Source organism: Xyrauchen texanus, chromosome 16, assembly GCF_025860055.1.
Source record: "Xyrauchen texanus isolate HMW12.3.18 chromosome 16, RBS_HiC_50CHRs, whole genome shotgun sequence".
NCBI lineage: Eukaryota > Metazoa > Chordata > Actinopteri > Cypriniformes > Catostomidae > Xyrauchen > Xyrauchen texanus.
In genome coordinates, this window is record NC_068291.1 from 25,915,356 (window position 1) to 26,050,362 (window position 135,007).

At 38.5% G+C, this 135,007-nt stretch overlaps 3 protein-coding genes across 6 annotated transcripts; 2 read left to right on the top strand and 1 right to left on the bottom strand.

Moving 5' to 3' along the window:
* Positions 1–12,364: 12,364 nt before the first annotated feature.
* LOC127657360 (NIPA-like protein 3) lies at positions 12,365–22,623 on the top strand. The gene is made up of 11 exons (XM_052146109.1): positions 12,365–12,589; positions 13,558–13,626; positions 13,857–14,028; positions 14,837–14,896; positions 15,211–15,356; positions 15,569–15,665; positions 15,835–15,970; positions 16,089–16,177; positions 16,289–16,352; positions 18,102–18,196; positions 20,990–22,623. The coding sequence occupies exons 1-11, from the start codon at positions 12,536–12,538 to the stop codon at positions 21,169–21,171; spliced, it is 1,164 nt and encodes a 387-aa protein (XP_052002069.1). The 5' UTR covers positions 12,365–12,535; the 3' UTR covers positions 21,172–22,623.
* Positions 22,624–23,595: 972 nt separating this feature from the next.
* LOC127656598 (calcipressin-3-like) lies at positions 23,596–81,890 on the top strand. Of its 2 annotated transcripts, XM_052144987.1 has the most exons (5): positions 23,596–23,742; positions 26,169–26,358; positions 71,316–71,489; positions 75,383–75,554; positions 79,759–81,890. In XM_052144987.1, the coding sequence occupies exons 2-5, from the start codon at positions 26,176–26,178 to the stop codon at positions 79,911–79,913; spliced, it is 684 nt and encodes a 227-aa protein (XP_052000947.1). In that variant the 5' UTR covers positions 23,596–23,742; positions 26,169–26,175; the 3' UTR covers positions 79,914–81,890. The 2 variants fall into 2 exon arrangements, with proteins under 2 accessions (XP_052000947.1, XP_052000948.1); XM_052144988.1 differs by lacking the exons at positions 23,596–23,742; positions 26,169–26,358 and adding an exon at positions 52,158–52,399.
* A 24,673-nt stretch (positions 81,891–106,563) lies between these two features.
* Positions 106,564–123,896, bottom strand: LOC127657032 (protein Jade-1-like). 3 transcript variants are annotated; one of them, XR_007972233.1, is made up of 12 exons: positions 123,772–123,896; positions 119,481–119,564; positions 118,831–118,901; positions 118,516–118,673; positions 116,707–116,891; positions 116,370–116,581; positions 116,118–116,285; positions 115,585–115,701; positions 114,685–115,206; positions 112,423–112,540; positions 109,904–110,076; positions 107,421–107,567 (listed from the first exon to the last, which is right to left on the bottom strand). XR_007972233.1 is itself a non-coding variant. In XM_052145669.1 (11 exons), exons 2-11 carry the CDS (start codon positions 119,530–119,532, stop codon positions 106,573–106,575), a joined length of 2,598 nt encoding a protein of 865 aa, XP_052001629.1. In that variant the 5' UTR covers positions 119,533–119,564; positions 123,772–123,896; the 3' UTR covers positions 106,564–106,572. The 3 variants fall into 3 exon arrangements, 1 of the variants encoding a protein (XP_052001629.1); XR_007972234.1 differs by having other exon boundaries at positions 107,513–107,626; XM_052145669.1 differs by lacking the exon at positions 109,904–110,076 and having other exon boundaries at positions 106,564–107,567.
* Positions 123,897–135,007: the final 11,111 nt, after the last annotated feature.

Consider the following 135,007-nt stretch of genomic DNA (forward strand, 5'->3'; position numbering starts at 1 on the left):
TTATTAAATCTAGATATAAATCTTAAATATAAATATAACGGTTAGATCTCGATATAAATCTTAAATATAAATATAACTTATTAAATCTAGATATAAATCTCAAATATAAATATAACTGTTAGATCTAGATATAAATCTTAAATATAAATATAACTTATTAAATCTAGATATAAATCTTAAATATAAATATAACTTATTAAATCTAGATATAAATCTCAAATATAAATATAACTTTTAGATCTAGATATAAATCTCAAATATAAATATAACTGATAGATCTAGATATAAACCTTAAATATAAATATAACTGTTAGAGCTAGATATAAATCTTAAATATAAATATAACTTATTAAATCTAGATATAAATCTTAAATATAAATATAACTGTTAGATCTAGATATAAATCTTAAATATAAATATAACTTATTAAATCTAGATATAAATCTTAAATTTAAATATAACTTTTAGATCTAGATATAAATATCAAATATAAATATAACTGATAGATCTAGATATAAATCTTAAATTTAAATATAACTTTTAGATCTAGATATAAATCTTAAATATAAATATAACTGTTAGATCTAGATATAAATCTTAAATATAAATATAACTGTTAGATCTAGATATAAATCTTAAATATAAATATAACTGTTAGATCTAGATATAAATATCAAATATAAATATAACTGATAGATCTAGATATAAATCTTAAATATAAATATAACTGTTAGATCTAGATATAAATATCAAATATAAATATAACTGTTAGATCTAGATATAAATATCAAATATAAATATAACTGTTAGATCTAGATATAAATCTTAAATATAAATATAACTGTTAGATCTAGATATAAATATCAAATATAAATATAACTGTTAGATCTAGATATAAATATCAAATATAAATATAACTGATAGATCTAGATATAAATCTTAAATATAAATATAACTGTTAGATCTAGATATAAATCTCAAATATAAATATAACTGTTAGATCTAGATATAAATCTCAAATATAAATATAACTGTTAGATCTAGATATAAATCTCAAATATAAATATAACTGTTAGATCTAGATATAAATCTTAAATAGAAATATAACTGTTAAATCTAGATATAAATCTTAAATATAAATATAACTTATTAAATCTAGATATAAATCTCAAATATAAATATAAATTTTAGATCTAGATATAAATCTTAAATATAAATATAACTGTTAGATCTAGAGATAAATCATAAATGTAAATATAACTGATAGATCTAGATATAAATCTTAAATATAAATATAACTGTTAAATCTAGATATAAATCTCAAATATAAATATAACTTATTAAATCTAGATATAAATCTCAAATATAAATATAACTTATTAGATCTAGATATAAATGTCAAATATAAATATAACTTATTAAATCTAGATATAAATCTTAAATATAAATATAACTGTTAGATCTAGATATAAATCTTAAATATAAATATAACTGTTAGATCTAGACATAAATCTTAAATATAAATATAACTGTTAAATCAAGATATAAATCTTAAATATAAATATAACTGTTAAATATTGATTTATTGATCTAGATTTAAATCTTAAATATAAATGTTTACCTTGAGCTCAACATCTACAGAATGTGCAAAGAAGGCATATGCAATTAAACGTGATAATATCTGCTGCCCCATATTCACCCAGTGCTATCTAAAACAGTAACAATCCCATGTAAAAGTCTGTGGCTCAAACACTGCAGGACACAAGTATTGTACACAGACAGATCAGAGAATTACTGCAATGAAAAGCATCCTAAACCAGCACAGTGGAACAATTTCTGCTTAAAGAAGCCCCATATTTGCTTACAGTTAGTAGCAATATAGACCAAAAAACACAACAGGGGAATTTCATATAAATGCAGCACATTATATTTCCGCAGACTTCTGCATGCAGCATCCAACTACCAAATGAAAGAATTACTGTGTGGCACATATGAAGCAAGGAATCTCAGGATTTACAGATCTTACATGAGCAGTCTACTGATCTCAATCAAAAGATTGACCTTTTTTGTCACCTAATTCTTTGTGAACACAAGGTTTTACAAAACTTTTACATTCTTGTCATGAGTACAATTTAATTATAGTGACACATGAAGAAGGTATGGTTACACCCTGTTATCTTCAATTGACTGTTATTTTGATTAAACAAGTCACAGTCATGCTATGCTTCATTTCTCCCTCATGGCTGCACTCAAATCTGGACTGAGGTGTCATTGATATTGTTGTCTCTTGGATCAATGTTTAAATAACTTTAGACTGCGTACCAAGACAAGTCTGAACCTGCGGAGGTTTTAGGAAAAGCCTACCCGACTACAACCCTCTAACGAACCTTCATTCCATTGCAAAAAAATCAGGTATCGCCAGAAACCCACTTCCGGAACAAAATGGGAAGGCAATAAAAAAGTGACATAAGGCAGCTACTGTCGTCTTCTTCATCACTGCTGCAAACACTAACGTTCATGCATACCTGCATAATGAATAAGGGGATGGAGTTCATTTTTGTAATTCCGAAACATGTTTGTCAGAAGATTTGTATTGCCTTTGGTCTGTATCTTACATTTGGGTGCTAGAGGGGATTTTAAAGGAAGTCACCCACACAGTACAAGAAAGAATAGGTGAAATGAAGGGAGAAGACAGTACATCTGGAGTTAAGAGGCTCATTTTCATGGCCCCATAAGGTCTAAGACAGGAAACATGAAGCATAATTTTAAATAAAAACAGATTAACTGAACACACAAACAGAAATCCACTGATTCTTGCTAATAAATCTGCATTATCATGTTATTCCACTATGGCCAATCTAAGAACACATATACATTTACAACAAAATAATTCTTATTACTTTAAGTGCATTAAGAAATACTTAATGCACTACTTTAAGGTCACAAATTCAGTTTTATTGAAGCCTGCAGTAACATGGATCATCAAGAGTTCATTAAAGCAAAAGGGGAAATACCAATACCTAAAGAAAATGTCACTAGTGGTTACAGACTATTTTACCCCACTGTATTCAGCAGCTATCTACATATGTCAGAGAAGTAGTAAGATTTCAACATAGATTATATACAATTTTAAAACAGAAACAAGCAAACAAATAAAATAAAAGATTTTTAAAAACTGAAAGTTGATTCAATGCACACTGTAATCCCTAATAAATTAGCAGAACTAAAAGAAATTTGAAGCAATCAATCACATCACATTTTTTACGCTTTTCTTTAATTTGCTTAATGAGCTACTTTATGTATAACATGTTTATTTTGTACATGTCCACAACCTAAGCTCAAGCTCCACTCTTCACCATAATGGTAACCCCAAAAATTTAAACATAACATAAACTCTTCAAAATAACACAACAAAACAGTGAACACTAAATCGCCACCTTTACATTCATCTTGCACAATTATACACATTATATAACATTTAATTTGAACATTTACACTGAGATCGGAATATCATACTACTACACTTACTATTTCTGCCATAGACAAATATGGCAGAAGTAGTACGAGTAGAATGGGTAGTATGCAATATAGATCTCAGCCTTTCTCTCCCTGTCCAGTACCATGCAAAGCAAGCTGGAAAATATAAATGACCCAGACCATTTTCTGTTAAATTTAATTCCTTTAAATGTAAAAAGACAATTTCATTATATAAAAAAATTAAATAAAATAAAAATCTGATTACTTAAAAGGTTTCAGTTTTGTGAACTCGAAAGAGAAAGTTATTTTAGTGAACTAAAGTGCCATTTAGGCATGAGCATGCAGGTAGCATCAATAAAGGAAAATTCACAACAAAGCAATAGAAATGGTTGACTTATTAGAGGGAGGATTTTGCAGACAACAGGTTTGTCAGCTACTCTGAATGAACCCCATAGTATGCACACATGCGCACGCGCATGCACACAAAACAGTGTCAGTAGCATATGAGGGATCATAAGGCACTCTGTGCCCTCTGCACTAAGAAATATCGTAAAATAGATGGAAGATTAGTGAAATACAAGCCATGTTTGTGTATCTGTTATTCCCCTGCTAGGATGTTTATCTGCTGTATCTGTGTGATGCATAATTTCTATTCTGATTAGAGTGTCTGTTAAATGCATCGGTAACAATGCTGACAAATTTTGCCAAGTATCTCTAAAGTTTAGTATTGTAACATTGGCAATTGCATGTAGTCACAAATAGATTAATAAATCTATTTGTCATAGAAAGACATGACTGATTAATCTGATGAAACATTACAGAACATTATATGAAAGCAAAGTTACATTTCTTTACCTCAGGAGATGTAGATTCTCCTTAATTCTTTGGTAACACTTTACAATAAGGTTCTATTCATTAATAATAGATAATGCATTAGATATCATGAACTTACAATAAAACAAATATGTTTTCCAGCATTTATTAATCTATTTGATGCTAGTAATTAAGAATAAAACATTGTAAATAATTAAGTTAAATTTACAGGAAGATACCGGCAGCTGTGGTTGCCAGAAATTGATCGTATACCGCCTGGATATTTTGCGGTTCACTACCATTTACAGTTACAGTTAATGATATAAACATCATGGTTACTGTTGTAACCTCCGTTCCCTGAGGGAGGGAATGACACGTTGTGTCGAATTAAGTGACACAAGGGGTCTTCCTTGGGAGCCTCACGTACCTCTGAACTTGAGAAAAGGCCAATGAAAAACTGAATTTGCATGTCCCGCCCCCGGACATACGGGTATAAAGGGAAGCGGGCATGCATCTGTCAGTCATGTTTTTGCACTGAGGAGACATGAATAAGGTATGGCCATTTACAGTGGTAGATATAGTGTCGTGGCAGAAGGGACACAACTTCTCGTTCCTTCCCTCAGGGAACCAAGGTTACAACAGTAACCGTGACATTCCCCTTCTGTCACTCACTCGATGTTGTGTTGAATTAAGTGAAACAAGGGGTCCCATTCAAAAGTGTCATGCACTAGACCATGTTACGTGAACTGCTCACACAGGTACAAGCATGCTGCTGCATGCTAGAGGCAACTGTACCGGCTGTACGTAACCCTCCCCAACGCCCCCAAAAAATATGTCATATACAGACCTTTGGTTCCCAGCACCCCTGAGGGGGGAGCAGGTGCTACATGACAAGCATGGGAGCAAGCCCGGCAGCCGCGGCCTTTTCTCTCTCTATGTCCCTTGCATAGAGTGTGAATCGGCTCGGGCTATCTTAGCACTATGAAATGCATTGGGGAAGGCGGTCTTTCCCAATCCTATTCTTTCAGGGGGAAAAGATCCTGTGAAGGCCACATCCTGCCCAGACTAGGGGAGGTGACATGTGGCACATACACCACGTGGGTTGTGAAGCCATACGTGGGAGCAGCGCAGTGGTAGGTCCTGCCTGATGAGGGAGGGGCTCTACAAGCACGGTGACAGGGGGCAGTGGGACTGCCCAAGGGAGACGAGGGTCCGCCAGGGGGAACATACCACGGAAAAAACATCACAGGGCGTTGCCTGAAGAGGGAATGCACGGCCTGGGTCTGGCAAGCCAGTGAGATGGCGTCAACGACCCAGTGAGCTAACCTCTGTTTGGAGACAGCGTTCCCTTTCCGCCATCCACCAAAGCAGACAAAGAGCTGCTCAGAACATCTAAAGCTCTGCGTGCGGTCCAAATAGATACGCAAAGCACATACTGGACACAGCAACAAAAGGGCTGGGTCTGCCTCCTCCCGGGGCAGCGCTTGCAGGTTCACAACCTGATCCCTGAAGGGGGTCATAGGAACCTTGGGCACGTAGCCCAATCGCGGCCTCAGGATAACGTGAGTATGTGCCGGACTGAACTCCAGGCAGGTGTCGCTGACAGAGAACGCTTGCAGGTCCCCAACCCTCTTGATGGAGCTTAGAGCTATCAGGAGGGCCGTCTTCAGGGAGAGGGCCTTGAGCTCAACTGAGTCAAGTGGCTCAAAGGGGGGGGTCTCTGAAGGCCTGACAGGACCGCTGAGAGATTCCAGGAGGGGAACAGGCTTGGCCGGGGAGGGTTCAGTCTCCGGGGACCTCTAAGGAACCTGATAATCAAGTCGTGCTTACCCAAAGACTTGCTGTCCACTGCACATTGGTGGGCCGCGATAGCGGCTACATACACCTTCAAGGTGGGGGGGGGGGCAGCCTCCCCTCCAGCCTCTCCTGCAGGAATAAAAGCACTGACCGAAATACGCATCTGTCATCTGGTGTTCATCCCGATGCTGAAGAACACCAGATGACAGATGCGTATTTCGGTCAGTGCTTTATACTCAATAAAAGCCAATTCAGGGCGTTAAGTTGCCTGGTGGAGGGACCTCTGGTTTGGTTGATCGTGTCTACGACTGCAGGTGGTAGATCACTCAGATCTTACAAGTCCCATCCAGGGGCCAGATGTGGAGGTTCCAGATGTCTGGGCACGGGTGCCAGAGGGTGCCCCGTCCCTGAGAAAGAAGGTCTTTCCTCAGGGGGATTTTCCAGAGAGGTGCTGTCGCAAGGAGCAGGAGATCCGAGAACCAGGTCCGGTTGGGCCAATAAGGAGCCACCAAGGTGACCTTTTCCTTGTCCTCCCTGATCTTGCAGAGTACCAGTGCAAGAAGGCTCACTGGGATAAATGCATACTTTCGCAGCCCCCAGGGCCAGCTGTGTGCCAATGCATCTATCCCGAGTGGGGCTTCTGTCGGGCAGTACCAGAGCGGGTAGTGAGTGTTGTTCTTGGAGGCAAAGAGATCTACCTGTGCCCAGCCGAATCGGCCCCAAATCAGCTGGACCACCTGGGAGTGGAGCCTCCACTCTCCGCTGGGTGAGACCTGTTGCGACAGTACGTCCGCCATCGTGTTGCAGTTGCCAGGGATATGAGTGGCGTGCAGCGACCTGAGTCACGGCTGACTCCAAAGGAGGAGATGATGGGCGAGTTGTGACATATGACGAGAGCACACGGCACCTTGGTGATTTATGTATGCTACCTTCGCGGTGCTCTCTAAACGGATCAAGACATGCTTGCCCCGAGTCAGCGGGAAGAACCTCCGCAGGGCAATGAGTACAGCCAGCAACTCTAGGCAGTTGATGTGCCAACGCAGCCGGGGCCCTTTCCAGGAGCCAGCGGCAGCTTGCCCATTGCACATGGCGCCCCAACCCTGTTGAGAGAACTCGCATCTGGACACCTGCTGTAGGGGGACTCCGGTCTGCAGAAAACAGAGGTCTGTCCAAGGGTTGAAAGTCTGATGGCAGGAGGGGGTGATTATCACACAGTATGTGCCGCGGCGCCATGCCCATCTTGGGACTCGAGTCTGAATCCAGTGCTGAAGCAGTCTCATATGCATCAACCTGAGCGGCGCGACCACGGCTGAGGATGCCATATGCCCCAGGAGTCTCTGGAATTGTTTTAGAGGAACCGCTGTGCCAGTCTCGAAGAGAGCGAGGCACCTGAGCACTGAATGTTGGTGAGGCACGCTGTCTTTGAGACTGAGTCTAACTCCATGCCAAGAAAAGAGATGCTCTGAACCGGGTGAGCTTGCTCTTTTCCCAGTTGACCTGAAGCCCTAAATGGCAGGTCTAAATTTTTTAGGTATTTACAGCTGCACCACCTACTTTGTACTATTTTTGGGAGTAGCATACACCCCCCTAAAGCGGCAGATACTCTTGGGAGTGGTGATTACTGCTTTTGGAAAAGGTCATGAAGCATCAGTGTATTACTCTCTGCTAATTCAGTCTGGGAGATGGAGTTTCAACTTCTCTCAAGAGATTATGGGAGAAAGATTTAAACTTGGTATTGGAGGAGGGAGCATGGGCTAGGTTACTAAAAAAAACATAACGTCTACATGAAGAGATGCAAGGGTGTTAAGATTTTACATTGATTCTATTGAACCCCCTCTTGATTGTATAGGCTTGATCCTAAAGACACACCCACCTGCTGGCGATGCCAATCAGATGATGGGAACAAAACCCATGTTTTTTGGTGGTGTGTTAAAATCCAAGCTTTTTGGTTGAGGGTTCAGAGTTTTATGTGTGACGGATTGGACACTCATATTTCATTTTTCCCCAGACTCTGTATTTTAGGCGATGGGGCATTCATTAATATAGGGGATAAATATATACAAAATTGGGTCCTAGCCAGTGTTATGATCAGCAGGCAGGTCATCCTTAGGGGATGGAGGTTCATTTCAAGAATGGTGCATTGAGATTGGCAGGGTGGCAGCATTCGAAGAAATGTCATATAGACGAATTGTTATTGGAAAATGGGTCAGCTATTTGCCATATTTGGAGGTCTCTCGGGGAGGAGAAGTGGAGAGAGATGTTTAGTTTTAAATGTATGTGATTTTTATTTATATATATATATATATATATATATATATATATATATATATATATATATATATATATATATATATATAAATATATATATATTTTTTTTAAATAGGTCAATGTTGTCAATGTTGACAAATGAAACTTTATTGTAAAGTGTTAACAATTCTTTTTAGAAGAAATAAAATTAGACACATACTATAATATTGTTGATATTGAGCTATTCAATTATGTGGACTGCACGCCATCTTTCTATTTGCATCTTTCTTTTCTGTTTGATTTCATCTAATCTGCTGTATAGGAAAAACAACAGTGACTTTATTGAGATATATTTTGTTATTTTTATTTTCTATGAGACACATTCTGGTGAACTTCAATTTATATGAATTATATACTCTGAGAAATAAACCTGTTATTCTCAAATAATGATGAAAAAGAGATAAAGATATGTTCAGGCATTGGATAATCTAAATAGTCACTACTACAGGTCTTCACAAGCCAAACCCTTTTGGAGAAACACACATTTAAAAAAAATGGTGAAATCATTCCCTCTCAGTGTCACTGAAATCTGGATGGTCAAATGTTTAGTCAAAGATTTACTCAAATGTACCGTATGCTTTAATTCTTTTAAGTTTGGTCTGAAAGTGATGTATAAAAATGTGACTAATAGAACATAAAGCCACAGACAGAACGCTGTGGTCATGAAGAATGTTTGAGATTTTTTATTTATTTTTTTGCAGATAATTTACAGTTGCAAGGTAAATCCACAAGAGGTGTGAGTTATTGCTACATGATTACTTTGATTAGTTAGCTTAAAGGGAATCTGTATTATTACAGAAGTAGTACATGAATGAACAAATTAATTCAGAAATTATTCTGAAGCTAACGGTAGTGTGCACCAATCAAGCAACCAAATTTGCAGCAATGTAAGGATTTCTTCCAGTAGCCTTTCGAAATAGCTATTGAGTCAGCAATAGTCATTAAGTCTTAAGCTCTAAATTACAGTAGTATGTTTATAGGTAAAAGGATCAAGAGTTTCAGGAAATTAAGGGGAGAGAACTTTTTCTGGTATTTCCCAAACTTGCTTAAACGAATAGTTCATTCAAATATGAAAATTCTGTCATCAGTTACTCACCTTCATGTTGTTCCAAACCCATATTACCAACTCGATCTCATGAGAAGTTGTTCAAATTCGTACGAGCTGGTGAAATTGTATGAATTTGTGTGGGTTTGTTTGTAATCATACAAATTCTAGATGTGAAAAACCTGGATGTGTAGCAAACGAAATGACTACTACTTTAGGCTGAATGGAATTAAACAAAAAAATATAGGTTTTTATTACATTTTAGTTTAAGCCTGATTTAATTCCGCAAATGAATGTGCCTCTGGTGAATATCTGAACTTCAGAGTTTTGCATATTAAAAGTCCTTTTAGGGGGATTTTTTTTGTCAGTGACAGCAATCAGCAATTTCCTGGCATGCCTCTACATCTACTCAGAAGAATGATGCCCTTATCAAAGTATTATATGATTTGCAAGGGTTTAACAGGCATCAAGTGGTCTATGTGTATGTCTTTGTAAGGTGAGCTCAGTTTACAGCATGAACTCCCAGTAACATTTTAGGGAGAAAAGTGGAAAAACTACATAACAATTCCAATAAATCTCATCTACAATATTGTGATTGACACAAGGATTTTCAAAGAATTTGTTTTGTGACATTTGTGTTCAGTAACATTTGCTGTACAAAAATTTACATTTAAGAAGCTTAGCTGTCAAAGATTACCTTACCCAGAAACTCCTAGTTAGTGGCACCATTCCTTCTAGAGTGTTGATTCTCTCCTGAGGACAGGCCTTAAGGAAAATAATGTTCCCTGACTTCCGGGAGGTGTCAGTGAGAGGGCATGTGTCACCACAGAGAGAAAAGGTTTATTCGTCATTTTTAATTAGGTTTGAAATATCACAACAGGGCATTCCGGAGTCTTATGCATTTACACTGTGGCATCTTTCCAATGTTTTGAAACATTCTTGTGCTGATTATAAAACATGTGAATTGAAAATATTACTTTTGATATTGAGATCTTGATTGAGATTAAATGAGTTACACATTTGCCATCTGCAAGAAGGAGATTGTAGTGACAATCAATTTGTGAATCACTATCATCAGTCATTTTGAATTTATGAAAAATGTTTTACACATCAATTGGCCAAACATTTCATTCAGTATATTGTCTATTAGTATACTATTGATTGTGAGTAATTTAGGAAAAGGAAAATAATCGTATCATTTGCTCACCCTCATGCCATCCCAGATGTGTATGAACTCAAAAAGCACTCTGGACTGGAATCTTATGGATTACTTTTATGCTGACTTTATCTCCTTTTTGGAGCTTTTGGGGTTCTGGTCACCATTCACTTGCATTGTATGGAAGAGCTGAGATATTCTTCTGAAAATCTTTGTGTTCAGCAGAAGAAATAAAGTAATACACATCATGATGGCATGAGGGTACGTAAATAATGAAGGAATTTTCATTTTTGGGTGAACTATCCCTTTAATTAAATGATTTTAGGGATAATTTTCTGCAAATACCTTCCACACCACACCCGCTGAAATATCAACACACACGCAGGAATGACACATTTCATTAGATCAGTAAATATTGTGACAACGGGCGTACCTCATATCTGTGAAAGAAGAAATGACTACAGATGCTTTACGAAATGGCGAAAGGTCACAGATCTGTTTCATGTCAATCGCACCGTGAACCATGTACATTTCCTCATTGTCTGCAGTGTTTTATCTGTCACTAGTGGGTAAAAAATGTTTTGTCATTTCAATGTAAGAAGAATGCACCTCAGTTGACCCTTAAAGAGATCTGAAACAACAGAATAGAATATGCGTCATTTCAGCTGTTCCAAGAAAATACAATTAATGATCTAACCGTCAGAGCCTTAGCTCATGTCTCAGACAAGGTCAGAATCTATTTTCAACGTAACTATAATTACATCAACCACAGGTCTGCAGTGTATCCGCATTAGTCCTGAAAATTGTGAATTGAAAAACTGAAAAAGAATTCAATGGCTCTAAACAGCTACTTGGTTACTGTACGATGTGGCTTATTGTTTGAAATGATTGCAGCAATAAATTCAGCATTTTCTCCAGTTCATTAAACATGTGCACTGGCAGTTCGAGATCTTGTAGGATCTGATCATGTCAACTCAATGTCAAAATACGAGGATCCTGCCATGTTTTGTGGTACAACAGCTAAACCATGACGTCTCAGCACATTTTAAGTTCATGTAGCCTATATTTAATTTGGAATTCATTTTGGATTCTAAATCGGTGACTGACAAAGCATTGGTGCCATCTACTGTCTAAAATAGATTCAAAGCCTCAAAATTGTGTTTACAAGACTTTTTAACTACTATTTTATTTGTATGTGTTGGTTCGAAGGCTTTATCAACGTATTGCCATCAGCATCATCAACATCATAATCTTCATCATAATTATAATCACAAATATCAATAATAGGCATAAATAGGCTAAAATGTAAAAAAAAAAAAAAATCACATTAACCTTTCCTAATAATGACTGTCAATTTTAAAATAAAAAGTCGTCAAAGAGACAAGGCAAATCAGAAAGGAGCAATAAAATCGTCACTGCCTGGCTGTGGCTATTAAATGACGAACACAATCCCATTCGCGTATCTCATATCAGTACAGCAGTGTCTAGAAGTGAACCCTTGTTATGGGTAAAGTGTCGCGAGAGTCACACAGGACAATCCATATAAACCGTTTACTGTTTTTTTTTTTTGTGTGTGTGTGGTTTTTTTTTGTGGTTTTTTTTTTTTCAGAGAAACCCTACATATACTCCTACTCCTAAACCTTTCATAGCCTTAACCCTACCCTAAATGTAACCCTAACTCTTACCTTATTAACAGCACATTTACGACTCTCGCGAGATTTTACTAGGTTCACTTTTTTTGTCAAGACAACTAAACGTCAAGCTGATCCTGCGTACCACGTCAAATCATTTGACAGATGTACCCGGAAGGAACGCGTTTTCGAAAATGGCGATCCACGCAAGCCGCAGCCAAAACAGAGAAAAGTAGAGTTGACTTTAGATGTCCCGACTGGACCGAGCACGGTGATGCGCGTTTACGGAGACTGTGATCTGCTGTAAAGATGTACGGAGTGAGAATGGCACGAGAGGCCGGTGTTACGGACGACTCCTACACCGTGAGTCCATGACGTGATGTTAAAAATAAAATATCAATAATACCAATCTTGTTTTTTTTAAAGAACTGATCTTTATATTAAACCGACTGTTTCCGAGCAAGCTCAGAACGAATGTTTTTATTTATTCCGTCCATAAATAGTTTGGTTTTAGCGTTTCTTTCTAAATAATGACACCTATAAATAATGTCCGGACGACTGTAGTCTAATTTTTATGGTAAATTAATAGTTAAATTGATGAATAGATAAAATAAATTATCCTGCGTGTAACAGACCCACAGTAGGACTATTCAAAATATAGTATTTTGTTCCATTGATGATGCTAAAGGAATAGTTCACCCAAAAAGGAAATCTCACTTTCATGCCCATCCCAGATGTGTGTGACTTTCTTCTGGTGAACACAAACGATGATTTTTAGAAGAATATCTCAGCTCTTTAGGTCCATACAATGCAAGTGAATGGTGGCCAAAAAAACTCATAAAAGCAATCCATTAGACTGCAGTGTTTAAATCCATCTCTTCAGAAGCCATATTATAGATGTGGGTGAGAAAAATATAAATATTTCCAGATCAATATGTCCTTTTTTTTAAATAAATAGCCACTTTCACATTCTTCTTCTTTTGTTTTTTGCAATTGCATTCTTTGTGCATATCGCCACCTACTGGGCATGGGGGAGAACTTATAGTGAAAAGGGACTTAAATATTGATCTGTTTCTCACCTATACTTCTATTGCTTCTGAGGATATGGATTTAATCACTGGATTCTTATGGGTTACTTGTATGCTGCCTTTATATACTTTATAGACCTTCACATTTCTGGCCACTGTTCACTTGCATTATATGGCACTACTGAGCTGATATATTCTTCTATCCATCTTCATTTGTGTACAGCAAATATTCCTTTAATCAATTAGTTAAATTTGGTGGTTTATGACTAATGTTTACCTTTTGTCTTTATTATTTGCTCACAGGAAAACCTCATTGGCACATTGTTGGCTATCTTTGGAAACCTGTTGGTCAGTATCTCTGTGAGTATTCAGGTGAGTGTGTGCAACCTGCATTCATAATTATATTTTGGTTCAGGGTGTGTTCTGGTTATGCACTTTCAGGTGAAAGTGAACTGCATTTATTTATTTATATATTATCATCACATGAGATTAACCTTGTTTTATTACACAGATGTTGTTATGGTATCAAAGGGAGCTGGTTTATTTTTAGGAATGTGTGAAAGAGAAACATGCATCATGACACTGATGTATTCTTTTTGCAGAAACAAAGTCATGTGGCGTTAGCAGGGAATAAAGACCCGAGGCAGTACTACCACACCAAGACATGGTGGTCTGGCCTGATGCTGATGGTTCTGGGGGAGGGCGCTCTGTTTGTGTCCTATGCATTTGCTCCTCTCTCTCTCATTGCTCCACTTAATGCAGTGTCTGTCATATGTACGTATTTATAACCTGTAATGCTGGGTCTTCATTTTAAATTCATACTGTATGTTGGGAATTTGACATTAAATAGTTTTGATAAGCTGATATGTTATACTCCATCTAAACTATTTTAACAGCATTTTGCTAATTTTAGTATAATTATTATTATAGAACTTTGTTTTGAACATATTAATTTGGAAAGTAAATTCATAATTTTGTACTTGAATAAAAAAAAAAATTGTTACAAAACAGGATAATTGAAAATGATCTCATGAAGTATGGCTGCACAATTAATCACAATTAACTAATTGTCAAAAGTGTCAATTATCGCAGTCCATTTAATTTCCTATTTAACATAATATTTTGCTGTTGTTGATCATTTTAATCAATCAGAGACATGTCCGTTGCTCACATCTGTGTATGATTATTTTTTTTTTAATTGAATAACAGCTTTAGGGCCAATATAAAATAGTCTTGATTTACTGATATATAAAACGGCAATAAAGTCATTCAGGAACACAGTTTGCAGCGGTGCTAATGTAACCATTATAAAGAATATGTCTTGCAGTTCATCCACCCCAAATAAGTATATTAATATAAACTCTATTAATTGAAATAATCAACCATTATTATTTTTGATATAATCGTGCAGCCATGAAGGCAAAAGAGCCTGAGATATACACTGTTTCTTATACATTCATTTTCATTTTAATCAAAAATGTTAATGTTTTGGTTTTTATATGACATGTTTTGTTTGCATGGATGTTTTATTTGTTTTGTGGTATGACCCAAAAGGTTGTTTTTTGTTTTTTGATCTTCACAGCAAGCTCCATCTTAGGTTTCCTGTTTTTGCGGGAAAAATGGAAGGCTCAGGAATTTTTGAGTGAGTTCTGCTTGTCTTTCTCGCAATGAATGTCAATCAAACGAAACATCATGCTGAGAAATCATGCAAATTGCTTACTGTTGCACAACTTGCAACATTAACACTGCCATTGATGCACCAGCTGCATTTCCTACAGCTATTTATTCAAATGACTGAGGCCATGTGTTGCTAAGCAACATGTAACTACAAATGTTATTTATTGTATTGATTAAACATTTAATGCTGAATGATATTAAAGTTGTAAATCAGCGCAAACTTAGAAACAGGGCTAACTTTTACAGCAGCGATTTCTCAATGTCTCTTGGGTTTTGCAGAACGCTACATTTTGACTTTTCTGGGCTGTGCCTTGACGGCGGGCGGTACTTACCTGTTTGTGACATTTGGGCCCAACTCTCATGAAAAGCTGAATGCGGAAAACATAGTACAACATGTTATCGGCTGGCCCTTCCTCTTATTCTTGGTAATGCACCCACCCTCATGTAGTAGATCAAATACGTTATTGTGTAAATATATTATTAAAGATGACAAGTATTAAACCAACATTTTAAAGAAAACATTTTTGTTTTACAGTGCAGAATTAAAAAAAAACAATATTGACAAAAGAAAACATACTGCCAGGCTTTTCTTCACGGCTAGATTTTCAGCAGTAAATTTGTGTTGTTTTTTTTTCAGCTTCTGGAGATCATTACTTTCTGTCTGGCGCTGTATTTCTACAAACAGCAGAACGCAAACTACCTTATCCTTATTCTGCTGCTGGTGGCATTACTTGGTAGGCTAATAACAACAACAGCCATTGTTTGTAAAGCCCTTTGTGTGTCCTTCACAATTAGTGCTTGTTTCGCAAAGTAGATAAAGGAATCTGAAGTACTGTAGTTAAAATGGATCAGAATTCATTTGTGTTGTCTTTACAGCAGTTATCCTTGATCTTTGCCCTTTAGGTTCAGTGACAGTAATCACAGTGAAGGCAGTTTCAGGGATGATCGTGCTCAGCATCTTAGGTCCTCTACAGCTCGAATACCCCATATTCTATGTCATGTTCGTCTGCATGGTGGCTACTGTCGTATTCCAAGCATCGTAAGTTCTTCCATATTAGTGGCTGCTGTTTTTTGAACGGTGTCAAAAACATTTCATATGATGTTTCAATTTTGGTGAGGTATATGTTGATGTCTGACTTGACTTGTCTTTTTTGTAGATTTTTAGCACAGGCATCTCACTTGTATGATTCATCTCTCATCGCCTGCGTGAATTACATTTTCTCAACAACGTTTGCAATTGTGGCAGGTATATTTTTCTCTCTACCTTGTTAAGTCAACAGAGTTTCCAAGTCATCATTCCAGTGGAATGTTAGTTGTCAAATATTGTCTCATTCTCATCCTGTTTCTATTAAAAAAGGAGCCGTATTTTACGAGGAGTTTAATCATGAAGACGTCCTGCACATTTGCATGTTTCTCTTGGGGTAGGTCTTCTGATGCATTCCAAGTAACACTTGTATAACTTAAATGCACGTTTACATTATTTAGTTTGTCATACAGTACAACAAAGTTTAATCACTCATTATGTAACACCTCTGTGCTAGAAAGAAAACTGTTTGGCCATGACATTCCACAGATGTTTCCTCAGCAGTAGCAGTGACTAATATAGACTAGTGGTGAGCTGTTACAGTGAGGAAAATAAGTATTTGAACACCCTGCTATTTTGCAAGTTCTCCCACTTGGAAATCATGGAGGGGTCTGAAATTGTCATCGTAGGTGCATGTCCACTGTGAGAGACATAATCTAAAAATTCTGACCCTCAAAGACCTGTTAGTCTGCCTTTAAAATGTCCACCTCCACTCCATTTATTATCCTAAATTAGATGCACCTGTTTGAGGTCGATAGCTGCATAAAGACACCTGTCCACCCCATACAATCAGTAAGAATCCAACTACTAACATGGCCAAGACCAAAGAGCTGTCAAAAGACACTAGAGACAAAATTGTACAGCTCCACAAGGCTGGAAAGGGCTACGGAGAAATTGCCAAGCAGCTTGGTGAAAAAAGGTCCACTGTTGGAGCAATCATTAGAAAATGGAAGAAGCTAAACATGACTGTCAATCTCCCTCGGACTGGGGCTCCGTGAAAGATCTCACCTCGTGGGGTCTCAATGATACTAAGAAAGGTGAGAAATCAGCCCAGAACTACACGGGAGGAGCTGGTCAATGACCTGAAAAGAGCTGGGACCACCGTTTCCAAGGTTACTGTTGGTAATACACTAAGACGTCATGGTTTGAAATCATGCATGGCACGGAAGGTTCCCCTGCTTAAACCAGCACATGTCAAGGCCTGTCTTAAGTTTGCCAATGACCATTTGGATGATCCAGAGGAGTCATGGGAGAAAGTCATGTGGTCAGATGAGACCAAAATAGAACTTTTTGGTCATAATTCCACTAACCGTGTTTGGAGGAAGAAGAATGATGAGTACCATCCCAAGAACACCATCCCTACTGTGAAGCATGGGGGTGGTAGCATCATGCTTTGGGGGTGTTTTTCTGCACATGGGACAGGGCTGACTGCACTGTATTAAGGAGAGGATGACCGGGGCCATGTATTGCGAGATTTTGGGGAACAACCTCCTTCCCTCAGTTAGAGCATTGAAGATGGGTCGAGGCTGGGTCTTCCAACATGACAATGACCCGAAGCAGACAGCCAGGATAACCAAGGAGTGGCTCTGTAAGAAGCATATCAAGGTTCTGGCGTGGCCTAGCCAGTCTCCAGACCTAAACCCAATAGAGAATCTTTGGAGGGAGCTCAAACTCTGTGTTTCTCAGCGACAGCCCAGAAACCTAACTGATCTAGAGAAGATCTGTGTGGAGGAGTGGGCCAAAATCCCTCCTGCAGTGTGTGCAAACCTGGTGAAAAACTACAGGGAACGTTTGACCTCTGTAATTGCAAACAAAGGCTACTGTACCAAATATTAACATTGATTTTCTCAGGTGTTCAAATACTTATTTGCAGCTGTATCATACAAATAAATAGTAAAAAAATCATACATTGTGATTTCTGGATTTGTTTTTTTTAGATTATGTCTCTCACAGTGGACATGCACCTACGATGACAATTTCAGACCCCTCCATGATTTCTAAGTGGGAGAACTTGCAAAATAGCAGGGTGTTCAAATACTTATTTTCCTCACTGTATGAATCTGTTTTTGTTTGTAATGTTTCTCAGATGTGCTGTGTGCTTTCTTGGGGTGTTCCTAATTACCAAAAACAAGAGGAAGGTTAAAGCCTTTGAACCGTATGTCACCATGGACATGGCGAAAGGTGTGTATACTGTAAACTTGACAGCTTTCTTTTTAAGGAAACACCTAACAATAAGAATTTTGTCGTCACTTATTAATTATTTTTTTTACTGTGGAAAACAAATGTACATGTGTTGCAGAATGCCCAAGCTATTTTGTCCATACAGTAAATACAGACAGTGATCAATGATTGTCTAGCTCAAAGAAGGACAAAGACCTGTTTCCATCTGGTATTAAGAAGTGTTTTGGGTGATCCGATCACATGTAGTCAGCCCTAAATACAGGACTAAATGGGGGTCTAAAATGTTTTGTGATTTGATCACTAAAAACACGTGAATGTGGTCAAAAATACATGTGACCAGATCCGTCCTGTATGCGTTCTTCACCTGCCAATCATCTGTGCTAAAACAAAGAGGTTTTTTTATTATTATTAATTGTATCCCCTTTTCTCCCCAATTTGGAATGCTGAATTCCTACTATTTACTGGCGCGGTTACTCACCTCAATCCGGATGGCAGAGGACAAGTCTCAGTTGCCTCTCCTCTGAGACAGTAAATTTGCGCATCTTATCATGTGGCTCATTGTGCATGTCACTGCGGAAACTCGCAGCATATGGAGGCTTATGCTACTCTCGCGATCCACGCACAACTTTCCACACACCTCATTGAGAGCGAGAACCACTAATCGTGACCACAAGGAGGTTAGCCCATGTGACTCTACCCTCCCTAGTAACCGGGCCAATTTGGTTGCTTAGGAGACCTGGCTGGAGTCACTCAGCACACCCTGGACTTCAGGGGTGGTGGTATTCAGCGTCAATTCTCGCTGAGCTTCCCAGGTCCCCTAAAACAATAGTTTAAGCTTTGCCGGTAATGGGCGGCTTTAAAATGAAATATCCGTCCGATCGGAATTTTTTTTACACAAACAGTAGAACTTGAAAAGCACGAACACCTGAAGCTCCTTTCATACTGGTAATCTGCGAAAATAACTGATAATTCTTCTTGCATGTTAACAGAAGACATAGTTAAGTGACCAGGTTTAAACAGCGATGTGTCTCACCTGACCACTTGTGATCGAGCTCCCAAGATGCATCGCAATACCAGGTGGAAAGGGGGTCAAAAAATATTCTTAAAACTGACTTCTGCTATATGCTATATTCCAAGGCCTCTGAAGCCATATGATTGCTTTGTGTGAGGAATGGGCTAAAAGAAAATGTTGTTATTAAATGAAAATCTTTCCGTCTGCGGTAGCTTTAAAATTTTGACAGCTGCTGGTCACTGCCTACCTTTGTTGTATGGAAAAGCAGCTTGGACGTTTTGCACAACATCTTTTTTTCTTGCACAGAAGAAAGAAAATCATACAGGCTTAGCTTAGTAGGACAAATTATGGGTGAAAATATTCTGTCAAGATTTGAAAGGGAAACACTGGGTCTCCTTCACACACACGTGCGTATGGCCAAATGTTTGTGTAAAATCAGCGTGCTAATGTTTTTACGCAGAAATCTGGATTTAACAATAACTTATTACATTACAACAATAACATTTATTCTAAATTTATGAAAAATGTAGGACCAATTGAATCTGTACACAAAAATGACACACTCCTGGTGTCCTTATAAACACGAAATTAATTAAATTATGCACTCTTGTGTAAACACTCACTGAGCACTTTATTAGGAGCACCTGTACAACTACTTATTCATACGATTATCTAATCAGCCAATTGTGTGGCAGCAGTGCAATGCATAAAATCATGCAGATACGGGTCATGAGCTTCAGTTCATGTTCACATTAACCATCAGAATGGGGAACAATGTGATCTCAGTGATTTCGACCGTGGCATGATTGTTTGTATCAGATGGGCTTGTTTGAGTATTTATGTAACTGCTGATCTCCTGGAATTTTCATGCACAAAAGTCTCTAGAGTTTTCTCAGAATAGTGCCAACAACAAAAAACATCCAGTGAGCGGCAGTTCTGCAGAACGAATCGCCTTGTTGAGGAGAGAGGTCAACAGAGAATGGCCAGACTAGTTCGAGCTGACAGAAAGGCTACTGTAACTCAGATAACCACTCCGTACAATTGTAGTGAGCAGAATAGCATCTTAGAATGCACAACATGTCAAACCTTGAGGCCAATGGTCTACAACAGTACAACAATAGAAGACCACGTCGGGTTCCACTTATGTCAGCCCAGAACAGAAAACTGAGGCAGCAATGGGCAGTGGCTCACCAAAACTGGACAGTTAAAGACTGAAAAAAATATAGCCTGGTCTGGTACACAGATGTTAGGCCCTCTGCAGCCTCAGCAGTGCTCCTGCATAAGTAGCACTCCTGCATAAGCAGCGCTCCAAGTGCACCTTCAGTTTATCCAACGTCTGTAGAGATACATATTATAAAATCTTTCTAAATTGTTTTGCTGTACTGCTCTGTTTTATGGTGTGATGGTTTTTCAGCAGCATCTTTCTTTACACATTTGCAACGGTGGTGCTAAAAGCTCTTATGGAGATGGTTTGGGCATGTTCTATGCAAATTACCTTCTTAGAACGAGGGTAAGAACACATTCGTTTTCGGGAGAAGTTTTCCTGGTTAAAGTATGCCAAATCCAACCAATTACTAGAAATGAGACCCACTATTTGAACGGAACTAAAGCCAGCTTTGTGGTATGTGAACAGAAATGGCTTGCTGCAGTCTGGATCAAGATCAACTGAGCAATTACAGTTGTGCCATGTGACGGCCCAAATTTAGTTTCTATTTTCTTGCCAAACAAATAATGATACAAACTTTTTGATTAAATGCTTTATGTTTTTACTGTCATCAAAGGTGTTCCAACCATTCACAACAAAGGCTGGGCTGTGCAGCCTGATTATAACGGCTCATTTTCCTACGGGGCACTTGAGAACAATGACAGTGTGGCTTCTGTGACTCTTCCGGTGGACCAAGAGCTGTCCACCACTCCCGGACCTGTTAACCAGTACCAATCATCAGAGCTGAAGAAAGACTGAGTGGACATGGGTTTTAAGTGCAATTAAGACTGCTTTATTATAAGAAATGCTTCTCTGTGTTTAAGCATCATGGGTTTGCTTGTTGACAGAAAATTATTCAAAGTCTGTTCTAAAACTTTCTAGAATGTCTGTATTGCTCTAGTGTCTGATCCTGAGTGAGGAAAGCAACCTAACATTCTTATGATAGAAAATAAATTCATTTCATTGGTGGGGTTGATTTTACCATTCTCTGCAGAGAGATTATGGCATAATATCTTTGTATGAAGTTTATGAATATAATCATGCCTTTAATGTTATCTGACATTTTGATCACTCTTTGCCTGCATCGCATTTAGAAAGTTCCTATAGTTAACCTAAGAACCTAAATATACCTCAAATGATGTTTTAAATTGTGCTTCTGCTTTGTTCCAAACATATTGCAACCAATCAAACTGTATCACCCAAAGGTTAATGTATACTTCACAGTTCGCTGTCATTTACTGTATATTGAAATATGTTTTTGGTACTGGCTCATTATATGCACAAACTCGTGCACATTTTACTTTATTTTTCCAAATTCGGTGGACCTGAATGTCTGCTGTGCCTATTATTTGTTCTGTGCCTGTCTAAAGTACCTTAAATGGGCCTTTCTGTACAAATATGCATAATTATGGGGAATAACTTAGATAGCAAAACACTGGTGATGGTTGTTGAAATGTACAAATGTTCAACACTTTTCACTTATGGATTATTATGGATCAGAGTTTTCCATTGACTTATTAGTCTAATGCTATAGAAAACTTTGTTGATATTTTGCTATACCTCTGGTGTGTGGCCTTTTTGTTTTAAACATTTAATTTAAGTAATCATTACAGTAATGCTGTATTTTATTAATGCTGTACATTTGACAAAGACCTGGCTTTGGTTGAACGATAAAGTGAAACTTGAATGTCTAAGTCACATTGATAGACTGTGTAATTGTTCTTAAATGAAAGATAGGATGATATTGTTTTTCAGATTACAACCATTCCATAATGACATCATGTCTTTAATCAATTTAAAACAGTGAAAGGTAGACAAGGCTTCCATTTAGAACCAGTTGACTGCTTCTGTTCTGTCTAACTGTACAAATCCTGAAGCACCAGTAATACTGCAGCTTATTACAACTGATTGTTCTTTGATAGTAAATTATCACTGGTATATTGCCTTTCTAAAATTTATTTGCACTGCTGTTTTAAATGACCAATGTATTTAAGCCTTAAACCTCAGTCATGATGTTGCTGTCTGCTGTATAACCGAGTAACTAGACACTGTGTTTAACTGGAAAATGGGTTAAAATATCATTGCAAATTGATATAATACTAAATATCTCAAGAACTGACTTATTTTAGGAACTCCAGCTATGTCAATTAAGGGTTTTGTTATTTCACTGATAATTATTGTGCATGTACAGGATCGTTTCTGTAATAAAGAATACATATAAATAATAAAATTCAACAAGTTGCCTTGTTTTATTTAATGTCAGCACAAAAACATTACAGGCTTATTGCCTTTAGTATTTTTTTCTCCTTTAAACTAATAGTGTTCAATAAAGAGATTGTGTTAGCATGTTCAGATTAGAACAGGTTGTCAAATTAATCATCAGCTGTCTCAGCAAGAGTTGTTTCAATTAAAATTATTTGTAAGCAATCAAGGCTTTGGCTTCCTAATGCACACGCTTACTAATGGCCATTTTTCACAATAATTGATATTTTATTGATACATTGTTATATTCAATGCAGAACAGTTAAAGAACAGTTCACCCAAAAATGAAAATTCTCTCATGCCATCCCAAATGTGTGTGACTTTCTTCTGCTGTACACAAATGATGATTGATAGAAGAACATTTCTGCTCTGTAGGCAAGTGAATGGTGGCCAGAACTTTGAAAGTCCAAAAATCACATAAAGGCAGCATAAAAGTAATCCATAAAACTCCAGTGGTTAAATCCATCTCTTCAGAAGTGATATGATAGATGTGGGTGAGAAACAGATCAATATTTAAGTACTTTTTTACTATAAATTCTCCTTCCTGCCCAGTAGGTAGTGATATGCACAAAGAATGTGAATAAGCAAAAATAAAATAAGAAAGTGAAAGTGGAGATTTATTGGAATTATCTAGTATCTTTTGTGTTGACAATTGTTTTTGTTTGTTTGTTTTTTCAAATGTTTCTTACTCCAGGTCAATTGATAGAATAAAACTAAGAATATATGTCAGAAAGATAATCTAAAACCACATGTGATACACCAACAGGGTACCCGTTTAGGATTGATTCCTCTGCCAAAACGCGTCACCAATCCCGACTGTCAATCTTCCATGTACTTGAATCTTATTGGATGACAATGAGATAAACCCGCGTGTCATAGGTCATTTTTCACTGTTACTTGTCGTTTGGATAGCGTCTGATGAATTTACTGTTTATATGAAAAGACGCATTTCTAATGGAGATTTTACAATATTCCCTTATTGCATTCATTTTTACGGCCTCTGATCCTAAATTGGATGGATGAATCCTCGCTCCAGCATCGATATTGAATCAGTTGCAAAGATAACTGGTAAGTGTACTTTAAAACTTACATATGTCATTTAGATTTAGTCTCTAATACGCTCTTAGATTTTGCTTTAAAACGCCACATTAAATGAAATTGGCAAAGAATGAATAGTTTTTACATGTAATATGTTGTTATCTTGACATCTCAGTAGTTTTGCGTGCTGTTCGGCCGTTATTAAATCTTGACATAAATAAAATCGAGCAGTGTTTTGCATAATAGTCCTTTTCATCGCCATGAACATTGTCGTAAAATCAGTAACATTTATTACACGTTCTATTTTAGAGACGCGCTTTTAACAAGATTACACCATAACACCGAGTATATTTGGCCACAAGAGAGCGCTATAACACAGCGTCGTTTGGATGCACCTGCCATGTGAGAATCAATGCTCATGCACATACAGTTAAACCAAACCAAACCAACCCTATTAACACAACCACTATTTATAACATGAATTTCCTGCATTTTGTTGTTATCTATTCAACCTTGGCTAAAAAGTGGTTCAGGACTATTTATTGTTCACCCAAAAATCGTTTTCTTACACTCATGCCACCCCAGATGTGTACGACTTTCTTTGTTCTGCTGAACACAAACAAATATTTTTAGAAGAATATCTCAGCTCTGTTTTTCCACACAGTGCAAGTGAATGGTGAACAAAACTTTGAAGCTCCAAAAAGCATATTAAGGCTGCATAAAAATAATCCTTGTAAAATAATCTTGTGTTGTAATCCATGTCTTTTGAAGTGATATTATCAGTTTTGGGTGATAAACCAAACTATAACTTCTTTTTAACTATAAATGTTGACATCAGCAGTCTCCTTGGCGATCGTGATTTCAAGACTTTCTAGTGCTTGATGCATATTGCTCTAGATGGTGCTAGGAAGTGTAATCGAGCCTGAAATCATGATCGCCAATGAGACTGCGGACACCATTCACTTGCATTGTGTGGAACAACAGAGCTGAAATATTCTTCTAAAAATCTTCATTTGTGTTCTGCAGAAGAAAGAAAGAAAGAAAGTCATACACAACTTTGATAAGGGTGAGTAAATGATCAGAGATTTTTAGGTGAACTATGCCTTTAATCTCTTTAACCCTCAGAGACCAAGTGTGACAGAATTAAAACTATCACAGCTTGCCACATAAAGGCGAACAGCTAAATTACTCAATTGCTAACACTTTGGAAACAAATAAGTGTTTGACCTGTAATCCTTTTTTTTTCTTAATTATCAAAATGTTTAGTGACTGAAAAATTATAACATCACCTAAAAATATGCATTAGTGGTCAATGATTTCAATATTAGCCTACTCACACAGTGGAACCTGTTGAGTAAATCACGGATAACATTTTTTCAAATGATTTTCAGCTGTTGTTTGTGCTGTTTTGTCAATGCAAAAATCAGCTTTATGGTATTTATGATCAAATTAAAAGCTATTACATGTACTACATTACACAGAGAAGAGTCCATCCATCCATCGTCAACCGCTTATCCTGTGTACAGGGTCGTGGGGCGCTGGAGCCTATCCCAGCTAACATTGGGCGAAAGGCGGGGGACACCCTGGACAGGTCGCCAGATAGAGAAGAGTATTTATTTAAATTATACCAGCAAATATATAATCAAATCAATAGTCCTCATTAGTTTTAAATAGTCACATTTCTTAACTGTGAAATTACCCTTACAGATTGAAACAAATATGTTTTGTGTATTTAATTGTGTTGTGAATTCAAAACTTCCACTTTTACTGTCTTTTCTTTTTTTCCCAAAACAAAATGTGCATAAAATGATAATTTTATCTCGTGACTTCCTTCAAAACGTTTTAAGGAGGAGAAAAAAAATATATACATAATCGATATCAATGCTAGGGTCTCTGAAGGTTAAGTTGAATAATAGAAGACTGCAATGTGGTGACAGTGCCACAAGTTTAGTGATAGTGTCACTGTAAACTCATAGATCTAAAAGCAAGGTCAGAAGAGTCGATTTAACTAACCAAGGAGGACATATTTAGAAACATATAATTATTATTGAGATGTCATGATAATTAAACTATTATCAAAAAAAAATGTCATGCCATGCCATGTCACAGCCAAGCCCCAGACTTCTCCATGCCATGTCACAGTCAAGCCCAGACTTCTCCATGCCATGTCACAGTCAAGCCCAGACTTCTCCATGCCATGCCACAGCCGAACCTCATTCTGCTCCATGCCATGTCTTAAGCAAGTCTCTGCTCCATGGTCCAGGCCTGCCCCTATTTCACCTTGATCCTCAGCCCCATCGGCTCGGCCCCTCGAGCCTCTCATGACTCTCATTTACCCATATCAAAAAGCACACTATTCTGTTTTCTTCTGTCCCATTGGCTGCCTCAATATTTCCTTTGGATCTCACCTTTGTCTGGTGTTTCATTTTTGGTAATGTCCTCTCCTGGCGGGGAAGTGGAAATATGCATGAGGGTGGGAAATTGTGGAGCAACAGCTTGGAGGGTCACAGCAGTGATCATGAAGAGGAGATGATGTTTATAGAGAATGACGAAGACTCAGAGGAGATGATGGACTTGAGTGAACTGCCTACAGCTCTGTTTGCCTGCAGCGTGCACAAGGCGGTGTTTGAGGAGGACAGACAGCGGGTGAGTGTATGCATCAGGGAACAAGAAAACAGCTTATTTTACATTTTTTGTTACTTGTTCGTCTGGTTTGACAGTGAATTATAATTATTTAATTTTTTTTATGATATCATCAGGACATCGTGGTCTTTGGCTAAGATATCTCACAATGGAATTTATCGATTTACAGTGAGGATTTTTATGTTTTTAAGGAATAGTTCACCCAAAATTTTAATTATTTAATTTTTCACTCAATCTAACCATGTATGACGTTCTTCTGTGGAACACAAAGCGAAACATTTTAAAGAATGTACCTGTTGCTCTGTTCCAAGCAATTGCAATGAATGCAGACTGGAGAGTTCAAGCTTCAAAAAAGCACCATAAAAGTATCATAAAATTGGTCCATATGACGTGCGTGCTATATTCCAAGTCTTCTGAAGTCTTATGATAGCTTTGTATTATAAACAGACCAAAATGTAAGTTGATATGAACTGAAGATCATGAGAAATCATGGAAGGAGTAGAACTCTGTTCATAGAATATATAGTGTTTTCACTGCCCTCCAAATGTAGCCTCGTCCTCATTGAGAGATAGAAAGACTTTTTGGTCAAAATACACACACACACTCACTCACAGCTCCTCAGGCCTTGAGTGTTTGCTGGGCCTCTTTATCTTCCTCAACAAACTCCTGTTTTCCAAATCTGGCATGTTCAAAGCTAATGGAGTTCTTGTGAGCAGTACATTTTAACCTACATTCAGAAGCCAGCACTTTAAGGCCCTGAGGACAACATCTGACGTTCGAATTGCTTTGCCTGAGCATTTGTGGAGTATTTTTTCTGCTCGCTGAAGCTCTAACCTGTTACCTGAAAAGTGTCAGGGACACAGAAGAGCTTTTACTTCCCCTGTGATAAAAAAGAGATAAACAGAGATGTGATTTCTCAGCAGAGAGAGAGAGAGAGGTCATCACTGCACTCTCTGAAAATAAAGTGTACCTGCTGCATTCTGAAAACCACTTCTCTGAAAAGCTTAAATGTAAAAGCATAATTCTTATGTTTGGAACACAAATAGACATCTGTTTTTGTGAACACAATCAGTACTAGAAAGAAAACTATTCACTTTTTCTTTTCTGATTCTTCTTATCAAATAATACATTTGGTAACTCTATACAATAATGTTCCATTCATTAACATTAGTTAATGCATTATAAAAATACATCATTTATTCATGTAAACATGTTAATGTTAGTTAATAAAAATACAATTGTTCATTGTAGTTCATGTTAATAGTGCATTAACTAATGGTAACATAAACAACTTTTGATTTTAAAAATGTATTACTATTTGTTGAATTTAGCATTAACTAAGATTAATAAATGCTTAATAAGTATTTTTCATTATTAGTTCTTGGTAACCAATGCATTTACTAATATAAATAAATGTAACCTTATTGTAAAGTGTTTTATTTTATTTTTCAGTGAGGTCCACTTAGAATGTTATAATGTCCACTTATAATGTTTTTTCTGCTGGACCAGTAATTCAGATTTGTATTTGCCTTTCCAAAATGTTCACTGGCTCCACCACAAAAAATTATGAATTTAATAATTAATGAATTTTCAACTTTTATATATATATATATATATATAAAGAATTCAGTACTCATAATAGTAAATTGTTTTTATTTGCAATAATAGCTGTCAAATATGCAATTATAATGTATCTCCATAATAAGTATGAATTTAAAAACCCTTTTGTTGGACAACCGTTTTGATGCTTCCAAGACTATGACAAGTCTTTCTCAAAAAGAAATGTACAACTTCATCTATGTTAGCTAGCTTGAAAACGTCATCTGGGTAGAATTCAACTGAATTGACAACAACAATATTAAATATATCCAGTGGTGTCTCAGGCTCATTATTTCTAATGGGGCACAAACAATCACTTAACCCAATATGATGCCATGCTCAAACATCCATAATAATTTTATCTCAGCACAAAAAAGACGAAAGATGCTTTCTCTAGGAGAAACCTAGGTGTGTTAAACCGCTTTTTCTTAATCCCTTAAATGGAAGACTGCTTTCTCGTTTACATGACGTTTCAGAACGCCATTTCCTCAAAATAGAAAGAATAAAAGAATAAACAGTGCATGTAAATGTGGTCTTTGAAATGATGAGCGGTGTACTTTAACTAATTCAACCAGAAACACATCAGAATAAAATGTGCTTTTAAAAATTACCAGTGAAGTTCACTACTACACTGCACTCGAGCGGTAAATTCTGAGGACCATGTCAGCTTGATATACAGTACAAATGATCAAAGTTTTGATTGACTATGGGGCAAAGACAAACATGCCCCTTAAACTATCATTGAACGCTTGTTGCACATGTGAATGAAATTCTTCAGATCTCCTTGATTTACACTGTGGGATGGGATTTCCTTTTCTACATCTGCCATATTGGGTGTTCCACTTTTTAATAAAAGTGCTCCGTCTCAAACAGAATACTCTCTGATACTGTTCATGTGAACTCTGGTACAGTTCACAGTTGGCATAAACAGAATTTGTCCAAAATCACAGAAGTGACCGTTTTTACGCTATGATGCATTTCTTATATCTCTACTTCTCTCCAAATAAATCACCTTCAGAGAGCAGCTTGCATTCTTCAAATCTCTTCTAATGCAACTGTGGCAGAAAAATTTAAGTTATTTGGATAAAAACTTCTACAACATTGTGAAATCGCCATCAAGTCAGTGGAATTCGGGTTTGGATCAAGCAATGGAACCAAGTGTGAAAGCAGCCTAGTTTATATGAAAGATATTTTTGGACTGGGGAGTATGTTTTGAGACCACAAAGCTACAGAATGTTATCATAGTACATTTAACTAATAATTTTCAAAAGATCAAGGTAATGTCAGCTTATTATAGTTACGTTTAACAGGGCAGTAATATTGCTACAGTATATTGTGCATTCATGGCCTGTCAATGAGTACAGCTGAAGCTTTGACAACAGCAGGAGCATGGCTCAAACCTCTGTTATTGTGTGAGTTGTTTTTGTCTGTGAGTGGGAGCATTGGTGCACAGTTTGCATTTGTGTATTTAAATGTTATATGTGGGTCATTGTCCTGGGGGTAAATAAGATAGCTAAAACAGTGAGGGCTAGAGGTTACTCATAATGGCTTCTACAGTACTTTGTGACCTGTACTGCACTTTAGATTGCATGAAACTTTTTAAATTACTAGTAAGTGCAGTGAGTGACATAAAGGCAAACTGTGCAATAAAACCTTATTTTGACTTGATTTTCACTCTGCAACATTTGTCTTGAGTCGCGATTCAAAATCTCACCCTTCTCATGTCAAAACACTCCACAGTTGTGGTATATGTATTGTATGATTCCCTGGGGTCTTTTAAAAGGACTCTCGTGGTTTCTGTCTCTTAAAAACACAGAATTGCTCTTTATATTCTCTGAGTGAGAGTTGCATATTTGGGTAGAGCTGGTATCTCATATTATAATCTCATTATTGACATCATCTGTTCTATTCAGCCTGATGTATGTTTATGTGTGTGTGTGGCAATAGAGAAGCCCTCTTTCTCTCCTTGCCTTTCCCTCACAAAGACACACCACACACACAAAGAAATACACACTTCATAATTCTTTCATTTGGTTGCGTCTGGCAGCCTGGTCTTGTTGTTTCATTACTGTTGACCTGCTTTGGTGGCATGTGCCTTGACTCGACTCGCTACCTCCTTCCCTCCCTGTTCACTGAGCTCTATCAGGGGCAAAGTCTTCTCTGTCTGCCCCAATGCTGAGAATCTTTAAATGGGGGTTAGAACAGTGGATCTTAGCCATGTATTCTAAGATTTGTGTCTATAAATAGACCTTTTCTGAATTCACCCAAGAGGTCTGGCTGTTGGGAATGATGGATTTGAGCAATAAACATGTGATTTGTAAGCGATAATGTACTGTATAGTCAGCCGGTCATTACTATAAAAGAAATGCCTATGAGGGGGGGATCAACTGATCAACAAGTTTTTTTTTATATTGTATATTATAACGGTTATTATAACTTACCAAATCAATAAATAAATCAGCATGAAATATTGTTTTAAGTTTAAATTATTATTATTTTTTATAATGTCCGCAGAGTGAAACTAGCACAGTAGAAATGTAGTTGCTTGGGACAACGGTTAATTATACAGTTTAGCAGTCATTATACAAAAATATTTGACATTAAAATGCATTGATTGACCAATAAGAATCAAGTATTCATAGAATCATGTAATAATGATTTATGATTTAATATTTGTTTTTAGAAATTAAATGCTCTTTGATCTTTCTAAATAAGAGTTCTATTAACTACAGTCTAGATATTCTTTTAAAAAGGTTGTTAGCAACACTGCAAGTTACTAACAAAAAGTAACAAACAGAATTTAAGCTATTTAATGAGTATTAAGAAAGTAACAATTGTAACATTTCTTGCTGGCAGGCCACAGGTGCAGACGATGGCAATGATGAAGGGAACCCAAGTGCAGTTTATTTACATAAACATTAAACCAAAACCCTAACTATAAATGAGAACTAAACTAGACATAAACATGAACATGACTAAAACATGGCTAAATATAAATGTGGCTAACATAAACTAGACTTGGTTTAGACTTAGCATGAGTCTTGGAAACAACATTACACTGACAACAATAGGATATTATTTAATTCTGCAAGCAGATGTGATTTGCAAAATTCTATAATTTCACCTGTTAGTTATATGTTTAATTAAGGTCACATTCTCTTATGAAAATTAGTCATGTTTTTTTCTATAGGAACTATAGTTTACCATGGTATTTGTAGTAAAACCATATTATCATAGTATACCCGATCAATTCTGGCCAAATTTCTGAGATCATCTGATAAAGATCTTGTGTTACATGAAGCGAGGAGTAAAGGATGGCTTTTTTGGAAGAAACACAGCATTTTCTTGTTATTAGACTGTGTGGTCACCAGTTGGCGCTGTCGTGCGCAGGGTTAAATGCTTACGTTTGTCTTTTTTCTGTTTGTTTGTTTCTGGGGGTAAGTTCGGGGTTTGTTTGTTGCACTATTGTTGGAATGTGGTCTTTATAATTTTGTTTTTGACACACAATACATTTTTTCTCATTTCAAAATGTCAAAATGTCAAATGTTAATATGAGTGGATTGTTTCTCTCCACGTGGAATGTGAATGGGATGGGGCACCCCATAAAAAGAAGTAAGGTTATTTTTCTTCATAAGCGTATGAAATATGATATTGTGTTTCTTCAAGAAATGCACCTTTCCCTGCAGGGTGGACATTTTTTTCTTTAGTGCTGGCTTAAGTAAGAGCAGGGGAGTCATTACACTGATAAGTAAGCATCTGCAAAATAAATGTATCAAACAGATTAAAGATAAATTAGGAAGCGTCATTATTGTTTTAGCAGGAATTCAGGGGCAAAGTCTTATTTTGGCTAATAGTTACGCACCTAACACTGATGATCAGGGTTTTTTTATAGATCTTGAAGGGATATGGCAAGCCGTTGGTACCCTTCATGATACAAAATTGGGAGGAGACTCAGTCCTTGATCATAGTGAAGCAAAATTGTGCAAGCCACCAAGAGCAACATTGACACTTCACAGGATGTGCAAAAATCTTGGTCTTACAGATATTTGGAGACTTTTGAACCCATCTGGTAGGGATTTTAAAAAAAAATCATCAGTCCTTAAGATTTATTCTAGAATAGCTTTATATATATATATATATATATATATATATATATATATATATATATATATATATATATATATATATATATATATATATATATATATAATATACACTCACCTAAAGGATTATTAGGAACACCTGTTCAATTTCTTATTAATGCAATTATCTAATCAACCAATCACATGGCAGTTGCTTCAATGCATTTAGGGGTGTGGTCCTGGTCAAGACAATCTCCTGAACTCCAAATTGAATGTCAGAATGGGAAAGAAAGGTGATTTAAGCAATTTTGAGCGTGGCATGGTTGTTGGTGCCAGACGGGCCGGTCTGAGTATTTCACAATCTGCTCAGTTACTGGTATTTTCACGCACAACCATTTCTAGGGTTTACAAAGAATGGTGTGAAAAGGAAAAACATCCAGTATGCGGCAGTCCTGTGGGCTGAAAATGCCTTGTTGATGCTAGAGATCAGAGGAGAATGGGCCGACTGATTCAAGCTGATAGAAGAGCAACTTTGCCTGAAATAAACACTCGTTACAACCGAGGTATGCAGCAAAGCATTTGTGAAGCCACAACACGCACAGCCTTGAGGCAGATGGGCTACAACAGCAGAAGACCCCACCGGGTACCACTCATCTCCACTACAAACAGGAAAAAGAGGCTACAATTTGCAAGAGCTCACCAAAATTGGACAGTTGAAGACTGGAAAAATGTTGCCTGGTCTGATGAGTCTCGATTTCTGTTGAGACATTCAGATGGTAGAGCCAGAATTTGGCGTAAACAGAATGAGAACATGGATCCATCATGCCTTGTTACCACTGTGCAGGCTGGTGGTTGTGGTTTAATGGTGTGGGGGATGTTTTCTTGGCACACTTTAGGCCCCTTAGTGCCAATTGGGCATTGTTTAAATGCCACGGCCTACCTGAGCATTGTTTCTGACCATGTCCATCCCTTTATCATGTGCCCATCCTCTGATGGCTACTTCCAGCAGGATAATGCACCATGTCACAAAGCTCGAATCATTTCAAATTGGTTTCTTGAACATGACAATGAGTTCACTGTACTAAAATGGCCCCCACAGTCACCAGATCTCAACCCAATAGAGCATCTTTGGGATGTGGTGGAACGGGAGCTTCGTGCCCTGGATGTGCATCCCACAAATCTCCATCAACTGCAAGATGCTATCCTATCAATATGGGCCAACATTTCTAAAGAATGCTTTCAGCACCTTGTTGAATCAATGCCACATAGAATTAAGGCAGTTCTGAAGGCGAAAGGGGGTCAAACACAGTATTGGTATGGTGTTCCTAATAATCCTTTAGGTGAGTGTGTGTGTATATATATATATATATATATATATATATATATAAGTCCCTCGTTTCATCTGTTGTTGATTGCTCAATTGGAAACATTTTAGTGTCAGATCATGCCCTGGTGTGTTTAGAGGTATGGAGAAAAGGAAATCATATAGTTGGCACTTTAATGTATCCCTTTTGCAAAATCCTGAATTGCAACAAATGCAAAAGGCTGAAATCAGTGTCTAAATGGAGATTGACGGGTCCTCAGTATCCTCTGTGGGCATAGGTTGGGAGGCACTTAAGGAGGTTCTTAGTGGCTGGATCAAACAGTATGTCTTATTCACTAAAAAATCCAAAGCACAAGAACTCGTGGAATTGGAAGGGAATATTAAAAGTGCCAAGGCAGAGCTGAAGCGCCGAATGTCGTTTGATGGCCTCAGAGAATTGACCCGATTGAAATATAGATATAATACTATTTTGTCATGGAAGGTGGAGTTTTGGCTATTTGGGAGAAGATAGTCATACTTCGAGTTGGTGGACAAGGCAGGAAAACTTCTGGCTAGATATATAAAACAGAGAGAGTCTTTTTCTACCATTACCTCAGTGAAATCTGCTGTTGGTGAAATATTTACCTCAGTCATTGATATTAATAATGCTTTTAATTTTAAAAAACATTCTCTTGATTCTGAGATTACTTTGGAGGAGCTTGGCAGGTAATTAAGGCCTTGCCTACAGGTAAGGGTCTGGGGCCAGATGGCTTTGCCGCAGAGTTTTTTAGATCTTATGGTCCAGAATTGGCTCCACTTTTGCTAGAAATTTATACAGAATCATTAAAGAATGGAAAGCTTCCACCAACCATGACACAAGCTCTGATCAGTCTGATTCTTTAAAAGGACAAAGATCCAAGCAAGTGCAAGAGTTAGCATCCAATTTCCCTGATCCTGCTAGTGGTAAAAATTAAGTAAATTTATGACATCTCTTATACATATAGATCAGGTGGGATTTATATGGGGCCGTAGCTCCTCTGATAACATTAGGTGTTTCATTAATATCCTGTGGTCAGTTTTAAGATTTTGGAAATATACGGGTTCGGGAATACTTTTATTGGATGGATTAAGCTACTTTATAGACACCCGGTAGTGGTGGTACAAACAAATTGATTAATTTCAGATTATTTTGCTCTGGATGGGGTTACCCGGCAGGGTTGCCCTCTTTCCCCATTATTTTTCTGTCTTGCTCTGCAACCAATAGTAGCCACGAGAAGAAAGGAGGATGATTTTCCAGGGTTAGTGGTTGGAGGTGTGGCACATAAGCTTTTCCTTTACACAGATGATATTTTATTATTCGCCTTGCATCCACAGAATTATTAATTCCTATTCTAAATTCTCGGGATACAGAGTTAATTGGTCTAAATCCGAAGCTTTGGTTCTGACAGCGTACTGCCCAATAATGGCTTTTCAGCCGGACACTTCCAGTGGCCCAAACAGGGCATTAAGTATTTGGGTATTTTATCTCCAGCAAATTTGTGTGATTTAGTAATTGAGATAATTTTGGTGGGCTTCATTACATTTATCTATGATTGGTCACTTCCACCTGAGAGAGCACCTCTCTGGTTTTGTATTGAACATGCAGTTCTTGCCCCATTTCGCCATTGCTTTCTATCAAACTAATCAGAGTAGTTAAGTTACACCCCGTTATCTCAAATTTACACTCGGTATGGACAAAAGTGCCAGAGTGTTTAATTTGGACATGTATTTAAATGTTGCCTCGAGCATATGGCTGAACTCCAAAATTATGTATCAACAAGTCCTCTTTCTGCTGGACAGAGTAGATTGTGAGGGAGGTTAATATGCTCGGTGACCTAATTGAGAGTGGAGTGCTGAGATCCTTTGAAAATTTGGTTCAACATATTGGGATTCCCAGATCTCAGTTCTTTAGGTATTTTCAGCTGCACCACCTTCTCTGTACTATTTTCGGGAGTAGCATACACCTGCCTAAAGCGGCAGATACTCTGGGAGTGGTGATTACAGCTTTAGGAAAAGGTCATGAGGCATCACTGTATTTCTCCCTGCTAATTCAGAGTCTGGGGGGCAGAATTTAAAATATCTATCAAGAGATTATTGGAGAAAGATTTAAACTTGGTATTTGAGGAGGGAGTGTGGGATAGGATTCTAAGAAACATCAAGTCTGTATCTAGAGATGAAAAGAGTGTGCCTTATGCGATTCAAGATTTTACACTGATTCTAATGGACCCCCCTCTATTTTGTATAGGCTTGGTTTTAAAGACACACCCACCTGATGGCAAGGCCAATCAGAAGATGGAGACACAGCCCATGATTTTTGGTGGTGTATTAAGATCCAAGAATTTTGGTTGAGGGTTCAGAGTTTTATATGTGACGTATTGGGCAATCACTTTTAATTTTGCCGCAGACTCTGTATTTTAGATGATGGGGCGGTCATCAATATAGGGGATTAACATGGAAAAAATTGGATCCTGATCAGTGTTATGATAGGCAGATAGATTGTTTTAAGGAGATGGAAGTCATACTTGGAGGGCTCTAGGAGGGAATTGGAGAGAGAAGTTTAGTTTTAAATTTGTGTGGTTATTATATATATATATATTATTATTTGTGTGTGTGTGTGTGTGTGTGTGCGTGTGCGCGTGTACGCGTGTGCGTGTGTGTACTCATATGTGACCACATGGATGTTTGTTGAGGGTCAGGGTAGGGTTGGGGATTGGGAGGGGGAGGGGGAGGTGTAATAGTGGTGGTTAAATGTTGATTCTGTGAATATATGTTTTGCCTTTCTTTGTTAACTGTTTGAATCAATAAAAAAAAATATTCAGAGAAGGTAATCCATAAGAATCGAGTGGATTAATGCAAGCCAAATGATTTGGGTGAGAACAGATCAAATATAACTCCTTTTTCACTGTAATCTCTTGAAATGTATTGACGAGGTTAAGTGCTGATTGCAAATAATTTCCATCAGCTTAAAGGTGCAGTATGTAACAATTTTCATGTAATATTCGCCTTTTTTTGCCAATGTGTGAGTGGCTTGTAATGCAACTTAAAAAATATCCCTTCACAGACTTCCTAGGTTGCCTTTTAAAGCCTGTAGACTGATTTTCATGTGAAGGGAGCGGGTCGGTTTTCCGGGAAAATCCAAAGGATGATGTTTAAGCGTGCTCCCGATTGCCTTGCCTCAGTAATAGCTTCTCTTCCGCTATTCAACAGCGTCAACAGACAGTCTGCAACACTGTACCGTTATCTTATAGATGGAATCCAGCAAATGTCCGGCTCCCAGCACAACACCGACTCCAGATTAAGCCAAAAAAACATTTATCTACTGAATCCCTACTGATCGTGGTCGTGCGAAAACTAGAGTGAACATCGGCAGGGCATTTGATTCCCGGAGGGACCTTCGTTCGGTTTTGGGGATCAAAACTGACCCTGAATTGGTGTTCTTCTTATTGGACAGGATCAAAACTGACCTTGAATTGGTGTTCTTCTTATTGGACAGGTAACTGCAAAGCATGTGAAATATAGAGCCATAAGGATTAATTGGTGTAATTAGGTAACTTGATCTTGCCTGCTAACGTTGCCGTATTGCAAGCTAACTTGCTTTGTAAATTTCAAAGTCAGGTATACAGGATAAATTTAAGCAAATACACTGATTTCTTGATCGTAGTACAACATATGACATACAAAAAGTGCAATATAACAGTGCAGTGCAACAGTAAACTCTCTGGTATAGTTTAGTAGTATGTAGCTGAATGTGTGTTTCAGAATGCTATGTTAACTGAAAAGTAGTTTTAGTTTAGTCTCAAAGTTTGTGGTAAAACTATCATTTTAATTATGCTACATCATCTGTCAGCATGATGCCAGTGAATCACATTCAGTCTCTTAGTACGTTACGTCATTGTTTTGGATGCTTGCTCGATCTTTGTGCAGCAGTTTGGGTCAACCTCTGTTGCTTTTAAATGTGCTATATAAATAAACTTTGAATTGACTTGACTGTAATCTTGCCATTGCAGTCTTTAGGCACGATCATGATTTCAAGCTCTAGCCTAGTGCTAGAGAAGTGCAACCAAGCTTAAAATCATGATTGCCAAGGAGACTGCTGATGTCAGGTTTTATAGTGTCATAATTTGGTCTGTTCTCACCCAACAATTATTTGATCACTTCAGAAGACATGGATTACATCACTGGAGTCTTATGGATTACCTTGATGTCCTTTTTGGAGCTTGAAAATTTTTTCAGTATTCACTTGCATTGTTTGTACAATCATATGTAAGATTATATGAAGAAGAATTCCAACAACATGATTTGGATCTAGGAAAAACCCAGCCTTTCAGTTTGGAATGTTTCCATGTCATAAATCAAACGGCCCAGGCATCCTCATTGGTCAGAAAGGCCCCTCTGCAGCCTGACCTCCTGATCTTCCACACAGAGTTAAAGCAGACTGTTCTGTGTAAGGTTACAAGGACCATCAGATTCACACAACTTCATCTTAATCTAGCCTTGCTAGATAATGCTGAAAATCACTTTGAACTGTGGTAAAGTTTGTACCTGACAAATTAATGATTATAGACTGATGGCCCTCTTTAAAATGTGTGTAGCGATGTGCAATCACCTATAATTGATAAATATAATGTTTAATTTTGTATGATTCATCTCATTCTACTAAAAATGGTAAATATAAGGTTTAACTTGAAAAAATGCAATGATGTGTAAAACCAATATGATTTTGTAACCAGGGATTTTGTTTTGTTACCTACATGTATAATATCCATGAAAAAATTATTATATTTAGTATGTAATAATTTGTTTGGAAATAGTGAGTATCTCTAACAAAGGACCATAAATCGACTGTTGGAAAAGACAGCCCAGTCGACCATGTGACTCATTGAAAGTCATTTCTGAGTGGCGCAGGACATGGCGGGGATAAGGCCAATTTCAGAATTATCAGAAGAACGCACTCTCTGTCTCTTCTCTTCTGCTCCGCTGACTGCTCAGACTTCACGCTGACTCTTCCCCTTGTGAGGTCCAAGGGACTCGACGTCCCGAGAAAACTCATCACTCTCTACAGCCTCACTTCAAAATAGTCATTCATACAGAGAATAACTTCGATCATACAAAGATAAAAACATCGACGGAACGAACTTTCGACCAAGATACGCAAGGAAACACCACAAAGACACGCAAGTACATCTCCAATATTGTGCTCAAAGTGCTGGTGTATTAATTAAATAATTTGGGTAATCTATGTAGACTCAAAGAAGGATAAAATGGTTCGTAAAGTATTGTCAACAGACTCCGTAAAGTTCATTTTCACTGTACTGATCATTCTGTCACTCTTTTCACCAACCTGTCTCATGTATATATGTGTTAGATTAGATTTATGTTTAGAATAGTAATAAGGTTTGTCTGTATTCAAAGATGATTGACTGTGGTATATTTTGATCAATAATCTCATCCCTGTTTCTTAAAAGTTTCACTTAAAAGCTTTACCTAAATGTGATATTATTTTCTATAATCCATGAGAATAATATCACTCCAATAAGTGAATTAATCATAATTCACTTATTAAAGCTAATTCCTTAAAGCAGAAATTGTGAGTTGATGCACGATTTCAATGGTGGATGCACGATTTCTATGGTTAAAAAAAATAATCTAGTTATTTGTTATTTATCTAATTTATAATGGTTGTCGAACACGACTAATTCCATTATACATTTCATTACCTAATAAGGACAGTTTAATTTAGTTCATAGCTCAAATATTTCAAGACCATAAATTCCCTTCTAAATTTAGCATACTAAATATCCTTACATAGAATGGTGTGAGAATGAAAATCTATTTAAAATTCCCTCCTAAATGTCACATTTCCTTTATTCCTACATATAATGGTGGTAGAATGCGTGCAAAATACCCAATATATTATGGTGTGAGAATGCGGGCATTTTAATTGATCCATCCACATCTCTAAATTATATATGTAACACCCTACATATATACCAAATCTTCATTAAAATATCTTGGTTTGTGTTCCACAGAGGAATGAATGTCATATGTGTTTAAGACGACATAAAGGCGTGGTCACTTTTACCTTTGCACGGCAAAATTTCCCAGGGGAAATACAGTCATCTCAATAGAAATTTCACGCAATGGACTTCCTGTGGCACAATATTTCCCCTTGTGGATTTTGCATTGAGTTCTAGTTTGTATACTTTGACAGGCAAATTTACCACATTGACTAATAGGAAGTTGCTTGGTTTGGCAGTGACCTCTGTGTGGCTGGTGTTTTGTACACAGCTACACTGAATATTCATGATAGACAAAGATATAACTTTAGGGGTGAGCTTCTTTTTGCTTGACTCTCACAGTTTAAATCACAGTATTAAAAAGAGGCAGCTTGGCAATTTGTTTTTTGCTGGTTTCACACACACCTTCGCCCGTGGAATTTTGCCGTCAAAGGTGGAGTTGAAGTCAGAAGTTTACATACACCTCAGCCAAATATATTTAAACTAAGTTTTTCACAATTCCTGACATTTAATCATAAAAAACATTCCCTGTATTACGTCATTTAGGATCACTACTTCATTTTAAGAATGTGAAATGTCAGAATAATAGTAGAGAGAATTATTTATTTCAGCTTTAATTTCTTTCATCACATTCACAGTGGGTCAGAAGTTTACATACACTTTGTTAGTATTTGGTAGCATTGTTAAACTTAGGTCAAACGTTTTGGGTAACCTTCCACAAGCTTCTCGCAATGAGTTGCTGGAATTTTGGCCCATTCCTCCACACAGAACTGGTTTAACTGAGTCAGGTTTGTAGGCCTAGATCAGGGATTTGATCAGGGCATTGTGATGACAACTCCAATACCTTGACTTTGTTGTCTTTAAGCCATTTTGCCACAACTTTGGATTATGCTTTGGGTCATTGTCCATTTGGAAGACCCATTAATGACAGAGCTTTAACATCCAGACTGATGTCTTGAGATGTTGCTATATATATATTCACAAAATCTTCCTTCCTCATGAAGCCATCTATTTTGTGAAGTGCACCAGTCCCTCCTGCAACAAAGCATCCCCACAACATGATGCTGCCACCCCCAAGCTTCACGGTTGGGATGTGTTCTTCAGCTTGCAAGCCTCACCCTTTTTCCTCCAAACATTACGATGGTCATTATGGCCAAACAATTCGATTTTTGTTTCATCAGACCAGAGGGCATTTCTCAAAAAAGTGGGGAGACTTAATCAAAATCAATTTGTAAGTTAAAAGAAGTAATCTGACTATACATTTTCTTTACATAAAGACTTTACTTAATTTTAGACCTACACTACCGTATAAAAGAAGTCTCTTCTGCTCACCAAGACTGGATTTATTTGATCCAAAATACAGTAAAAACAGGGATATTATGAACTCTTTTTAGAATTTAAAAGAACAGTTTTCTATTTGAATATATTGTAAAATACCATTTGTTTTCAAAGCTGAATTTTCAGCATCATTACTGCAGTCTTCAGTGTCACATGATCATTCTAATATACTGATTTTCTAATATGGGCATATTTACATCACATTTGACACATTTACACCCGAACAGATATTTGCAAGCACAAGCTTCTTTGATGATAATGAGGCAGCATAAACATTAGTTAAAATATAATCTAAACATTCATATTATTTTATATCACATTATATATCATATTTATATCTTTCAGCATACAATTTATATACCTGCTTTAGCCGAAACAGCATTTAAATGTAACTAAAACTTGCCTATTAGGATATATTTCAAGTTTCAATACTCTGAATCCTGGCTGGCAAATCTGGAAACAGTCCCACTATTAAAATATGTTTATATAAAATAGCATGTCAACTAATACGTAAGTAAAACTAAATCACTTACTCATCCAAAATTGTATCCTCGGCTGGATCAAGTCTCTCTTCAAAATACAAACATTCATCTGAGTTTCGCTCTTCTGAAGAAAATGTTAACTCTTCGTCACTATCCAGGAGTATCCTCACCTGTGTATCGTGCCATCTTCCAAACGTGCAGAAAAGTGATGCTTTTTAAGGCACAGTCGGGGGCGTTTACCATTTGCATTGATCACCTCAGCACATTACCATATGAATAGCGTGATCACATTCAGAATAATTATAATAATAATATAATATAATAATTTGTTACATACAGATTACATTGCAGGAGAAAATTGGTTAGTTAATTAATTAGTAAATTAAGAATTGTTTAAAATTTGAATTGTATTATTTAAAAGTAGACATTTGAAGCTTTATTTAGACATGTGTTTCATGTTTGTGTGATAATTATTCATGGAGTTTCAGTTTATTTTTGTGACGTGTTTCAGAAATATACTCACGGACACAGAGACTGCTGAAAGCGCACCCATTTTATTTTATTTGTTTTACAAAAGCACAAGGTTTTGTTGTTATTGTGAGTGTACACAAATAAAAGTAGACCCTTTATAGTCTCTAATGATGTCTTGCACTTATCTGTATGCCCCAAAATGACGGAGCATTTTAAGTTGTTTCCGCTGTAATGACGGAAAAATCCAGCAGGACCCGCCGGCGCGTCCGTCGACCTCAGTGGACCCAATAGAATTGTGATATAGTAAATGAAAAGTGAAGCAATCTGTAAAACAATTAAAAAATTACTTGTGTCATGCACAAAGTAGATGTCCTAAAGACTTGGAAAAAACATAGTTTGCTAATATGAAATCTGTGGAGGGGTTAAAAAATGTGTTTTAATGACTTCAACTTAGCGGATGAATTATTGGAATATGTAACTCGTAACGGGAAAAGCTACAGTACACTGTTAAAATAGCTGAACTACTGTCATCTGCGGGATTGCAAATTTAAGTGTAACTATAAGATGAGGTGGTCTGCTGTATTTCATATAACATCACATGAAAAACTAAAGTGATGCGCATTGTATTTGGCATTCAAGGTATTTGCAATCGTGATTCTGTGAGATCGTCTACACATGGCTGCATCCTGTTTGTCATTTTGCACAGAGTGCATGTGAAGTAAAACTTTTTTCCCATGCTAACTAAGGCTATTGCCTTTTGTCTGTAATGGCACTAGGTGCCCCAGCCCCATTCTGTGAATTGGTGGCAGAGTGATGTAGTTGTGCTAATTGGATTAAGGCTAGTAGAATTCAGAGTCTTCACCCATTGGATGATTTGGTTTCACCTGAATGCTTTGTAACCACCTGAAAAGACAATATATGTAAAACATATATATAAAAATATATGTTTTACTATATGCCTATAAAGTAAAACGGATGCCTCCCTAAGTTAGACTTGATGACTTCCTTGTGAGACAGCACCTTCTTTGGCGTAGATTGATTCTCCCGATCTTGTACAATAAAGAATCATGCTGAAGCTCTACCCTAGTCTCCTGGTCTTTTCTGAGAGTTTACAGCAGTTTTGGTGGTTAGTTTTTCCGAGGCCGGCTTACTGGAACGGACTGTGGCGGAGCCAGTGTTGCTGCCACAGGGGGACGCCCTTGATGACGAGCAGACAGGGGAGGATGTGTTGTATAGTCCCCGTCTGCTTTTTGACCGCTGAGGATTGCTGGGCGAAATCCGCTACAGTGTCGCCAAATACGCCAACCTGGGAGACGGGGGTGTCAAGGAATCGTACCTTGTCAGCCTCCCTTGACTCGACAAGGTTAAGCCAAAGGTGGCACCCGTGGACCAACAGAGTGGACATCGCCTGCCCGAGAGACCTCACTGTGACCTTCATCGCCCAGAGGGCAAGATCGGTCGCAGAGCGCATCTCCTGCATCAATCTCGGGTCAGAACTACCCTCGTGCAGTTCTTTGAGTGCCACGGCTTGTTGCACTTGCAGGAGAGCCGTGGCATGCAGGGTGGAGGCGTCCTGTACAGCGGAATTGCCGGCCCTAGTAGTCAGTGATGACGTAAACCTACAGGCCCTGGACAGGATTCTTGGATCTCACGATCGCGCTTACCACCTGGATCTCACGATCGCGCACCCCCTGGCATCCCTACCATCGAGGGTAATGAGAGAGTACTTTAATTTACTTCAAAATATTATTAACACATTTATGATTTGACCCATTTAAAATTCTTTCTATGATGAAAATTATTTGATGTCAGATACAGGACTGAAACCACTGCCATTTCTCTCAATATGGCTTTAAATGTTACATCAGCATATTAGGTTTTATATAATAAGGTGTTCATAAATAGATATACTGTATTGCTTATTTTAGTGCTGTGGTGAGCAGTCCGTGCTGCTGCTGACCCATTGATGAGACAGATTTAAGAAGAGGACAACAAGAATATTGTGCTGTTTTTATTCAGGTCAGAATGTGGCTCATTCACATAGGTGACATTTTGGTGTTGTGTGTAAACAGGTTTCAGAAGGAAAGATGTTGAAACTGCAATACTGTAGATCTGAATCATCGATCGGTAGAAACATACAGTATATCACTTTTTTTACAATTCAAGTCATTTCAAAGCAGCTTTATATAAAATCATGCCTTAAAGTCTTAAAGCCCCCAGTGAGCAAGCTAAAGGTGATCGTGGCAAGGGGAAAAAAACTCCTTTCAATGTTAGTTAGTGAATTAAATGAAACCTGTGTTTCATTTTCACCTGAGTATAACCTGACCTCTGGCTTACAATGTATGTACTCAATCCAATAATATTTAGCAGTTTGAGCAAAAATTATCTTGCCCTCTTCCCCGGGTTTCACTTTGCATGTAAACTTTATGAGCATTCTTACTGGCTTATCCAATGTGCACAAGTTTTATGCTCATACCTGTTTACATTTCGAAAGCAGAGAATAGTAAGTCTCATGTAATTGCGGGTTTCTTTCTGTTATGAATCAGACGAGGGCAGATGAGGAGTGGGGAACTAAATGCAGCACTTTAATAAAGGAACAAAAGGGTGAACAGGATAACTCAAAATAACTGAACAACACTGGGAACAAACAAAACATCCACAAGGGGAAAACAAAACATAAACACGAAAAACATCCACGGAGAGCATGGGCAGGAGAAACATCGAGGACAACCAAAACATTCACATTTGACGACCGACAACGAATGAACAAACAACAGGGCTTAAATACACAAGGATAATGATAAATTAAACACAGGTGAGGACAATGAAACTGGCAGTGATGAGGGCAGGGAATTGTGGGAAGTGTAGTTCAGGATGACAAGTGAGAAACACAGTGCAGACAACAGGGGATTGTGACATAACCATCCCCAAAGGAGTGGATTCCAGACACTCCTAAAAAAATGAAAAAACCCACAAAAACAAAATCATCCAAGGAGTGAAGAGGGGGGCAGGCAGACCAAGGAGGGCACAAGGGGCAAACAGACAATCCAAGGGGGGCACAAGGGGCAGACAGGCAGTCCAAGGGGGCCACAAGACGGGGACTGGGTCAGGAGGCCTGGGAGGTGGCCACAGGACAGGGACTGGGTCAGGAGACCTGGGAGGTGGCCACAGGACAGGGACTGGATCAGGAGGCCTGGGAGGTGGCCACAGCACAGGGACTGGGTCAGGAGGCCTGGGAGGTGGCCACAGGACAGGGACTGAGTCAGGAGGCCTGGGAGGTGGCCACAGGACAGGGACTGGGTCAGGAGGCCTGGGAGGCGGCCACAGGACAGGGACTGAGTCAGGAGGCCTGGGAGGTGGCCACAGGGCCACAGCCATGGAGAATTCCGAGGGCAGGGGCCGTGGAAGGCGGAGCCATAGAAGATTCAGGTGACGGAGCCATGGAGGGCAGAGCCGTGGAAGACTCCGGTGGCAGAGCCATGGAAGGCTCAGGAGGCAGAGCCGTAAAAGGTTCCGGAGACAGGGCCGTGGTAGGCGGAGTCATGGAGAACTCTGGGGCAGAGCCGTAGAAGGCGGAGTCATGGAAGGCTCAGGAGGCGAAGCTGTAGAAGGCTCTGGAGATGGAGCCGTGGAAGGTTCTGAAGGCGGAGCCTTGGAAGGCTCAGGAGGCGGAGCCGTGGGAGGCGGAGCCGAGGAAGGTTCTGAAGGCGGATCAGTGGAAGGCTCTGGAGGCGGAGCTATGGAGAACTCTGGGGGCAGAGCCGTGGAAGGCGGAGCCATGGGAGGCTCAGGAGGCGGAGCCGTGGGAGGCTCAGGAGGCGGAGCCGTGGAAGGTTCTGGAGGCGGAGCCCTGGAATGCTCGCGGGGCAGAGCCCTGGGAGGCTCGAGGGGAGGAGCCCTGGAAGGCTCGAGAGGCGGAGCCCTGGGAAACATCGAGGACAACCAAAACATTCACATTTGACGACTGACAACGAATGAACAAACAACAGGGCTTAAATACACAGGGATAATGATAAATTAAACACAGGTGAGGACAATGAAACTGGCAGTGATGAGGGCAGGGAATTGTGGGAAGTGTAGTTCGGGATGACAAGTGAGACAAACAGGGCAGGCAACAGGGTATCGTGACACGTTGTCGATTTTATTTTTTTAATAAGCTGGTTTTTCATAGATATTACATAGGCATGTAATCATGTTGGGAAAGGATGGCTTTTAATTGCTACTTGTTGCTGCTCTTCCTGCCTCGCAAATCCACAGATTTGCACTGTGATGGCAGAAATAAAACAACTTGTTTGATGTACTGTAGTACCGGGACATGAAACCGTTAAAAAAATTCAGCAAGCTGTAACACTACAATCTATTTGCTGTTTGGCATCGGTCTTTGAAATCTCAACTCGCCTATGTAGACTAGTTGCTCTGTTTTCCTATGAGCACTCGCCGCCACCTCTCCGGGGAAGAGACTGTTTCGCAGCTCTCAATGTTGTATTGCTTGGTTTTAATCACACAACCAGTTATGTATTTATTTATGTATCGTATGATACATGTGCTCTCATATCGAAAGTGCTGTATCATATGATACAATATTTGTTTTACATCCCTAATATAAATTAATGAGACCATTCTTTCAACACCAATTCTGAATCAGTTCAGTACCCACGCAGCTTGGGCGGCTACTTTACAGCACTCATGTGCTTGCGACTCACAGTTGCGTCTGTCAAAACAGTCTGAACAGTCAAAATGCTTGTCTTTGTGAGATATTAGAAACTGAGTTGGTCCATCCAGATGCAGTAAGTACCAAACCTTAACACAATTTTATACATGCAGGGGTGCTTTTATGGCTTTATAAAATAAATATACCAAAAGACAAAACAGCACTCTTGCTTGTGCATACGTATCCACAGAATATTTACTGACCCTAATGCCGAGTTTACACTACACGATTTTAAGCTCCATGTTGTTCCTAACCCATATGACTTTCAATCTTCAATGGAACACAATCGTAGATGTTAGGCAGTATGTTATGTTAGTCTCGTCTCCTTTTGTGTTCCATAGAGGTTATAAAGTCATACTGGTTTGGAAAATCATGAGCGTGTGAACAAATTATTGAGTTTTCATTTTTGGATGAACGTTTCCTTTAACTATGAGAATTACTGCTTTCTTCTTTTTATCTCTTTCACTCCTGCAACCCATATCTGCTGCATCACCTTCTGCTCCTCCTAGTGTCCTCTTCTGTGCCTGAACGCTCTCTCTCTCTCTCTCTCTCTCTCTCTCATTCTCCTCTCTGTGATATAAATAACTTGCCCTAGTTTATGATAGCTGCAATGGTGCCACAGGCTGGTACAGCAACACATGAGTGAAATAGACTGGCAGTCTTTACACATACACATTTGTAAGTCATGATGGTGCAGTTTCTCCAGCAGGGTCAGAAATTAAGGGGGGCATGGGGAAAAAATGCCCCCAAAAATTATAGTTAGAATAGGTAGAATAATTGATACTGATATCTATAGAGCAGAGAGGCATATGGCCAATATAATGCTGATATATATTATTTACAACAGTTAGTTCCAGTCCTCAAATCTGATTGGACGAGAGCCATTTCAAAAGTGCTGATGGCTCACACCATAAGCACTGGGATGCTTTACTGTTTGTCTCGTTTGTGTTGGTGGCGTTACAAACTAATGTGTAAGAGCAGTTCAGATGTGTGAATTTTCATTCATCCCTTCAACAATAAGAATTTGAGCCAGCAGGTGGCAATAAAAGACTGTCTTGCGTGTCCTACGAGCGAGTTGAGCTGACAATGACCAACTGTGTATTGTCGGTCAGTGCTCAAATTTATTTTGAAATCATTAGGATCTTCTCACTCCATGATCGCTTGGATTACTTCTAAACTCTAGCTGAGAAATAGAGTTAAACTAACAGCTGCAGCATTACTGTTCATCGCCAGAGGCGGTGGCAGCCGATTTTGCCAGGGCTTCAGCCCCGAATGTTTTGAGTGTAGCCCCGAATATATTTTGAAAAGTTGACTGACAAATATGAAACCGGACAATAGCCTATGTAAACCCCCGAAATCATAAGTTGCCTTATTTCATTGTGCTTTGGCTTTGCACATACTGCATACAGCCTGTAAAAATAGACATAGGCATAATCTAGCCTATAGAATAAGTTTCTTTGCTGTCGGTAGCCTATGGGCGACTACGTTTCTTCCTCTCTGTTGAATATGCAGCAGGTAGGGGAGGAGCTGACATCAACTTACGTTACTTAGTGGCGAGTTAACAGCAGTTAGCAGGAAAGACAGCAAAAATGAAGCAAATCAGGCTTCTAAAATTTCCGAAAGAAGTCAGTGGGTAAGAATTCACATTTGGTTTTGTCCTTAAAGTCTAGAGATCATGTTGTGTTCTCTAGCCTTGTGGTTAACGTATTCGCCTCTCACATTGGAGCCCGTGGTTCGAGTCCCGTTCGAGCTTAATTTTCTTGTTTATCAGGTGTTGTTTTCTCTAAGGATAACCAATAAGCATTAGCATAAAATGTATGTGTGACTTGTTTTGTGATATTAGTTTGTAGTAAATATACACTTTGAGGGTAGCAAAGATGTGCCAGAATCAGGCATGGAAACTGGTAACAATTAATCAGTCACTTTACTTTAGAGAAAGTTAAAAGTGAAACATTGTTTATCCCAATGCTCCTAATGAAAGGATTTTGACAGATGAACATGGAGAATTGTATACCGTTCGATGCCATGGTGTGTCAATGAACTTAGACTAAAGTCATTCATGTACAGGTGAAACTCGAAAAATTAGAATATCGTGCAAAAGTTCATTAATTTCAGTAATTCAACTTAAAAGGTGAAACTAATATATTATATAGACTCATTACAAGCAAAGTAAAATATTTCAAGCCTTTATTTGATATAATTTTGATGATTATGGCTTACAGCTTATGAAAACCCCAAATTCAGAATCTCAGAAAATTAGAATATTGTGAAAAGGTTCAGTATTGTAGGCTCAAAGTGTCACACTCTAATCAGCTAAACACCTGCAAAGGGTTCCTGAGCCTTTAAATGGTCTCTCAGTCTGGTTCAGTTGAATTCACAATCATGGGGAAGACTGCTGACCTAACAGTTGTGCAGAAAACCATCATTGACACCCTCCACAAGGAGGGAAAGCCTCAAAAGGTAATTGCAAAAGAAGTTGGATGTTCTCAAAGTGCTGTATCAAAGCACATTAATAGAAAGTTAAGTGGAAGGGAAAAGTGTGGAAGAATAAGGTGCACAAGCAGCAGGGATGACCGTAGCCTGGAGAGGATTGTCAGGAAAAGGCCATTCAAATGTGTGGGGAACTTCACAAGGAGTGGACTGAGGCTGGAGTTACTGCATCAAGAGCCACCACACACAGACGGGTCCTGGACATGGGCTTCAAATGTCAAACGTCTTACCTGGGCTAAAGAAAATAAGAACTGGTCTGTTGCTCAGTGGTCCAAAGTCCTCTTTTCTGATGAGAGCAAATTTTGCATCTCATTTGGAAACCAAGGTCCCAGAGTCTGGAGGAAGAATGGAGAGGCACACAATCCAAGATGCTTGAAGTCCAGTGTGAAGTTTCCACAGTCTGTGTTGGTTTGGGGAGCCATGTCATCGGCTGGTGTTGGTCCACTGTGCTTTATTAAGTCCAGAGTCAACGCAGCCATCTACCGGGACATTTTAGAGCACTTCATGCTTCCTTCAGCAGACAAGCTTTATGGAGATGCTGACTTCATTTTCCAGCAGGACTTGGCACCTGCCCACACTGCCAAAAGTACCAAAACCTGGTTCAATGACCATGGTATTACTGTGCTTGATTGGCCAGCAAACACGCCTGACCTGAACCCCATAGAGAATCTATGGGGCATTGCCAAGAGAAAGATGAGAGACATGAGACCAAACAATGCAGAAGAGCTGAAGGCCGCTATTGAAGCATCTTGGTCTTCCATAACACCTCAGCAGTGCCACAGGCTGATAGCATCCATGCCACGCCACATTGAGGCAGTAATTAATGCAAAAGGGGCCCAAACCAAGTACTGAGTACATATGCATGATTATACTTTTCAGAGGGCCGACATTTCTGTATTTAAAATCCTTTTTTTTATTGATTTCTTGTAATATTCAAATTTTCTGAGATTCTGAATTTGGGGTTTTCATTAGCTGTAAGCCATAATCATAAAAATTATATCAAATAAAGGCTTGAAATATCTTACTTTGCTTGTAATGAGTCTATATAATATATTAGTTTCACCTTTTAAGTTGAATTACTGAAATTAATGAACTTTTGCACGATATTCTAATTTTTCGAGTTTCACCTGTATTGCTTTAACTTAGGATCTTATACATAATTTTGACTATTTATGTCAAAAAATATAAATTATTTATATTAAAAAAAATGTTTTACTTCACTTTACTTACTATAATATAACTCTTTTGTAATGACTTTATGTTAATGTACATGAAAATTCAAGAATCATGATAGATCTAAGGGCAGTCCCACTGATCTGCTCTTCCCAATACATTTTCTTCAGTGGTATTGGTCCACAATTTGACATATGTAGCACTTGATGAATTAGATGTTTGAAGCTGATTTGCAGTAAGTTATGTGCTGTATCTGTTCTTTTGCATCACAGATGATTCAGGGAGGAGAGAGGATGTTGAGGATAGTACTAGAGTGGAAGATTTAGGAACTGTAGAAACAGGCCCAGCCAGAGCAAAACTCAAAGAATACCCTCTCACCAGCTTTGGACTACAGGGAAGTGGTTGCTAGTGTGAAAATAAAATGGTTTGGGCTAAGCCCCGGATGTCCTTCAATGCTGTTCATCGCTGCAACAGATGCTGGTTTTCAGTCGCTCTGTCTCTCTTACAATAATAATAATAATAATACAATGTAAAATAATAATATTAACAAATTTAAATACAGTTATTGCCATCTGCAGCCATACATTCAGTCAGGGCTTTAATTGGGCTGCAATGGTCAGGCACCTTGATCGTTTGACAATTTATTCTATTTCTTTTATGCTCCTAAACAGGAATTGTTTGACACATTACACACAATCCTGTTCCATTTTACGAGTATACTTGATCAGAAAACTTTTAAGTTCATTATGCTCTTCGCTCTAGTCAGTTCCGCATGCTGGTTGAGGTAGTTATTTAAGAGTGGTGCAACATCATGCACCCCCACATACAGACATGCGTTCCACTCCTCTATTGTTCTGTGTTCTGAACACTAATTCATAGAAATCACAAAATAGCCTACTGCATAGAATCACCTGCTCACCCATTTGTGAGATCAATATGCAGTAGCTATTTGCTTTGTTTATTTCAAAACCTTAAGGATGTGTATTTACTTTTAAATTGTAAAATAACTGGATAGTTTAGCATGTTCAAAGGCAAGATGACGCCTTACCTCAGGTAAAAGATAAATTTGTCCCCGATGTCATGATTTTTATTATTCATTTTTACATTTTATTATTACAAAATAGATGGCATTGAGGAAGGAAAATTGTGTGTATATTGAAGCTATCTCAAGACATCAGATAGGAAGTTAAAGCTTGTTGCAAATGGGTCTTCCAAATGGACATACCTCCAAAGTTGTGGCAAAATGGCTAAAGGACAACAAAGTCAAGGTATTGGAGTGGCCATCACAAAGCCCTGACCTCAATCCGAAAGAAAATTTGTGAGCAGAACTGAAAAAGCATGTGTGAGCAAGGAGGCCTACAAGCCTGACTTGGTTACACCAGTTCTGTCTGGAGGAATGGGTCAAACGTCCAGCAACTTATTGTGAGAAGCTTGTGGAAGGCTACCCAAAATGTTTCACCTAAGTAAACAATTTAAAGGCAATGCTACCAAATACAACAAAGTGTATGTAAACTTCTGACCCACTAGGAATGTGATGAAAGAAATAAAAGCTGAAATAAATAATTCCCTCTAATATTAATCTGACATTTCACATTCTTAAAATAAAGTAGTGATCCTAACTGACCTAAGACAGGGAATGTTTCCTTCGATTAAATATCAGGAATTGTGAAAAAGTTTAATGTTTAAATAAAAGTTTAAATGTATTTGGCTAAGTTGTATGTAGACCTATGACTTCAACTGTAGCCTAAAATGTCTTAGTGGTCATTTTGGCTCTATTCTGAGTAAATTTATGTAGATGGAATCAATGAGCCAATGTTTTTTTAATTTTATTATTATTATTTTTGTGTTTTCCGCACTGTAAGTAAATCATAGGAACAGAACAACTATGACGGCCTTGTTTGTTGGCCAAACCGAACCGTTTTGACACGGTGGTCTGCTCTCCGTTCGCTCTCGGTTCAGCGCGTGCACACCGGAATAAACGGCGAGGCAATGACGTCACTGTGGCGGCTGAGCGCTCTGATTGGTGCGTTCGGAAGAGCATGAGCAGCTTTAATGCTCTCACAGAGCAGCATCTTACTCAGAGACAGAACCGGGCAGAGCCGGAGAGGTAGTTACCTCGCTAATACACAACAGATTTTCAGCCCCTGAGAATATAGTAGCTTTGCGGCATAGAAGGAGGGTGAACACGAGAAAGAAGAGGAATAAAAATAACAAATTTATTTATCTCTTTGCAAGTAACGAAACGAGGGAGAATGCCATCGATAAACATGAAACTGGAGATGCTGACGCTCATTGCCTGCGATGTAGACACGGAGGTGTTTACGTCCGACAAAATGCAGGTACTGCAAGTTTATCTGAAAATAAGGGGTACAAAATAAATAATAATAATAATGTGCATGCTGTGTTTATGAGCACTGCATGTGCGCGAGGAGCCTTTCAGTGATCTCTGACGTTTCACGCTGCTGATTCAGTTTCTCACTGCTGGAATTTTCTCAATGAATCCGCAGTTCACATTAACATTCTGCTGCATGCTCCCAGATGGCGTCAATGCTCTGAAGGACTGACGCGCGCGCGCGCCTCCTCGATGCGGAGCACCTTATACAGGTTACGCCACCCGTTTGATGGGATAAACTAGTAATTTTGAGCACTTTAGTGTCATGCTTTGACAAACAGTAGATGTAAAGGCATAGTTTCATTTAGTTCGAGGCAAATACGAGTGAGATGTGTAGACACAGTGCCAATTTGTTCGGATATCCCCATTGCTTTCTCACACACAAAGAAACACACATAAACTACAAAAAAACATTTTTTGCTGGCTGGCTGGGCCCCACAATGTAGGTGATCTCAGGTTTTACTATTCTTGTGGGGACATTTGGTCCTCATGTAGTATAAGCACACACACACACACACACACACACACACACACACACACACACACACACACACACACACACACACACCTCTGAATACTGCAGGTATGTCAGGTAGGACTGGACTGGACACAACACATTGTGTGTTTTCTTATTTTATGAAGCTGCGCACCCAAACATACTTTTTATATCTTTTTGACCATCGCAGTACTGGTTACTGCAGTATAAAACATAAACGCAGTAATGCATTTATATCTCAGGAATTCTTGATTTTACATTTATGAGTAGATATGAAACTTTGTACACTGCTGGAATCATTATCCCTTTGCCTTGCACAACCAAACATGACTATTTGCTTTTAAGTTACCGAATGTTTTTTTTTTTTTTACTAAAATGTTTCTCATGGGAGTGCATATGTTGTGTTTGTGATGATAACTTCAGTGGGTGGCTAAGAAAACATGTCAGGCACTTTAAAGCCCTAAGTACCAATAAGAACGTAGCATCAAAGATGTCACCTGCCATCTTTGAGGGTCCATTTGGTTTATGTGTTTTTGTTTCTGTGCCATAAACTGCAAATAGAGGGGCAGGCAATCAGCCAGACAGGTGGTTCTGTGTGGGTACTGCAGACTGCAGAGGTCATCATCTCCCCTGCAGTGTCCTGCCTTGAGTGGGTAACAGCAGCAGAGAGAAAAAGAGAAAAATAAGATTTATTAAGAAAATGAAAGGAAGTGAAAATGTTGGTGTGTGTTGGTTCTAATCTGGGGTTTTGGCTCAATTTGAGGACACAGGAGATTATAAGGAGCTGCACGTGGGTCATGTTCACTGATTACACTGATCTCTGCACACCAGCTTGTCTATTTTCTTTTTAATTTTTCATCCTCCTCTTAAGGTTTATTCATTTACTCTGTATTCTGATTTTCTCTCTGGATGGCAGAGTTTACAGTATCAACCTGCATTTGGCTAAACAGAGACAGCGGATTGACAATTCACTCAAAATGAATGTGTTTCTTTATGATGCATAGACACAACCGTTCAGTCATCTGAGCTTTTAGCCAGTGTCATTTGCAGAAGAATTAAAGGAATAGTTCACCCAACAATGACAAATCTGTCATCTTTTACTCACCCTTTTTCTGTTTCAAACAACTTCCAATTGTCTTCCTTGGAACACAAATGATGAAATTGTGAAGAATTGTTGAAGTAGTGAATGTAGACGAGTGATTGACAACAAAAGTATGATGAAAGTAGTCAATACGACTCATGTATAGGCCTGTTGGGGTGGCAATATTGTACCACTTAAGGGCCAGTCAATGCCGGTGAACGGTATATCTGTTAATTTCATCAGTTACTGTTAAAATTGTTTGAGGTGTTGTTTAATTCTGTTAATGATCCTCATGATGGGATCATGCAAGATCAAACATTTTTGATGAAAATATGATAAGATATAAGAAACACTAAGATATTACCAATACACTGACAATTGTAACCCGTTACTAGGAAGTAAACTAAATTAATAAACTGAAAGGGAAATTAATATGAATATATTTTTCAATTTCCATGATCAAAACTGATATTGAGAACCAATGACAGTGACTTTTGAAATGAATGTCATCAAATAGGAAATGAGAGTGTAGATGAAATTAGATTAAGTTCATCCCCCGCGCCATGTTCTCACATCGCGCTGGTGAAACGCTCTTTTTCGCCACTGTACACAGAGGAGAGCAGACATTAAGCCTTGCTCGAATTCCCCTCCCGCTTTAGAGGCCGCAAATGAGCACCTGATGACAATTAGAGTGAAGGATTAATCTGGAGAAACAAGAGTTTTCCATAGCCGGACTCCACGCATCACAAGAAGATTTTCTGCATGTGTGTGCGATCTTAAAAATGATCCTTGTTGAGTGAGATCTTCAAAAATATTAATCTAACCATGCATCACTGATTAAAAAATGAAGAATTTGAGATGGAATGATGTTGATTGTGTTAATAAGATAATGGATCGGCAACACGTGTATGGCCATGCTTCTCACGTCATGCTAATTAAACATGCGCCGGAGTTAAGCCATGTCAGCATCTATTTAAAACTAAATTGAGATAAAAGAATAAATACACAGAGACAGTGAGTGAGAACACATTATTTTATTTGAAGAAAAAGTTAAAAGATACAGAATTGCGCCACTCTTAATTCAGATACATGTTCAATGTGTTGTAAAGTATATGAAGTATTTGATCTGCAAAATTGAATATTTTTGTATTATGAGCAAGGGTGTAAATTTGGCTTGAAAAGTGGGGCGGTTGCTGCGTGAAGCATTTACATGTTTCCATTGATCATGGTATAAGTGGGGGGTTGTTCTTGCTTGTTTTGATTATTGAGGGGGTTGCTCATCCAGTCTGAAAACATATGATAGCTTTGTGTGACAAATATACTGTAATTTATGTTGTGATTCACTGAAAATCTTCCCCTCCACAGTTGCTCTCAAATCAGATATGTCAAGTTTGAAATAAGTGACGTATTTAGAATGAATGACGTGTTTAGAATGAAGTGAGCTTGACCAAAGCCAGAAACATATTCACGTAAGTACATGATTGCAGACCCGAGAGCTTGGCCAATGTATCGCCAATATGCGATCGGGTTGAACATACATAACGTGTGCTCTTGCGTTTCTGTGGCAGTAACAAACCTCAGTACCCAAGGGAGCTATAGAGTTAACTTCAAACGTTTGTGCCATTAAACCAGATATGTTGTAATTCAGATAAGTTGCTATAAGTAGGCATTGGCTGTAACATATTTGGTCAGCAAACTGTAGCTCCACATGACCGCAGAAGGAGACAGTTACACTAAACTCCACTATAGCGCCCCTTGCAGCAACATTAAGAATACATTTTAGCATTGTTATGAATTGCGGTCTGACACATTTTATTAATGCAATAACACACAAAATCCAGGTTGCGAAGCTAGAATCATCTGCTTTTACGTACTTGCAGAGACTTTGTTTTGGCCTTAATGTACGACATTACTTTCATTTTTGAGTGCATTATTCATTTAAGGAAATATCATTTTGCTAAAGATAAGAATCACTGTGACTGAAAGACTTTTTCTACATTTAGTGTTGAAATTACTTTGTAATACATTGGATTTAATGAGAAATAGTTTTTGCCCTACCAGATATAAGCGTCTGGTGTGAGATATGCGATCCTGTTTGCTGTACCTACATCATTACTTTGCTGGACTCTAATGTTACTGGAGCAACTGGCATCTTAGCACGGTCACAAGAACAGGTGTGGCCTACAGTGTGCATGTGTGTTCAGTGGAAAATGATGTGCTATGGAAAATATGCAGACATCAGCACAGTCAATCTGAAGGTTATGGGCAGGACTCTTGAATTTCATGCATAAACACACACACATCCTAACAAGTAAACGCAGTGATGTGCATGTTCTGTTTGTTCAACTACTGCAGCCGGATGGCATCAGAAATGTATTGTTATTTTTCTGTGTTTGTGTTTACCTCTGCCTGTGTTTTGTATAGTCACCAAACAGGTAAAGCCACATTGTTTCCTATAGACAGCATTGAATTTCCATCAGTGTGATCAATAAATTCAGTGGGCCAAGCAGCTGTCAGACCTCTCCAACTATCATTTGTCTATATTAGTGGTGCTTGCACCATAACAATTCTTCAGCAAGTCTCACATTCTTCAGTAAATATAGACAAACATATATTTTGTTTTCTTCTTTTTGTTTTAGCCAATCAGTATGTCATAGGATGTTCACATAATGGTCAAGGATCTAGGCTGCCAGCATAAAGCTTGAAGGTTTGATCCCAAGCAGAGATAATGCAGGAACTTCAGAGTAACTGAGATCACAATTCTGTTCCATCACCATTGTGCCCTTGAGTAAAGCATTTAACCCCAGTGGCTCCTAGTTGAGACTTGTTCTACAGTTAGCACACAGTAAATCACTTTGGCTAAATAAGCCAAATGACAGGTAACAAAGATCAGTCTTAACTGATGAGACTTTTTAGTTTTGTATTAAAAAGTAGTTTAGCTGGAATAATTGCCCCAGTAATTTTTTGTTGTTGTTTTTTTTTTTTTGTGATTTTTCTCCCCTTTTCATGTCCAATTCCCAATGCGCACTAGGTCCTCATGATGGCATAGTGACAATCCGGGTGGAGGAGGATGAATCTCAGTCGCCTCCACGTCATTAATCCGCGCATCTTATCACGTGGCTTGTTGAGCACGTTACTGTGGAGACACAGCGTGTGTGGAGACTTCACGCTATTCTCCACTGCGTCCACACACAATTCCCCACGTGCCATACCAAGAGGGAGAACTACATTATAGTGACCACGAGGAGGTTATTCCAACATGACTCTACCCACCCGGGCCAATTAGCAACCGGGCCAATTGGTTGCTTAGGAAGTCTGACTGGATACACTCAGCACGCCCTGGATTCGAAACAGCATCTTTACTCGCTGAGCTACCCAGGCATCTTATGAACGTTTTTTGGAGTACAAAATATACTTATACTTACTTATACTCCTTTTTAAAGGAGCAATATGTAACATTGACATCAAGCATTTAAAATGGGTACTGCAGGCCAAATTCTATATATTGGAGAGCGTTGTCTCCCCTGCCCCCTCCTCCCCAGACTCAAAGCTCATGGTGGTTGCCAGGTTGAGGATGCGCAACAGGAACAAGCAAACTGACAATGGCAAGCCATGAGCCTTACACTGTAAGTTGATTAGCTAATCTATACGTTTGCAATGTTTTTATTGTTTTCAAAATATAAACCTGCTCATATGGATTTTATATAACTTTGTCAATGTTAGCTAGATGTATTGCTGGCTTCCTTGACTGCAGAGCAGTGTGTTTGCCCACTAACCAGGGTTGGGGGAGTAATGGAATACATGTAACTGGAATACGTATTTAAAATAGAAAATATAAGTAACTGTATTCCACAACAGTTACAATATATATCATTGGTTATTAGAATACAGTTACATTCAAAATGTATTTTGATTACTGAATCAAATCAAATCAAATAACTTTATTGTCACACTACTGGGTACACAAGTGCAACAGTAGGTGAAAGTCTTGTGTGCAGTTCCGAATAACATAGCAGTACCAATTACAATAAACAACATATTTACACAACACAATTTACATAACAAATGTACACATACTTACACAACACAATATACAATGTACAGTAAACAATACACACAATATAGAATACACATACAATAAAAATAAAAAATATGGGTAAGGTTATATAAAAATATATATATACAGTCAGTCGTATAATTGGGGAGAATATATTGACAGTCCAGTGTGTGGTACAAGATGATGATTAATAAAGTGCAGTGCTGATTGTTGATCGTGAGAGATCAAGTGTTCAAAAGTCTGATTGCTTGGGGGAAGAAACTGTCATGTAGTCGGCTGGTGCGGGTCCTGATGCTGCGATACCGCCTGCCTGATGGTAGCAATGAGAGCAGCCCATGACTCGGGTGGCTGGAGTCTCGAATGATCCTCCGAGCTGAAGAGGTTACTTTGGATTTTATCGTAATTTGTTTCATTTAATATTTAGTCCTTTTATTTGGAAAACATTTATACATATAAATGATGCGATCCAAAGCGCATTTGAACAGCGGGGAATCACTTTCTTATGATGTGTTACATTCATATGAGCAGACAGAGAAGTAAGTTTGAAGTTTGGAGCAGAAGAAATAGAAATAAACCTTATGTAAATTGTCAGCTTTACGCTAAGCAAAAATGCTATTTCTTGCCATTTTACATGCCCATGTTACCAGGCATGATCATATTTTTTTATCAAGAAAATTAACGTTAGATCATAATTTCTTTTTTTCTATCAAGACCTTTGAGATTAAGGAAAAAAATCATATTCTTGATAATAATTTTTTTATTGTTTTCCTGTAAAAATGTCTAAAAATCCTTAAAACAAGATAAATTGGATTAATCTTGTTTTAGAAGCAACACTGCATAAGATATTTAGGTTTTCAGGGACTGATGCTTATCGCATTTTAGCTAAAAACTGGTCAATTTATCGGCTCGGCCGATATATCAGTCTGTCAGTAGAGTAGATGCCTCATCAAGTGGTGCATTCGCTGAAAGAATGAGTGACAGGTAAAACTGAGGAGCATACATGGATCAGGTTTTACTCAGGTTGGTAACCAGATCTGAGCTCTGGCAGGGGAGGCTGAATCCTGCAGCCTACAATAGACCTGAAACGGCCATGCTTAGTTTTGCTCATGTTAGAAGTGTATTTCTCTCTCACACTTTTTCTTTCTCTCTCTCTCTCATCTTAAATAGATGGATGAACCAGAATGATGGATTGAAGAGGGAGGTTAGATACATCTGTAACCCAAGAGCAAAGGCAAAGCTCAGATGTCACTTTGAAAGGTTAAAGGCATTCATAGGTAATGATGACGTTAGACAAAAGACTCCTGGCCACCCTTGTGTCCATTTTCCTGTGGCTCAGGTTACCAGCCATCATAGCCTGCAAATTCTAGGCCCAACACTTCAAAAAACATTCCTGAAGCTTCAGTGCTTGGAGAAGAGTACAGAAGAAGTCCCTCTCTGGGAATAAACTTCCACTGATGTGACCAATGCACAGAATTATGTAACTTTGCTAAGAGAATCGGTTTTGTAGTGATTCAGTAGGGTTGCACATAGCTGAAGCTTAGAGTTTTTATTTTATCCAATTTCAAGGGGAGGGTCTACATACATCTCGAAAAAAACGTTTGCACCATTTCAGTTATTTTTTAAATTTAGTCCAACCACAATGTGATGTTTCAAATAGAATTATGAGTTATTTTAGGCTACGTCCACACTAATGTGTCATAATTTTAAAAGTATGCAGTAGGGATGGGCATGAGTACTCGAGTACCCGAGAAAACTGTTTTCAACTTAACACTGCATTTTAAAAACACAATGATTATGGCGTCATGGAAACCACGGTTTGCAGATACATGGTTCAGAAATAGTGGAACACACTTACTGAGCTTATTATGGTAACCTGAAAGAAGAACAGAGATGCATATTCTGAGCATTATGTAATTGAATTGACCAGCGAGTCTTCACGTAATGACAAAATATTATGCCTTATTTTTTGATCATGCCCTCTTTTGTATTTATTGTAACACTATATTATAACTGCCTATGTTAATGATTAGATTTTGGAACAATGAGACACAATGCAGCAGCCAAATACATATGACATACAGTGCATCTAGAAAGTATTCACAGCCTTATTCCAAAATGGATTAAATTCAAAATTTTAGAATTTTAAACTCAAAATTCTACAAACAATACCCCATAATGACAACATGAAAGAAGTTTGTTTGAAATATTTGCAAATTTATTAAAAATAAAAAACTAAAAAAATCACATGTGCATAAGTATTAACATCCTTGAGAACTTGATTGGAGTCCACCTGTGGTAAATTCAGTTGATTGGACATGATTTGGAAAGGCACACACCTGTTTTTATAAGGCCCCACAGTTAACAGTGCCTGTCAGAGCACAAACCAAGCCATGAAGTCCAAGGAATTGTTTATAGATCTCCGATACAGGATTATATCGAGGCACAGATCTAGGGAAGGGTACAGAAAAATTTCTGCAGCATTGAAGGTCCCAATGAGCACAGTGGCCGCCATCATCTGTAAATGGAAGAAGTTTGGAACCACCAGGACTCTTCCTAGAGCTGGCTGCCTGGCCAAACTGAGCGATCGGGGGAGAAGAGCCTTCGTCAGGGAAGTGACCAAGAACCCGATGGTCACTCTGACAGAGCTCCAGCGTTTCTCTGAGGAGAACCTTCCAGAAGAACAACCATGTCTGCAGCACTCCACCAATCAGGCCTGTATGGTAGAATGGCCAGATGGAAGCCACTCCTCAGTAAAAGGCACATGACAGCCCACCTGAAGTCCTTGAGTGGCCCAGCCAGAGCCCAGACTTGAACCCAATTGAACATCTCTGGAGAGATCTGAAAATGGCTGTGCACTGACGCTCCCCATCCAACCTGATGGAGCTTGAGAGGTCCTTCAAAGAAGAATCAGAGGAACTGCCAAAAATAGGTGTGCCAAGCTTGTAGCTTCATACTCAAAAAGACTTGAGGCTGTAATTGGTGCCAAAGGTGCTTCAACAAAGTATTGAGCAAAGGCTATGAATACTGATGTACATGTGATTTAAAAAAAAAATAATAATAATTTTTAATACATTTGCAAAGATTTCAAACTTTGAAATAATGAATATAATCCATTTTGGAGTAAGGCTGTAACATAACTAAATGTGGAAAAAGTGAAGCGCTGTGAATACTGTCTGGATGCACCGTATATATACATTCAGTATTTGTACATGTCTATGTTCCCCACACACCGAGTTCTTGACGAGTACTCAAGTAATTACGTGACCAAAATGCCCATCCCTAGTATGCAGTATTAGAGTGTTTTTGAAAGTCTCCATTTTTTATTAAAGAAAACATTGTTCTAGTATGGATTTTCCACAAAGTAACATTTATCGTTAACTATGCTTTAAAGTGAATAGCAGGCACAACAATGCCACTTCAACATGGGCTGCCATCTTGATTTTTTTGGACTGCGTCACGTGACAATAAATCTGTCATTGTTTTCATCGATATCTCTGTTTTCCTGTTTTCCCGGAAAGTTCAGTGTGGATGAAAAGCCAAAACATAAAGAAAATGTATGCATTTTCAAAGAAAACATATTAGTGTGGACTTGGCCTTAGAAATTCCCATAACAGCATGGAATTCTGGGATGAATATCACCATGCTCTGGATTGCTGCATTTCTCAGAGTTCTGGAAAATTCCCTGGGGCTTTATCACCAGGCCGGTCGATTAGGTTTGTACTCTACCATTGATTCTAGTATAAAAACCCACAACAGAACTGAGTGATGGAAGCAATTGCACTAGAGCCAATCAGGATGACAGTGCTTGTTGTTGTTGAGGAGCTCGATGCTGCTAAGGTTGAGGAGAAAACACAGTCCCCTCTGAATTTACAAGTGATGAATCTCTTCTGCCACTTACAGAGATTTCCTTTCACAGAGGTCAGGGATCAGCTTCTTTTGTGCAAAAAACAGTTTTCTGCCTTGCAAGCTGGCACAATACACACAGAATAACTACATGACTCATACTTGACATTATAATAACATTTAGATTTTCTTGTCTTGGTTGGTCCTGTTTCCAGATGCTATTTTTGGACTCGACTTAAAGCAGTAAAAGTTCTCTCATTACTTATTGATAGGCCAAACAATGAATGAATGCATGAACTATACAAAACTAGATGTGATATGTTTTTTATGGGGCATGTTATAAAATATGTGTACCTGTCGAGTTTAGTGAATGCTTAATTGTGTCTTTGCATTAGTTGTTTTGATTAACTGTATTGTGCAGTACAGATTAAACGTTCTTGTAATTCTAAGGTTTGTTTTTGTCTGTCTTTGTATAAATATAGTCGTAATAAAGTTTTACCCTGAATCTTCCTCCAGCCTGTATCACGCATGATCCTTTGATTGCCGGCTGTTCGGGTTGTAAAGCATCAGCGGGGTAATTAAAAAACATCTCCCCCTCATTTAACGGATTAATCTTATTAATTATTGATGGTTCTTTTCTCAGCCTAAATTCATGCCAGCATCCCAGTGCGCCATATGTCCCAGATTATTGGGACATTTTCACTTCATCATCATGATTCTCGTTGTTTCTCTGCTATAAGACTTCCAAATAGAGTCTCTAAATCTAATTTTAGAGTTTCTCTCTTTGAGTTTCTTTGTTTTTTTTATATGTTCTCATTAATCATATAAGTTATGTTAGGTTATGTTGCTTAGTATTATTTAGTTTTTTAGATTATGCTACTGACTGTTGTATGACAAAAATAATACTAAGAAGTGAATGGGACTTTTATTTTGACTTGAGTTTAATAAAACTTGCTGCTCACTCAGGCACTGATGTTATGCCGGTGTATTGAGATGTTAACCAACAAATAAATAATACTAAGAAATTATATCTGGATTCTTCTTTAATGGATGGATGACAACAACATATTGTACATAGACATGACGGATAGAAATGAAACCTTAACAGAGTCACCACTCTAAATCTCTCTACGAGTGATGCTTCTCTTTTCATTTCTTTTTTTTTTCTTTATTTTTGTATGAGAGTATCTCCCTTTCTGAGACTGTCTTCTCAAGTTTCTCTTGAGTTTCATAGACCTCTGCATGTCATCTCTATGAAAATTATTTTACAGAAGTGTACAGGCAATAATGGACCAGCGCTTGACTGAATGACTATAATTCTTGACTGCACTAGCAGAAATGTCTTCCACAGAGCTGTAAGAAACTGAAACCTTAGTTTAATACCAGAACTTTCATGAGATTTCATCAACAATGACTAAACAATCTGACTCTTTCAAGAACAATTTTTATTTGAATGGGCAGTGTTTCCTGTTTCCACAGACCTCCACAGTCCCCTTCAAGGCAAGTCAGTCCACTCTGCGGCCATCTTGGGAACTCTCCCGGGAAGCTATTTTCTATGGAGACAAGCAACATAAAAGTACTTGGCAGTAAAATCTGTCAAGAATGGAATCATAAATTGTGCTTTTTTAGCTCAGCTCAACTAAAGAATGCTATTTGTCAGGCTGATACAGCTAGTGTGCATGCACATTCTTGAGTTAATTAACAAGTGATGTCTGTATCTAAAAGGTTATTTTCACTCAATTACCTGTAAGGCTGTACTTCCTTTCTACATCTACCATATTGGACTTTCCAGTTTATCTTGTTCATTATCTGATGAGATAAAAAAAAAGACTTGTGGGGGAATTTTAAAGCATCTCTTTTACCACCTGCTTTCATCTGACAGTAATAGTGACAGGCAATTTTGGTGAATGAAGCTCAATCTATAATAAGCCTGATTTAGATTTCCTTTGCAGAAAGGAATGACAATGACTTAATTGAAATATGTACTTAAGACAAGATTGCGGGTGGTTAGCGAATAAGACTGTAATACCACTTGCAAAAGTGATGTACATGTTTAGTGAATTCACCCCATCTCAAATAATACAAAGAAAAATAAATAGACAGCACATCTTTCTATTGCTATGTTTTCTCTAGGTACACGCAAAAAAAAATACACAGTGTGACCAGTGTAGTTCACAAACCAATGACTGTAATGAGCCGGTTCTTATAATGGATCAGTCGAAAAATTTCTCAAACTGAGTTACAAAATCAAATTTCATTTAATCTAGCAAATTACTCACTGATTGTAATTGATGATGGTATTGTTAGATACATTAGGAGTTGATGTGCTACCAGTTCTCACATTTCCCTGCTCAAATGGTGAATCTCAGTGATTTATTTCTTATTATTATTATTATTTCTGCAATGCTAAAAATATGCACTATATTCCATTTGTAGTGACAGATAACTTGTTCACTATAATCTTCATCAAAGCTGGCCTCAGTGATCTCCTGTCACCTGTTTATGGTTTCCAGGCAGGTATATGGTGTGTAATCCATGTGATTAGCAGAGGTGTGAATTGAGCCATGCACACATACACACATTCACCTGTGCTGTTGCATAAAAGAGTTACAAAGGCCTTACATCACAACGGTGTCCTGAACACTTATCAGAGATGATTATTTGGGAAGAGGGCCCGTTTCCTACCTATGAAATATTGGTATCAGGATAAAGAGTGCGTTTTTAACTATAGGTTTCTGGTGTGGTCTGTGAAGGATATGTACAACATCCTCTCCTTTCCTCTGATTAACATAATTTTCACACTGAACGGTAGCTGTCATTTGCACACACATGTGTACCAGGGGTGTGCTGTTGTGTAACAAGCACAATTTCTAACTTGAATGAAACATACACATGGAGTTTATTTGACATGCCACATGCTGTCTCCCTCTCACACACAAACACTCAAAGAGCTGGTGTGTCATGAAGGTGGATGTCAACCCCACCAGTTTAGTGTGTGTAAGTCTACACCGTCTTCAGGAAGTGCTCAAAGCAGCGCATGAATTAGTGATTGACACATCCCCTCTTGTTACACAATCCCTTCAAAAGACACAGATATGTGACACAAAAACACAAACATGCTGTTGAATGTGGGAAGCAAGCCATGATTGTTTTTCACAGTGTTTCCTCGATTTTAAGAAGTTGTTATATTGACTTAAGCCATAGTTTAGCCAAAAATGAAAATCATGTCATCATATAGACTACTCATCCTCATTTTACTCATGTTGTTCCAAACCTGGATGACTTACTTTCTTCTGTGAAGTTAATTTATTCAGTTTTTTTGTTTTAGTCATTGTTTTAGTCTTTTGATGGACATGTCCTTTAAAATTAGTCAATATTTTGTCATCATATTCATTCATTTTAGCCAAATTTTTTCTTGGCAAAAATGACATAATTATAGTAAAAAAAAAAATTGTTTAGTTGTTGCAAAATAGACAAAACAGTGTTTCAAACTGTAACAGACCAAACTTTAATCAAATATTCAAACATATACCGTATCAAACACATACATATACATACCATCCTTGTTGAGAAAAACTGGAGTTCCTGAAATAATAATGAATAGACTGACGTATTTGATACTTTTTTGTAAGTTAGCCTGTACTCTGAATTCTTCATGCTTTAGAGACTTTTTAATTTTCCATAAATGGATATTACATTGCATGTAGCGTGTTTCTTACGGAAACAGTATAGTCGCAACGCAAAATACGCATGTTCTTACTAGCGTATCATTTCTTTTAAGTTAGCCTGTTCATTCACTTCACTGTGGAGATGTAAGTTGTTATTTTACATATACAGTATAAATAGGACGCGTTTGAATGAGGTATTTACCCCGTTTTTAAACGGTTCATTATGCCGGTGTTCAGGGCATTCAACTCACGCAGCTCAAGCAGAGAAATCCTCAACATACCGGATTAAAGGTGCAATATGTAATATATTTACTGTAGTAAAATGATCATAATATTTTATCAGAGATTTAGGAAACATGCTAAATTGAAATACTGGCTTCTCCGAAAACAATGCTACAGCCAGTATATTCAACTTTGAAATGTCCATTCCAGTTGTGTTTTGTCGTGTGTGATCCCGCCCTCTGCACACACACCAATAATATTTCGACACCTCGGGTTGCGAGATATGAAACAAGTTAGTAGGCAAACACAGTGCTCTGCAGCCAAGGAAGCCAGCAATACATCTAGCTAACATTGACAGAGTTATATAAAATCCATATGAGCAGGTTTATAATTTGCTAAATAAAAAAAATATTGCAACCGTATACATTAGCTGATCAACTTACAGTGTGTAAGGCTCATCGCTTGCTGTTGTCAGTTTGCTCGTTCCTGTTGCGCGTCCTCAACCTGGCAACCCGCTTGAGCTTCAAATCTTGGAAGGAGGGGGCAGGGGAGACAACTCTCTCCAATATTTTTAATTTGGACTGCAGTACCCATTTTAAACACTTGATGTCAATGTTACATATTGCTCCTTTAACTAGTAGGTGAATCCATGACTAATATCTTCTTCTATATATAGATTCTCAAGATGTTTTTCTTCTGTTTATATCTTGCAGTGTCATAATTATCTTGTCATATTTTCATCAAGTATGCTTTATTGAAATCATTTAATTGTCGTCATGATGTGCCATGATGTGTCTCGTCTTTGTTATCGTTGATGAATTAAAAAAACTTTTGTCAAAGAGCTTTTTCATCAGTGATTTAGTTGACGAGATTAACACTGCATCCGTGTAACACAAAAGGAGATGTTAGGCAATAAAAATGAGCCTCAGTCACCGTTCACTTATTTGTTTATTTTTCTGTAAATAATATGCTGTTAATGGGAATTCTGGATTTTGCTCTTTATTACTATCGGTGGTAAGAGTTACGCGACAGTTTTTTTTATCAATATTAAAATAACATTCCACAACCTTTAATATTTGTATTTTTTTAACTAATTGTTATGTTGGGATTATATAGGAATCAAATTTGATTCAAACAAACACATAAATGGCCAAACATCAGTTAATTCGCCTAAAGGTAGGTTGTCTGTGAAGTGTACATGAGCGTTGAGTGGGACAAATATATAACTTTTTCAGTGTCCTTTGAAAGAACCATTTGTTTTGTTTGCTTCCCCTCACTTTCCTCTGTTTACCTGCTTGATCAGCAGAATGAAGGTCGCAATTCATATTTCACTTTCCCTCTTCTGTATGAAACCATTTAAATCAGCACTGCTGGGCATGTCCAGTGTTTCTAGGGCACATATATTTGTAATAATGCAATGTTCAAAAACATCAGCAGATATTGAAAAAATGCAGTCACACATTGTAGGAAGTTTACAATATGGGATACGAGATGGTATGTAAAGTATTTAAAGAATTGCACAAATCAGCTTTTAAGAATTAGTTTTGAAAACCCGATATTAATCATTCACTATTCTGAATATTGGGAAATGTCTCAATTAGGACTGGGTAAATATATTGATTTTCTGATGCATTGCAATCTTTATCTTGAACGATATTGATTATTAAATCCCAAGATTGATCTTTTACTTATATGTTCAGCTCTCTGCCTGTGATTAGCTACTGGCTGGTAAATGTTTGTATTTCACTCACCAGTGATTATTGAGTAGTATAGTGGCAAAGAAGTTCAGCATCAAGATGTTTCACTCAGGGGCGTGTCTAGGGGGAGGCTGGGGGAGGCAGTGCCTCCCCTAGGATAAGCTCTGCCTCCCCTGAGAATTTGAGAAATAATCTGTCCATCTGTTGTTTTGAGTGTAGCCCCGAATGTATTTTGAATAGTTGACTGACAAATATGAAACCGGACAAAAGCCTATGTAAACCCCCAAAATCATAAGTTGCCTTATTTCATTGTGCTTTGGCTTTGCACATACTGCATACAGCCAGTAAAAATAGACATAGGCATAATCTAGCCTATAGAATAAGTTCCTTTGCTGTCGGTAGCCTATGGGCGACTCCGTTTCTTCCTCTCTGTTGAATATGCAGCAGGTAGAGGAGGAGCTTGCACAGTCGTTGACATCAACTAACGTTACTTAGTGGCGAGTTAATGGCAAATGAGGCTTTGAAAAATTAAGCAAATGAGGCTTTGGGGATTTTTCCGAAAGAAGTCAGTGGGTAAGAATTCACGTTTGCTTTTGTCCTTAAAGTCTTAACGGGGTCATATAATGGTACATGCACTTTTTCAAGTTGATTGTACTGAAATGTGTGTTGGCTGTGCCTGTACACAACCATCCTATTATGATAAAAATCCATCCAGTGTTTTTGTTTTAATCTCCTTATATATTTTCCCCTGCCTCAAATCGAGCCTGCCTCAAATCGAGCGTCCGACCGTGTGACGTCACACGGTCGGACGCCCCTCCCAGGATTGTTGATTGACAGCAGTGTTTCAACACAGACCCGCCCTCGCTCGTGAGCGAGCTGTCAATCATAGTCCGTCATCATTGTTGATACACTGGAGCAGAATGGCGCCTAAGCGATTGTGGTGTCCTGTTCTTCGGTGTAATAACGAACACAGCAGTCATTTTGATGTTCCTAAATCTGAACCGCTGAAGACGCAGTGGCTGAGTTTTGTTTACGATGGGAATATTCCCCACGAGCAACGTCAATGCGTTCATGTTTGCGCAAATCATTTTTCACCAGACTGCTTTATAAACGAGGGTCAGTATAAAGCTGGTTTTGCTAAGAAGCTGCTGCTGAAAAAAGATTCAGTACCAACTATTTATATTCCCTCTGCACCTCCAGAAGAAGTAAGTGTAACGTTTTATTAACCTTTATATTAATCTTTGCAAATCGCTTGCACGCTTCACAATGAATGTGGCTAATGTTTACACTCAGGGTACATTACGGCATGTTTTCCATAACGTTACGACGTTCTCAATATAATTCATAATCCCACGTTTATAATGAACAACGCGTTATGGTTATTGTGTTATTAAAAACTGTGTACGCAGGTGTTACAGTTAACATGGTAACACTAAGTTACACCTGGTTTACTTGTATGTTACTGATTAAGAAGTAATGTCAAAAAAACAGTTATACTGGAGAATAACTCCAGAACGGAGGCGGGTGACCAAAGCTCATTATCATTTAAAGTCATATGCTCTGAAGCAGCGTGCTGAAAACAGAGCTGTTTTTGAGCAGGTAAATTTAGTGTTTTCTTAAAATACTAATGAGAATTTTTAATAAAAGTATATTACAAAGTTTTCATTTAGACCCTAAAGATTCATATTAACTTGTACAAAAATGGCATTATATGACCCCTTTAAGATCATCTCTCTAACCTCTAACCTCCTTGTGTAGATTGACGCAGCTTGGTAGGTAACGCAGTCGCCTCTCACGCCGGAGACCGCAGTTTGAGCCCCGTTTGGGGCGTACTTTTCTTGTTTATAAGGTGTTGTTTTCGCTAAGGATAACCAATAAGCATTAACATAAAATGTATGTGTGACTTGTTTTGTGATATTAGTTTGTAGGAAATATACACTTTGAGGGTAGCAAAGATGTGCAACAGACTGAGGAGCCGCAGCTGTGCCAGAATCAGGCATGGAAACTGGTAACAATTAATAAGTCACTTTACTTTAGAGAAAGTTAAAAGTGAAACATTGTTTATCTCAATGATCCTAATGAAAGGATTTTGACAGACGAATTATTCTCATAGAGATGATGAGAATTATATACAGTTCAATGCCATGGTGTGTCAATGAACTTAGACTAAAGTCATTCATGTATTGCTTTAACTTAGGATCTTATACATCATTTTGACTATTTATGTCAAAAAATATAAATTATTTATATTCAATTTTTTTTTACCTCACTTTACTCACTATAATATAACTCTTTTGTGATGACTTTATGTTAATGTACATGAAAATTCAAGAATCATGATAGATATTAGGGCAATCCCATTGATCTGCTCTTCCCAATACATTTTCTTCAATGGTATTGGTCCACAATTTGACATATGTAGCACTTGATGAATTAGATGTTTGAAGCTGATTTGCAATAAGTTATGTGCTGTATCTGTTCTTTTGCATCACAGATGATTCAGGGAGGAGAGAGGATGTTGAAGATAGTACTAGAGTGGAAGATTTAGGAACTGTAGAAACAGGCCCAGCCAGAGCAAAACTCAAAGAATACCCTCTCACCAGCTTTGGACTACAGGGATGTGGTTGCTAGTGTGAAAATAAAATTGTCAGGGCTAAGCCCCGGATGTCCTTCAATGCTGGAAATGCCTCTGCATCTGATGATAAATTACAATTTAAAAGTGGATTGTTTTGTGCATATTTTTCCATCGCTAGCAGATGAGTGAGGTCTGACACAACAAAAATCCAGTTTAAGCCCTATAGTCTAATAGGAGCCCTATCTCTGGGTTCCTGGCTTAGAAAAAGATATGCACTAAAACAGATTGTGTGTAGTATAGCTTAATTTTGCGCCGATTTTTTCAATTGTTTATGTTGCCCCCCCAAACAAGCCAAATGCCCCCCCAAACATGATATCCTGGTAACCCCTCTGGTTTCACTGTGTGTTGAGAGTTAAAGTGTGATTTCAATCATTTTGTGTTAAGTGTGTCCAAAGACGAGATCCACGCAAAATATTTGTGATTGAAAAATGTATCTTTCTGTTCTTAAAGGAATGGTTAAAATGAAAATTCTCTCATAATTTACTCACTCTCATGCCATCCCAGGTGTGTATGACTTTTTTTCATCTGCTGAACAAAAATAAATGTTTTTATTAGAACATCTCAGCTCTGTAAGTCCATACAATGCAAGTGCATGGTAACCAGAACTCCAAAGGCTCCAAAAAGGAGATAAAGTCAGCATAAACATAATTACATCAGACTCCAGTGGTTTAATCAATGTCTTCTGAAGCGATCCAGTTTGTTTTGGGTGAAAACAGACCAAAATATAACTCATTTAACACACTGTGCCTCTTTACAACAGAAGTTTTCTTGGCGATTATGATTTCAAGCTCGATTAAACTTCCTATAGTGCCATTTAGCGCTCTGAGCATGCTTCAAGTACTAGGAAGTGTAATCGAGCTTGAAATCATGATTGTGTCTAGAGACTGCAATGACAAGGTGTGCAGTGAAAAGGAGTTATATTTTGGTCTGTTCTTATCCAAAACAAACTGGATCACTTTGGAAGACATTGATTAAACCACTGGAGTCTTATGGATTATTTTTATACTGTCGAATGTTGCTAATCATTTAATCTGTATCAATATCAAGCCCTAGTCTCAGTGTCTATGATAGTTATGGCACTGGATGAAGTTATTTAATGCAAAGTGTAACTCAGTGTGAATTTTAATGTTTTTTGTTGTTGTTTTTTTTTCCTCATTATCCTAGGAGAGGTTTGAAGCTCTGTTCAGGTTCTACGATGATCAGACATCGTTCCAAATGTTCAAGAGTTTCAAGAGAGTTCGGATCATCTTCAGCACTCCAGAGGCTGCTGCACGTGCACGCATCGAGCTCCACGAATCCGATTTCAACGGAACTAAACTAAAACTCTTCTTTGCACAAGTCAGTATTTAATAAGCGTTATTGTGTTTTATTCTTCATTATACACTGATGAGTTCCTTGAAATTGACTGGACAAGCAGCGTTTCAAGCACTGGGACATATCACCCTTTGTATCACTCTGCTTGTCTGAGTTTTTGCAGTGTTCCAGACAGGCCTGCCAGTCTGTGCGTTGCTCAGAAACATGGAACGATTGATTTTATATTTCTTTGGAATGGTTTTGGTTTTTGGAGCAAAAATAGATAAAATAACTGGCCATATTGGGTCTAAAATGTAAATTATTCAATATTAAATTCTTGTAGTAAAGCAATATCACACAATCAAGAGTGCTGTATGTCCATCTATGCTGAATGCCTACAGCCGAATCACAGCCTTGTTGTTAGATGGACAATACAGCACTATTACGAATGTGTAGGGCTGGGCGATAAAACGATATCGATATATATCACGATAAAGAAAATCCACAACAAGCTTTTTAGGAATTTTCTATATTTACTGCGTGTCGCTAAAACACAAGCAGTTCAGCTTTCTCAGGCTGCGTTTCCACTGGAGTGGACGAATTCCGCTTAAAGGTGCTCACAGCACTAGGAGAGAGCTTGCTCCGCACCACTGCCAATCCTAAGATCCACCTTGTGAGCATGACGCTCGGCTTTCATAGCAATGAATTGAAAACGCTCTCAGCTTCGTTCACAATGCGGCAGTGGTAACGTAGGGTCAGACTGGAGGAACTTGCTAATGCTAGCTACCTTGCTAACAATTAGATTATGTCGGACACCGGATTGATTCCATCCGCACCGCAAGACTTCATGACAACGGTTGCACCCTCTCATCCTCTCTAGTGAAGAGCGTGACAGAACAACAGTGATGTGGACAACAGCTCTGATCTTTCTGCGCTGTTATCTTAAATATTGTTCTCTAGCACCAAACATGCATCATTTATGCCCTGTCCCGCTCCGCACGTGTTGCCTCTTTTCCCTTCATGTGTGTAGACATGAAGCGCCGCATGAGTTAACGTGGTTTCAAAGCACCTTTTAGACCATAACTTTTTTCCCTTCTAAATGTATCCTTATCTTATTCTGTTCTAATTTTGTGAAAATACTAGACTGCTGTCACTAGGCTTCAAAACAAACAGATGATCTTTTAACATTCATTCAATTGATAAACGGTAAAAGATCCCCTGGGCCCCACCGCTTTGGGTCTCTGGACCCCCTGTGCAGTTTTGTAGAGACTATTTTGACTGTTTAGAATTAAAATTTTCTTCTTTTCTTCCGTCAACTTTGAAATAAAACAAAGTGCAATGTGTAAATGTGTATCGTGATAAATATCGATATCGAACAATATGAAAAAGATGATTAACAATTTTGGCCATATCGCCCAGCCCTACGAATGTGATATTGCTTTTATACAACAGTTCAGCGAATAAGCAATTAAAATAAGTTGGTAAATCTAAGGACTGTCCCAAAAGAACCCTCTTGTGTGTGGAGTAGATATACTTTCTTACACCATGGATTTAGGATCTGCAGTTGCTAGTTCAAAGGATGCGCCCAAGCCTCCGTTTCTAATTTGAATACCACACTTTAGAACAAGTAATGACAGCTTGGGCTGTTTCTGACAAGTTATTGGAGAAACAAGGATGTGTGTGTGTATGAGAGAGAGATTGAGTGAGTGACTGAGCATGTGATTACCTGTGTCTGTTGCAGTAATGAACAGTGATGCAGCAGCTGTTAGTTTAACTCTATTCCTCAGTAATGTGATAGTAATCTGCTCTGATCGTGGAGTGATGCTGCAGTTCGTGCTATCAGAATTGTCGGACAAGTATTTCACTCACGTTCAAGAGTTTTTTTTGTCAGAGAGAATACAAGGAGGATGCCAGTTTCATTCTTGGATATTTCTTGAGGAACTCCTATTTTGACACCGACACAGAAAGCACTCTCTCCTCCACCATGTTGAAAGTTTACATCTCCTCACAACTCAGAAACTTGTATAATGCAGGTGCCCTGACCGTGTTTTATTACTTGGTCTGTCAGCAGTAATGCTGAAGTTGTTAGTTTAACTCTATTTTTCAGCTATTGTTTAGTAATCCAAGTGATCATGGAGTGAGAGAAAATTTCAGATGACTTCAAAGAAACTTGCGCACTGACTGACAATGCATTTTGTCAACATTATCTCAACTCTTTTGTGAAAAAGGCCCAGCAGAGATTGTACTTCCTTCACCAGCTGAGGAAGTTCAACCTGCCACAGGCGCTGCTGATACAGTTCTACTCAGCAGTCATTGAGTCTGTCCTCTACACATCAATAACTGTTTGGTTTGGTGCAGCTACGAAATCAGACATCAGAAGACTACAGAGGACAGTTTGGACTGCTGAGAGGATTATTGGTCCCCCTGTAAAAATCACTCTGGATCCCACTCACCCAGCCCACTACCTTTTTTAACTGTTGCCTTCTGGCCGACGCTACAGAGCTCTGAGCACCAGAACCGTCAGGCACAGGAACAGTTTTTTCCCTCAGGCTATCCATCTCATAAACAGATAAAGCCGCCCCATTGAGCAATAATTTGTGCAATACTCAGTTTAGTCTATTTATATTATCCAACATATCCTCTTCTTCCATTACATACATTGCACTGTACATGACATACTGTATTTTTGTACTTTATATAACGGATTTGTATTAGATTTGCTCAACGTGTTTGTATGTGTGTCTGTATGAAGGTGTGTGTCTGTGTGTATGTACGTATATGTATAATTATCTTGCTGCTGTTTTTTTATTGTTTTTTGTATTGTTGTGCACTGGAAGCTCCTGTCACCAAGACAAATTCCTTGTATGTGTAAGCATACTGGGTAGTAAAGCTGATTCTGATTCTGAACTCGCTCATAACACACACAAGACACCTGCTGGCTCAAATCTTTCATTTCAAAGTGATGAATGAAAATTTACTCATTTGACTGTTCTTACACGTTCGTTTGGAATGCCACAAATACAAGCAGAGTGATACAAACAGTAAAGCATCCCAGTGCTGATGATCTGAGCTTTCAGCACTCTTGGAATGCCACTCGTCCAGTCAGATTCGAGGAATGGAACTAACTGTTGTATATAACTTTTTAAAAGCAATATCACATTCGCAATTGCACTGTTGCAATGAATATCTCTGCGGCTGTGATTTACTGCCACCGAATCAGAGCTGTGTTGATAATTAGTACAACAACACTCTTGCTTGAGTAATATTGCTTGATTAACATATTATTGCTTGTCACGGATCACCATATAAAGAGAAACATGAGCTGAGATCCAGGGAATATGTGTTATATATAGCAAAAGGAGACCAAATAAGAGACCAGTATAGATAATTTCATGATTTCTCCTCTCTCAATGGTCTGTCAGCTGGGGATAGTCGAAGAGCACAGTTTTCAGCATGGTAACACACACACACTCACACACAAGTACAACCAAAAACCGTTTGGAGGATTTCATGTTAAGACTAATTATCATTACCTTTAATTACAGACACAATTTATAGAATCACTATATTGTAAAAGTGGCCCCATAGGTTTTATACTAAACACTAAATGAATCTACACTTATCTTCACAGTGGTGATGTGTATTTTTGTGCTGGTGCATGCCTGTGCATGGATATTGTGTTTCTTTGAACAGTTAAAGAATAACCTGTTTCCTTAAGAAAGATGTAACCTTGGTGATAATATTCCTGCCTGTAACAGACTTCAAAGAGGAAATCAATTAGATCTGTGCTTGATCTGTATAGTGTGCTATTTATAATTTAGAAGATGAAAAGTATGTAGTTTAAAAAGAGGAGAGTGAGCATAGATTACTCTTAATCTAAGTATTAGTCTTGCTTTTTACTTTACCAGCCCCTCTCTCTCCTCTTTCTCTGGCCACAGGTACAGAATTCAGGGGAGGATGTGGACAAGACATACCTGGCCCCGCCTCAACCTGTCAAGCAATTCCTCATCTCTCCATCTGCATCCTCGTCTGTGGGGTGGAGCCAGAGTGAGGATGCCACACCTGTGATTAACTATGACCTGCTGTGTGCTGTGGCCAAACTAGGACCAGGTAGGGGAAAAAAAGCACACATAACTTACACCTATCCCTTAACCTGACCCTCACAAAAAAAAAATTGTACATTTAGCTTTTTTACAATTTAGGGATGTCACAAGTACCAGTACTTTGGTACCAAGTCAATACTAAAATAAAAATGATGTCACGATAGCAGTGTTTATGCTGTACCAGTAGTACAGAGCACCGACTCAAGACTGCTTTAAATGCTCACACAAGAATATTTTGGGGAAAAATTAATGCACAGTTACAGTTTTTCCCAACAAGTTTGGTGAATCTTTGGCTCATTGTCCCAAAACTCAAAACACAAAACCACAAAATGTTAAACTCTACAAATCTCTAGCAAAAGCAAACACTGCATTCAAAGCTGTTTTATCTCTTTCCAAAATATTGTGGAACCAAACACAATCATACAAGCATATGCCATACCCCTACACATACAAACTGTGCGTGCATGCGTGCGTGTGTGTGTGACCATCTGGACCAGTGACTAAAGCAAGTGCTTTTCACACAAACAGTTGAAAATGAGCTCACTTAGAAACTTCTGCAGACATATACAGTGGCTCCCAAAAGGATCTGGACACTTAAGCCACAGTTAAAAAGCTTTGCATTACATTAGAAACAAAAAGTCTTACCAAGTAGCAAACAAGTGATGCTAGACCTTTTCTCAGAACTAACTTCACATTTCTTTGCCAATTTCGACAATAATTGTAAGCAAATGGTCATTTCTAATAGCAGAATGACATCAGTTACTCATGTTCCTGTCAAAACAAACTTCTTTTTGTGAGAAGTGTGCTTTTTTCTTATCTAATGCAATGACAGTCTTACAGTTATAAATAAATGAAATGAGTGTCATAGTATAAACAGACAGACTGATAATAGAAATGGATGAAAATAATATTTTTGCTAACACTGATGTGTTAATGTGCCATTGGTGAACCGCTGTTGTGTTTAAAGATACAAACTTGAATTTTAATAGGTCTGATGGACACTGAGTTTGACATTATTACCTCCTGAGCATGTTTGTGTGCTGTCTCTGCACCCTCTGCTGGTTCATATTAGAACACACACTGACTCCCTGCCAGACATTTCTATGGGAAACCTATCTATTCTAATTGGTCTGGCTCGTTACTATAGTAATCCTCGTTCTGCTTCCCTGTGTTTGTGTGTGTAAGGAGTCATCAGAGGTGGCGCTTTTATTACTAAATCTCATGGATGTATTATATAGGCTATCTGTGTTTACCAACAGCTATTATCTTTTAATGGCCTTCAAATCTCTCAGCCTTGTGAGAAGACTTATATGGATTATTCATTGTACTTCAAAATGGTCTGCTGCAGAAAAGATGGCAAATAATCAACTGCTTAAGCACAAAATAATCAGTGTGTCACAATCAGTTCCCTAGTTCAGTATATCCTGAATATGAATTCGGGCACTAGCAAGGGCACTGATCCAGTGAACATTGGGACACATATGACTTAATCATCTGCAACACAAATAAGAGGTCGTGCTTGTACCAAGGCACTTGCAAGTTCCCAGACATTTCTGGGGGGAATGGCCCTAGCCCTCAACTTCTGATGCAACAGGTGCCAGACATGCTTAATGGGATTGAGATCCAGCTATTCGATGGCCATGGCAGAACACTGACATTCCTGTCTTGCAGGAAATCCCGCACAGAACAAGCAGTATGGTTGGTGGCATTGTCATGCTGGAGGATCATGACAGGCTAAGCTATGATACACCTCTCCAGACAATGATGGACCCTCCAACTCCAAATCCATCCCGCTCCAGAGTACGGGCCTCTGTGTAACGCTCATTCCTTCATCAATAAATGTAAGTCCGACCATCACCCATGGTGGGACAAAACCACGACTTGTCAGTGAAGAGCACTTTTGCCAGTCCTGTCTGGTCCAGCGAAGATGGGTTTGTGCCCATAGGCGACATTGTTGTCGGTGATGTCTGGTAAGGACCTGCCTTACAACAGGCCTACAAGCCCTCAGTCCAGCCTCTCTCAGCCTGTGGACAGTCTGAGCACTGATGGAGGGATTCCTGGTGTGTTCCTGGTGCAACTCAGGCAGTTGTTGTTGCCATCCTCTACCTGTCCCACAGGTGTGATATTCGGATGTACCGATCCTGTTCAGGTGTTGTTACACATGGTCTGCCACTGCGAGGATGATCAGCTGTCCTTCCTGTCTCCCTGTAGCGCTGTCTTAGGTGTCTCACAGTACGGATATTGCACTTTATTGCCCTGGCCACATCTGCTGTCCTCATGCCTCCATGCAGTATGCCTAAGGCACATTCACGCAGATGAGCCTGGGCATCTTTCTTTTGGTGTTTTTCAGAGTCAAGAGAAAGTTATTTTCTTTTAAAGAGAAAGGTCTCTTTAAGCTGTTAGTGTCTTAACAACCTTTCCACAGGTGCATGTTCATTAATTGTTCATGATTCTTGAACAAGCATGGAAAACATTGTTTAAACCCTTTTACAATAAAGATCTGTAAAGTTATTTGTATTTTTACAAAATTACCTTTAAAATACAGTGTCATGAAAAAGGGATGTTTCTTTTTTGCTGAGTTTATATTTACACTTGTGTTCTAACAACTTGAAACTTAGTTACAGCCACTCTTCTTAATGGGCCTTACAGCTTAACTTCTTATCTAGTTCTTATCTAGTCTAGCAGTGTCTGTCTCTTTCCTGAGAGTGAGAGTTGAAGAAGCAGTGAATGTCTGTGTGAAAGATGCAAAGCTAATAACAATCTCTTAGATCTCTCATTCAGATCTCCCTATGAAACACAGGGAAGTGTACCTTTCTAGGACTTTTACAGAGCTGAATGCACATACAAATATTTGCTTAAACACAACATTAGTGGAGGACATCTGGGTGAACTGTTGTAGCTGGGGTTGGATGGTACCAGCGCACCGGGATTTAAAGCAGCCATGTCTTTTTTGTTAATCATTTTCATGAGGTCCACTTTTAAAGGGTAACTAAACACCTGCTCAGAGTCTGACTCCACCCACTAGAAATATTTGAAAATGCTGGAAAAGTGGGCAGACCCCGGCGGGGATAGAGGGAACGAACCGAGTGCGGGGCTGAGCGGGGGGGGCACCTGAGACTCGTAGTGACGGATTAATTGACAGCTGCTGTCAGACTCTATGTTATGAGTCTGGTGAGCTGGAACCTGCTTACGTCAGCTGTCACCGCTTACGTCACGAAGTACCGCAACAGCCAATAGGAAAATTCTACTGCAGTAGCCACCGTTCAACCTGAAGAGGGCAGCACTCAGACGTTTTTACACCTTATATTGTAGAATTAAAACACTTTATACACAAATGTCAAAACAATTACTTGAATCAATGACCAGTACTAATAAAGCCCCATGCTTACAGATCATTAACTAAAAAAAGTTGGTTTAGGGTTTAGTTACCCTTTAATATATTCTGTTTAAGTTTTCTTGCATCTACAGCTGTCATAATTTAGGTTTTCGTGACCATTTTTACTCTTTCTCTGACCATAAAAATGAAAAGGGCCATTTTCTCCACCTTTGTTGTCGCGTCTTACACTGTTTATGCTGGGTCATTCCTCGGATTTGGTAATAATTCAACCTGAAATTATTCTTTTTATTTTTGCTTCCATAAGATTAGTTAGTTGATAAGTCATTCGGGTAACCCACTGATTAGTCGATTTTGAAAAAATTAAACAAATTTAAACATAGTAGTTCTGCACATACCTATTGCAAAGCCTGCAATACATTCTGACAGAATCACACAATCCACACTCAAATGTGCTGCACAAACTATACAAATCAGACCAAAACGATCAGGAAACCTGATAAATATAAACCTCAGCCACTTGTTCCTAATGTTGGGATCCTTCTGGGGCTCCCTCATAGCTTGGAGCGGCACAACATTTGAAGAAATATGTCTGTCCTAATGGTCCAATCTGCTGAAGACCAAATAACTGTTGTTGATGTATAAAAAGTCCAGTCATTTTGATGTATTCAGCTATCTGAGATCAGAAATTCAGCAATTTAGGAACAAGCTGTTTTTGTAGCTTAGTTTCAATAAATTGCATTTTTGCACTATAGAGCACATCTTGAATTCTGAAACTTAGAGTAGGTTTTCATAGTGCATTGTAGTTTTTTATTCCAAAAGATCAAGGAATGACCCCTTTGAATAATAACATCTCTCCCTCTCTCTCTCTCTGCAGGTGAGAAGTACGAGCTGCATGCAGGTACAGAGTCCACTCCTAGCGTGGTGGTCCACGTGTGCGAGAGTGAAATTGAGGAAGAGGAGGAAGCTCGGCCCAAAGCAAAAATCATTCAGACCAGACGCCCTGACGGTTCCCCAAAAGTCTTCAACTAAGCCTGTTGACATACTGCACACGATCTATCTCTCTCTCTCTCTCTCCTCTCTCTCTCTCTGTCTCTTTCTCTGACCAGGGAAAGATACGCTTTATTTCAACAACAAAAAAAGCAAATCTTAGAAGTGGGCTGCATTTGGAGGGGTGCTCAATGCACTTGAGGCTGATGCTGTTCTGAACTGGACTAGTGAAAGGAACACACTGTCTCACCGCTGCCTCACGGGACAGCCAGGTGGCAATGAGTTTGCGACCCCCCAACCCCCCCCTCTCACAATCATAGCAGTTTTCATTCCATCATTTAGAGTCTTTGTGCTGTAGCATTACAGAGCAGTAATAGTATTTAACTGTTTTAGAGTAGGTTAAATGTTAACCTTGTTACAGTTTGTCATCAAAGAAAAATGCTTTAAAAAAAGATAGTGGAACCATTTATTTCCTGCTTTCTCTGTTTTTATCTGATGGCTTTGTCCAAGTTTATCTCCATATCGTTTAGGTTGGCATACCGCTGAGGGGGTGCGGCTCACTGGGTTTGAGACCCATGTGTATTTATGTCTGTTCGTAACATACCAGGTGGGGATAACAAGATTTTCAATGAAAATGACTGTTTAAGGGATCAAAAGTTGAAGTGTTTCAGTAATGTTGGTGATGATGAGAGATTTTCTCTCAAGGGTGTTAAACATGTTTGTTTACTAAGTTAGATGTGTATTATGCTTACTGTGTATTTGATAACACGTACATTTTTGCATGCTAACTGGCGTATTTTATACTCTATGTTAAAGATTGATGCAACTGCTTTTTAGCATATCTGACCGCTGTCTTTCAGAAGAATGAACTGACACTGGAAAGTGAAGACAACAGTTGTCAGGTGTAAAGTTTGACACAGACATTTTGTACTTATGTAATGTTCACTGACAGACAAAAGAAGTTTATTGATAGTACAGGAAAAAAGCACATTGAGTTGGGTTTTAGTTTCTCCTCAGCTGTTTGGCACCATTCAGCTTTAGCTTTTTCTAGGAATTTATATAGACCTAGATTTCCAGGCCTGTAATAGTCATAAAAATGAAAGAAAAATATCTAAAGTCATGGAAAAGTAATGAAAATGTCGATTTTTATAGTTGTGCTGAGCTTTGATATATTTAATTGGCTAGAACTAGCTTTTTGTCAGTACAATATCTATGAACAAATTTTAGAATATCATTATCCAGTAATAATGAATGACTGCAAGTCATGGAAATTCAAAGGTGTGGGAACCCTGTGTTTTGGGGACTTTCTGTGCTACTTGCATTAAGCACTGAAAATGTTAGGTGTTTCTCATCTCTGCATGGGTTTGCTGAGTCAAGACTTTAATCAGCTGAGGTTACAGGACTATATTCTCATTGTGGACAGTTGCAGAGAATTGTACACCCCAGCTACATTTATTGTAAAGATTTTCAAGATTTCTGATATTCTTGATTGTTCTGTGATCCATTGAATCTCATTTTGTTTGCTGTGAATAATCTGTTATATTTGGTGTCAAAAGCTTAAGTCAATCAAATTTTGTGTAGTTAAATTTAAAGATCATACATCAAACTCTGAAGACATATGAAGTCCAAGTGGGTGTACCATTGTGGGAATGCTTGATGGCTGTCATTTCAATGTTCAGCGTTACAGCAAGTTACATATTTTGTGTCTTGCTAATTCTCTTTTTCAGTTTATTGCCATTTCAGTTTATATATATATATATATAAACATACACTGTGTTTATTCATACCAAAAGAATTGCGAATATTAAATGCCTCTTGATGAATACATTTGTTTTAAACAATGTGCTGTAAATGTTAGGGAGTAAAATGGTGGTTAAACTAGCCTTACTAAAAGTCACATTTTAGTAAAAAATGGGAGAGTCTTGTTAAAGGTATAGTTCACCCAAAAATGAAAATGCTTGCATCATTTACTCACTTTCATCCTATCCCAGATGAGTATGACTTTCTTTCTTCTGCTGAACACAAACAAAGATTTTTAGAAAAATATCTCAGCTCAGTAGGTCCATACAATGCAAGTGATTGGTGGCCAGATCTTTGAAGGTCCAAAAAGTACATAAAGGCAGCATAAAAGTAATCCATAAGACTACGGAGGTTTAATCAAAGTCTTCAAAAGCGATCTAATAGATTTTTGGGGAGAACAAACCAAAATGTAACTTTTTGACTATAAATCTTGAAAGTGTACTCTTGGCAATCATGATTTCAAGCTCCATTAAACTTCCTATAGCGCCATCTAGCACTCTGTGCGTGCTTCAAGCACTAAGAAGTGTCTTCTGAATCTACTTTATTTTGGTTGAGAACAGACCAAAATATAATAATTTTCACTGTACATCTTGCTAGATGGCGCTATATGAAGTGTAATCGAGCTTGAAATCATGATCACCAAGGAGTATTCTGTCAAGATTTATAGTGACAAAGAAGTTACATTTTGGTCTGTTCTCACCAAAATTAGATTAGTTTAGATCGCTTTAGAAGACATTAATTAAACCACTGGAGTCTCATGGATTACTTTTACGCTAACATTATCTGCTTTTTGGAGCTTCAAAATTTTGGTCACCATTCACTTGCATTGTTTGGGCCTACAGATCTTTGATATTCTTCAAAAAATCCTTAATTTTGTTTAGCAGAAGAAGGAAAGTCAAACACATCTGGGATGGTATGAGGGTGAGAAATGAGACAATTTTCATTTTTGGGTGAACTATTCCTTTAACTATTGAGTAATATTCTGTGATTTTTCAAAGTGATGTCATGACTGATTTCACGTACAAAAACAAAAAAGAAATTCATGTATTTTTTTTTTATTTTATTGAGTAAACAAAGTGGTATTAGTTATTGATTACCAGCATGAACAAATGTTTTGAATTGTATGAAGGTTTTTGTGTGAGAGAGAGAGTTTTAGCTAAGATATATGAAAAAGGGATTAGAGAGAAGTGAGATACATGAACACATGAAATTGTGTCTGATTTGTTAAGAGATCAGTTAATCACTGGCAGCATAATGTACTGATTTTTTTTTTTTTTTTTTTACTGTCTTTAAAGTGCTGTTGGAGTTGCTTTGTATCATATTGAAAACAATCTCAGTCTGCTTTCTTTTATTTATTTATTTTTTACAAAGTCTTCAGATGGTCAGTTGCTGTTGTTCCATTTGGAAATAGATATTGTCTTGAAACTGTAGTTCATAACTTAGTGAACATAAAGCAATAATTTACAATTATACGTCTGTGTCCTGTGTGGATTTATTTGCAGAGGTGTTTATTTTTTTGCCTGCTTATGTTTGTGTGAATATGATTATTTGTTTCTCATTTGCATACAGTAAATACAGTGCCGTGCAAAAGTGAAAAATTCCCTGAAAGATTCTCTCATATTACCTAATTATAAATGGTATACTGAAATGTAATTCTGATTGATATTTTATTTTAAAACATTGAAACTCAAAATCAATTATTGTAAGGTGACATTGTTTTTTGTTGGGAAATATTTTTATGTAAAATTGAAAAACTGAAATATCTTGCTTGCATAAGTATTCAACCCCCATACTTTACTATTTGATCGAGTCACCTTTTGCTGCAAAAACTGCTTTAAGTCTTTTGGCGTACATATGTACCAGCTTTGCACACAGTGACATAGTGACTTTGGCCCATTCTTCTCGGCAGATTTCCTCCAGGTTGTTCAGGTTGGTTTGGTGATGCTTGTGGACTGCAATTTTCAAATGGTGCTACAGATTCTCAATAGGACTGAGATCAGGACTTTGACCTGGCCACTGTAGGACATTTTTTCTTTTTGTTCTTGAGCTAGTCCAACGTTAGTTTTGGCTTTGTGCTTGTTTAGTCACAACATTCCCATAGTTCCATTTATGTTATTCCATAGTTTTAATTTTATTCTAAAATGAGAAAAAAAAAGCCCTTTTCAAATCTCTCCAGATATGTTCAGTTGGGTTCAAGTCTGGACTCTGGCTGGGCCACTAAAGGACATTCGCAGAGTTGTCCCATAGCCACTCCTTTGTTATCTTGGCTGTGTGCTTAGGGTCGTTGTCCTGTTTGAAGATGAACCTTCGCCCCAGTCTGAGGTCCAGAGCGCTCTGGAGCAGGTTTTCTTCAAGGATGTCTCTGTACATTGCTGCATTCATCTTTCCCTCGATCCAGACTCTCAATTCCTGCTGCTGAAAAACATCCCACAACATGATGCTCCCACCCCCATGCTTCACTGTAGGGATGGTATTGACCAGGTGATGAGCTGTGCCTGGTTTCCTCCAGACATGGCACTTGCCATTCAGTCCAAAGAGTTCAATCTTTGTTTCATCAGACCAGAGAATTTAGTTTCTCATGGTCTGAGAGTCCTTCAGGTGGGCTGTCATGTGCATTTTACTGAGGAGTGGCTTCCGTCTGGCCACTCTACCATTCAGGCCTGATTGGTGGAGTGCTGCAGAAATGGTTGTTCTTCTGGAAGGTTCTGCTCTCTCCACAGAGAAATGCTGGAGCTCTGTCAGAGTGACCATCGGGTTCTTGGTCACCTCCCTGACTAAGGCCCTTCTCCCCTGATCGCTCAGTTTGGCCGGGCGGTCAGCTCTAGGAAGAGTCCTGGTGGCTCCAATCTTCTTCCATTTACGGATGATGGAGGTCACTGTGCTCATTGGGACCTTCAATGCTGCAGAAATGTTTCTGTACCCTTCCCCAGATCTGTGTCCTGTGACAATCCTGTCTCGGAGATCTACAGACAATTCCTTGGACTTCATGGCTTGGGTTGTGCTCTGACATGCACTGTTAACTGTGGGACCTTATATAGACAGGTGTGTGCCTTTCCAAATCATGTCCAATCAACTGAATTTACCACAGGTGTACTCTAATCAAGTTGTAGAAACATCTCAAGGATGATCAGTGGAAACAGGATGCACCTGAGCTCAACTTTGTGTGTCATTTCAAAGGCTGTGAATACTTATGTACATGTGATTTTTTTCGTTTTTTATTTTTAATACATTTGCAAATATTTCAAACAAACTTCTTTCACATTGTTTTTATGGGGTATTGTTTGTAGAATTTTGAGGAAAATAATGAATTTAATCCATTTTGGTATAAGGCTGTAACATAACTAAATGTGGAAAAAGTGAAGTGCTGTGAAAACTTTCCGGATGCACTGTAATATTGTGTAGGTCCCACTCATGCCACCAAAGCAGCACCAACCTGCATCTCAGAATAGTACTCTGATATGCTATTCTTCTCACCAGAATTGTACAGAGCGGTTTGAGTTATCATAGATTTTATCAGTTTGAACCAATCTGGCCATTCTCTGTTGACCTCTATCATCAACAAAGTGTTTCTGTCCACAGAACTACTGCTCACTGGATGTTTTATTTAATTTTTTTGCCACCATTCTGAGTAAATTCCCTTAGCCTATCCACTTTATTTTCATCTAACAATTAAAAGAAAGGGAGGTTTCTTACTTCGTCGCCAAGGGAGAGCGTGACACATCTGCACAACGAGCTTTTCTTTTATCTACAAAGGTGATATTCATCAATCAGGAGATCCCAGCCCAGTCTCCAGGGAGACTAATCCCTAATACTGATCCTAAAGACACTAAACATGCTCTTCTAGCATGTCCTTCTGAGGATCAGTCATCAAAAAACATAATTAGGTGCTCTTGAATCAATGCCAGTAACTTTGAACAAGATGTACTAGAACAAACCATAAACAGCTGTGTCATATTCCCTGTTGTCTTTTGTTTGTGTACTTTTATGTTGAAATTCTTGTTTAGTTCCTGTTAGTTTTGTAGTCCTTTGTAGTTCTATACCTTGATTGGTTCTCCCTGATTATTTCTCATTCCCTGATTTTTTCCCCAGGTGTTCCTCCTTCCCTTGTATATTTAAGCCCTTGTTTTCCCCAGATAGTTTGTCAGTTCTTGCATGTTTTGTTATGCTTGGTTCCCTGTGTTTTTCTTTATTCTGAGTTTTCTTGTTTATTTTAATAAAGCTCCACTTAGATCATCATTCTTTGCTTGCCTCGTCACAGAAAGGTATAGAACTACAAAGGACTACAAAACTAACAGGAACTAAACAAGAATTTCAACATAAAAGTACAAAAACAAAAGACAACAGGGAATGTGACAATCTGCCTATTTTATTTATTTATTTGGCTTGAAGGTAGATTGAATTGTGTAGCCTATACTGAAACTCTGCTCATATGCTCTTAAAATGTTGTTTTATAAAACAGATACAATTCTGATGGGATGATCCGTGCTCAAAGCCAAAAATCTGATCATTAATACAGGGGATCTGATCATGTACACTGAAGATTGGGTCGAGTATAGGGAAGAGTGGGGTAAGATGAGTCTGTGGAAAATGTAACCAATGCCGTATATCTACAGGCAACTGCACATATTTTTTGTCATGTGACCTTGTTAGCAGGAAGTATCCATAATTTATATCTGTCTGTGAAGAGAAGCAAATGGGAAAAGAGTGAATTATGCTTTAACACAAAATGTGTTTTTGGCTAAAAAAAAGAAAAAGAAAAAGGGGGAAAAGAAATACTTTTTTTATTTTTTACATTTGAGGTTTACTGATTGTTGTGCCACACAATGGTGTAGATTTGGCTTGAACATTGGGGGTTGAACAGTGTGAAGCATTTACATGATTCCATTGATCATTGTATAAATAATGGGGGGGGGGGTCGTACTTGCTTGCTTTGATTATAGAGGGGTTCACCAACATCCCCCCAATACCCTTTTGTTATCTCTAATGCAATGACATTTGTTTAGTTTGTAGTTAGTTTTATGTGTTTGAGTTAATGTCTTTCAATATGATGGAAAAAAGGAGCCTCAATGTGACAAAGTGACCAATGAAGACAGCTTAAACTATGCAAACAATCTAATCTTAGAGCAGGACATGTAATGACCTAAGATTGGTTATTTTCACAGTGCTGTGTGTACCTGCGGTAGTCATGTGTTTGCTGATGACCAAAAGAAATACTGACTGACTGCAGCTCTTATCTATTATACCTGTAAAGCAGATGGTGTGTGAGAGATTCAGCTCACTAAACCGCTGAAGACTTCAAGAACAGAGCAAATAAAGTTAGTTTTAGGATTTTTATTGGGGCTATTGATCAGTTTTAATAACATTAATTATGTATTCACAATTTAATAAAAAATGAATTGCATATATCAATATTTGCTGTCGATTCATGCCAAAGCTTTCCAAATGTAGACAATTCAAAGACATTATTGCAGCTAAATCATTGACAATACTAAAAGTGACTTTCAGACGTCTTTATAAGTACATTGTTTGTTTAAGCTATATTTCTAAATCATTGAACTTAAGTGTATCACAGCCCACAACCTCTCTGAGGTACACAAAGGGGCGTTCACACAGGATGCATAATTGCATTATATCTGTGCAATTTTTTATTTGTCGGTATATGTACACATGGGTCGATGGTAGGAAAATCCCTTATTAGAGAATTTACAAAGTCTTAGATTCAGGAGGCATAATTAAATGTGTTATTTATTTAAATATGTAATTTTGGTAACACTTTACTATAAGGTTCCATTTGTTAACAGTAGTTAATGCATGATGTATAATGAACAAACAATTAACAATATATTTTTTTTACATCATTTATTAATCTTTGTTAATGTTAGTTAATAAAAATACTACTGTTCATTGTTAGTTCATTTTAGTTCATAATGCATTAACTAATGTTAACTAAATATTAAATATGTGTTACTATTACCATTAACCAAGATTAATAAATGCTTTAAAATTATTGTTAGATTATGTTAACTAATGTTGTTCACTAATGTTAACTAATAGCAGCTTACTGTAAAATGTGACTGTTATTTATAAGGCCATGTTAATTCAGTGCAAATAATTACATTAAAAAAATATGCGTAAAAATTTGGAACTGAAAATGTGAATATTCCTACCATCGGACCAATTCAAGTTTGAAGTACCACCTGTTTTCAGAGGGGGGCAGTAAGCGAAACTCCAGCTACATAAGCAATGCACAGTTGTACACTAAGGGCAAATTCCATTCGAAAGTGATCATCCCTATGCCCTGCTTACTCCAAAGGACAGAGCTCTTGATTTGGGCATTCTGAAGGGTGCATGACATTACTGTATGAATGTACCCTTTGCTAAGAGTCTTGTGGAGGGGCCCTCCATGCAAAAAACAAAGCACAATTTTTTTTTTCCTTTTTTCAGCAGGGGGCAGTCAGTGAAACTCCAGTGACGCTGTGTAGGCAACACGCAGCTGTACAGAGAACAAACCACTTTCAGGCTTACTTGACACTAGCGACAGTACAAGATGAGGATGCATTCTTGTGTTCAAACACAGCTTGATGGAGCACAATTCCAAATCCACAGATCTCGAGACCAAGCCGGTTCTCTTTATTCTTTATTAATTGCTAAACTTTTAAACACAAAAATTGGTAATAGCAGAGTTCATGAGCATTAATGAGCACCTCCATGTTGAGATTATACGACGAGGTGATTATTTTTTTTCTTCAGAAAAACTGTGGCAGGGCGGAGGGCGGGGCGTGGCCGGGTCGTGATTCCGCACACCCGGCCCCTAATCAGGCTAATTAGACCTCGAGGGGGATAAAGGCTGACCGAAGACGGCAGTGCAGGAGAGAGAGAGATTTACGAACAGCTGTCCGACACCTGTGTGTGTTTGTCTTTTTGGTTAAGTTTATAATTAAAATATTATTTATATTGTCAAGCCTGTTCTCGCCTCCTCCTTTCCATTAATACCTTTACAGTCACCTTATCTCCATAATCCCAATTATCTCCATAATAATAGGACGATTTCACTTACAAAATAAATGAAACATGTCTGACTGCAATTAACGCATTACAAAAGGTAACTGAAGACTTCTGTTTTTGTGTTACACTGCATCTAGTGCAAGTTCAGTTTACTCAATTAACACATTAAATTGACAGACCTAGTTTTTATATAATCATGAGAGTGCCGATTGAGGAACAACAATGCATGCACCATTCCATGACTCAACCATTGAAAAATACCAATTAATCAATCAAGTCTGATGACGTAAGACGCGGTCAGCAGTGGCCTATATAGATCAGCTTTGTTTGAACTTGATTGTGGCCGAAGACAATAGAGTCACTTCTGTGAGTCTTCACTCTCCTCCAGTTGTTTGTGAAAGCTGAACAGGACCTTTAGAAGTGCTCTTGTGTTCTTGTTACATAATGGTGCCATTTGACAAAAAAGTTCCCACATTGAGAGAGTGCAAATGGCCAAACACAGGAACCACATTATACCACTGGCTCCACAAAGCTTAGTTACACCACAAAACAAGGAGACAAGCCAAAAGAAAGAAGTCTATAGAATATGTGAGTGTATCTATTTGTATTGAAATTACAACACTCACTGGGAATTATTAAAGGCATGACAGAAAGTGTCTGTTTTATTAAAGAAAGAAAAAAAAAAGAAAACACATTTGCTCTATACAGGTAACTTGATCCGGGCTTTGGCATCTGGCCCTGGCTGGCCGACTAGAAATCCCATGAGTGAAACTCTGTCATGAGATCGCTTGGAGGAAGGAATCCCTCAAAAAGAACAAACATCCACTTTCTGTTGATGCAATTTTGGGCAGTGTTACAAAACAGGTGTGTGAGTGTGTGTTTCAGGGAAAGGGGATAAAATATACCCTTTCCTGAAGGTTCCTTTAGAAACAGAAGTTACTGAATACAACAAAGTGTGACTTATCTTAACACAGATATTTATTAATGTTGTTCTTCTAAATGTAATTAATTCTCAAATTTAACTACTAAATTATCAAAGATTTATAAACATAATATTTATATTCTGAATATTTATATTACCTTGTAATCTAATAAAGTCCAAAAGTTCATTGGTTATTTGACTTATGAATGTTAACCCACAAATGTAAAGTTCTGTCAACGTTTACTTACCTTTATGTGGTTTCAAAACCCTAGGACTTCTGTGGAAAACAAAAGAAGTTTTGAAGAATGTTCACGCTGCTCTCTTCCATACACCGATTGTATGGAAGTAGATGTGAATGGTGATCAGGTGCTGTCAAGCTCTAAAATGGATAAAATGCACCATAAGAGTATTCAATATGACTTTTCAGAATTCTTTGGAACCCATATGATAACTTTGTGTTATGCTGCATTCACGATGTGCCAGTATTACTGTAATCACAAGAATGGAACACTGAGCTGTTCATGTCTTGGGACCTCAGATGTTATTTGTTTTTATGGCAACACTCATGATGCCAAAATGGCCAGAACTGCCACAGAACTGCCACTCACTGGATGTTTTTTGTTTTTGGCACCATTCTGAGTAAACTCTAGAGACTGTTGTATGTGGAATCCCAGGAGATCAGCAGTTACAGAAACACTCAAACCAGCCCGTCTAGCACCAACAATCATGCCACGGTCCAAATCTCTGAGATCACTTTTTATTTTCTCCATTCTGATGGTTGATGTGAATATTAATTGAAGCTCCTGCTGCCACATGATTGGCTGATTAGATAAATGAAAGAATAAGTAGGTGTACGGGTGTTCTTTATGAAGTTCTCAGTGAGAGTATATGTTGTTGCAAAATGTTTTAAAAAAAAGAAAGTGCTCTAGGTAAATATGGCTATAATATAATGACATATCAAATTGAAATATGTATTCACTCCCTAAACTGTTGAGGCTGCTGCATAATTGGTTCTTTTTACATGATGTCACGACTGTCAAGTTGGAGCTTTTATAGAATTCAGAGAATTCAATAAATTTAACTTGTAATTATGAGATCTACAAAATCGTGAAATCGCAATTACTGTAATTCCCACATGACGTAAATGCACTATATCGTCCTTTCATTTCCTTTTTTGATTTATAACTAGTAGCATCAAATAAACATGCACAAAAAAGCTATTTGTTTTCCTAAAAATTGATGGCAACATATGTGGACACCGGGACTTTGTTGTAAAATTGTAATTACATTTCCCTATAATGTAACGGAGACATGTGTTCTGGTCCCATGGGAACCAGGAAGTCATTCTGTTCGCATAAACAATGAACAGCATGATTTGGAGGTTTAATACTTGCCCTTAAATTAGATTTATACTCCACTGATGTTTAGGTTTAGGGTTGGAGTCTGGTTTAAGGGGTAGAGTTAATGAAAACTGCATTTCATACAACTAAAAATAGAACTCCTGCTATCAATATCTACTTTTGTGTTCTACAGAAGAATATCTCTGGTTTTTTTAAACACATGAAGGTGAGTAAATGATGGCAGAGTTTAGGTATTACTTTAAGCTATGCAATGCAAAAAAAAAAAAAAAAAAAGAGGACATTCAACATGTTAAACTGAAAATGTACAAATGAATTTAAAACAAAACAACTCAAAGGTTCTGGTATCTTCTTGAATCATCTGATTGAAACTGCGTGAGGATTAGGGATGGTTGTGAATCTGATATTTAAATGAGGCTGATAATACATAATTTAACCACATCAGCTCACTCTGCCCCTTGATTTGCATACAGTATAAGTGACAATACAATCCTGTAATGATTTTCTTCTGTAACCATATCAGAGAAAGTGAATGTGAAATCCTGTGTGTTTTATTTAAAGGTGAGCAAAGACTGAGAAAGGAGCATGTTGTTGTGAATGTGGCACGCCTTGGGGGCCAGGCAAGACCTGAAAAACCAGCTGCCGCTTTCAGTCCAGAGAACTCTGATATGGCACATCATCTCTACCTCTCTGCCAAGAACTGAAACCATCCCTTGTTTTTCCTCAACTTGCCTTTTATAAAATCAACCCTGGAGTGAATTTTCACTCATTTTACATGTTCAGACACAATTCATGTGGAGCTTTATTAGTGTGACGTTTGTTTTTCGCTTGTGACAGTTCTGTTAAAGACGGTTTGTGAAGAGAAGGTGTGTGTGGACTATGCTCACCTTGGTCGATTAATGGAGGAGTGGAGGAATTGATTCTGTGGAGAGAGAAGCTCCACAATAGGGACTGAACATACAGGTGAGCAAAAAGCATTAAAGAAATATTCAACTGAAATTTACCATGTCTTTATTATAGCTATATTATCCATGATCTCTTTGAACTTTCTTCCTTAAATTGTGTGTAGGGGTTTGTGGTTTCAGGATATGTCAATTTTGAATGGGGCCCTATAAGGGTTTTCTCTGGCTACATGCCTTCAGGGGTGTGTGTGTGTAAAAGAGACAGTGAGAGAGTGAATGAGATATACAGATTGTGTATTCAAAATAAGTTGAATAACTGCCATTCCTGTGCTTTTAACATCAGCACCACTGATCATCAGTCTGTTTTGTCTCTGTTTTACAGCTAAAAATGGTTGTAAACCTAACTAAAATGTACTAACTCAGCTCACTAGATTGGACGAATGGTTCCTTAAACTCTTGTTATTAAAATCATTTTTTTTTTAATCATTTATACTATGAGAAACCAATAGCAATATTTGATTCTTTAAAATCTTGATTTTAAGTGTACTTTTATTAGATTACAGAAGATCTAGTACTAATAGCAATAGTTTCTTTGTTATGCCCGAATGCTAATTTTGTCTTATTCTTCCTTTTTGTTTATGGGATCCAGACTCAGATCATATGTTTTCTATATGTTGAAACAGGAATGTTCTGGACATTTGTAAGGCAGTAACTAAAGTAACTAAAACAGGATTGTTCTCCATGCCATTGAGAAGACCCAAGAGGATGTTCTGTTCTGAGAGTCTATAGTTTTCTTTTTTAAAACTCTTTTCCACCAGCTTTTGATGTGATTGCAACCTTAGCCTGACATTGGACACAATGGGCAGTGAATGCCTTTTTGTGTCCTGGCTCTGGAACAATACTGAGGATTCCTATAAACAACAGTCAGGCATTTTGACTCAGTGTAACTTATCAAAGACTTATTTTGAGACATGAGATTGTTTTTGAATGACTGGGTGAAAGTAAGACAGGTTTAAGAATCCAGTCTCAGACAGGGACATACCTGTTACAGAAAATGGTGAATTGGGCCATTGTTTGAGTCGAAGGAACTGAGGCTTTAGAGCAGGGATCAGAGCTTGTGTATAGAAAGGCTGTAGTCAAGGCTGTGAAGTGCACTGAAGGCCAGACATACGTGAGCACACCTGTGATCTAATGACTTCTACAAGTGGAAATTTACTCATTAAATATTTGCCATCCAATTTGATATATGTTTTATATTTAAAAAATTGTCACATGCCATTGCTACAGCAAAACTTGATTTTTTCGACTTGTGGTTTAACTCATTTAGTTCTCTGACAATGGTAGATGACATTGCATTAGGGAACGGATTTGAATAAAAAGCAAATGTAACAGCTCATTTAAACTCTATAAAATAAAGCCAATGTTAAAAAAGGTAGAGAGAAAAAAACGTAACAGATGTTTCGAAACACATTATAACCACACCTTCTCATTAAACAGCTATTTGAAGAGAAGAGAGAGAAAGAGTGAAAAACAGGGAAAGGTCACGTTTAGTGGTTATTGCCACCATGGTAACAAACCAAGCTGTCATACATCGGACCAGCCCTTCTACAGTGTATTCAGAACAGGTGTGCCTAATTTCATGTATTAGAATTAAATTAAATCATTTACGGAAGGGAGACTTACAATAGAGGTGAATGGAGGCCAATCTGTAAACTAAAGTATAGACACAGGGCATAAACATTATGTGTGCTGTCTAACATGTGTATGATTTTTAGAGTGATAAAATCACTCACTAACCTTTTCTGTGTAAAGTTATATCTAATTTTACAACTTAATTGCCATGACAATATAATGTCAACAAACCCTAAAATTACGGTAAAAATGACATTTTCAACAACTTTACAGCATAAATAATACAAGAGTTTTAATAGAAGAATGAATGTAAGCTTCACATTTCAGCCTTTATACCTTCCAAAATTTGGCCCCATTCACTTCCATTGTAAATGCCTCACAACTGCCTAAGTTAGTGCCTAACTTTGAATTTTGCATCTTTTTTTTTTTTTTTTTTTAAGAAAAGGAGGGACAATTCAGAATTATTTTTGTGGTAATCATCATTATGCCACAAATGCTGTTGATTGAGCTCAACTTGTATTGAACCCAGAATATTCCTTTAATACATTATGTGATTGTACAAGTTAAATATTACTTTTTAATGAAGAACCTATTATGTGGAAAGGTTAACTGTGTTTAACAGTTAACTTTTAGCCTTTCAACTTTGTTCCCTTTTGCACAAAATACAATAAAACTGATCTGTTACATATGCAGAGAGAAGTCAGATATGTGGAAGTACATATTAATTTACGATACATCAATGGACACCTGCACACACCTCATGATTCATTAGAATTATATCATAACCCAGTTGATTTGACACATAAATGTGATAAGCCAGAAAATGTAGTAGCGTTGTGTGGTCTAGAAGCTTATTTAATTCATTTAATTAAATTTTGCCCATCTAAACCCCCAATACAGCTTGAGTTACAGTAGACAGTTTTCTCCTTTCACATCTTAACCTGAGATTGCATCTCTTCTAAAAACCTGTTTACAAACTGATGTGTCATTATTGCAGTATATTCAGATTCATACCCCACTGATTACTGAATCAGTTATACTTTAATTAATTACTTCAATTATTAATTTTATAACAATTAATTAGAATATTAAAAATAAAATGTATATTATTATTATTAAGAAAGAAATTACTATAAATATCTGATTGCTATTGATAAATATGATTGATTAAAAGAGTCTGAATGCTGTCTGAGCAAAGTCCGGATGGCTAAAAAGAGAATATTTTTTTAGGAATTATGTGGGCAACTAGATAAAATGTATTAAATTATATGCTTCAGATTTTTTTAAATAATTATTATTGTTTTGATGAATGTTTCTTACTTTAACAGCCTTATTTAGGCTCAAATTTGTATTTTTTAGGCAACAATCCTAAAATTAGCCCTTGAATTGGCTATATTCTTTGCCAGGATATCCTTATCAGGATATTGATTTATTTCTTACCATTTTCTGACTTTAAAGTAAACATGCTTAACTTTTGATGTAATAATTATCTTTTAAAGGGATTGTTCAAAAATGCAAGTTCTATCATCATTTACTTACATTCATGCCATCTAAGATGTGCATGACTTTCTTTCTTCTGCTGAACACAAACAAAGATATTTTGACCTTTGTACTATAGGTCCATTCAATGCAAGTAAATGGTGTCCAGTATTTTGAAGGTCCAAAAAGCACATAAAGGGAGCATAAAAGTAATTCATACAACTCCTGTGGTTAATTCATAATTCATTTAAAGTGGCTAGAAGTTAAATAAATTTTCACAGGCTGACACTTAAAATCAAAGAGTGTATTAAGTCAAGTTTTATGGTGGTGTGAAACGGAACTGGACTTCTGCTCTCCATTATTCAGCTCTTAGCTCAGGCAACAGAATCAACAAGTATCTGCTGTTCTTTGCAGGTACCATTGAATTTTTCTTTCCATTAACACTATGAGCCAACCTCGAACATTACGGCCTGTCTGGAATAGGGATGTGCATCTCCCTAACTGAGGCCGATGCGATACGCATCTCGATGCATAGTCAATGATACGATACATTAAAGATACATATGAAGCAGCTACCGATGCAAAGAGATACGATTCAACCCTATTACGATTCAGCGCGATCCGATATCGATTCGATTCAAAACAATGCGATTCAATGCAATATGATGCTATGCAGTTCAATAGCCTATGGTAGGCTACAGATATTTCGCTTTTTTTTTCTTTGGTTCAGACAGGACAGCAAATCATAAATTAACTTAAGAGTTTCTAATGCATGGACCTTTCAAAAAAAAAAAGGCCGTTGTAGTGCAAAAATAAAAACAGATGTTCTTTTCCTGTTTTTTTCCCAGTTACACTTTTAACAGTTCACACATTTAACAGTTAAACAATTTAAGGATGCTCAGGGATAAACAATGAAGAAATGTTCCGTAACTTGCCAGCAGATGAATGTCCTTTTGTGTCGGTGCTTCAAGTGTATTGTTAAATTAGTTGTACTGCGTGTATATTTTATAGCGGCAAAACATATTTTACAAACTGCATGGTTTTATTAAAATCTCCATCTCTCTTATAAAACCCAAAGTGTTTCCAAACATTAGATTTGTAATTGTTTGGTGGAAGATGCAGCTCTGCCTCTGCCATGTTAATCTATATTCTATGTCAGGGGTGCCCACACTTTTTTGCGTGATGATCTACTTTTAAATGACCAACTCAATAAGATCTACCAACTAAAAAAAACACAATTTCATTAATAAAAAAAATAAAATAAAAAAATGCTTGTTGGGACTACTGCATGTATCCCTACATGGAATTAATCTTCTAATTAATAATAAAAAAAAAGTATAATAATGTTCACTGCGATGGACTGGCGACCTGTCCAGGGTGTCCCCCGCCTTTCGCCCAATGTTAGCTGGGATAGGCTCCAGCCCCCCGCGACCCTGTACACAGGATAAGCGGTTGACGATGGATGGATGGATGGATAATAATGTTCAATGTTGATATCATTCAGTTTTATCACTAAACCCAAAACACCTAGAGCACAATATATTACAATAGCGAGGGCATTTATCGTATTCTGATGATTTGCACTGAATGGAATCAGACAGTTTTGCATAATCCGGGCAGTAGCTGGTCAGTTCTCTGAAGCCCTTGGAAGGCGCGAACCTAATTGTCATGGCAAATACATAAACAAAAATCTCGCCTGCTCAAAATTTACTCGGCAGTGCAAGTCCGACGGAAACTAAAAGACATTATATTTATTTTTATTAAAATGTAACGAAAGCACATATCAATTTTGTGCGATCGACGTATTGGGAACCCCCGTTCTACACGCCTCGGTCTCCGTAGTGTTGTGAAACGTCATGTTCACATAGCAGCAGTTGTGATGTGAGCACGCGCTGGAGAAACAGTTTAGAGAGGAGAAATCAATCTACATATAAAAGATTGGTCACAAATTATTGGTCACTTTCCAAATAATAATAGTATAGCGCATCGACTAATAATTATATATAAATAAATCGGTTTTACCGATACAAATGCCAACTTTTTTTAAATCGATGCATCGCATTGTTAACTTTTATACCGATGCGAATCGGTGAATCTTACCATCCCTAGTCTGGAACAAAAGAGGTTATTTTACAAAGTTGTGCTGAAAATTACAAGGATGAGCCTGACAACTGTGTACATAAAAGCAGGTTATTAGGGCTTGAGCTGTACTGGTTGCCAGTTGAATTCACATTTATGAAAATAACATTTTCAAGCCCTGTTGTGTCTTATCTAAACTCTTCAGTTTACTTCATTTGCCAAAAGAATAAGGGGCACATTTTATTTATCTCTTGAGAGGTAAGTGCCCAGTCAAGAGAATGCATAATTTCCTATCCTAGGGACAACCAATTGGATAAGAATACAATCTCAATTGTTTTTGACTGCAAACATGAAACTCGTGAAATCGTCACAGTTACAATTGCAAACTAAATACAGTATATATTTTTTTCATTGATTTGCTCATTTAGACTAAGAAGACCCTGTTCTTCTGCCCTGAAGTGCTGTGAAGCCCACACTCTAAGAATAATTGCAACTGTGTGACAGAAGTTTTAGCATGTTTTGTAGTTGCCGTCTACTTGAATATAATAAGCAAGGGAAGAATATACCTCAATGTGTGCTTAAATCTGAGAAATAGACAGGCAGTAAGAGTGAATTAGGAAGTCTAATTGGGTCACTTTTTTACTGTATATGTATCCACTTGGTGAAAATGTATGGTTTATGTGTGTATAAAACATTCTCTTCTGGTTTACAGGGTTTCAGCTTATGTAGCCAATGCAAATTTTGTACTCTTTATGTTTTAAAGGTTACTCTATACTCTATAGTCAGTTAAATCTGTAGTCAGATTCAGCTGTATAATTTTGAGGTTATGGTGAACCACTACAGGGATCCACAATGACAGAGTTCAGTATGCAAACCAAACAAGTTAATCAAATCAGTTCTAGTTTTAGAAAGCAGTAATTTAGTAGACAGTTATATACAAAGTGCCCTACAGCAGTATTTCCCAACTTTTTTATTTGTCTTAGGTACCCCACAGCTCCATCTGTAAGGCTCAGTATCAACACCAAACATGCAATGTGTTCCTTGTAACACATATTAAGATGGTTTTCCTTTAAAGAAACTGAATGAACTGAAAGGCGTTCACTAAAAATGTTGATTAATTTAGTGCTGTCAGTAGATACATTTTTTTAATTGTGATTAATCGCATATTTAGTTTGTATTTAATCGTGATTAATCACAGATTTTGAAAGTGCTGAAATCTGACACAAAATACAATTCTATTCCTGTCACTATGCATTTATTTCTATCTTAGGAAAGAAAAGAAAACAATATGTAACAATATAATGCTTTATGAACATTTTCCAAACAAAGACTTCCAGTTTAAAGATAGAATTAAATAGCACCAATTCAAGAAACATGAAACGTTTCCCAAAGTCTAAGTGGGAGGTTGACTAATTGAAAGAACTAGTCTCCCTATAGTTTTGTATTTTCATCACAATGGGCATTAAATCTCTTAAACTCTCCTCCTTCACAATATTAATCAACCAGCAGACTCTGGCTATCTGCTTTGCCTAAGCAATTGTGAAGCTGCGTTCATAAATCGTGTCAGGGCTTCATTGTGAAGAGCCTCTTTGAACTCAACATGAAAAGCTCTTGCAGACAAAAACGTCTCATTCTACGTTTCGGTTATAGTTAAACTTGACCTGCTTCTGTGGTAATTAAAATGCACCTTACATAAGCTGAAAAATACTTGATATCTATCACATCTGCTTGTCCTTTCCCAATCACTTTATCACTGACAATGAATCGATGCTGGGTGCGTTTGTGGTGTGTCAGTGTAATGACTCCGGCAGACACATAGCAAAGATACACACCTTCCAACCAGTGTTTACGCTGTATTAATAGTAAATGCGTTAATCGCAAATATTTTTCAAGGACCCCCTGTGACCTGCTCAAGTACACCTGATTGGGAATCGCTGCCCTACAGTACACTTATTACAGGGAGAACACTCCTTGCTGGGGTGTGAATTAAACTAGCAACTTTCCGATTACAAATCCTGAGCTTTCACCGTAATGCTTGTTTTAGACAATACCTCTAATTCATCACTAGAAACATACAAAACACTGACAGAGCTGGACGTTTTGTTGAGTTTTTACTGTGAGTGATGTTAGTGCTCAAAAGGGTATGAAGATATGAGAGATAAGCACTTAAAAAGGGAAGTTCATGGATGTTAAAGTGGTTCTTTTATTGCTGACAGATTTATGGAAGAATGAAATAGTCTTCCCAGGATTCAATAAATTGTTTTCTTATAAACTAAACCCATTTTAATGTATAATATGTCAAGTTATAAATGTTTGGTAGCATTCAATTACATTTAAAAACTGTTCCTACATTTACTAAAATAATGTGCTTATGTAAAAAGAACAGAACTTCTGAATAGCTGTAAAACATTATGACTCAATTTCGAATTAGTATATCTAAATAGTCATTCATGCAACAAAATAAATCACACATGTAGTGTGGTTAAACTGAATGCTTCCCAGAGCAGCAATGTGGACTCCGATTAACGTTTTGTATGAGACAAACAGCTTTTTAACATGCTTTTGTTTGCACTGTCAAATCTGTAGAGCATTATAATGCTGTACATGCACACCACATGCATAAACAGGGACAGATTATGACTTGCAAAGGCCCTGGGGCCAATTATCTCCAAGGGCCCCCCTCCAATTGTTGTTTTCGGGGTTTCGTTTTCCTGCCAAACTTCATCGCGCAACCTTAAAGCCCAGGGCCGCCCCCAGGCAGTCAAGGGCCCTTGGGCTCTGGCCACATTGGTAATCCGTCCCTGTGTAGAAAGTATTATAAAATGTTGTTGCGTAAAATTGTATTATTTCCTGTTTGTTCTCATATGACTGAATTGATTTAGAATCTTTTATTACATTTCAGGATAATCCTCATGATGCAAAGGGCCGTCACAGTGTCCGCGACCCAATTCACAACATTACTGAACACCACGGTCATCACCAAATCTAAAGAACAAATCCTCACTCAGAGTAAGTTTGTGCATGTAAGATTATGATACTTCTAGTATACATATGCACACTGTAAATAACATGTAGAGACAGTGAGAACTCAGAGAGTGAGAAATCTGAAAGCAGCAGCAATGTGAATGCCCCAGTGTCACTTCCTGAAACTTGAGCTAGACAGCAAGCTTCAAATAATTCACATACGATTTTGTAAATGAAATTAGTCTTAGTTTTTCTCACAAAGTTTTGCCTTCGTTTTTTTTTTAAGTGTTGATTAAATGATGGTGTGGTGCATATGCTTACAAATGATCTTCCCAAACCTTGTTGTTCACAATACACACTGAGAGACACTGTTGCTTGTGTTCACAGGCTCAGGAGCCATGATCGCTGTAATCGTCATTGGTATAATCTTCATTCTCACAGTTTTGCTAATAGTCCTCAAGACGTACAACAGGTATGACAACATTTTGATGCTGACCCATTATGAATCACATACCATCAGGAGAACACATTGTCTCCTTACAATACAAGGTTATTTTTACATTGGGATTTTAATGGTATCTATGAATAGTTTAAAACCTATTAATATCAACAAGCTTCACTTTAGATTCTCCAAATCCTTTGCATATGATTTTTACTTGTTCTTAGGCCAGACAGGAAAAGATTGTCTATTTAAAAAATAGTCCTGTTATCATTTATTCACCGTAATGGCGTCCCAAACCCCGCAAGACTTTTGAACTCCTGTGGAACACAAAAGGATAAAATCTGAAGAATGCACAGGTCAATCTTTTCAATGAAATATGGGAATGAATGGGAACTAGAGCCAGTCTTTTTAGCAAGTCAGTCCACTCGACGGCCATCTTTGGAACACTTGCGGGGAAACTGGGCAGCTATTTTTGCAATGTAAACAAGCAGCATACAAGTGCAGCTCCTATGTACTTGAAAGGGGAAAGACTGAAATCTCAATGCTGTTACCATAAATGATAAAAATGAAAAAGAAAAAAAACCCTCTGAATTGTATAGCTAATACCGATGCACGCTAATATAGATGTCTGTATCTAAAAGGTGACTGGCTCTTTCACCTGTAAACCGGGACTTCCTTTTCTACAGCCATTGAGCGTTCCAATTTCTCACATTCATTTTAATAGAGGCCCTTCTCTGCTAGAGCTGTTAAGCTTGGAAAAGGACACAAATGCACTATAAAAGTATCACACAAGTACTGCCAGAGCCAGAATGAATTACTTATGGGAGTTTCTGAAACTTTTGTCACTTTTTGATCTGTGGATCTTCGGGATTGGAATGTGCATGTAAACTATAGATCAGTCCACACTTTTTTATGTGATGATCTACTTTTAAATGACCAACTCAGTAAGATCTACCAACTAAAAAAACACAGTTTTGTTTAAAAAATGCTTGTTTGGACTACTGCATTTATGCCTACATGGAATTCATCTTCTAATTAATAAAAAAATATATAATAATGTTCAATGTTGATACCATTCAATTTTAACACTAAACCCAAAACACCTACAGCACAATATAAGAAATGGCATTTACCTTATTCTGATGATTTGCACTGAATTGAATCAGACAGTTTTGTATAATCCGGGCATTAGCTGCTGGTAGCTAGCCTCAAAAACAGCTAACTTTGCAAATTCGCGCTCTGTTCTCAGAAGCCTTTGGAAGGCGTGAACCTAGTTGTCATGGCAACTGAATAAACAAAAATCTCGCCTGGTCAAAATGTACTCGTCAAGTGCAAGTCAGACAGAAACTAAAATATGGAAAAATATTATATTTATTTGTATTAAAATTTAACGAAATACATTTAAATTTTGTGCGATCTACCAGCATTGCCTTTGCGATCGACGTATTGAGCACCCCTGCTATAGATAATAGTGCCCGCTTACTTTTTCAGCCATCTGGGTTCCGGAAGTATTTTGTGCATACATTTTTTGCATAGGCCTTTTGTAAAATCCTCCAGATAAGAGATGAAAAAATTCAACTTTATTGTCATTCAGAGTACAGCTACAAAGCCAATGAAATGCAGTTGTTTTTGCATATCCCAACTAAGCTGGGTTCAGAGTGCAGGGTCAGCCATGAAACAGCACCTCTGGAGCAGATAGGGTCAAGGGCCTTGCTCAAGGGCCCAACAGTGGTATCTTGACAATGCTGGGGCTTGAACCCCCGACCTTTTGGTCAGTAACCCAGAGCCTTAACCGCTGAGCCACCACTGGCACAAAGCCATGAAACAAACCAACAAGCTCTGAGGTGAAGCACATTATTAAAAAAATCTAAATAAAAGTATTTGAAAAATCGGACATGAAGGGAAAGGTACAAGACTGCGCACTTACCGTCTTTCACAAGGGCAGAACTACAATCTCATGAAGCAATGTGAATTATGTAGTTAAATAAAAAGGATGGGAATATATAAAAGCATTGATTTTAGATTGTTGATTATAAGTAAAGAAACAATATATTACATTTATTGCTTAATATTCCTACAGGTTCTAATATATTAGTAGTTTAATGGTAATAGGAGACTGACTTGGTTGCGTCATTCAGTGTGTAATTGGAGTGGGCGGTCCCTCCTGGGCACATTTCGCGGGCTTTGTTGGATGTGGTTCTCTGATTGGTGGATTTTTCTCTGCTGTACCATGGGTAATGTAGTTGTTTGCCAGAAATTCCACTATCAAACACAATGAAGTTGAAATAATGTGGACTGATGGCTTCAACGGAAGTATATACCATCGATAAACAACCTCGAAGCTCACAGTAGTTCTGCCTTTAAGGTTTATAAATTATCATTGAAAATGTATTAATCTATAGAACAATTTAATAGGATTTTTATTTCCGGAACCAGACTGTTGCACTCTATTGCAGGGAAAACTTCTATAGCAATGAATGGGAGACCACAGTGTTCTCATTTGCTCCAACAGCTAAAAATATATACAATTTTGCATTTTCACAACTTTTGAAAGTAAGGGAAAAAATTGGATAGATAATGTCAGAAGAGACATGTCTCTTCTTCATGTCTCAAGCCTACTGTCAGTAGTGTTGGGTGTAATCAAATTACAAAGAAATTAGTTACTGTAATCTAATTACTTTATTGTAAAAAGAAGTTGTGCAATGCATTACATTTTAAATTCTTGTAATCAGGTTACAGATACTGACTTTCAATTAATTTAATTACTTTTAAGTATGTATATTTCTGATATATTATTTATGTAGAATGCATGAATTATGGCCCTGTAAAGAGTCCTTGTGAAGCAGAAATGTGTAACAAAGAACAAGAAATATACACATTATTTTAAATGTGTTGAGTGGCAAAGTACCTTTAAAAAAGTAATTAATAATGTGATTACTCTTTCAATAAATTAAGTAAAGTAGGCCCTACTATGATTACAATTTTAGAGAAATAATTCATAATTTGTAGTGGATTACTATTTTGAAGTAATTTACCCAACACTGACTGTCATTAATTGCTGAATAAGAAACCTCATTGCAGCTATTACAACTTTACTTTTTTTTTTTAATTAATGCCAGGGTATTATAATACAAAATATAATGTTTTACATTTACACCAAATAATAAAAAATATATAAAAATTTTTAAAAAGTTTGATAGGTTTACACTGCTAAATATGACTGAAAGGCGCCATCTCAGTCAGTGAAAAGGATCTATGGTTAAAGTCTGAAAAACAGACATATTCACGGGTTTCTGAGACAGGCATAACACTAAAAATATATTTTAAATAAAATAAATAATTTTTGGGTGAACTATCCCTTTAAGAAATTTTTTTCAGCTGCCCTAAAAACTTAAACTCAAAATTCGCTGCTCTTTTTCAAGTGTTATGAGAACTAAATTGATTTAACAGATACATCATCTTTTTTCCCCTAATCCTCAATCAATTTGTACAATCATTTATTTTCAACTTCATCACAGGAGGACCCACACGAACAGGATGCTGGCAGGGAGCTCGAGCAAACCACGAAAGAAGATGTCATCAGCTACCACGAACTCAAACATGGCCATGAGTAATTTGGGCGTGAACTCGGTATCTGGGAGCTTCGCGCTGTCTACCGCGTCCTCGGAGAACGGATACCGCATTCCTCGGGTGAATCTGGAAAACATGGAGCGGAGTAACGGGGAGCATTTAAGCACCAATAGCGGCTCAACTATTGTGACTTTACATGATGTGCCATTAGTTGATAACACATAGCAGACGTTCTCAAGACACACGTGCAAAAACACATGAACCGTGAATGGTAGAGGTCAGTGGAATATGAGACCCAACCATTTATGTGCACTTACCATTAACTGAAATCTGACTGTCTGTACATTCACTAACAATGGGGGGGGGGGGGGTAGGTCTTGTGGAATTTCTGGGGTACATTCCTGACAGGCATATCATCACTGAAAGCCCAGGATATAGGTTATTCAAATGAAGGACCTGATGAACACTGGGGACAAATGTCTTGGCAATGTATCCCACCACTTGATATGATTATAGTTTTACAGACTGTATTTGGTGATGAAATATTTTATCTGAACAATACATTTTAATGCAATGTTTAGAATAAGAATTATGAATGTCCAATCCATTAACTAGAAGACATTTGCACACTCCAGTGTTAGGTAAGTTACTTAAAAATAGTAATACAATGCAAATTATTTTCATCTAAAATTTTAATCAGATTTATTTACTAATTACTTAATTGAAAAAGTAACCACATTACTAATTACTTTACTTTTATATTACTTTATAAAACAACAAATTCAAAATAATGTCTATATTTCTTGTTCTTTGATGCACACAAGTCATACACTCAGCACATCACATTTCTCCTTCACAATGACTCATTACAGGGTCATAATTATTGTATTCAACATAAATAATATATTTGAAATATATAATGTACTTTAAATTTAAATTAATTTAAAGTCAGTAACTGTAGTCTGTTACAATAATTTAAAATGTGATCCATTACACTATTTTTTAAAAAACAGTAATTAGATTACAGTAAACAATTACTTTGTAATAGGATAACACCCAACACTGGCACTCTTTATAAAGCAGTCTCTCATAAGTTTCACTGTTGTCTGTGAACACATTCAAATATTATATTTTTTTACCATGAAAAAAACACTGAAATTCTGATTCCAGTAAAAGTTGTTTTATTCAAGTTCAGCATTCCTCTAAAGAGATCCAGACATCTCAAAAGGTAACCTCAAGGATGTTTATTCACAATCTGCAACAAAACTAAAGTATTGCATAAGAATAAAAAAAAAGAAAAGAAAACTACAGCAGCGCTCTATTATATTAACATGTAGAAATACTTCCAGAACAATTATACCAATCTTGCTGGCTAATGTTCTAGAACACCTCAACAGAAACACTCAGGCACAAGATACATTTTTCTCAAGATCAACTCACAATTTGCCTGAAAAAGACATTTACAACTATAAAGAAAATATTCAAAAACACATTATTTTAGTACTACTCCAAGGCAGCCATGTCAAGAATATGAATCCTTTCAATGCAACAGTGTCTTCATTAGAACAATGATAGTGTCTTATGTTATTGTTTAATATCAAGTGCAAAAGTGAATACAAGGTAACGGATACTGTAAGTAAATGATTGTGAAAACCCTACCTGATCAGAGCTGCAAAATGATGTACATCTTAATTTCAGAATTCATACTGAGTGTGGATTTGTCTGCCTGTGTCAATCTATTGCTGACGAATATGGTTGACTGAAAGAAGTTTGTTTTTTGTTTTTCTTTCTGGAAAGGAATTATTTCAAGAGCAAAGAGAGTTTATGTATATATGGCCACACTCAGTTTGTATGAAAGAGGAAAAAACAACAACAAAAACATGGCACTATGAAATAAAGTACATACAAACATAAGCAGATTTTACCTGAGAAGGAAAAGGTGCCATAAATATGGCACACATTGCATACGCAACACACAATGGCCTTTTAAGTTAACAGAATACAGAGAAATAAATTAAAGCAAGCTTTCATACATTTTGGACACTGATTAGACTTTTGTGGTCAGATCATTTTAAGTGCTTAGTTCTTCCTTGTAATTCTGTAACTCTATGAGAATGAAGTTGACCTAACTGGCTCAGTTTCACGCTGGTAACATTAGGATGACCTCAAAAGTGGTCAATAATTAATAAAAATATGTGCCAGTTTATTTAACCTGATTTAAAGGGTTGGACTCATAATTAAGAAATTATGAAGCTGAAGATTTTTCACCTCTTATGAGTCAATCGTTTGTTCTTTGAAACCTTTCCATGTATGCACTGCACACTAAAGCTGAAGAATAGTAACAATAGAAAATAAAATGGTTTTACGTACACAAATATTTGTTTCAGCAACAGCAAAAAAAAAAAAAAAAAAAAAAAATGACAGAATAGAAAAATAAATATTATTCCACCAGTTGCTGATTTCACTGAAGAGACAATTAACACAAGAAAATAATATTTATATATACACAGAATATTTGTACACATAGAATACATGTCGAATTTAAGTTTCATGATGCAAGAACTCCACGTTGAATTACATTGGAACCGTAACGTCTAGTCATTGAATCATGACTTCGAAGTCTTTGGGCGTGACACCTCTTGCCCTGCTCTGATTGGCCAAGATCAGATTCTTCCATATGGCTTCGGTTCTCACTTCCTGTACGCAGCCGGGTCCTGATTGGAGAGGAGGAGGAAGTAGGATTTGTATTATAGGTTTTTATTAGGGAAGAATTTTGGTCTGCCATATCACTTCCTTCCTGCCCATCTTTATCCCCTGTTGTTCTCTCACTCCTTTTGGGAATCCTGAAACTACCCCAGTTATTCAGATGCCTCCTGGTTGTTCCAGATGGCACCTGTTTTCCCTGATGTTGGCTTGTCTTTCTTAGTGATCCATTATATGTGGTTGGCGTATTGACACCAATAGTAGCAGTGCCAGTAGTTTTGTTGAGAGACATCAGCAATCTGTTATCCATGCTGTTTTCCTCCATCTTATTCTTCACGCTATCATCCATACACTTTGACCGTTTTAGTTTGTCTTTCACTGACACCTGTTCCCAGAGCTTGCTGCTGCTGCTCCTCCTCCTCCTCCTCCTCCTCCTCTTCCTGTCCTCTAGGGGGTGTTCGGTCTCATCATCTTCTCTATGAGACTCAATGACCACACTTCCTCTCAGCCTACTCTCATAACGTTTCACTGTAGATGAAGCTGCTGTGGCCTGATTTCTCTGGAGCTTACACCCTCTAGAACCTGAATCAATAACCTCCTCAGAACTGAAGCTGTTCTCCATGACCAAGCTCTCCGGTCTGGGCATCTTTGCAGGCTTGTCTGCTCCTATATTCTTTGAAGCTCTGTAATGGTTGCTCCCCTTCTCGTGATTCTGAACAGTGGAGCTTAGAGCACTGTTTTGCCCACAGTGACCTTTCAAAGGTTGGGGGGATGGAGGCACGGGAGGTGCTGTGCGAAAGTAAAACATAGCCTTCTCCAAATGTCTAGTTGAGGATATACCTGATGTTGTGACCGAGAGGTAGAAAGTAAGGGGAAAACAGAGAAAATCAGATGGTCACCTTGTGAAAAAATAAAAATCTATTTTAGAGCTGTCAATTGATACATTTGTTTAATCAAATAATGTGCTGATTAAATCACATATCAATATTTGCAAAGAAACCCACAAAAAGACAACTGAATATGTAAATTATTCAATAAACATTTTATTATTTTAACATTCTAAATATGTTTAATAAATATAAATTCAGATTATTCAAATATTTTACATTATTGTGGCACACAAGAAACTGTGACCTCATTGAATGGTTTTTGCTCTGATATGCATATTCAGATGTGACAGGTGTGTGCCTTTCCAAATCAAATATACAGTGCATTCAGAAAGTATTCAGACCCCTTCATTTTTTTCTCATTTTGTTATGATGCAGCCTTATGATAAAATGCTTTAAATTAGTTTTTAACATCAATTCCATACCCCATAATGACAAAGCAAAAACCAAAAAAAGATTTGTTTATAACTTTGCAAATGTATTAAAATATAAAAATTGAAATATCACACTGACATAAATATTCAAACCCTTTGCTATGACACTTGAAATTGAGCTCAGGTGCATCCAGTTTCACTGGATAATTTTTAAGGAGTTTCTACACTTTGACTGGAATCCACCAGTGGCTAATTCAATTGATTGGACATGATTCGGAAAGGCACACACCCATCTATATAAGGAACATGGTTGGAGATGGGAGAAACTTGCATAAAGGACAACCATCACTGCAACACTCCACTCATCTGGGCTTTAAGGCAGAGTGGCCTGATGGAAGCCTCTCCTGGAAAAGACATGCTTGGAATTTGCAAAAAAAGCACCTAAAAGGACTCGAAGACTGTGAGAAACAATATTTTCTGGTCTGATGAAACAAAGGTTGAACTGTTTAACATCCATTCCAAGCAACATGTCTGGAGGAAATCAGGCACCGCTCATCAACTACATAATACCATCCCGACGGTGAAGCATGGTGGTGGTAGCATCATGCAGTGCGGGTGTTTTTCCAGTGACTGGGACTAGTCATGGTAGAAGGAAATCTAAACGCAGCAAAATACAGAAATATCCTTAATGAAAACCTGGTACAGAGTACTCAGGACCTCAGACTGGGCCAAAGGTTCAACTTCTAACAGGACAATGACCCCAAGTACACAGCCAAGGTAACACGAATGGCTTAGGGACAACCCTGTGAATGTCCTTGAGTGGCCCAGCCAAACCCCGGACGATAACATCTCTGGGGAGACCTGAAAATGGCTGTCCATCGATGGTCCCCATCCAAACTGAGAGCTTGAGAGGATATGCAGAGAAGAATGGCAGAAAATCTCCAAATCCAGGTGTGCAAAGGTTGTTGCATCATACCTAAAAAGACTTTAGTTAAGGGTCTGAATACTTATGTCAATTTTATATAAAAATGTTTTCTCCCCAATTTGGAATGCCCAATTCCCAATGTGCTCCAAGTCCTCATGGTGGCATAGTGACTTGCCTCAAACTGGGTGGAGAGGGACGAATCTGTTGCTTCCACGGAGACCTTCAATCCATGCATCTTATCACGTGACTTGTTGAGTGAGTTACCGCGGAGACATAGTGCGTGTGGAGGCTTTACGCTATTCTCCGCGGCATCTACACACAACTTGCCATGTGTCCCACCAAGAACGAACCACATTATAGCAACCATGAGGAGGTTACCCCATGTGACTATACCCTCCCTAGAGTCCGGGCCAATTTGGTTGCTTAGGAGACCTGGCTGAAGAACAGTTTTTCTTTTTAATGAATTTGCAAAGTTATCAAAAATCTAGGTTTTGCCTTGTCATTATTTGGTATGGATTGTAGATTGAGGTGTTGAGAGAAAAAAAAAAAAAAAAAAGATACATTTAAAGCATTTTAGCATAAATCTGCTACAACAACATGTGGGGAAAAAATGAAGGGGTCTGAATACTTTCTGAATGCATCAAATAGACCAGGGGTGCTCATTACGTCGATCGCAAGACAACTACTCGACCTCGTTAACAGATCAAAAGTTAAAGGGAGTAGAGAAAGAAACAACATAATGAGAATCTTAAAGATCACTTTTTACTTCCTCATTTCAGCTCTTCCGCACACTGATTTCCAAAACGAAGGATTGCAGGGGAAGATTTACATTTACGCATTTGGAAGACCTATCAAAAACGACTTGCAGTGCATCAATGTATAAATTGTATCACTGTGCGGAATCGAACCAATGATCTCGGCGTTGCTAGTGCTATGCTCTACCAGTTGAGCTACTGGAACAGTCATTCATATTTGTGAGGATATCTCTACCTGATTGCATAGCAGTAGGGTTGGGTTATTGTTTCTCTGACCAATCAGGTGTAGCTTCTCTCATGAATAGAAATTACTCTTCACCTGCCATCCTATGTTTCAGAAACTGCCCCCCCCGGTGGCTTCTTTCTGTGTGCCTGCTTTAGTGCGCTCACAGCAATGTGGATACATGCCTGTGTGATGGTAAAATACACTTGGCAAGGTATTAATAGAAACAGTTGTGTCTAAAGTAAATGTAAACACTATGGCAAAAAAGCAAATTGGTATCAAAATATCAGATCTGTGCATTAGGACTTGCAGTGTAAATGCAGCCTGAGAGACCTACTAGGTTCCATGTTGTTAATATTTATCAAAAAATTATGAATTGCTCTTGGCTGGATAACTTTAATAGTTTTAAAAAATATTAATGTATTATAATCATCCAGTGAAGACTTGTAATCTATGAAGTTTTATGTTACATTTAATTACCCTTTCAATTTCTGAATTTTTACTTGAATAGTTGATGCAGCTGTTAGAAACTTTAAGCACTGTTTTCAAAAAAAAAATATTTTAATTTTTTATTTGATTCCTTGATTTGAATAATTCCTTGAACTTAAAGTTTACCCATTTAAGATAGTTAGTATTAGTTTTGTTATTGTGACAACACTGCCTATAATTCATGGTAGATCATACTATAATGGCGTTATGAAAAATTAGATCTCATGCCACAGAAGCGAGAACCCCTGAGATAAATGCTTTTGTAGTGGCTCACATTGGTTGCCTCAACTTCTCAATTTTCAGCATCTAATGCCATAAAAGCTGCACTTTTAGGATGTTGTGTCAAGTTACACAATCTATCCAGCTGCTCCGTCCAGCTAAATTTGAACGCAAAGATGCGTCCTGCTGTACGGAGTATCATTTTCTGCTGCCTGCTCACTGTAAGTGTGATTGTAAGTTGGTATCTTAAGCCTGAATTACTCTGCTGGTAGGAAATTCCTTATCACACTCAATTACTTAAACTGACAGCCCAACAAAAGGCATACAGCGCATTCATAAAATATTCAGAACCCTTCATTTTTTTTCACAATTTGTTATGTTGCAACCTCGTGCTAAAATGCTTACATTTTTTTCCACATCAATGTACACTCCATACCCCATAATGACAAAGCAAAACCCAGAATTGAGACAAATTTCCAAATGTATTAAAAAGAAAACAAAACTGAAATATTACATTAACATAAGTATTCAGACCCTTTGCAATAACACTTAAAAATTAGCTCAGGTGCATCCCATTTCTCTGGATCATCTTTGAGATGTTTCTACACTTTGATTGGAGTCCCCCTGCAACAAATTAAATTAATTGGACATGATTTTGAAAGGCACACACCCATCTATATAAGGTCTCACAGCTGAAAATGCATAGGAGCATAAAAACAAGTCATGAGGTCCAAGGAACTGCATGCAGAGCTCAGAGACAGGATTGTGTTGAGGCACAGATCTGGGGAAGGCTACCAAAACTTTCTGCTGCACAGAAGGTTCCCAATAGCACAGTGGCCTCTATAATTCTTAAATGGAAGTTTGGAACAACCAGGACTCTTCCTAGATCTGGGAGCATGGCCAAATTGAGTAATCAGGGGAAAAGGTTTTTGGTAAGAAAGGTGGACAAAGAACCTGATGGTCACTCTGTTTGAGCTCCAGAGAACATGTGTGGAGATGGGAGAAACATTTAGGACAACCATCTGGGCTTTGGGGCAGAGTGGCAAGATAGAAGCCTCTTCTCAGTGCAAGACACATGAAAGCCCGCAACAAAAGCACATAACGGACTCTCAGACTGTGAGAAACCTGTGCAATACCACCCCGACATTGAAGCATGGTGGTAGTAGCATCATGCAGTGGGAGTGTTTTTCAGCAGGAGGGACTGGGGTACTGGTCAGGGTTGAAGGAAAGCTGAATGCAGCAAAATACAGAAATATCCTTTATGAAAACATGGTCCAGAGCGCTCAGGACCTCAGACCGGGCTGACGGTTCACCTTTCAACAGGACAATGACCCCAAGCACACAGCCAAGATAACACACCAGTGGCTTAGGCACAACTCTGAATGTCTAGAGCCCGGACTTGAATCCAATATAACATCTCTGGAGAGACCTGAAAATGGCTGTCCACCAACGGTTCCCATCCAACCTGAAAGAGCTTGAGAGGATCCTCAGAGAAGAATCGCAGATAATCCCCAAATCCAGGTGTGCAAAATATCACATCATACCCAAAAATACTTGAGGCTGTAATCGCTGCCAAAGTTGCTTAAACCAATTACTAATTTAAGGGTCTGAATACTTGTGCCAATGTGATATCAGTTTTTTCTTTTTAATAAATTTGCAGTTATCAAAAATCTGGTTTTTGCTTTGTCATTATAGAGTATGGAGTGTAGATTGATGTGAAAAAATTAAATAATAATAAAAGCATTTTAGCATAAGGCTGCAACATAAAATGTGAGAAAAATTAAGGGGATGAATACTTCTGAATGCACTGTATAAATACTCACCAGCAACGAGTCCCTGCTCAAGCAGCCTGATATGATGATGAAAGATCTGCTCCTGCACTCGGCACATGGTTCGTTTTATCCTCTCTCGACGGCTGACCATGTATGTCAAGTTACGTACCTAAACACAAACATACGTGGATGAGACACATTAATGACACACTCTACTTTTCTCTAAATGTACCCAAAAAAAGAAGAAGAAAAAAAAACTGAATCAGTTCTTTAAGTATGGAGTTAAATAGAAGAGTTTCCTTAAACTGAAGACATGGTGTATCACACATGAATTGCACATACACCATGTTCTCGTCACCTGAAGCTTAATTATAAATCCCTAAGGACAAAAGGCCTCAATCATGGGACATGTCCCATTAAGTTGAAGCTAATGAAAGGGTCTGAGAACGGTCCGTTCAATATGACAAGTAAATTATATACTACCGCTATACTATGTAGATTTTGGAGACAATTGTAAATGGGTCTTTACAAAACACAGAAAACAAGTGTTGTGAACATTAGGCATGACATAGGACGTGAAAGAAACAGTTCACCCAAAAATTAAAATTCCCTCATTTACTCAACCTCATGCCAGATGTGTATGACTTTCTTTCTTCTGCTGAACACAAAGATTTTTTAGACGAATATTTCAGCTCTGTAGGTCCTTACAATGCAAGTGAATGGTGGCCAGAACTTTTAAGGTCTGCATAAAGGCAGCATAAAAGTAATACATAAGACTGCAGTGGTTAAATCCAAATCTGCAGAAGGGATATGATAGGTGTGGGTGAGAAACAGATCAATATTGAAGTCATTTTTTTACTATAAATTCTCCTCTCTGCCCAGGTGGTGGCGATATGAACAAAGAAGAATGTGAAAGTAAAAGTGGAGATTAATAAAAAATAAAAAGAACATTGATTGGTTTCTCACCCACACCTATCATATCCCTTCTGCAGATTTGGATTTAACCACTGGAGTCTTATGGTTTGCATTTATGCTGCCTTTGTACTTTTCTAGGCAGTTACCAGGGAGATACTCAACAGGCTCCCTGCTAGACTAAGTCTCAACAATGTTCTGGTGCAAAGATATTGGTTTTATTACTTGGTTGCTAGGCAGTTACCAGGGTGATACTCAAAAGGCTCCTTGCAAGTCCAAGTCAAATGAGCAAACCCGGAAATCTCTACAAGATCGTGGTACAGAGATATGGGCTTTGCAATACAATTGCTGGGTAAGCCTGTATGGTTGCCAGGATGATACTATAAAGGTTGCTTGCTGGCCTGAGTGTAATGAGGCAATCCTGAAGTCTCTATGACATTCTGATCCGGAGATGCCATATATACAATTTTGAACGGAAGTCGATGGTTTTTGGTTGCTAGTGTGCTCTAAATGGTTTTAGAGCATGGCTTGGAAGTTTCCAAGGTGATACAAAGTTCTGACTATTACTCACTTGCATTGTATGGGCCAACAGAGTTCAGAAATTCTTCTAAAAAAATGTGCTTGTGTTTAGCAGAAGAAAGTCATACATATATGTGATGGCATGAGGTTGAGAAAATGATGGGAGAATTTTCATCCCTTTAACATAGTACACCATATCCAACAGATTATACCTCTATCCCAAAGTGCCTTGCTTTTGTTAACATCTAATTAAATTTGCCATCTATTCTGAATAAGGTCTAGTGCCAAAACATTTGGCAGTATGCTAATTACGCAAAAAACACACATCTCATGTTAGTTTGGATTAAATCCACCTGTAAAAGAGCGACCGAGGCTTCCTTTCTGTTCAAATACCTTTACTATTGATATCTATTCTTATTACCTGGTATTTCAAAGAATACTAGAGTGCAGATTTTGAGTTTCTGCAATGGAAGAAAGTTCTTTATAAAAATTAGAAATGAGACTTATTCACACCCAATATTAAATGAAATTGACAATATTCTGATTTATTTTGGTTTACTCGTTGGTTGACTAGTTGCTTGTTCACTGGGAAAAAGTATGATATAGAGATAGCAAGTTTCAGTTCCAACCCATTTGTTGATAGGATGGTGGAGCTTTTCAAGAACTTTGAAATTATACAAAGTCTGCAATACATTTTATTTGAAGTCATTGAGGCCAGGGTTTGGCTGGTTTATTCCTCCTGTCTAACGGTTCTGAGCTGTCAGCTGCTGCGGTCTCCTCTCACATTGATCTACCCCATTTTGGAGGTGAGGCCTGACTGTCAACTTCATGTTGAACCAAGATAAAGTGGCAATAGGAGAGCTCAGTTTCATTGCTACCTACCCGCTCAAGATCTTGTCGTAAATGAGTAAAGAGGCAGAGCCGACGCAACAGTACTTCCTGTTCCCGCCGGGCAAGGCTGTCTTCTTCCTCTTTCTTTGGCATGATGAGTGGCTTGTTAAAGTTTACCTTCCTTTTCAACTTCCAATATTGGAACAGGAAGTCCACCATCTCCAGGGGCAACTGTAAGTGCTCTGCAACTTCGTCAGCGGCGACAAAGCGATAGAATTCATCTTCAAGCTGCTGGACTCGAAGCTTGCGCTCGCTGAGTCTCTTCTCTTCAGTGTTACATGTGGGTCGCGGCTCAGAGGAAGGAGAGAAATCTACTCCAAGATTTCTACATCTCTCCTCTGTCACTGGTTTCTCCTCATCCCCCTCTTCCTCATTCCAGTCCATGCCAGAGTGCTTGGGACAAAAGGACTTGAACTTGACTTCATCAGCCTCTGTTAGGATTGTGTTCATCTTCAAGCCACAATGCAGTCCACACGTCACATGGAAAGCCACTCTGCAACTTTTGGCAGTACACTTGTTGAAAGAAAAAGGGGAGTTTAGGAAGGGAAGGATTTTGGAATTAAAAAGCAGAAGAGGGACTAAATTAAATGCATTCTGTGCACAATTACTGATAAATTCACAAAATGCAACTTTTAAACCAGATATAAGGCTACATTTGGAATTGTGGCTCACTTAATGCCTAGATAGTTAACATTAAAGTCCAGAACCTTTTTCAGATTCTGCATTTAACTTGTATTATGAGTGTATTCTACAGGGCTCAATTTGTTAAACAATGAGAAAATATTCCGGTCTAAAAGCTATACTTCTGGTCTAAAATGCACTTTGTCACCTATGAAATCAAAGGTATCTGTATTTATAACAGAATAAGAGATAAATATCAGAGCTGTATACCTGTATACAAGCTCCTGTTTTCTCTTTACACAGACAGCAAATGAGAGCCCATCTGTTGCTAGGTATATGAGACACATTAGTGATTGGCTCCATCTTCTCAGGGTTACCAATGCTTACCTAGAGAAAGAGACAACAACAAAGACCAGTAGGAATTCATATAATTACTCTTCTGAGAAATTAACTAAAGGGATAGTTCACCCAAAAATGAAAATGTTCATTTACTCACCCTCATGTGGTTCCAAACCTGTATGATGTTCTTTCGTCCATGGAACACATAATGAATGTCAAGTTCAGTTTCAATTAAATTGCATTGGGCCTTTTTTCCATACAATGAAAAAGACGACCGAGTCGATCATTCTGCCTAACATCAAGGATGAATAAATGATACCTGAATTTTCATTTTTGGGTGAACTATCCCTTTAGCACACTGAGAAAAAATTACTTTATAATCCGGTCTTAATTTGAGCAGGTGAAATTGTGTCTCCTTTAATGCTTTTTGACAAGATACACTCGGTGCTGTGATCAATCCTTACTTCTGGTATCCAGAGGGCACAGCTGACGTGGATCCACTTGGTGCCGCTGCGGGTGGGTTTCATGGCTCCGCCCTTCTTAGGGCACAGATGGCATTTGGGAAAGATTCCCAGTGCACATGTACGGCAAAGCCAGCTGCCTTCAGGTACCTTCAGTATACCATAACACGCCTGTGGGGAGATACATGGATTTATAGTCATGCAATACACATGCATTCAAATGCTGTCAAATATCAGGTACACACACACACACACCTGGTGCACACATATGTTGCACTTGTCACAGAACACCATCTCATTGCCATCCTCGCCGTCAGGTGACTGACATACATCACACACCACGTCCTCGTCATACTCTATGCCAAGCCCCTCCTCAGTCTCCATAGCGTGGTTCATGTTGTCATAGCAACGCCGTTCAAACTCCTCCATGACCCGCTCCATTGTCAGCTCATCCAGGGGTTGCACGCCTACAGTCAAACCCGTTTGCTTTTATGTGACATGTTTCTACTAGCTTGCACAATGTACAAGAAATGGGTCTTTTTGAGTGCATTATGAGTCAAAGAAAAATCCAGATTGTTTTTCATTTGCTCACCCATCATACTAAACTGCTCATTAGTGGTCTGCAGCCAAGCTACGTCCTCCTCATTCAGGTCATATCGACACATGCCATCAGCTAGCGTTTGAATACCAACATATCCCAGCACTGATGACTCAGATAAGCGAACAAGCTTCTTTGGTCTAATGAACAAAGCAGCAGGACATTTCTCAGCTACAGTGCTGTAGAAAAGACAAATAAACAGAGCAACACTTAAATAAGAATATTTTTGACAGTTTTTAAAGGTGATTAGTATATGTCAGAAATTACAGTATTCTGCCCTAAAATGGTGTGTCAAACTTGACCAGATTTTTTTCGAGAAACCACATTCCCTCAAAAAGACTTAATTATCACAGTAACAGATTCAACTTTGTCAAAGTAACATCTGGGTGATAACACCCTGTGTGACTTTAAATAATTATAGCATGCGAACATCAGCAGGACACCGAGATCAATCTCAAATAAAGTCAGACATTTGTTTAAACAATTGGTATCACCCCACCATTTGGGTGCTCACACCTGGAACACCTTCGGTAAGCCAGGCCGTGCAATTATTATTCTTTAATTACATGAAGATCACAGCCTCATTTACATGATGGGCGGCATGCTATTTTACCAACTAGTTAAAAGTTTAGGTATTAGAATCCTTATGGTTCAGTCAGACTCCGCTGAACCCAAGGCCCATCATGTACTTTGTCAATACTACACTGCAATAAAGCCTTTAACATCATCTCAAGACCGCCTGTACTTTCTCCTATCCCAGTTTTATATGCGGAGACAACTTAAAGTAAACCATTCATAGTAGGACTGTATATTGATACAGATTTCCCGATTCGATTCATATGGGTATTTTTTAGTTATAATGTCCCTTTTGCTTACAAATAAAAGCAATTCTCTCCTAGTGAATGTTGTCAATTATACAGGGGACCTTCTAACTAGGTGGTGGTTGAGGAGATTCAAGCGCTATATAAATATAAGGAATTATTAAGTACATTATGAAAATATGAATTTTATTTTGGTCACATTACAAATCCATGCTTTTAAATTGATTTGTTGAACACGTGCTAAAACCGGTACTGTCTCTTTAAGGAAATCAGGCATTTCTGTAGAGCATCTGTACATGAGCACATGTTAACAAGAGGGACTCGAATGGCTTCATCTCCTTTGTACCATAAATTATTAGATTTAAATGTCTTCTTTTTTTACACAACTTACTGTAAAGAACATAAAGGGTATTAAGAGAGACATTATTCAATGACAAATGGGTTGAGTGGATCTTAACTTTGGACACACATTACATGGAACAATGTTTACTCTCAACATGCAGTGAAGGATTCTCGCTGCTGAATACTCCACCACTATACTACCAAATTACTGGTGAGTGAGATCTGAACATTTACCAGCCAGTTGCTAAATATATATACATTTTAGTTGCATAACACGAAATTTGGTTGCAAATGAGAGCAAATTCTCGTCAAGGTAGAGGGTTGCTGCATAGAGTAAATGATCAATCTTGGGATTTAAGAAGCAAAATCGTTCAAAATGAAGATTGTGATGCATCGAAAAATCTATATTTTTACCCACCCCTAATGCATGATTGATTTCCCCAAAAAGTGTACACTGTGGCTCTATCAAAACATTGCTCTGCTTGCCAGAGTATCCACACATTGTAACGTTAGCTCAACCAATGTCATGAGTCTGGGGCGGAACTATCTCTGAAAAATGGCAAATGGGGGTAGTGTTTGAGGAACCTTAACTGAGGCAGAAATTATACACTCCACTTTAAAAGATGTTTTATCTCCATACCGCACAGTAGATTGTGGAATGGATTCGGGACTAACGGGGACCTGAACCCCTTTCTCCCACTCCTGCCTCCAGGAATCGGCTAACTCATAATAATCTTCAGGATTCAGCTGGTGTGTGTCATGCAGCTTCATAGCGGTGATCAGGTCTGTCCTAAACACCTGGGAGGAAAAAGCATCAAAACTGTGTGGGTAAGAGAAAGTCCTAAAGAAAAACAAATATTTAAAGCATTTAATCTTAGTCTTTTAGGGTTGTATGTGTGGCAGTACTGTGTGACAGTTCTGTGTGTACTGTATATGGCAGGGGAATGGACTATACCTCCGACGGTCTCTTCCCATTCTGTTTCCTGTGTTTACAGTTGGAGTGCTGAGACCAGGATGTGGAGTTACCTCAGAAAGATAGAAACACACACTCATGCTACTGTTTTCTCTAGCAATTAACAAAATTAAACACAGACATTCAAAATAATGACATTTCTTATACACTTACATCAAACTACACAAAAAATTAAGTAGACAAAAAAAAAACTCAAATTATATTCCTCAAACTCATCATCATGCCAAAAATCAAATTTGGTCCTACTATGAATAAGTTATATTAGATCCACTTTAAAGATGAACAGCTTTCCACTGGAATTTGTTGGGGTATGCTTTTATTTTTAAACAAGGCCTGAACATTTTCATTAATAGCAGGCACCTAAAGATGAGGTGTATAATTTCTGTGCCACTACCAGCACCAAATGGAATTGCATTGTTGTTGTTTACTAAAATATTAGCTCAACAAATGGCATGTGTTTTCAGAGCAATTTCAGACAGAAGGAGCTTTTTAAACTTGTAACCAAATTGTCACTGATTTTACAATTCTGTTTGTTGCCGTTAGTGGCAAGAAAAACTTCACCTTTAAATTTTACCAGTGGCTAAGAATTTTCTCTGGACAAGTTGGTACTAGAGAACATTGGGTCTACTTACTTCCATTGTCGGAGTCATCACTGGTGCTCGGGACGCGGATTCGCTTCATCATCAGCTGCCTTGGAGTTCAAGTGACCCAGAAATCTGCAGAGGTTGATCAAACTTTAGCAAAATATTCCTGAAAACTGATCCAGCACAGCTTACTGTGCTTTCGCTTCAGTCTGCCAGAACTTGACAGACTGTAGCCAACAGAGACTGTGTAGCATAGCAGACCAAGGTTCATTTATTCTGGTCTGAAACTATCATTAAAAGTTACATAAAACATTACAAGTAGTGTTATATAAGATATGCTTCTTGTATACTATCATTCATGACCCACAAATGAATTCTGGAGGGGATAAATTAGCCAAGCATTTTAGGGTTGTAAATGTAATGCTGGCAGACTGCAGAGAAAACAATTAATGATAAAAAAAAAATGAATAACCAGTCTTGACCAACACAAAATAGGTATCGTTTTAAAGCATAGAAACTGCACTTTACAATGCATGTAGGCATTTTGACCAAAACTGAACAAGTGCTTTGAAATTTGCAGACAAATCAGAAGTGTTCTGTTTGTATAATTTATTAATAATTTTGGACTGTACATATTATTCTGATCAGTAAAAACGTCAAACTGATCAATAGTCATGTATCATATGTTGTTGGAAAGCTGTCAAAGAGCAGAATACAACCAGCCTATTTGTTTTACTCGCAGACAAAAATATAGCGAGTAATAGCCAAGTATTTGTCTTTGACATACATGTCACATGTAAACAGGAGTTGCTTATATGCCGTGTTTTCACTTATAACTTTATTAAAAAATAAAAGAAACATCAAATGTCACACACCATTACATAGAGCAGGCAATTATCTTTAAAACGAGCTCACACACAACATAATCAGATGCATAGGTCATTAGATAATCCACACCAAGCACAATGTGCACACAGCACACAATGGGGTGCAACTAACGATTATTTTGATAATCGATTAATCTAACGATTATTAGAATGATTATTAGAATGATTACTGCAACGATTAACCATTAGCTCTTAACTGATTATTCAGCTTGTGCCGGACTTAAAAGGTTGTATTAAACATGCTTACTAACAACAGAGGACAAAATCATCTTTTAAAAATACCTCTAAATTACATTTACTGAATTAAAAGGAAACAATACTTTATTACGTTTCAGTAAAGAAATTCACTGCAAAAAATCCTGTTGTTATCAAGTGTTCTTGTCTTGTTTTCCATTTAAAAATTTCTAAAAATCCTTAACAAGATACATTTACTTGAGACGCAACATATGATATTTAGACTTGATTTAAGAGTGTATCTTAAATATACAGTAAGTGTATTTTGTATACACATGTATTTTGTCACTTTGTAATACTTCTGCAAGCACAGTAAAGACAAAATATACTTATATTCAAGATCTATTCTCTAAAAGCAAGTCTGAATATCTTATATGCTGATTCTGGTGAATGCATGTTGTTTTAAAGGATTTTTAAATATTTTTATTTATTTGTATTCACTCTAGGATGGAGCATTTCCTGCACAGTGCACACAGCACATAATGTGCAATCTGGCTAAAAACACGTTAGATTTCCTGGATCATATGACTTCCATGGAAATTATGTAGTAGGCTGTACAGAATCCTGGAATTATAAACCAATCGTATTAGGATTTAGATCGCTGCAAACGGAGGAGGAAGTCATCCAAATATGGGCAGAGGATCGTTCACCCAAATTACATATGGACACCAGGAGAAGGCTCTAACGACATGACAGACTCAGTGATGGCTCAAATGACACAGAATGGAACTGAATGAGTTATGGTTACTCATGCCTCCATGCTTTGGAGAGAGTGAGCCTTTCTTTTATCATCATTAGTTTTGTACAATTGTTATGTTTTATTTGTTTGGAGATATTTTGACACCAAGATAAATAATTTTAGTAATTATATAACTTTTGATTGCTTTGTCGTATCAACACAATTTTACTTTGTTACATTTACTTTACATTACATTGAATTGTTAAAGGTGACATTAGGGCTGGGAGATAAAACAATATTGATGATAAACTAAAAAAGTAATTTTTGATATTAATCCCATGCTCTACATCTAGATGTAGTAAATAGTCAGCATTTGACTGACAGTAAACAGTAATACTGATGTTTATTTAGCCATTTATTTATTTTTATTCTTTATTTAAATGGTCAGCTACAGCAAACAGCTGCTTCATCTCCACGGCCACGGAAGAACATGCATTAATCGCCATTTTAAAAAAAAACAAAAAAAAGGGAAACAACATTAGTTGAATTTATGCCTTCCAGCTGTGAAGATGCTCTCATTATCCAAGGACCTGAGAATAAGAGCCACACAGAAATCACATTAGCTAAGTTAGCTAAAATTAGTTAATATTAAAATGTGTTCAAATTCATCATTTGGTGGGAGCAAGAATTGCTGCCAATACTGATACCATTTGCACATCATTGCTGGTGTCATAGAAATATCCTGGTTTGCAAGGTTGCAAATGCAAACTGTACTACATTATCCAGGATGTCCTGCATGTTGTTCCGTTTTGTATTGAAGCTGAAAAAATTACCACTCCCACTGGTGAACTGTACTTAAACCTTAATCATTTAAGAAAAAAGTTGTGTATAAAAAAAAAAAAACAGAAAACTTGCCATGACTTTTTCACCTCTCATGATTTTGCATCCCTGATCATTATGAATAAATACAGATTGTACATATATACCAAATTAATTAAAAAGTTAATAGGAAAGAAAGTTCAATGAAAAATGTATGTGGTTTTGATAAATTATTGAGACCAGTTCAAATGTCTGGGTGAGGGAGACATTCTGGCAAATGAAACATGTTCAACTCTTACAGTAATTATGAATAAATAATTTAATAAACACTAAAAGTTGAAAAAGTTGATCCATTCTTTAAACCTAGATTTTGTTTTCTTTTTGGTATAAACACTTTTTCCCCTTCCCCTTTAAAATCCTCCTTAAACATAAACATAGAAATCAGCCATAAACTGTTAGCTGGTGATGTTTGATCAAGCAGAGGAAAGACACTCTCCAGCATTTAATTATGACAATAATGATGATACCGTGTGATCTACCTACTGAATACAGTCTGAAGTTTATCAAGTGTAATTTACAATTCCCTATACACACTAACCGTAGTTACACTTTGCAGTGTTTTTTAATCTGAGGTATAGCCTAACAGATTTAGTTTACTCTTGTCCTGTGAAAAGAAACACAAAACTGACCGCCCAGTTTCACTGAGAAATAAACACTTTATATTTTTTGTTTTACAGACTGCCTGTTTTAGGCTTGTTTTGACCAGTATAGGTTCCTTATGTGACACAGATTAAACACAACTGAACACGCATTTCAGTTACAGCACCACGTAAACAACATCTCAAGCAACGCAAACTCTTCATGTGACGCTGCTGACAAGCCACGCCCCTTGAAGTCGCATGGCTGTCCATTCGAATGCCGGCTTAAAATTGAAACCAAAACTATTCGTATTTATTTCTACACAACTGTACATTTATAATATACAAACATCGCTGCTACACTATCTTGAATGACACTGATATTGAACATCACGTCCTAATGTATCAAGAATGTTTTCAAGTGTTTTTGCTAGAAAACTAATATCTATTGCACAAGTAAACGAACATGGGTTCAATTTCTAACTCCATACAAATGACTGCAATATTTTACAACCGTTATTTTTGACATCATCAAAGCAGAACGGAGTCCGGACCAGCCCAGACCGTGACACGCGCGGAACGGAATTACCAATAGCACTAGATCGTCCCCTAAACGTATTCATACTTCGCACATCGTCTATAACTGCAAGACACGGGCATCTGTTTGGCGTCGTTTGCTTCTTAAAAGACGACGTTTAGGTTAAATAACAAGCTGTCAGGCCAGGAGGCGAGCACCTAACGTGCGATTTGACGCTTTAAACAGGCGCACGCGCGCACACACACAAGGATAGCAGCTTGATTAAAATTAACTACAAAACATATTAGCAAACCATACCGAAAGCTCAGAGGAATCGATAAAAGAGACCAAAAGTATGAAAACGTATATTTAGGGAAGCGTCTGCTGCTTATGAACTTAATCTTTTGGCGCCATTTTAATGACGTGCTACATTTGCACCGGACCATCTGCACGAAAAGCTCGCGGAAATCCTGGAAAACACTGCACACATGTGGGGAAAATAAAACAGTGTCTGCCTGTAAAAACATCCATATTACAGCAAAACAGGAAACTGGAGTGTACCTACATATATACGGTCTTGCTGTTCCAGCGTAGGCGTTTCTAGGTAGATAGGCGGTGGTGCTTGCTCAGACTTTGAGTAGTCGCCTCTCCTCCACCCCACACAAACACATGCAGGTTACGTGTACGTGCTGCTCCAGTGGCGTCCTTTATACACCACCAGGGGGAGCACTGTTCAACTGTTTCATAATAACCCGTTTTTGATGTTTTTTTATATTTCCTTATGGCAGGGCTCTTCGGCCACTTTATTGGAAGGGCCAACATTTTCCAAATTAAAACTTTGCGGGGCCCAAACATTTTTTTCTTCTTTTTTTTCAGTATTCCTCTTAGCTAGCCCTTTCATTGCAAGTAATATGTAACTTCAAAAACACACACCTTTAATACTGTTAATTTATTCATATTAAAATAGTCAACGGGTAAACCGTATATTGAATTAGATTTTTTTAAGGTCTGTCCATAAATTCATTCATAAGCTCTGGCTGAAAAATAAACATGACTTAACCAACAACAAAAAGTTTTATTAACATTTAAATGGTTTCAAAAACCACCATCAACAACAATCATTTTAGCATTGATTACAAATTATGAAAACTGAGGAGAAACAATTAGATCTGCTAAAGCCCTCTCACAATATCAACCCACATGAAAATAATGGTCATAAAGAAATGCTGTTTACTTAAGAATGTGTTAAAATAAAATTTTATTTTTGGGGGGAAAAAATAAAGAGATAAAATGTATATTCTTCCATTTTCTCTATTAAGTAGGCTATTCTATTCAGTGAAGAAAATTAGTCCTTCAAATATTGTAAATTTGCAGATTTTTGTGTAGGTAATCATTGGCAAAATAATAACAAACTGAGTTGATGCTGTTCGTGATTGAGAGGGCTGACTCACAGCTGTATAGAACCAAATATAATCAGGATATTTGCAGGTTCAGTTTCATGTATCATTGTTTTTACGAGCACTACAGACCCTGAACAGATGAGACACGCCCATTTAACACTTCAAGAATAGTGAATAAAAGCGAACTTTTCAGCACATTTTCGATTTCATAATCGTTTTCTCTGTGTGTGCTGACATTTTTGTAACAACTGCGATGGGTTTTACAACTAGATTTGACCACACGCCACACAACAAAACAATTTATAAATACATTTGTTTGAAAAGGACGCAATCAAATGTTCATCAAAACGGTGCGATCCATGCTTTGCAAAGCAGTGTAACTAAACTATCGCCAGAAAAGCTTAAACACGCGCTCCGGTCTGGAGAACTGTCACCGCTAAACCAGGTTCCCTCTCGAGAGGTCTCTCCTATTGCGTAAGTAGCTTACGCTATGGGAAAACTCAGTTTCTCGAGAAATATTGAAGTCCTTATGTAAAACGCATTGCAGCTGCACAGCAGACAGCAATGAGCGAGGCAGCTCGGTCATTGGCTGTGCTGCGGCAACTTGCTCGAACCAATGGCGGGGCGACTCTGATGGGCGCGCGCTTCGCGCTCGAACATGAGAGTTCTTTACATTTAATCTCCTTCAGCAAAGACCTTCTCTTCGCTGGATCCTCCGGATTATTGGAGTCTTTTCGCCCGCCGTCGACAAGCCTACAGCAGGACTGCTACGAGGACGCCGGCGCCTTCAGCCGCCTTCAAAGCCTTCTGCTACGCCATCCGGCGCCAGATCACCCTGATATCCTTTTGCTAAGCTACTTTGCAAGTGTTCGCCTCTGCGACGCTTTTTGTATTTTAGTAAAAGAGCAATTTCGAGGCGTTGTTCCAAATGCCTTCCACCTGCGCCTCGTGCAGAGGCCTTCTTCCTGACGGGGACCGTCACATTATCTGCACTCGCTGCCTGGGACCCGACCACGCAGAAGCTGCTCTCACTCGAGGCGGATGCCCCGAATGTGACTCCCTGGGCCTCACCGAGCTGCGCGCTCGCTTCGCCGCCTTCGCCGCGAACGAGCCTGCTACCGCCGTGCTGCCGTCCCCTCTGTTCGAGCCGCGCAAGAAAAAGCGCCGCTCACAGAGGCCGCCAGAGCATGCAGACTTCAGTGATGTCACGCCAGGCCAGTCCCCGCGTGCTTCACCACTACCCGAGAACTCCCCGCCGCCAGTCCATTTCACGCAGGCGGACCAGCACCCCTCCAACAGAGCGGTGGGTCTCGTCTCGTTCGGCGCGTCAGGGGACGACGGTGAAAAGGATGACAGCCTTTCCATTGGCGCTGCATCCGACAACTGGCCGGGTTCGGCCTTCGACCCCGCGCCGTCGACATTAGCGGACAGGAGCACGGGCACCACGAGGGAACCCCGCCCCTCGAGGAGGCTGTGGCCAACCATCTGTGCCCACCCTCCACCGCTGGATGGAAAGCCAAAGCTTCTCATCCCTCGAAGCCCTGCCGATCTACCTCAGCTCTTGCCGGTCGCGCATACGCCGCCGCTGGCCAAGCTGCGTCAGCGCTTCATTCCATGGCTGTTCTGCAATTTATCAGGCCAAACTTCTCCACACCATGGACGAGTCTGGACCTGAACCTGAGGTTTTCAAGGACCTGATGTAGCCCTGCGAGCCACAAAGGCCACCGCCCAATCCATCGGCCGGGCCATGGCTAACCTGACTGTCCTTGAGCGCCATCTGTGGCTGACCCTAACGGAGATGAAGGACGCGGATAAGGCGCCATTCCTCGACGCGCCTATCACTCCAAGCGGCCTGTTCGGACCGGCGGTAAGAGAGTTCGCGGAACGCTTCACTGAAGCTCGGAAGGATTCGCAGGCTATGCGTCACTTCCTGCCCAAGCGCTCCAGCTCGTCACAGAGCCGCCAGAGACCACCTCAGCAGCAGCAGCGAGCCAGAGCGGCACCTCCCGTCTCCCAGCCAAAAAAAAACCAGACCTGAAACAGACGCTCGACGCCGCTTGCATTCCGCTAACCGAAAGCAGCCGCCTGAGCGACGGGGACCTCGGCCCAAGATCATGCTGAACCCGGAGCCTCATAGGTCTTCCTAGCCATAGGAAGAAAAAGAGAGCGTGCGTTTCTCGCAAAAGCCGGACCACTCTCTCCAAAACGTGTAAAACATTACCCAGTCCCCTTACAGGCGGCTGGAAATGTCTGTACAGCAGTCAATGGGCCAGTCACAGAACTCGCTCACCTGCAATCAAACGCCGTTTTAACGGCGACACACGAAAATCAAAAGAGTCATTTTCTGCCTATGTCACTAAGGGGTCACGTGTCCACACTAAAGTGCGCATTCCCACATATCAATACTGTCCAAACAGTGCCGAATACTTCCCCAGCTCCAGCTGGACGCCCCATAAATGTAGATCGTATGCCTATTGTCATGTATGCACCACTACACACAAGCAATGTTCCCACAGTTATAAACACTTCCCCAGTAAAAGCGGGAAATACTATAAAGGTAGCGCGCGTGCCTGCTGTCATGCATGCACCCCTACACACAAACACTGTATGCATGGCCAGAAACCCCCCGCCGCGAGCGGGAGGCTTTATGAAAGTGGCGCGCGTGCCTACTACAGTATATGCACCCCCACCCATAAGCGCTGCCCATACAGTTTCAAACAGTTCTCTGGCTCATGCCGCGAGCGAGCCAAGAAACTCCCCGCTAAGAGCGGGAAGCTTTATGAAAGTGGCGCGCATGCCTATTACAATGTATGCACCCCCACCCGTAAACACTGTCGATACAGTTTCAAACATTTCTCCAGCTCATGCTGCGAGCATTACGGAGATAGCACGCGTGCCTGTAATCTCACACGCACCCCTGCACTCGGCACTCAACAAAGCTGCTCAGCGCGCGCCTGCGCTTCCGAGAGCTGTAAGCTCAGTGTTAGCACAAGGCGATTCGCCGGTGGGGCCCATACGTCACTGCGACACGCCCCCAGCCAGCATTCAGCCCATATCTGTGCGAGCAAAAGCCTGGGAAAAAATCCCGACATACCGAAATGGGTTTTGAACATAATAAAACACGGTTACTCGCTTCAATTCGCTCGCAGACCACCACGCTTTTCAGCGGTGGTCGAGACGAAAGTGAGGAAAGATGTTTCACATGTTCTACGCACCGAGGTGCTCAAACTGATATAGAAGGGCTCTATAGAAACTGTCCCTTCCTCTATGAGCGTAGGCGGTTTTTACAGCCGCTATTTTCTCGTCCGAAAAGGATGGTGGCCTCCGCCCCATCCTAGATCTCAGACATCTGAACAAAGCTTTAATGATTCGCTCGTTCAGAATGTTAACGACCAAACATATCCTCGCGCAAGTTCGCCCCGGGGATTGGTTCCTATCAGTGGATTTGAAAGACGCTTACTTTCACATCCCGATAGCGCCTCATCACAGGCCTTTTCTGAGATTTGCTTTAGAGGGACAGTCATACCAGTACACAGTACTACCATTCGGCCTATCATTGGCCCCCCCGTACATTCACGAAATGTATGGACGCAGCACTTTCCCCCCTGAGACAGCGGGGAGTGCGAATACTGAATTACCTCGACGATTGGCTAATCATAGCACAATCAGAGAGTCAGTTAACAATGCACAGATCTTGGATTATCAGCCATCTAGAATGCCTGGGTCTGAGAATCAATTTTGCAAAGAGCGTGCTATCCCCCCAGCCAAAATATCTCTTTTCTGGGAATAGTGCTAGACTCAGTGCAGATGACGGTGCGCCTCTCATCAGAGCGCGCGCTCGCTATTCGGCGCCTTGCAACATCATTCAGAGCGGGCGCGCACGCCCCCCGTCAAACGATTTCAAAGGATGCTCGGTCTCATGGCCTCGGCATCAGCTGTACTCCAGCTAGGATTGTTGCACATGCGTCCTCTCCAATGCTGGCTCAAGAGCCGTGTCCCCACTCACGCGTGGCGCTCGGGCCACTTTTTAATCAGAGCGAATCACGGCTGTATAAAAGCCCTGACGCCCTGGAAAGCCGTCGACTGGTATCAAACCGGCGTGAGTCTGGGCGTGAACACACTGAGAAAAATTATCAGGACAGATGCCTCCAAAAAAGGATGGGGGGCCCTTTACGAGGGCAGGCCTGTCTCCGGCTTTTGGTCAAACCCGGAAAAGTGCCTACATATAAACTGTCTGGAAATGCAAGCGGTCGCCTTGGCTCTCAGAGCCCTGCTTCCGTACCTGAAAAACGAACACGTCCTGGTCCGAACGGACAACATGAGGGTAGTATCGTATATAAATCACCAGGGTGGACTCAGGTCGAGCTCCCTGCACTCTATGGCCAGGGAGCTCATCTTATGGTCACAGCACAACCTGCGCTTGCTGAGAGCAGCGCATGTGCCAGGCGTCCTGAACCAGGGAGCGGACATGCTGTCCAGAGACAAAGTTCTCCCAGGGGAATGGTCTCTCCACCCCCTGACGGCTCAGTGGTTATGGCAAACCCTTGGCGAGGCAGAGGTCGACCTCTTCGCCTCCAGGGAAAATGCGCACTGCCCTCTTTTCTTCTCAAAAGCACGGACGCTTCGCCCAAGTCTGGCCGAACCGCCTCTTGTATGCTTTTCCCCGATCGCGATGCTACCTCAGGTCATCAGTCGGATCAGGGAAGTGAAATGTGCAGTGCTCCTGGTAGCCCCACTCTGGAAGAACCAGACGTGGTTTCCAGAACTGATGCAGATGATGCAATCTGCCCCATGGCCAATTCCGTTGAGGCTGGACCTCCTCAGGCAGGCCAACGGGATGATTCTTCATCCTCGCCCGATCTGTGGGCCCTTCATGCATGGCCCCTCAACGGGTTCCCGAGAACCTCCCCAGTGGAGTGTTGAGAACCATCACTGAGGCGTGAGCGCTCTCACGAGCGCTTATATGCCCAAAAGTGGAAAGTGTTCAGTGACTGGTGTGATACCAAGAGCTTGAACCCCAAATCGTGCGAGATACCAAGTGTACTCGCCTTCTTGCAAGAGCTGCTGGAGGCGGGCCGCACACCCTCCATGCTCAAAGTCTATGTGGCTGCCATAGCGGCGTCACACAATCCTGACAAGGGACGCTCATTAGGGAAAAACGACCTAATCATTCGCTTTCCTAAGAGGCGCTAGGAGGATGAACCCTCCTCGCCCCCTCGGTGCCGATCTGGGACCTGGCCACGGTCCTGGACGCACTCAAGAGTGCCCCGTTCGAACCTCTCCGAACCGTGCACCTTAAACAGCTCTCGCTCAAAACTGCGGTCTTGCTGGCGCTCGCCTCAGTCAGAGAGTGGGCCGACCTGCACGCGCTGTCATCAAGCGCTGCTTGCCTGGAATTTGGACCTAACGACTGCAGAGTTGTCCTTAGGCCAAAGCATGGGTATATTCCTAAAGTGCTCTCCACACCCTTCAGAGTACAGGTTATATCTCTGGCAGCGCTATCGTCTCCAGCAGACGAAAGCGACGCTAATTTACTCTGCCCGGTCAGGGCACTCAGAGTATATTTGGAACGTTCTGCCCTGTTCAGACAGACGGAACAATTATTCGTATGCTTTGGCGGCCGCACTAAAGGTCTTGCAGTTTCAAAGCATAGAATATCGCGCTGGATAATGATTCTATAGTGCTGGCTTATGAAGCCAAGGGCCTTCAATGCCCCTTAGGCGTCAGAGCTCACTCTACGAGAAGCATGGCCTCCTCGTGGGCGTGGTCGAGTGGGATACCCATTGAAGATATTTGTGCGGCGGCAGGCTGGGCCTCGCCTTCGACATTTATCAGGTTTTATAACCTACAGGTCCCCTCATGGCATTCCAACATTCTATCAGCCTGACTGTAGTATGAACTGGAGTATGTATTTGCTGAGCATTATCTCCTCCCTTATAAGGTCCGTCTCTGACTGACTTAGAGGGTTTTTTATGCATATCAGTAAGTAAAAAAAAAAAAAATCAGTACATAAGATATGTGCTTATGTTTTTTTATGCTTATATGTGCCCATTGGGCGCGCGTTCAGAGTCGCCCCGCCATTGGTTCGAGCAAGTTGCCGCAGCACAGCCAATGACCGAGCTGCCTCGCTCATTGCTGTCTGCTGTGCAGCTGCAATGCGTTTAACATAAAGACTTCAATATTTCTCAAGAAACTGAGTTTTCCCATAGCGTAAGCTACTTACGCAATACTCGTTCCCTCCTCTCATAGGCGGTGGGCCGAGTCCGTCTATCTCGTTTAGTTTTTGATTTGATAATTACCCAGCAGCTGTCTGGCTCATTTTTTTTATTTGTCTGTATGAATAATTCACAAAAAGATTACCGATTGTTTCCAACGCCAATTGTTGCACATTAAAGTATAAAAATAGATTTAATTTCGCTAGCTGATCACAAACGTTGGCCGGAGTGAGATCCAATCAACGCTTGTGTTGTTACCTTGTTGAATTGATTTGGACAATCACGTTATTCGTTGAACCGGCGTCGCGTGACCCGCGTCAGTCTGAAGCCAAATGAGTCTACAACCCAACCTGGAGAGACCGGTGTGTCTCGGCAAGACAACGTCAAGGTAAGATTTGTTTTACAATGATTATACACCCCTATATCTTAATGCTTTTCAAGTTGTATTTAAGACTGCAAGCTATACTTCGTCGTGAATATATGCGTTGTCGTTGATGAGAACAGTAGCCACGAAAGAATGTTGGTAGTGGAGCAGTAAAGCTAGGTCTAACGGTATGTTGCTTAGGCTAATCCAAATCATTCGGTACATACACAATGAACTAAGCAAACAGTATTCAAATACGGGATAATTACGGGTAAATATTTAAACGGGAAGACAGTAGGAAATAATTTGACAGGTATGTCCAGGTTGGATTGGTTTATAGCAAGCTACCTAGGCTACAAGTAAGCTAGACTAATTATCAGCTAAAAAGAGTGCAAAGCAAAACAAACATACAACTTCATAGTGGTAGTCATGGAGTTATATAAGCCATTTATGGTTGATTGTCACAGTTTATACAATGAGGCAGTGGTTCAGCTACATCTGTCAGTGGTTGGGGTTCACCTACATAACAGAACAGGTATAAGATGGAATATGGTGGAAAAATATTTTATTTAAAGATGGCTGTTTTTGAGCTATTTAGCAAAATTATTTGTGGTCAGAATTGCAGTAGTCTTGTCAAGCTCGTTTAAGATGGTTAGCATCTTAATACAAATGTCAAGATGAAAAATGTGATTTAAAATTATCTAGTTATGTGTGCTTTCTGTGTTTATTTATCTGAATATAATTCAGTTGTTTATCTAACACACAGACACGGACAGGACAACATCATATCTCTCCACACCCAAATGACTACAGAGGTGATCGTTGACAATCATCACATCAACAGCACCATGAATGGAGCAGGTCAAGATCACGGAGTCACTTAGTATCCACATCACAGATGACCCATCTTGATCTGTCAACACCACCAACAGAACCTGGCCAAGAAAGTCCAAAAACCTCTGCACTTCCTCCCACAGTTGAGGAAGGCTCATCTCCCACAAATCCATCCTCTTAACTTTCTATAGGGGAATCATAGAGAGCCTCTTCCTTCCACCCCCACCCTCCAATAACCTAAGGGCAGCTGATTGACTCTTGCACAAATACACTGGTAGTTTACACTATGATGCTGCTACATTGGTTTATTTTTTTTATTTTTAAATTTGCTATGAACATTTGACCCCACTTACACACATATTGCACTGCCTTTTGCTACTTGTCATGTCATCCACTTGCACTGAAATACTATATTAATTAGGGATGAGTCACGATTTTCGAATATTCGATTAGTTGATTTTATTATAGAATATTGAATAGGATGTGTGGGATGATTGTCTTTAAAAAATCCCCATGTTTTAGTTGTGGTTATAAGTTGCAATCCTAAATTCACATAATATTTTTATACATTTTATAAATATATTCTTAATATTTGTTGTTTTTGTTTCTATGTTTGAGCTTATATATCTCAATATTAATAACAGTCTGGTTAATTTTGAGTCTTGAAATGTAAACTCTCAAGGGTTGGCTTTCTAAATATATGTTGGTTATGTGTATATTCTGAATGACTTCTGAGCAGCAACCTTTTTATTTTGGGGATGTCATGAATGCATCACTTGCCAAAATTGGGGCTGACTAGTAAGGGGTTAAACGCATATAAATGAAACGTTTTATATAAAAATTATACATTTGATACAAACCTTCACTGTTGTTAGCTGCATTTTCTATCTTCTTACGTGCTCTTCTTATGTGTTCTTTTTTGGTGAAGAGCATGTAGCATTCTCTGTGAAATCCAACATTAGCCGGCACATCTTGGACGTCTTCGGAATTTAAGTTAAATGCCAATACGGCTTTTTCAGCTACTGTACTCTCTGTGGTTTGCAGGTTCACCCATAAATTTGTACATTGAACAATCTTTGCCCAACTTGTCTGGGAAAGGGGGGTGGCTTTTTACATTTGAGGCTAAATGGATAAAACACCTCATTTTTACCTCAGTATTACTGAACTACAGAACTAAATTTACATTTTTAATGATTTACAGCAAAATTGTAATTTCAAGAACGCAGCTTCCTGGTCATCTGTGTTCATTATTTACATTGGTTGTCAAGGAAACGGGAGGTTTTCTAACGTTATGATTAGTACTCCTGCTTATTTGCCGGTTTAAAAAAGTAAGAGTTTGTAAGGACATTTTGCGTCAAATGTGCAAACAACAAAGTTGGAAACAATGTCTGTAGTACTTATACGATTTTATTACATGACCTCAGCAAAAAAAACACTTACACAGCTGTGAGGTAAGTATTAAATTCATAATTTCGAGGTCCGGCCTACCGCCTATCAGGGAACCGAGGTTACGTTAGTAACCGAGTTGCTTTCCCGCAAGTCAGTCCACTGTCGGCCATCTCTGGAACGCTCCCGGTGGGTTATTTTCAGTCATGCCAGTGCATCTCCTATCTACTTGAATGGGGGAATAACTAAATCTAAAAAACGGCTGGTCACGATTACGAACAAAGAACATATTTCAAATCAGCAGTAAAATCTGACACAGTTGGTATAATAAATTGTGGTTTTTTACCTCATATTACCCTAAAAACAAAATGTTCCCGGCTTTACAGCTAATGCGTATGCGTCGAGATGATTGAAAGGTGATGTCTGTGTCTGGGTGATTGGCTCCTTTACCTGTAAGGCGGGGCTTCCTTTCAACATCTGTTGGCCGTTGGCTGCTTGAGCTTTGTTGGGCGTTCCAATTTCTCCCATTCATTATTATAGAAGTGGCCCATCTCTGTTAAATACTCTCTGGTTAAACTCACAGTTGATTGCTGCCTGCGAACGCTGTTTTGCACTGAGAACGCTCTGGTATTTCAGATGGCGAGGCAATTTGATCAAAAATCAGTCGAAGGGCAAGACAAAGATTATTATTAATTTTTTTATGTGGAAGAAATGGGCTTCCTTAGATTTCAGGTGCCTTTTAAGGGCTCAGGTTTTCCTGGTTGTACACACATATTCATGATTTAATATTCATAAGAAACCTGAATAAATGAAGGGTAAATACAATTTCAGCACTGCTATTGAAAAGTATACGATTTAAATGTGTACTACATTTGAAATCTTCATAATTTCATCCAATTAATTTCACTTGTTAATTTATAGGTGAGATGTGCCATGAGCATTTTGAACAAGTCTGAAAAAATAGGCTACAAAAGCTGGAAATTGCATGGAATCACTTTGCAACAAAAAGCAATGTTCATTGTTTTCTTTTATTTGAAAATATTCCTGGACAAATATATACTATCGTTCAAAAGTTTGGGGTCACTTGCCCGAAATGTTTCTCATGATCTTAAAAATGTTTTGATCTGAAGGCATGCTTAAATATTTGAAATTCGTTTTGTAGAAAAAAATAAAATTGTGCCACCATATTAAATTATTTCATTATAAAACTAAAATGAAAAAAATAAATAAAAATGGATGACTTGGACCAAATAATGTTAGTGCAGAAAAAAAACACTAGAGGTCACACTTAACCATGTGTCAACACAACAGCAGCGCATGGAGATTCACTGGACAGGATGGAGTTAGCCAATCCAAAAGCGCTCCTCAACCCACCCCCTCTCAGACCACCTTTGTAGGCCTCAAGGGACAGGCTCACAAATAGCAAGACCTAATCCTGTACTAGAGTTGCCTTTGGAAGAAATTAAATTTAGTTCTAGGTGTAATCTGTTTTGGAGAAAATAATGCTTTAAAACTGGACAGGAAACCTAAAGCTAGGCCAAGGTGTCACAACAGATGTCAGACATGTATGATTACTGACGTGTGTCTGAATGCAACAGGTCT

What these genes read in the sequence shown, in the direction of transcription:
- LOC127656598 (XM_052144987.1), top strand. Translation starts at nt 26,176, where the DNA reads ATGCATGAGGGTGGGAAATTGTGGAGCAACAGCTTGGAGGGTCACAGC. An exon ending in TTGAGGAGGACAGACAGCGG is followed by an intron (nt 26,359 to 71,315) that starts GTGAGTGTATGC and finishes TCATTATCCTAG; the next exon opens with GAGAGGTTTGAAGCTCTGTT. An exon ending in TAAAACTCTTCTTTGCACAA is followed by an intron (nt 71,490 to 75,382) that starts GTCAGTATTTAA and finishes CTCTGGCCACAG; the next exon opens with GTACAGAATTCAGGGGAGGA.
- LOC127657360 (XM_052146109.1), top strand. Translation starts at nt 12,536, where the DNA reads ATGTACGGAGTGAGAATGGCACGAGAGGCCGGTGTTACGGACGACTCC. An exon ending in GTATCTCTGTGAGTATTCAG is followed by an intron (nt 13,627 to 13,856) that starts GTGAGTGTGTGC and finishes TTCTTTTTGCAG; the next exon opens with AAACAAAGTCATGTGGCGTT. An exon ending in GGCCCTTCCTCTTATTCTTG is followed by an intron (nt 15,357 to 15,568) that starts GTAATGCACCCA and finishes TTTTTTTTTCAG; the next exon opens with CTTCTGGAGATCATTACTTT.
- LOC127657032 (XM_052145669.1), bottom strand. Translation starts at nt 119,532, where the DNA reads ATGATGAAGCGAATCCGCGTCCCGAGCACCAGTGATGACTCCGACAAT. An exon ending in GCAACATATGTGTGCACCAG is followed by an intron (nt 116,286 to 116,369) that starts GTGTGTGTGTGT and finishes ATCTCCCCACAG; the next exon opens with GCGTGTTATGGTATACTGAA. An exon ending in AAACAGGAGCTTGTATACAG is followed by an intron (nt 115,207 to 115,584) that starts GTATACAGCTCT and finishes TCTTTCAACAAG; the next exon opens with TGTACTGCCAAAAGTTGCAG.